This window comes from Eleutherodactylus coqui, chromosome 13, assembly GCF_035609145.1.
Source record: "Eleutherodactylus coqui strain aEleCoq1 chromosome 13, aEleCoq1.hap1, whole genome shotgun sequence".
Classification (NCBI taxonomy): Eukaryota; Metazoa; Chordata; class Amphibia; order Anura; family Eleutherodactylidae; genus Eleutherodactylus; species Eleutherodactylus coqui.
The window spans coordinates 29,598,353-29,742,531 of NC_089849.1; the positions used below are offsets into that span (position 1 = coordinate 29,598,353).

General features: G+C 46.9%; 3 protein-coding genes across 5 annotated transcripts; 2 read left to right on the forward strand and 1 right to left on the reverse strand.

The window, feature by feature from the left end:
• Positions 1-4,390: 4,390 nt before the first annotated feature.
• Positions 4,391-72,042, forward strand: PLCD3 (phospholipase C delta 3). Its single transcript, XM_066587264.1, has 15 exons — positions 4,391-4,629; positions 27,980-28,138; positions 28,835-29,063; positions 30,582-30,711; positions 35,915-36,140; positions 44,942-45,143; positions 56,833-56,977; positions 57,451-57,603; positions 58,569-58,652; positions 58,929-59,064; positions 60,612-60,728; positions 60,824-60,990; positions 63,208-63,340; positions 67,684-67,833; positions 69,763-72,042. The coding sequence occupies exons 1-15, from the start codon at positions 4,503-4,505 to the stop codon at positions 69,849-69,851; spliced, it is 2,247 nt and encodes a 748-aa protein (XP_066443361.1). The 5' UTR covers positions 4,391-4,502; the 3' UTR covers positions 69,852-72,042.
• A 1,215-nt stretch (positions 72,043-73,257) lies between these two features.
• Positions 73,258-99,652, reverse strand: NMT1 (N-myristoyltransferase 1). Its single transcript, XM_066586270.1, has 12 exons — positions 99,496-99,652; positions 89,878-89,968; positions 83,325-83,469; positions 83,103-83,221; positions 82,928-83,019; positions 82,730-82,846; positions 80,934-81,104; positions 76,533-76,641; positions 76,187-76,357; positions 75,276-75,443; positions 73,730-73,867; positions 73,258-73,630 (listed from the first exon to the last, which is right to left on the reverse strand). Exons 1-12 carry the CDS (start codon positions 99,603-99,605, stop codon positions 73,610-73,612), a joined length of 1,452 nt encoding a protein of 483 aa, XP_066442367.1. The 5' UTR covers positions 99,606-99,652; the 3' UTR covers positions 73,258-73,609.
• A 4,949-nt stretch (positions 99,653-104,601) lies between these two features.
• DCAKD (dephospho-CoA kinase domain containing) lies at positions 104,602-126,267 on the forward strand. Of its 3 annotated transcripts, none has more exons than XM_066586685.1 (5): positions 104,602-104,708; positions 108,882-108,995; positions 111,047-111,250; positions 115,132-115,219; positions 125,424-126,267. In XM_066586685.1, exons 2-5 carry the CDS (start codon positions 108,884-108,886, stop codon positions 125,707-125,709), a joined length of 690 nt encoding a protein of 229 aa, XP_066442782.1. In that variant the 5' UTR covers positions 104,602-104,708; positions 108,882-108,883; the 3' UTR covers positions 125,710-126,267. The 3 variants fall into 3 exon arrangements, with proteins under 3 accessions (XP_066442782.1, XP_066442783.1, XP_066442784.1); XM_066586686.1 differs by lacking the exon at positions 104,602-104,708 and adding an exon at positions 104,723-104,916; XM_066586687.1 differs by lacking the exon at positions 104,602-104,708 and adding an exon at positions 105,271-105,355.
• The last annotated feature ends 17,912 nt before the right edge of the window (positions 126,268-144,179 follow it).

A 144,179-nucleotide genomic window follows, 5' to 3' on the forward strand; every position in this document is an offset into this window, starting at 1 on the left:
CCAACCACAGACTGAATGGCAAGGTGCTCCACTCTTTCCATACAGTAACTCCCATGGACTTGAGTGGAGAGGTTCACACAAGCACCACCTCTCCATTCAGCTGCTGCCAGCCATCAAGATCTGTCAAATATTATCTAAAGAGCAATTAAAGGGATTTTCCAAGACTCAGAATAGATCATCATTATTAGATCCATGGTGATCTTCTGCTCAGAACCCCCATCAATCAGCTGTTTGCAGTGACTGCAGCGCTTGGGTGAGCACTGTGGGTGCTTTAGTGCACACCAGGCACAGCACTGTAGGTTGTGTATTGGCTGTGCCTGGTATAGCAGTACAGTCCCACCTATTTGAATGGAACTGAGCTACTCTCAGGTCATGTGACCAACGAACGTGACATCACATGCCTGATAGGAGGCCGTGGCGTTCACATGACCTCTGAGAGATAAGCGGCACCAGAGTTGTTTCACAGCCACTCTCTCTCCTACCTCTATAGGAATGAACATGAATGTATGGTGAATGGCTTTTGTTTTCTAATATCATTGCATGCATATGGTCCTTGTTTGCCTCAGCTGCAGGCAACTGCTGTGCTCAGAGTTAGCTCTGATCTCTGCGGTTAACTGCTTATATTAGCTGCCACGGTCAAAACTGACTGTGCGTCTGAACAGCCAGCTGTAGGGCTGGGCCCACCAGCGCCCCATAGGTCCCCTGGGATGCAATTGTGCAGTGCCGATGGGTTCAGAGCTTGGTGAAGGCTCTCAGGCCTGCCAAGCCTGGCTGTTTATTAATCTCTGCTTGTGGCAAGTTCAAGTGGAGGCCGAAAATAATATTGAAAAAGATTCAATAATAATTTTGAAAACTGTAAAAAAAAAATTACAAAAGTAAAAAATAAAATTTCCCATTTTTCCCATAAAAAACTAAATAGTGAAAAAACCCAATATATTTGCTATCGTCGTTCATAAAAGTCTGAACTTTTAAAATCTAACACGATTTCTCCCACATTATAAACACTGTAAAAAAAAAGTACAAAATGCCAGGATTGCGAAATTTTTTGTTATCCCAGTTCCCTAAAACGTTGAATAAACACTGATAAAAAGTTTCTTTACTTTTTAAAAGTAGTAAAACATTAAAAACCCATGAATCTATTTAGTATCACTCTAATTGTACTGACCCACAGAATAAAGTTCGCGTCATTTGTACTGCGAATGCCTTAAGAACTAAACTTCCTGAAAAATGGCTCAATTCCAAAATTGTATTTTTTTTATTTCATCCCACTTAAAACCTTTTTCCAAACTTTTCAGCTCATTATATGTTACGTTAAATGTCAGGCCCTCATGCAACTATGTCAATGGAAAACTAAAAAAAAAATTGGAGGGGTGGGGATGGGGGGGGGGGGCAAAAAGAACAAAAATTGAAAAATCTCTGGTTTGGAAGAGGTTGTCTGGAACTTTTTGGATTGTTCCAAGTCATCAACAGGTAACTGGTGGAGGTCTGCTGCTCGGGGTCCCTTCTGATCAGCTGATTCCCAGCAATGCTATCACTATGGACAGCGCAGGAAGCACCGTCTGCAGTGCATTGGACTGGCTTGTTATTGCAGTGGGAGCTGCGCCTGCACTACCAACCCGGGCTGCTGCAATGTTGTCAGAGTTATCTGCTTCCAGCACTGACCATATTAACAATGACGCTCTATATCAGCTGATCGTGTGGGGATCGTGAGCAGCAGACCTCCACCAATCATCTAGTGATTTCCTCTCCCGGGAACAGGTCATAAACAGAAAAAAAATCCAAAAAGTCTTGGACAACTCCTTTAAAAGGGTTGTCCGTGACTTTAAACATAAGATGAGGCCTGTGTCACACGAGTAATTTGCGTGCAATACGCAGTGAACATAACGCATTCATTTTAATGGATTTGTTCATATAAGCATATTTTGCGCACGCTTAATAATACGCAGCATGCTCTATTTTCTTGTGCATTTTCGCCCGAAAAGAGCACATATTGGACTAATCAATTTAATTGCCCGTTTCTATGAACTGAAGCATGGTTGCGTGTTTTTTGTGCACGCAAATGCACACAATTTGCGTGTGCAAAAGGTGCAGTAAAACACGCATGTGCATGCGTAAATCCACATCGCCCATTGTGTTAATGCACACGTAAATGCTCTTATGGCCGTGTGACACCGGCCTACAATGAATGAAGACTGAATGCTCAGCTATCCTGGCGGCTCCCTGTCCAGCCCCGGTACCTGCGGCACAGAACCCGGAAGAAGCGGCGGACAGTCACGTGCCGTACATTGTGACCGTGATGTACACAACAAACCGCATTTGACCGTCCGACGTTTTTTTCTGCCGCGGTGTTCACCAGGATACATGGATGTTCAATTTTATTAATTTCAAGCTGTTTTAACTTTTTAAAAGTCTCAGAAGACCCCTTTAAGAAATTCTAACTTTTTCCCTTTTATCCTAAAACACTCGTAAAGTATTTGGGACGTTGCAGACGCTGCAGTGACCCCACAGATCTTACAGACTGATCTTCTCAAGGACGTCCTATTACCATGTGGACCAGTGCCAGGGTTATGGGGTACAGGGGCAGCTGATTACTTCCTATTACCATGTGGACCAATGCCAGGATTATGGGGTACAGGGGCAGCTGATTACTTCCTACTACCATGTGGACCAGTGCCAGGGTTATGGGGCACAGGGGCAGCTGATTACTTCCTACTACCATGTGGACCAGTGCCAGGGTTATGGGGTACAGGGGCAGCTGATTACTTCCTATTACCATACGGACCAGTGTCAGGGTTATGGGGTACAGTGGCACCTGATTACTTCCTATTACCATGTGGACCAGTGCCAGGGTTATGGGGTACAGGGGCAGCTGATTACTTCCTATTACCATGTGGACCAATGCCAGGATTATGGGGTACAGGGGCAGCTGATTACTTCCTACTACCATGTGGACCAGTGCCAGGGTTATGGGGTACATGATGCCAGGATTACGGGGTACAGGGGCACCTGATTACTTCCTATTACCATGTGGACCAGTGCCAGGGTTATGGGGTACATGATGCCAGGATTACGGGGTACAGGGGCACCTGATTACTTCCTATTACCATGTGGACCAGTGCCAGGGTTATGGGGTACAAGGGCACCTGATTACTTCCTATTACCTTGTGGACCAGTGCCAGGGTTATGGGGTACATGATGCCAGGATTATGGGGTACAGCGGCACCTGATTACTTCCTATTACCATGTGGACCAGTGCCAGGATTACGGGGTACAGTGGCACCTGATTACTTCCTATTACCATGTGGCCCAGTGCCAGGATTACGGGGTACAGTGGTACCTGATTACTTCCTATTACCATGTGGACCACTGCCAGGGTTATGGGGTAAATGATGCCAGGGTTATGCGGTATATGATGCCAGGATTATGGGGTATATGATGCCAGGACTATGGGGTAGAGGGGCACCTGATTACTTCCTATTACCTTGTGGACCAGTGCCAGGGTTATGGGGTATAAGCTCACCTGATTACTTCCTATTACCACGTGGCCCAGTGCCAGGATTATGGGGTACAGTGGCACCTGATTGCTTCCTATTATCATGTGGACCAGTGCCAGGGTTATGGGGTACATGATGCAAGGGTTATGGGGTATATGATGCCAGGGATATGAGGTACATGATGCCAGGGTTTTGCGGTATATGATACCAGGGTTATGAGGTATATGATACCAGGGTTAGGAGGTATATGATGCCAGAGTTATGGGGTACATGATGCCAGTGTTATGGGGTATATGATGCCAGGGTTATGAGGTACATGATGCCAGTGTTATGGGGTATATGATGCCAGGGTTATGAGGTACATGATGCCAGGGTTATGAGGTACATGATGCCAGGGTTTTGCGGTATATGATGCCAGGGTTATGGAGTACATGATGCCAGGGTTATGGGGTACATGATGCCAGTGTTATGGGAAACATGATGCCAGTGTTATGGGGTACATGATGCCAGTGTTATGAGGTATATGATGCCAGGGTTATGAGGTACATGATGCCAGGGTTTTGCGGTATATGATGCCAGGGTTATGGGGTACATGATGCCAGTGTTATGGGGTATATGATGCCAGTGTTATGGGGTATATGATGCCAGGGTTATGGGGTACATGATGCCAGTGCTATGGGGTACATGGGCACCTGATTACTTCCCCGTTCCTACTATGTGTGACCCCCCAATCCTCCCTCACACCTTGTCTGTCTCCTGCTGCTGACCTCCCCTCAGACATGGCAGCCCCGCACCCCCACGAGATGCTGAGTGACTGTGGCAGTGAAATGCGACTCCAGGCGAGGACGGCAGCCAGCAAGTGGGAATGAGAGCTGAGGAGGAGCTGAGGAGGAGGCGGCCTGAGGAGAGCCACACAAAGCCTGTGGAGACAGACGGCAATGTAGTAGGGCACAGGGCTGCCAGGAAGGACGCTGCGGACGGCACGGGGTGCCCAACTAGCGGGGTACCATGCCAGGCTTCTGGAGGACGATATGTGGGGGCAAGCGGGAAAAGTACCAGCGGGAAGCCGAAGTGGCTGCAGAGCAGGAGGTGCAGTGTGCCCGGAGCCAGGGGCTGACAGCCTTCAGGAAGATGGGTGAGTGCGGGGGGATAGGGGTCAGCAGGGGGCGTCACTGCCTCATGTGTCACACAACATGCATGTAGTCGTATCACAGAACATGCATGTAGTCATGTGTCACACAGAACATGCATGTAGTCGTATCACACAGAACATGCATGTAGTCAAGTGTCACACAGAACATGCATGTAGTCATGTGTCACACAGAACATGCATGTACTCATGTGTCACACAGAACATGGCAGGCACTGCTTTATGGCCATTCTATAGAGTAGAATGTAACAGCAGAGAATGACAGCCAGTAATTATATATGTATTTATTGTATATATATACGGGGTAGAAAAGAAGCCCCAACCCGACAACACACTGTTTATGAAAGCTGTCTAGAACAAAAGTCTGACTTTGTCGCCCATAGCAACCAATGACATCGCAGCTCTTGTTTTACAGGACATGAAAGCTGCGCTGTGATTGGTTGCTATGGGCGACAAAATCAGATTTTCTGTTAGCTTTCATAAGAGTGTCTATCTATCTATCCATCTGCTATCTATCTATCTATCTATCTGTTATCGATCTATCTAATATCTATCTATCTATCTATCTAATATCTATCTATCTCCTATCCATCTATCTCCTATCTATCTATCTCCTATCTATCTATCTATCTATCTATCTCCTATCTATCTATCTATCTATCTAATATCTATCTATCTCCTATCCATCTATCTATCTATCTATCTGTTATCGATCTATCTAATATCTATCTATCTCCTATCCATCTATCTATCTATCTATCTCATATCTATCTATCTAATATCTATCTATCTCCTATCTATCTATCTATCTATCTATCTATCTATCTATCTCCTATCTATCTATCTGTCTATCTATCTGTTATCGATCTATCTAATATCTATCTATCTCCTATCTATCTGCCTATCTATCTATGTTCTATCTATCTATCTATCTCATATCTATCTATCTATCTATCTGTTATCGATCTATCTAATATCTATCTATCTATCTATCATCGATCTATCTATCTCCTATCTATCTATCTCAGATCTATCTATCTATCTATCTATCTATCTATCTATCTATCTATCTATCTATCTCCTATCTATCTCCTATCTATCTATCTATCTCCTATCTATCTCTGATCTCTCTCTCTATCACTTTGTTGATGTCCCCTTTGACTTTATGGCAGCATTCAGTCTTTTTGGGTCGGTGTCTATCAGCGGGGCACATCTTCACTTGACAATCTTGCCAAAATGGTCTGCTATTTAAAACTGTTCCCAATAACCACCTTGACTAAAGCCCCAGTTCCAGCAGCAGAACTACAGCCCCACACATAATGCTGCCCCCACTTCACTGCGGGTTGGGGGTCTTCTGGTGATGCGCAGTGTTGGCTTTGTAACAAACATACCTTTTGGAATTATGGCCAAAAGATTCCCCCTCGGTCTCATCAGACAACAGGTTCTCCTACAGACTTCTGGCAGACTTCATGTGAGTTTTAGCAAAACATAGCCGGGCTTGGATGTTCTTTTTTGTTAGAAGAGGCTCCATCTTGCCCCCCTCCACCACAGCCCAGACATATACAGAATACGGGAGATGGTTGTCACATGCTCTACACAACCAGAACTTGCCAGAAACTCCTGCAGCTCCTTTACTGTCGCTGTCGGCCTCTTGGCAGCCTCCCGGACCAAGTTTCTTCTGGTCTTTTCATCAATTTTTGAGGGTCCCATTCTTGGTAACGTTACTGTTGTGCCAAATGTAATCCACTCCTCGATGATTTCTTCACTGCGTCCCACGGTATATGTAACGCCTTGGAGATGTTTTGGTCCCCTTCTCTTTACTGATACCTTCCAACAATCGGATCCCTTTATATGTGATGTAAGCTCTTTACGGCTTTTGCTGAAAAATGCAACTAGGAAAATATCAGGAAGATCCTCCTAGAAGAGCCGACCTTTATACGGGGTCCATCCTTTATATTTTCAAAGCTCTTGATTGACATTTCCTGAAAACATATTAAAGCAGCATTAAAGGGATTGTCCGGTGTTGCAGGACTGTGGAGTCGGTAAGCCCAACCTCTGACTCCTTCATGTAATGGTTTTTTAAGTGCTACATTTACTATAATCAAATGGTAACATCATCTCCATTATGATACAACTAGTAGGTGTCATTGTCCTGGCATCATGGCCCCCAGCATCTAAGTGGTGATGCTAGGGGAACGGCAGCAGATCGCTGGGGCCTCTGATTGGCTGTAGCAGTTAAGTGGTAGCTGTTCCAAAAAAAAGATAGGGAGGACTGCATCACCGGGGCTGAGGATAGGTAAGTACCGCTACTTATCTTTGGGTTCATCCTTATAAAATTTGGTATTACACCCGGACAACTTCTTTAACTTATGCTCCTTTATTAGTTGTAAAGGCTTTTACTGACGTTCTATAAAGATACATTAAAGCAGCAACAAACTTGTAGGGGAGTATTGCTGGTTAAAATGACAAAGCCCTAGAAACAGAATATACTGCAGCGATGGTATTGCATAAATTATGAAGTCATTAGAAGAAAAGAACTCAATGCAAACTCAACAGAATGAGAAATACTCCCACCGGTGTCGGGTCGATTTATGTAGATGTGGGTAGAATGTGCATAACATTTGAGGAGGCAGAAGGCGCTGTCCAAGGAAGCCGTAGGGCAGCACATGCAGCTCCCGTGCCCGTACATGTGACGCTGGTCTTAGAAGCGACAGATCTGCAGTGTTTAACTCCATACATTGGATCGAGTGCTGGACCTGTACTTCACACACATCATGTGCGTGTAAACACTTGTGCGTATTATCGCAGGGCACTGATTTAATAATCTCATCACACGCCGTTCGTGTAATCGCAGCCTGTGTAAACTTGACTAGAATATTGTAGATGTGGCGGATATTCCTTAGAGTATAACATTATCTAAAGCCCTCACTTTATCGCATTGTAAGCATTATGAAGTTATAGAACATCCACATATTAGGCACATTTTGATTCCATTCCTCGCCTGAAGGCCGGGCTCACACGGACGGGTCGGATATCCGCAGCGGAAGACCTGCAAATGGTCACAAATGCACGCGGTTTTCCAAGAGGATGTATGGACAGCAAATCGTCCGTACGAAAGATCACAAGCAGCGAATGACATCAGAAAGTAGCCCAACCTCCAGGAAACGTCCCTCTATCACTCAGGCGACATTCTCTTGTGCTGTCATGGTTAGAGATGTTCCGGGAGTCTTCGGAACGGGATACGGCTCTCTAGGCTCGGCTGGTTTATACTACTTATTTTGGAGGTAGTATAAACCACTTCAAAAAAACAAAACAAAACACTACTTCTTGTGGATGAAGAGCCCAAAAGAGCAAGCGGAGGTTGCAGACAGCAGGCTGGTTGGGTATGTTGCTCTACAAACTCTGTTTTGCATTGTCTGCCCACAAATTCCTGCTTTCTTTATACCATTTGTATCTGGTCTCCTAGCAACTTGCGAGCGAATCTGCCCCCATACGGAATGTTAATTGGATATGCACTGCGGATCGAACTCATCCAGAGAGATCAATGGAGCCCATACGCATGAAATCTGCGGTAGAATACAGCATGCTGCGATTTTTCTTCTGCCCGCGGAATACACAGTACCTACCTGCAAGTGTGAGTGAACCGGTGAAAGTCCATGCTTTTCAATGCCCACTTATCGATCGCGCGGAGTCTGCAATGCAAATCCGTTTGTGTTAGACCGGCCTAAGAGGTCTTGGACAGCCTTGTTTTGTGAAACCAGTAAGCTCCCCATTTGCACCACTCATGAACCAGATTTGTCAAGGTTCCACAACCATTTCTCCTTTTGCACCTGTTCCATTGGACCACTTCCTCGGGAACCATCAGTAAACCTTCCTCAATGAGCAGGGGTCCCTTGTTCTGGATGGACCCCTGCCATTGACAATAGGTGCTCTCCAAGACCTCTTCTTCGCTGCTGTGACAAATGACCTCCGTTGAATTCCCTCCAGTGGTTTCTTCCCTTCCACTATCCCCTGTCATTGGGGTCCTGCTCTCCAAACCTGATCATGGCGGGGTCTCTGCTGCTCCTTGTCCTGCCTTGTCCCTTTCCAATATCATCTCTTAACACACAACTGTATAAATACTGTATGTATACATATAAACGGATAGCACACGATATAGTGCCACATAGTATGAAGCCAAGACTTTGCTCGGGTCCCGTCAGACCTTACATTCTTACCAGCTTTATATACTGAGAGTGTAAATAGGAACTGAAATAAAAACCAAGTTGCTGTGAAATTCCAGTAGAGACTTTGGCAGAAGAAGTGCAGCAAGTCACATTGGAAAGTATGTGAACGGCCTCTTACACCTCACAAGAACATAAAATTACAGACGACGGAGAGCTGAAATAGTCAGGCGTGAAATATCAGTCCTTGTTATCAACCGGTAAATATAAGGGGACACACCTAGTAGGTGAACGTGTTGCAAAAACTTCCTAAGGAATGACTAAAAACACCTTCAGGGATCTTCATTACTCTATGGAAAAGCAGAAAAAATTATTATAACCTACAAACTATCACATCAGATAGTCACCATTCCTTCTAATTTGCTGCCCATTACTTGTTGATATGTGAAGTCTGTTTCTAGTAACAGAGACACCAAGACGGATAAAAGGAAGTATTTTGGAGGATATTTGCTTGCTGCTGTCTCATGCTGCCCCTAAAAGTCTATAGAGAGGGGAGAGGATAGTAGAGAGACTCACACAGTCACACTGCTGCAGCTAATAGTACGTGATTTACTGTCTCACAGCAACTGAAATCCCATCTACACTGCTCAGTACTGCTTTATAATGTCCTTCATGCTGCTATTACTTATGAAGACGTGCTACAGAGTGATAGAGCTGTCTTATGTGTGAGGCATGGAGATATCATAACAAGCAGTCTTCACTCACCAGCTCAGAGAATACTGGGAATTAGAAAAACAGCCTGCAGAGGGGAAAACTGGGGATAAGTTCAGAATACAAGACATATAATGACCAGAAATGGTGTGATTCCGTTACCTCAATTTATGGAGATGCTTTAACCCTTTCCAATCCACTATCTGAAGTCTAAAGACATTATGATTTAAGGCTGTACGGCTCCGATGTTGGAAGACGTCCATCGGGGTTCTCTTACTGTATGTTGCCAGCCTCTCTGCTGTCGGAGCCTATCCAACGTGTCACCTCATGCAGTACTGGCTTTAGCCAGCAGATAGCGCCATTTTATTTCGGCAGAAAAAGAGTCAGCCCCCTAGGAAAACTAGGATACAAATTGGATTGGAAAGGGTTAAAATGAGTGTAAAATGAAGTGTGTTAAAGTGAAGTGCTGCTTTTAAATTTGGGATCTATAACCTGGTTATTAGAGATGAGCGAGCGTACTCGCTAAGGCAAACTACTCGAGCGAGTAGTGCCTTATGCGAGTACCTGCCCACTCGTCTCAAAAGATTCGGGTGCCGGTGGGGGAGAGCGGTGAGTTGCTTGAGTGAGCAGGGAGGAGCTGGGGGGGGGGGGGGGGGAGAGAGTGAGAGAGAGATCTCCCCCCACAGCTCCTCCCCGCTCTCCCCTGCCGCTCCCCGGCACCCGAATCTGTAGAGACGAGCGGGCAGGTACTCGCATAAGGCACTACTCGCTCGAGTAGTTTGCCTTAGCGAGTATGTTTGCTCATCTCTACTGGTTATCCAAAAAAAGTGAATGTTTGCAGATACACGACTTTGCTTCTCTTTTTGCTGACGCTTTCCTCTTCATTCAGGTCTAACACTAAATACACACATCTGCTGGCTTCTTGCTGTCAGTGCATTGTGGGAGCTGTAGTAGCGCTCAGTGCAGGAGCCAGGTACCTAGATCCAAATATAAGGCCAGATCCCGTAAAGTATGATAAATAGGTAAATCTTGTTCCCTGCACTTGGCGCAGGATGTTATGGCCTCGGCCTGCGAGTTGGACACTTTGTACCTATATTACTCTTTTTGTGACAATGTTAAATAAGAGAATTAAAAAAAAAATAAGAACATGTTCCCAAAAATAGTGCGATGCGATCCTATTCATGGATCTAAATTTACTGCTCCGACTCAGAACTAATTACTGCTGTGCTGATGCCTAAGGCCTCTTTCACATCAGCGGGATGACGCTTTCCTATCCAACTAAAAAGACTGATGGATGGAAGCAATGTGACACGGAGACCAACGAAGTCTAATGCATTGGACCCCACGATTCTGTCCCTGGTTTGTGATGTGATAATGACCTTACACTGTTAAAACTAAGCTGATTAGGTCACATGTCTGACAACACAGTCAGCTAAAATGTTGTCAGATTCCGAGAGCGACCAGCAAAATTTTGGCATATGGCACCTTGTGATCAGTAGGGAGGTACCAGGTGATAACCTCATCACAATCTGCTCTTAGATAATGTGCTGACCTCTCCTTGCACAGCAGAAGGCAACAGCATTCATGGGTAAACGTGGTGACTTGAGTGACAGTGCACAGAATGTTGGTGCCCGGAGGTGTGGTGCCCATGTGATTTCTGAAATGGTTTCATGTGTTGGCTGTTCCTAAACCACTGTATCAAGAGTATACCAAGACTGGTTAAACCATGGACAGACATCCAAAAGAAGAGTATTGAGTGGTACATCTGGTATTGTAGCAACAACATTGCAAAGTGGACCAACTGACCCAGCAATGCAACAGTGGGAAAGTTAGACAAATGTCCACCATGACCATGCAGTATACCTTGCGTCGACTGGGGGTTCAAAAGTCGAAGACTGACAAAAGTGCCTTTGATGACTTTGCATCATGGCCAACAACACCTTTTATGGACCCAGGAAAAATAACAATCGACCTTGGAGATGTGGCAGAAGGTCATCTGGAGTGATGAGTCCCATTTTTCGCTGAGCCATACAGAATGCCAGGTCTGCATCTGTAATAAACAGGATAAAGCTATATCCCATGGCTGAACCATTGGAGATCAATAGGCTGGCAGTGTCATGGTCTGGGGAGCTGACCATCTGCACCCATATCTTCAGGAAGTCTTCTTCGACCAAGGTGCTATCTTTCAACAGGACAACGCTCCATGTCAGCGACCTCGGATCACTAGGGAGTGGTTGGAGGAACACAATAATGAATTCTCCAAACTCACCGGAATGTAGCCCCTTTGAACATAGTTGGAATATGCTTGTCGCTTCTATGAAAGTTCTTTCTGTTGGGATTTTAACTTGATCCAATAAAGCCATGATTTTATGGATGCTGGACCTTTTTCCTGTTTTCTGCTACAACTGGCATGGGTCAAGTTGAGTCTGGAGGATGTTGGCCACCTTGTAGAATCTGTTTCTCAACATCTGAAAGCCATGATTGCCCAAACAGGTGGACCAACCGTTATTCAGTAGGTGTTCCTAATGCAGTGTATATACGAATGGAGAAATAAACCCCCAAAAACCTGGAAGAACTTTGCTTTACTGTAATCATAACAATATTCAAAGTTCCTCAACTTGTTATGTAGCTTTAGGCCTTGAAATGGTGCTGAAAGTGGAATTATGCCCTGAAGCACAGATTTATTTCTGCTAGGATTTGGCGAATGGTATTTAGAATAGTGAGTTGTTTCTTCCCAACATCCTACATAGGGTTTCCATCTTCTATACAGAAGACTCTTTGGCCGTCCTCAGCACTTTTATAGCCTGTTTTACATCTAAAAAGCCAGACGTGCTCAGAAACCATATGGGCTGAAGACCAAAGATGGCTCCGTCTCACGCATAAAACTCTATGGCTCTGTCCTGGTTTCCGTCCCATTTGCAGTTTCCTGCATACAAGATAGAAAGCTGATACGGGAACCAGCGCTTCAGAGCAAAACACACCGTGGAGGAGCATTACATTTCTTTGTAGTATGTTGCTAAGGAGCAACTAATAGAATGGCAAGGAGCAGACCTTAGCAAAACTGAATCTGTGCTTTGCATGATCAAAGTGTGGGTCTAGAAATGTGCCCATACCTGTTCCTGCCGACTTTGGCATCCACTTACACATTTGCTCAAGGACCACAGAAACAAAGAGTACATTACACTCACCTAAAGCTTGGCTGAGCATGCATGGGTTTTCCATGGGAACAGTGGAGAAAGCGGCTGCTAGGCAGTTCTATTCGCCACTTATCTCCAGGTGAACCAAAATGGTCAAGGGCTGAAATTCAACATGCCTGATTTTTTTTCTCTGTTACATCATGGGATGCCCCCATACACATCAGATAGTCAGTTGGTCCTGCCAAAAATGGTGGGTTCAGTCAACTTCTGTGTATGGGGGTCTCCCACTTTTTTTTAAAAAGCAGGGCAGGGCATAGAATATCAAAAAAGGCAAGGTGCTCCTAGGAAACGGCTGATCAGCTTCAGAGGTGATCCTGGAATCTACCTTCAGCAAAGGTCAGGTGACTGCTGACCCTCCCAGTAGGTACATTTGGTGTAATTCAGATGACAACTGCAGCCAATCAGAGGCCACAGCTTCACTGCCCATTCTTCTAGCATCAGCATTCACAACTTGGGTGCCATGAGGCCAGGAGTACAGAACCCTCTGATTGGCTGCAGTGGTCACCTGGCTTACCCTGGAAGCACATACCAGGAGGATCACCGGAACCACTCAGCTGTTTCCCAAGTGGTGAGTATTGTCTCTTTTTTTATTTTATGTCATGCCCAGCTGTCAGAAAACATCTTTAAGGGTGTGCTCACACGTAGCGGGGTTTGGTGCAGATCCATGCCAAAATCCACAGCATGTTTTGCGCTTCGGAGTTTAGTGTGGACACACACTAGAGTCCGCGTCAAAATCCACACCATTTGGTGCTGAATTTGCCCTGTTTTTTGCAGCTGATCCACAGCAGATTTCAACCTTTCAATTGAAGAGATAAAGTCTGCTGTGAATCTGCGACAATTTCATGGTCAAAATCTGAAGATTTTGACTCTGTTTTTGCTGCGGAATTTGCTGCAGTTTTTCTGCTATAGAAAATCCACAGCAGTTCCGCTATGTGTGAATGTACCCTAAAGTGGGAAATCCCCCCTACGTATTTGTGCTGAGGCAGAGCTTGAAAGGCAACATCGAAAATTACTATATACTGCAATAAGTATTGCAGTTTATAGCACAAGCATCAAATGATCGCCTGTCCAAGTCTCCTGTGGGGACTAATTAAAAGCGTAAAAAAAGATTTTCTAAGGTTTTTTTAAACAGTTAGAAAAAAAGTACAATTAAAAAAAACCTTTTCCCTATAAAAAAACAATTAAAAAACATATTTGATATCACTGAGTACGTAAAAGTCCCCACTATTAAAATATCACAATAGGACGGAATGCCAGAATTGCAATTTTTTTGGAATCCTGACTTTTGAATTGACGAAAAAAATGAAAAAGCTTTGCGTCTCAGAATACAAAACTATGTATTTACCTGCAAAAAAAAGTATTTAATTTTTAAAAATAGAAAAACATTAAAAAGCTCTACAAATTTAGTCTCACCATAATCGTAGTGACCCATAGAAGAAAGTTCATATGTCATTTTTACTGCAACCCTCCAAGAACGCCTCACTTGCGCAATTGCATTTTTTCATTTCTACCTTCCTAAAAAATTATTTAAAGTTTTTCCATACATTATACTCTACAATAAAGGGTACCATTAACAAAATACAACTCATCCCACAAAAAACAAGCCCTCATACGGATATGTCAGTGGAAAAATGATAAAGCTATGGCTCTTAGAAGGCGGGGATGAAACAATGAAGATGAAAAAAAAGTGAAAAATCTTTGGTCCTGAAGTGGTTAAAAGATATTTTCAGCACTAAACTATTGATGGGCTATGCTCGGGATAGGTCGTCAATAGTTGATCGTTGGGGGTCCGCCATTGGAGATCCCTGCTGTTCAGCTGATTGAAGAGGCCACGGCACTCGGGTGAGCGCTGTGGCCCCTTCTCAGGTCAGTGACGTGGCGATCATTGATCACATGGCCTGAGAGCAGCTCCGTCCCATTCCAGTGACTGGCCTTGGGTTGTCATGCTGCGCACAGCTGCTATACAATGTACGGTGCTGTGCCTGGTATGGACTGAACTGCTATCACTTCACTCAGAGGCATTGGGGGCCCCGAGGGGTGGACCACCTGAGAAGAGGACAGGTCATCACTAGTGTAGTGCTGCAAAGCCCTCTAAGACCAAATGTACTATAAACCCTGATACAAGTGGACTGCTTACATGTTCCTGACTTGGCCAAATTCTTAGTTAATAATCAAACAGCACATGTTAGTATTTAGCTGGGGGTAAAGAAAACACAAGGGTTGGAATAACATTACTGCTCAAGTACAACACTGGAGCATATTACTACAATACACACACAGGAGTTGTCAGCCGACCTCTGAATATTAAAAAGTAACTGCACTTTTTAAAAACTTTTGGCACATCAGAGCGAAATGTAAAAAGTTTTGATCAGTCGGTTGCTAAGATCCCTGCTGATCGCTGAAATGAAGGGGCTGCAGAGCTCACCCAATCAATGTCCCCCTTCTACTGTCTTCGCTGCCTGTTCCTATCGTCTCCTCACAGCAGCTGAAGACGGATGCATAGATGTCTGTAGAAGTCTATGAGTTCATCTTCAGCTGCCAAGATTTGCCAACAGGCAGCAAAGACAGCCAAAGGGGCACAGTGTTCATATGAGCGCTGCAACCGCTTCATTTTAGTGATTAGCGAGAGTCTCGACACCCCGGACCCCACTGATCAAAACTTTTGACACATTGCTTTGACATGCCAAACGTTTTTAAAAAGTTCAGTTATTTAATGAAACACAAGCTAAATGGGCAAATTTGCTGTAGTCAAGTCGTGTTGATCAGTCTGATATGTGAGCGTCATGTTATAGAGCGGGAGGAGCTGAGCAGACTAACGTATAGTTTTGTGGGAAAAGATTCCATAAAACCTTTAATCCCTACTTATTTGGGCCTTAGGAGTCAAGTGGGCGGGCTTACCAGTGATTGGCAGCCCGAGTGCGTGTATAGAAATAGCTGTCAGTCATTGAGTGAGACTATCCCTGAGCTGGTGGGTCTAGACTAGCAGCTGTGGTGTCTCCATACACAGCACATAGAGAGGAGGAGAATTCTGCCTCTTCATCTTCTTTATACTGAGATCCAGCAGCGACATGGAGGAGTTCTGTTATAGAGAAGTACCGAGTACTGTAGTGTATATGTGATTCCAGTACTTATGAGACAGTAAAACACTTACTATTATCGTCAGCAGCGTCTTATTGTGTGTCTGTCTAATTTAACCTCTCACATAACGCGTCCCTCCTCACCTCCCCATAGGCTTCTATGTGCAGCATGTAATCTGATCCCTAAGTGATCAGTTAGATTTGAGTGAACAGTTTAGGAGGGAGAGGGGAAGCGGAAAGGAGCCTGAAGATGTATTATATATTTTCTTATAGTCACATACTAATGATTTATGCAAAGTGTGTTGAAAGCTTAGTGACCACTTAAAGTAACAGTAACAGTTTTATAATGGAGGTCTAAACTAATACATGGAATGAAGGGACTGGAATACCCGGAGAGGCGACGGTAACAAGAGGGCATCTGCTACGTTTAGAAGAAAGCAGGTTTCATCACCAACACAGAAAAGGGTTCTTTACTGTAAGAGCAGTAAGACTATGGAACTCTCTGCCTGAGGATGTGGTGATGGCAAAATCCATAGAGGAATTTAAGAGGAGACTTGATGTCTTTCTGGAGCGGAAGGATATTACAGGATATAGATTTTAGGGGAGCAGCGGGTTGTTGACCCGGGCCTTACAGACAGGTAGGAACTATTAACAGGCTGAACTAGATGGACGTTGTCTTCAGTCGGCCTTACATACTATGTTACTATTAGGTCAGTGGAAGACGAATCCTAACTATTTATGGGTATATATGTGCATATTATTAACGCTATATGTTTAGATTTATCCAAGGGGGGGCAAAATACATCACTTCCGATGTAAAATATCAAAACTGATGCCTACCGAGTGCAGCGGTGTAACTTTTCTGACCGGTACATGATAAAAGCCTTCAGTGCAACACTTTTTTGCAGATTCATAGTATATTTGTTGACTTTGGAAACCCTTGCGGAGTCCAGTCACAAGCCCACACATTACAATGTTATCAAAGCCTTCTCATTGACTCCACCCAAAATGCGTGATTCATGGAAGTGATGTATGTTCAGTTATCTCATAACTGTAATTAAGGGTGGGACAGGACTGTCAGCTATCAATAAACTTGCTGGCAGTAGCCCCTCCTGATGCTGCAGAGTTCCAACTGGTTAAGCAGTGTCTGCAACCCAACACTACATCCGTCTTGGAGCCCCCCATTCTGTACACTGTTGGATAAGGTCCCTTGCACACAGGCGGCTCGGACCCCTGCTTACCTGTCCAGCGTCTTCTCCTCTGGTGCTGATGTGCCAGCCTATGCAGCGGCACACGTGCGCAGTACAGAGAACAGTCGTGCCAGCACTATGGCCATGACGTGATGGCCATGACCGTTCTGCAATAAGGATTGCAGAATGGCCGTGGGACGGACGGCTGCATTGACTTCAATGGAAGCCGGCCGTGCGTAGCCCGCACAAAATCACAGCATGCTGCAATGCAAATCCGCCCGTGTGCAGAAGGTGTAACTCTGTATATATCTATGGTTTCACACTATATGGAATGGAACGTGAGCAGATTTGCATATTGCTGCTAGTGTCGGTTCTGTACTAGTCATATCGCTGCTACATTTGTTGCGTTTTTCAGTGTTTCACAATAAGATACATTGTTGCAGAAAGTTATCACGGTCAAGTTAAACTTTGTTACATCTGTAGCTGAGTTTATGTGGACTATATAATTCCCGCTGACACCTATTCATCAGTAGTGAATGAGATGGGAGTGGGCAGAGGAATGTGATATCATGAGCCGCTAATGATGTAACTTAGTGGCAAGTATAGGCTAAAGAGCATTACTAACCTGACAGTGCGGTTCAATACTAATTCATGATGTAGGACATTGAATGCAGCCGGTGGATACTTGATGTTCTTGTGCTGGGACATCTACCTGGGATCTAAAAGTTAAAAAAAAAACTAATTTAGTAAAAGTTGCTAAATCATCTAAAGTCATTGGAAGGCAGAAATGATGTCTTTCCACACAAATACTACTGATGATCTATTGTCAGGAAAGGAGATCAATAGTTGATCGGCTGGGGTCCATCACTTGGGACTTCAGCCAACATTCATAGACCTGTCCTATTTCGCGGACGGGCAATAGAACGCGCCAATGCATGGCAGTGTGCTATCCGATGCAAGTTGCGTCCGAGTCTTTTGGGCACATCTCTCATTTAGGGCTAATGTGCTCGTTACCTAAGGCAGGTAAGCCATGTCTCAGAATTCATAGTTGCCTTCTAAACAGGTTCCAGCTTCAGACCTGTTCTTACTTCCAGCCACTTCCGTCAGCTTTAATTCTTAGCACACATCAGAAGAATGTTATTACATAAGAGATGGAAGCAGGTAGTACAGGAAAATCTTCCAGCCTCGTGTCATTCTTGAGGCACAAACACCGTGGCATAATGTGAACAAGTGAGTCACTGCATTGTACTTAACACACGGGATTGTGCAGCAGACTTTCCATGTGCACAATAGGCGATGCTTCACTACAGCCAACTACTTCCTGATGATCTGAGTATGGGAAGTAGTCACTTGCCTTGCTAGATTTAGAACTTCAGCTGCTATTTCCCTCCATTCATCCTGCAAATGTCTGCTGAGTTCTCTCAAAGTAGATGCATCGATCCATCTAAAATGGCGCAAGGAGTGTCGTCTTTGGACATTTGAGCAACGGAAGAATGTTCTATGGAGTGACGAATCACGGTATTCCATCTTCAAATCAGATGGACATACTTGGGTGCAGAGGATGCCTAGGTAACACCTTCTGCATGAGTGTTCTGCCAACAGTTAAGAACAGCGGAGGTCCGTTATGGTCTGGGGATGTTTTACGTGGCATGGTCTCAACCTGTTGGTTGTAGTGACGAGAACCGTGAACACGGAGGTGTACCCCGACATTCTAGATAATAATGTGCTGCTGACAATGTGGTAATACTCTGGGAATGGTCGGCCATACTTCCAACAAGACAACATGCCGTGTCACAAATCCATCGCTGTTTTACATCGCTTTGAGGATATGGATGTTCCACGATCGGACCGGCTGCACAGAGTCCGACCTGAACCTACTGATCATCTTTGGGATGAATTGGAACGTTGGGTCAGGAAATGTGAACAGCCTCCATCTTCTTTGAGAGAACTTCTGGATAGTTTGCAGGATGAATGGAGGGAAATACCAGCTAAAGTGTATCAGAAATTAAGAGAAAGTATGTCTCGAAGAGTATCGATGTCATTAGGGCCAAAGGAGCCCCACTGAGTATTAACATATGGAGATAAATACTACTTTTGATTCTTCCTCAGGTTTCTTTTAGAAACCATTCTCTCTATGGGATGCAATTTTGGGTGGTCTTTTAAAGAGGCTTGACTGTATATTGCAGTCTGTGCCTGCTGCATAGTTTGGAAACCCCCTCATTAGACTGAGCAGCCGCTACACCCAACTCTCCAGGTCTGTAAATGCCATCGCGGGGCTGTATGTGACTCATACAAGTCGTGATACTTGAAAAGCACAAAAGTACACAAATACGTGCAGATGTTTATAAAGCCGGACTCCTCAGTGACCTGCGCTGGGTCGGGTATGTCATTCCTAAAGGTGATTGATCATAAGCTATGTGATATTTGCTAAACAGATACTGTATGTGCCGTGGCGTTGGGCGGATGATGATGCAAACCTTATTCTGGTTTCAGACTGAACATGCAGGTTTATATTTAGTCACTGACTGATGGTGTTTATCTCATACTGACCGCACTCGCAGAATCTCATGTAAGCCGGCAGCACACGGGTGTATGCGCAATTCCGCAAGGCGAAGCTCAACAAAATATGTGCATGTGAACGAACCCATTAAAATCAATGGGTTCTATTCTACATCCGTGTGCAGACGGCTTACAGTCTGCATCTCACTGGATTTGTACATTGATTGCTCTGTGCATGGTGGACAGCTGTAGAGTAATTAATTCTACATAATCAGCTCAGACACACCCATATTTCTGCTAGTCCACCTCTTTTTTCCCCTTAGCCACACCCCTCTTTCTGGATCAACTAGGCAGTTGGCATGCACTGTACTTTGCATTATGGGTTATGCATAGCCCAGGGCCTAAGTGCATGTTGTGTATGATGTAGGGTATTCTTTAACCCCCTCAGGTCCTTATCGGTTTTCGCTATGAGTATTTCCAATTTTCCTTTCGTATTTCGCAATTTTGTGATTCAAGATTTAAACAAACCCAGATTTGTCATATTTTCTCCCCCAACCGGTGCCGATGACAGGTAACATTAAAGAGGTTCTACATAAAAGGGTATTTTTGGAAAAGTCACATTAATAATGCAGAGCTTGCCGCTTCTCTGCAGTCAGCCCAATGCAAATCATTAGCGACAATCTGCATATTACGGACTCCCTGCCTCATATCTGCATCCTTTGAAACCTTAATCTTAACCCTTTCCAATCCACTGTCTGATGTCTGAAGGCATTCCGATTGAAGGCTGTACAGCTCCGATGTCGAAAGATGGCCGTCAGGGTATTCTTACTGTATATTACTGGCCACTCTGTGGTCGGGAGGGGGGGGGCTCTCCAGCCTATTCCATACCGCACTACTGGCTCTAGCCAGCAGATAGCGCCATTGTATAATGGCAGAAAGAGAAAACCGCCTAGGAAACCCTGAAACCAAAATTGGATTGCAAAGGGTTAAGGTCTCCGGCACACTAGCACATTTTAGGGCCATGTACTATAATGGACAGCACACGGCCCCATTATAGCCCTTGCGGCTATACACATCGACTCTTTTTTACGCTGACCCAACCGTGATCCATGTGAAAAAAACTCCTGGCATGTCCTCTTCCTGTCAGTTTCATGGACAAGAACTAGGACATGCCAGTGCACGCTAACATGCAGTATCTGTGTGTATCGGGCAGTACATAGACGGGTGTCCTTGTTCTGCCCAATGTGAGTTGTGCTCGAATGACATGTCTATTTTAGTACTTGCATTCCCCCTTAAAAGAGGATTCTGTGTTTCTGTTATGTGTTGCTCCTCTGTTATTCCTCCTGGAAAGTTTTTCAATTAAATTCGGTCTGGAAATGTATAAATTGACAACTGGGTGTTACCATTCTCCTTGTCAATAGGGTGTGTCCCTGCTCAGGCTGACATTGCAAGCACTGATTGGACAGCGTTAGAGTGTACACAGACACACCCCATTGACAAGGGAATGGTAACATCAAGTTGTCAGTTTATTTATACATTTGCAGGAGGAATAACAGAGGAGCAGCATAACACAGAGGTTTTATGAAACCAGGCTCCAGAATTGTTATTTTGTGGTCAGTGCAAGAACAGACGTGTCAGTAGGGTATAAATTGGCAAGGAGGTACGGCAAAGCAAAAAGCTATATATTTAGTGATGGCAATATGTTGCAATTACACGAAAAGTTACAACTGGTTTAATAAGTTATCACGTTTTATTAACCATTTTATGAGCGCTCTACGTGCCGCCACCTGCTGTGCGGAGAACATCGAGACGACAGTTGAATTCATCCCAAACGCCTCTCAAAGTGTCTTCTTCCACTGCGGTCACCGCTGCCGTTATTCTGTTTTTGAGGTCGTCTTGCGTCTTCTATACTATTGCATCACTAAAGTCTATGCGCTTTTCCGGGTCACCGCTAATTCATGTGGCCTCATAATTAAACGTCGCCTTAACCCACTCTAGGCAGTCGTATGAGGGATCACACTTACGGATTCAGTCTTGCTGGATTGCAGAACTCATAACGACTTGTGTTGCAGGGTTGTAGGGTTGCCGTCTTGCGAATGGCAGGCTGGGGGCTGTGAGAGGCATCTAGCGGTAATCATTTGAAACTCTTATGATCCACCCTTTCAAGTGGGCGATACGTGGTGGCAGAGATGTAGCTATTTCAGATTGGGTCCATCTTTTTGAAACACCCTGTATATTATTAATTAGTTCCGAGAAGATCATTGTACATTGAAAATATTGTATGTTGAAACCAGAATTCTACGGAAAAGCGATAATTGGTTCCAAAGCGCCAAAATGTCAACTTAAAGACGTACAAAATAAAAATGAAAGAAAGTGAAGCAGATAACTGATACAGATAAAGCGAGTCTTTACATACTGAATAACAGAAAAAGCTGATGGAAGCTGTAAATCACTTCCTAGGGTGAGAACAGGAGCTTCTCCAGGGTCTTGTAGAGTAAATAGTGTACCAGATAAAAAACATTGGGCCAACCTCACCTGATGACCAAAGGAGTGGGGCCAACCTCACTTGATGACCAAAGGAGTGGGGCCAACCTCACTTGATGACCAAAGGAGTGGGGCCAACCTCACTTGATGTCCAAAGGAGTGGGGCCAACCTCACTTGATGTCCAAAGGAGTGGAGTCAACCTCACTTGATGTCCAAAGGAGTGGAGTCAACCTCACTTGATGACCAAAGGAGTGGGGCCAACCTCACTTGATGACCAAAGGAGTGGGGCCAACCTCACTTGATGTCCAAAGGAGTGGAGTCAACCTCACCTGATGTCCAAAGGAGTGGAGTCATCCTCACCTGATGTCCAGAGGAGGGGGGTCAACCTCACCTGATGTCCAAAGGAGTAGGGCCAACCTCACCTGATGTCCAAAGGAGTGGGGCCAACCTTACCTGATGTCCAAAGGAGTGGGGCCAACCTTACCTGATGTCCAAAGGAGTGGGGCCAACCTCACCTGATGTCCAAAGGAGTAGGGCCAACCTCACCTGATGTCCAAAGGAGTGGGGCCAACCTCACCTGATGTCCAAAGGAGTGGGGCCAACCTTACCTGATGTCCAAAGGAGTGGGGCCAACCTCACCTGATGTCCAAAGGAGCGCTCATCCTTGCACAAGTAAAGGGCACTACAGGACATGCAATATCGCACTGTACTTTAGAGAGGCGCTACTAGACAGCCAATCAGTGCACGTACTTAAGTAATATAGATGTGTTACAGGAAATGTCCATGTTGATTTTCCAACAAAATGCACAAACTGCACAACTAGACTGTGTATTTAGGTGGAGCTTAACTCTGGAAGCGCTGGTCCAGCTCCGGTCCTGTAAACCTTGGACCTCTGTAAAATAAGTCAGTTTGGTGCATCTAAACTCAGTGGCATAGAGTTGGACTAATAGGAAAGATCAAACTGGACCCGCTATTATGGAGCCAGGTTTTGCCACCCACATTAGAAGGACCTGGGGTTAATTTTCCTCTCCATGGCCAACGGTTCAGTTGACCACCAACTTGCATGCAGATAATGTAATTCTGCTAAGTATGTCCTACCCAAGATTTTACCACGTAAAAACAAGGCGATGGACCCAACCAAGACGGGGCGGAGCGCATGCCTTGCCTCTAAGGTACCTACGCCATTGATTGTACTTCTGTGGGCTTCATCTATCTTCGGTCCCTCTATAGAGTAGTATTGCAGCAGTAGGCGATCAGCTAATGAGTGGGGCGAGATTGTTCCTCACTAAATATGGAGTAAGCACATTTTTTTGGAGTTGTTCATCACTTAGTTTTACCGATGATCCAGACGAGGTGATAATTTAGGTTCCAACTCAAAAAAAGCTTCACTGGAGTCTTAGTGGCCAGAACTGTAATTTTTATCAGACTCAAGAATGTTGGCGAGAACGTTTCCTTCCACTGATTTGAATATAATGTAGTTGGATTTAGGCAGGAAAGACGCACTTCAGTATATTGTGGCTTTAGAGGTTTCACATTGAACACGTTACATTTCTCTCTTAATATAGACCAGACGCTTATCGCTATTGTTGTTGTATAGTCTTTAGGGCTCTTTTACACGGGACAGGATTACGCCGCAGGTCTAACTGCAGATTTCGATGCGGAATTGCAGGCAGGTTTTAAGCCATCTTCAATGCCGCATCAAAATCCACAGGTAGCCTACAGATTTTGGTGCAGAATTTTCTACGGCCTATTCCGTCCCGTGTGAAAGGACCCTTAGACCATTTTATTCTTGGCTGTTCCTGTAGATCAGGTCATGTTTTCAAGATCTCCTCAGTATTGCACAGGTGATGTCATTATTGTCAGTCCTCAAACATTGCCACAGGTGGTCTTACTATAGGATATACTATAGGATATCCTGAAAACATGACCTGTTGGGGGTCCCTGAGGACTGGAGTTGAGAAACACTGCTGTAGATAATATCTGGACTTCCTTGCCACCCATGCGATTTCTGCCCCAGGAAAGAACACCTAAACCTGAAGTGCAAGGATTATTCAAATTAAAGGGGCTGTTTTTCAGAAATAGCTCCACTCTTGTCGGTGGGCTGTGGCTGGTATTACAATGTAGACTGATTCACTAAGCTGCAACATTGGACATATCCCAAACACACAAGTGGTATTCTTGAAAGAATGGACCCATAAGGGACCTGACAGGACACATAAGGGACCTGTCAGGTCCCTTATGGGTCCATAGCTGCGGGCAGTACAATATATGTACATCGATCCTTCTCTCCTGCTGCTGATTGACAGGCCTCTTCCTATGCATAGTAACACAAACAGACCTGTCAATCAACCTCTGGAGGGCGGGGGGAGCAGTGAATATATGAATATTAATGAGTCGCATCGGTGGATAGCTATAAGTGACAGACCATTAAAATCAACATGTGTATCACTACATCATGCTGTCTGCCCAGGTACCCATAAGGAACCTGACTGGTTCACTTTAACCATGTTATAATACCTAAATAAATAGGCAACCATGTAATACATGAGCATGTTGAGTCCAGCACGTTGCGAGTTGCTCTCTCTAGAAGATCTCAGATCTGGCCCTTGGAAGGGATTCTAGGTGGGCACCCCTCTACGGTGTCCCTATGCTCTAGTAGTCCAGAAAATAAAGAAAATTAGGCAACCCAAGTGTCAAAGCTATTGCCAGGATTCAACACTTAACTAACCCACTTGCTACTCCAGAGTTGCAATCATCAAGCAAAGAGACTTTTGCCAGCATCCAAAAGTGTAACTTTGTTTTGGCACCAACACATAGAAACCACATATCAAGTTTAGAGAAGACAAGGACCCCTCCATATGTCTACATCTGGTGTCCTTGTATTGGTGCTAATACAAGTTACACCTTTGGGTGCCGGTGAAAGTCTACTGATTTGGACAAATGGGTTGCACTCATCGGAATCAGATGGCACAGTTAGATACAGGAAGGTGTACAGCAGGATCCTCAAGATAGGCCCTTACTGCTTAAAGGTGGATATAAGTAACCACCACTGCATATCTTACAAATGCTTATATCTTCCTGACCCATAAGATTCCCGTGGGTGAATAGGATAAAAGGGTTAAAGGGGTTGTTCGGGACGTTACTATTGATGACCTCTCCTTGAAATAAGTCATGCATTATTGATTGAGGAGGGTCTACCACTCGGGATCCCCGCTCTGATTAGCTTATATTGGGTCAGCTGTCAATGCGGACAGAGCCAGAAGCGGACAACACTGTTTCTAGTACAGCAGTCCGGTTTGCCAATGCAGGCACAGCTGCCATTGAACTCAATGCAGTACCAACTACGGACAGAACTGTCTACTTCCAGCTCTGTCCGCACTGATGGCAAGCCTGATTGGTGGGGATCCCAAGCAGCGGACCGCTGACGATCAACTATCCTGAATATAAGTCATCAATAGCAACGTCCCGGACAACCACTTTTGCGTTCCTCACCCCTCATTTTTCCGATTACAGAGAATATCATTTTTATGGAGAAATGCCTAACATGGAAGGCCTACCGTGACCACCCAATAAAAGAAAGGAAGTGCAAAAGACCATTTGTTGGGTTTAGCGTAAGGATTTGTTTCCCTCTTGGATGAACCTTCTTCCTGTCCCACTAAGACATGATGTAAACACAAACAAAATTCTTGAACTTGTTTAATGAAACGTTCCACTCCAAGATGTTATGTTCTTATTAGTCAACTGATGTTTAATGAACTCAACCTTAAGAAAGTGTCCTCAACTCTCATAAATTCCTTCCGAGAAACACTGTAAATGTGCCAACAGATGGGACGCACCTTTAACCGTTTCCACCGCATGAAGAATACAGCCCACCAAACCAGATTCTTCTGAGACAAGGGGGAAGAATGTCAGAAATGTACAGTGTGGATTGATAAGATGTCGGAAACCACCGTAGCAGGTTCTTCCTAACCCGGGACCGGTGGAGGGAACGTTTACTGATGAGGCGCAAGAATGGACAAAGGTTAAACCCTTGGATTGTTGATGTTTTCGGGCAGCACACACTGTATACAGCATTAGGCTGAATACTAAGCTTCTTAGCAAGATCTGGATTGAGACAGGAGCTTAGGGATTGACAAGCAGAATCCGGACATTCTTGAAATTGTATTTTGCGCAATCCAGTTATCAATTCCAGAAGATATTTTTTTTGTTTCTTTTTTTGCTCCAACTTTAGTAGGCATATGAAATATATTGGAAGCGCTACGGAATACGTTGGCGCTATATAAATAAAGATTGTTCCGATTATTATTATTTATTGGGGCAGATTTACTAATTCTAGTACACATACCACCTTTATTAAAGGGATATCCCACTAAAGACGTTGGGAGTGCGGAAGATTACCGAGCACATTGATCTTCCTCACTTCCATAGAAGTGAGTGGAGTGAGGGTCATGCATGCACACCTCCACTACAATATGCTACATGGCCACGGGCTGAGATATGCATACACTTGTATGAGCGTACCCTAAGAGAAAGATAGTCTGGCTTCCTGCAGATCTATTACACAATGTGCCACTGTGATAAAATTGGCACATCTTCTGACCGTTTTGTCTTAAGTTTACACTGCTGAAATAATAGACCGGATTAGTAATTCTGTCCCGTTGAGTTTTCCTAGAATGCTACTCCATAAGTCGTAGATGTTTGCCACTACACCATCCATCTAGCAGTGGCTGAACCAGGTCTGGACTAGGTCACCAATGCGCTTAGAAGTTTGCAAAACTGGCCGCTAACCTTTTGAGTTACTTTATATTGATGCCTATGAAACTTCACTAAAAACTGGCTTCCTGGGGTGGTCGAACTAACTTCCAAGGTGTACCATAAACTGCTCTTCGCTGCTAAATATCTCGAATGAGCTTTAGGCTCATCAAGGAATTTGGGACTTCTAAGATGACAAACACACAAGGGTTTCTTCTCAATGACTCACCACCCTTGGGTCTCTACCTTGAGGAATGCAGTAGGTCTACCTGAATTTTCTTTTACTTCCTCTTCTTTATATAGACCGGTGTTACCGGCTGATCTCTGACTTTCTAGGATATATTATTTCTTCCTCCCAAGGGCATGGAGTCAGTAGCCCGTGTCATGTGGTTTATTACACATTTGCTCCAACGTGTTCTGCCTCCTACATACAAGACTGCATTTACAAAACTCGAATAAAAGTAACTTTAAAATGTAATAAGACTAGGATGACCATTAGACATGAGTTGGGCCTTGGAGCTTAGTTTATCTTAGACCTTTCCATGCATCTATTGTATTGTGGTGCAGACATCCAAGATGACCAAGCCCATTGGCTTGGATGAAGTGAGATGTTGCTTCTCTAGAAGGGTCAAGATATGAGTGGGGACATAGTAGAAAAACCACTGGCTGTTTTCTGCTGACAAATGTCTAATATCTATGGGAACCTCAACTTTTGGAGAGATTAATCTGTAGGGACAGCTGTTGCTGTAGATTAGACAGGAGATCATCACCCACCACTCATCCACTCGACTCCCCCCATCCCTCCTTACTTTACCCTCCCAAGTTCCACATTAGCCTCCTTCTGTTTACTGACCGTTACTTTCCCCGGCACACACTGCGGTTTCCCAGGTGTCTCCCGCTTAGGTTTGTATTATCCCTCTGTAAACATTTTGCAATAAAGGAGACGCTTTGTGGTCGGCTTGAAAAGACCGGCCAAATATACAAATCTGAGTCACGTAGTTGTAAGGAATGGGGATGGGCTGCTGCAAGCACAAGAACTGCTATGCTGCCCGCTGACCGTTTTGGCTAATGTTGCGTTTAGACGGAACGATTATCGATTAAAATTTAAAAATCGAGCGAGAGGGAACGATAATTGTTCTGTCTAAACGCGAGCGAATGGCGAGCGAGAATCGTTGACTTGTCACTTGCCGTTCAGTTTCTGCCGGAATGAAATCCAATGTTGCCTCGTTCACTGGGATAAATTCTGCCTTGTTTTCTACAGCTCTTTCGGATGATGAAGATGTTAACACCATGCTGGTGGGCACTCTGCTCTGGAAAATTAAGCCAGGATGGCGTCAACAAAGACTATACCGGCTCGAATCTGATGGGATGACCATCTGGTATGAAAGCAAAGCGAAAAAGGCACGGTCCAAACAGATCTGTGAGTACCAGTAGGCATAAGCAAAGTGTCAGACCCACTGGGCTTTGGGAGCCTGCATGCAAGTAAAGGGAAATATCAGTGGCTCCTGACATCCTCTTGGCCTATAAAGGTTGGGAAAGGAGTGTAATGGAAAGTATGCCCTTGGCCCTTCTGTCCTGGGATGGATGGTGCGATGCCTTAAACATGCACAAGTTGGGGGGCCATTTACTTTTTGTATTCTAGCCAGCGCCCCTGTACTGTCTGTACAACCAGAGCTTTTGTGGGTAATTTTCTTGATAATTCAATGGAGGCTTTAATGATTTGGTTAGTTGGCCAGTGTGTGCCAAATTGGTTAGCATCCCAGTAAATGTGCCCTAGCAGCTCTCACATTTGCTGCATTGCTTTGCTTTGTACTTTTGATTTAAAGGGATTCTGTCACCAGGTTCATGACGTTTGACTGAAGCTGAGCTCCAAATCATGGAAGCAGGCTGTACCTGCCACTCCCTGGGTGCAGCATGCAGACTGACAGCTCTCTCCCTATACACAAAAGGGGAGAAAGCTGTCAGTCTGCATGATGTGGACGGGGAGAAGTCTGCACGGGCCACCTCCATGACTCGAAGCTCAGCACCTAGTCAAACTTGATGAACTTGGTGACGGAATCCCTTTAATGTCATTGTGTGTCTTCACCCCCATCCCTTGTTGTGTCTTATATCACAGTTTCTGTTCTACACATTGAGTCTGTACGTGAAGGACGGCAGTCAGAGGGCCTTCGTAGGAATGGTGGCCGCTTCCCAGAGAACTGCTGTTTCAGTATTTCCTTCATGGGAAGGAGAAAAAACTTGGACCTGGCTGCATCCACTGACCAAGAAGCCCGTAGCTGGGTGCATGGCCTGCAGAAACTCATGGAAAGAGCGGTGGCTATGAGCCAGAGGGAGAAGCTAGTTCAATATCCTTTTGCAAATACATGGTAGCCATGAAGTGGTTGCCAAGTACAACATCACTGTTGCCACAACAAATTTCTGAGTCCTATAAGGTCAAGGGTTCCAACTGTTGACTTATTGAGGCAACTGTATTCAGTCCTGGAAGTGGTTTGCCTTCTTATTCCTAATACTTCCATGTTTTCTCAACTGAGTCTTATTCATCCTGCCCCTATATTTCTTTTATGCCCCTCATCCTTTCCCTTTTGAGTTTTAGTTTACTGAGACTCCTCTTTGGAACCCCTTCTGTTAAACCTGTATGAAACGAGGTGAACATGAGTCTTGCCTAAGAGTTCTCTCCTCCCTATATTCTTATGTCATCTTGAGTGTATTAGGAACTGCATTAGGAACACCTACTCGATAGGTCCACCTTTTTGGGTGACCACACACCCTTTCAGGTGTCAGGGAACATATTGCAAAAGATGACGAACATCCTCCGTATTCCACAGATCTCACAGCCCTTTCCAGCATATCCAAAACATGTTCAATAGGGTTAGAGTCCAGTGATTTTGGGGGCCAAGGCAGCATGGAGAATTCATTGTCCTGTTCCCCCAACCACTTCCTGAGTCCGATGACACAGATCGTTGTCCTGCTGAAAGGTGACACTGTGGTTAGGAAAGATTTTCCTAAAGATATAGGTCCAGTTGGTCCCTGTAGCATGCACCATGCAAGGTTTGTGGTATGATGACCAATGGTCCTTGGCCATGCCAGGAAAATTTTCCCCTAGCCTGTTGAACCCAAATGGTGCACCCATGGGATATGGCACCACAGTGTTTACACCAGGTGCAACCCAAACCATCTATATGGTTCAACAGGAAATGGGACTTGTCACTCCAGACAACCTTTTGCTATGTGTCCAGGGTCCATTGACATCTTTCCTGGGCCCATGCAAGACGTTGTTGGTGATGGCCATCAACGGGGCACCCTTGGTGGTCTTCGGCTATTGAACCCCAGTCAATACAAGCTATGCTGCATAGTCATGGTGGAAATTTGTCAAACTTTCCCGTTGTTGGACTTGAGTCAGTTGGTCTACTTTAGCATGTTGTTGCTGAGATACCAGACGTGCCACTGGATGCTCAACCTCAGGATCAACCACACATGACCTGCCGCTGTGCGATCTTCTGTCGGATGTCTGTCCATGGGTCAACCAGTCTTGATACCATGGTTTAGGAACAGCCAACAAGTGCTACAATTTCAGAAATACACCGTTAGGCACCAATCTGCATGCCGTCAAAGTCACTCAAGTCATGACGTTTACTCATGACTGTCAAATGTTGCCTTCAGCTGCACAGAGGAGAGGTCACGTTATCTGAGAGCAGATCATTACGTGGCCATCACGTGGTACCACGTTACCGATCACAAGACGGCATGCGCCAGCTGTTCCTGATGCATTGGTTCTTCAGTGTATGTAGTATGTAGTACACAAGTATATTTTACTCTTTCCCCTCCATATTTTCACTGTACTGTCTTCCTTGACTGAGATGCATTTGGATCCGGGATTATCTGCATCAGGCGGACAGAGATGGGGATGAAAAGATGAGTTTCCAAGAAGTGAAGAACATGCTGAGGATGATTAACATCGATATGAACGACATGTACGCCTACTCGCTCTTCAAGGTGATACCCTATACATATTATATGTACACTACCGTTCAAAAGTTTGGGGTCACCCAAACAATTTTGTGTTTTCCATGAAAAGTCACACTTATTCACCACCATGCGTTGTGAAATGAATAGAAAATAGAGTCAAGACATTGTCAAGGTTAGAAATAATGATTTCTATTTGAAATAACATTGTTTTTACATCAAACTTTGCTTTCGTCAAAGAATCCTCCTTTTGCAGCAATTACAGCATTGCACACCTTTGACATTCTAGCTGTTAATTTGTTGAGGTAAGCTTGTGAAATTGCACCCCACGCTTCTAGAAGCATCTCCCACAAGTTGGATTGGTTGGATGGGCACTTCTGGCGTACCATACGGTCAAGCTGCTCCCACAACAGCTCAATGGGGTTCAGATCTGGTGACTGCGCTGGCCACTCCATTACCGATAGAATACCAGCTGCCTGCTTCTGCTGTAAATAGTTCTTGCACAATTTGGAGGTGTGTTTAGGGTCATTGTCCTGTTGTAGGATGAAATTGGTTCCAATCAAGCGCTGTCCACTGGGTATGGCATGGCGTTGCAAAATGGAGTGATAGCCTTCCTTATTCAGAATCCCTTTTACCCTGTACAAATCTCCCACCTTACCAGCACCAAAGCAACCCCAGACCATCACATTATCTCCACCATGCTTAACAGATGGCGTCAGGCATTCTTCCAGCATCTTTTCATTTGTTCTGCGTCTCACAAACGTTCTTCTTTGTGATCCAAACACCTCAAACTTGGATTCATCCGTCCACAACACTTTTTTCCAGTCTTCCTCTGTCCAATGTCTGTGTTCTTTTGCCCATCTTAATCTTTTTCTTTTATTGGCCAGTCTCAGATATGGCTTTTTCTTTGCCACTCTGCCCTGAAGCCCAAAATCCCGCAGCCGCCTCTTCACTGTAGATGTTGACACTGGTGTTTTGCGGGTACTATTTAATGAAGATGCCAGTTGGGTACCTGTGAGGCGTCTGTTTCTCAAACTAGAGACTCTAATGTGCTTATCTTCTTGCTTAGTTGTGCAACGCGGCCTCCCACTTCTTTTTCTACTCTGGTTAGAGCCTGTTTGTGCTGTCCTCTGAAGGGAGTAGTGCACACCGTTGTAGGAAATCTTCAATTTCTTAGCAATTTCTCGCATGGAATAGACTTCATTTCTAAGAACAAGAATAGACTGTCGAGTTTCAAATGAAAGTTCTCTTTTTCTGGCCATTTTGAGCGTGTAATTGACCCCACAAATGTGATGCTCCAGAAATTCAATCTGCTCACAGGAAGGTCAGTTTTGTAGCTTCTGTAACGAGCTAGACTGTTTTCAGATTTGTGAACATGATTGCACAAGGGTTTTCTAATCATTAATTAGCCTTCTGAGCCAATGAGCAAACACATTGTACCATTAGAACACTGGAGTGATAGTTGCTGGAAATGGGCCTCTATTCACCTTTGTAGATTTTGCACAAAAAACCGGGCATTTGCAGCTAGAATAGTCATTTACCACATTAGCAATGTATAGAGTGCATTTGTTTAAAGTTAGGACTAGTTTAAAGTTATCTTCATTGAAAAGTACAGTGCTTTTCCTTCAAAAATAAGGACATTTCAATGTGACCCCAAACTTTTGAACGGTAGTGTATATATACAGTATTTGGGTAGGGCAACCAGGATGGGTGTTGGGGGGAGGTATTATCATATAGGACAAGTATGATGGTCGCCATGGCATGCCGGGTGTTGTAGTTGATGATCACTGACAGGGAGTTCACCATTATAGTATTTACCAATTAGTTCTGATGATATCCTGAAATTTTAAAAGAAGTCTGTCCGCACATAATAAGCCCCTAAACCAGTAACCCCCTTAGGGCTCGTTCACATCAGCGTTATTCTTGTCCGTCAGAGGAGCAGCAAAACAGAAATAATGGTTCCATTTTACTTTCCATTGATTTCAATGGAATTTTTTGAGTCGCGGTTACGCTCAGTTCAGTTCCATCCTGATAGTCCCATCATCACCAAGAAATAACCATTTTTCTGCTGCGCGTGCCATATGAAAATTAGCATTTAACTGTCCAGTGGGCATTCCTCTTGCACCAACTGGTTCTGGGTTTCTGCGCCAAGTCCTGCCCAACCCTTGCTTGATGAATGACGGCTACATCTTTCTTCAGCTTATACTGTGCTTTCCAACTCCGGTACATGCTAGACTTCATGCATGTGCAGTGACCTGCCCTCTTGTCTGCATTGGCACCACTGGCGTCCTGAACGTGTGCCGCTCTGTTTGCCATGGAAGAAGGTGAAGAGAGCTGTAGCCATCGGGCAAGGAACGGGATGGAGTTGGGAGGACTTGGCGTAGAAACCCAAGATCAGTCGGGACAAAAAGAACACTCATAGGGTTGTTTACTGCTCATTTGCAAATGGTGCGCCGCGCAAAAACTGCGATTTCTTGATGGCTGTAGTTCTATTAGGTGAGGAAAGCACAAGAAACACCGACGGCGCTGCGGTGCAGAGGAATGGTAATTGGGGTATATGAAATCTTTATTAGTGCTACACGATGCTCATTCGGGCAGACCAGATTCCGTATGTAGGGGGCCCGCAGCGGATTCCGGCTGTGAGCCTGGCCTGTCACCCTGCGTACCTTATTTTCTTGTATTGCGGATGACCGCGGCGGCTCGCCATCAGTCATACTTAGTTGAGTTTTGTTTTTTTAACCGTTTGCATTTCCCACGCCATCGCTTAGCGAAGACATGGGTGAGGCGGCCTTCATTGACTTCAATGGGGATCGTCCAGGTGGAATTCGCTGACAAATAGAGAATGCTGCGATTTTTCCTCTGCTCGCAGAATACGCAATTTATAGTGTGAGTGTAAAAGCGAATTAACATGCTTTTCTATTCCCATGTTTTGCCGCGGACCCTCTGTGTGGATTTTGCAAATGGGATCTGCCTGTGTGGGCCAGGCCTCAGCTGACCCTGTAAGCCCCAGGGGCTCAGTCAGATGAGCGTTATTTTTTCACGGATGTATAGGTCTGTGAAAAGGAAACGCAAAGCGGATGTAAAAAAAAAACACGTGACCGAAGTGACGGACACGGTTTTTATCCCTACTTGTGCGGTCACACGATGGTAAAATTTGCACATAAAGTGCGGTCCCATCGCTATCCCCCGCTGCGGCCGTATCAGATCTGTTAACGTTTGTCTTCCAAGCGACTATGTAAAGATGTGGCTGGGTTAGGGGGCTTATAATGTGCTGCCAGACATCCGTAAATAATCAGGTACCAGGGTGTGGTGTGGTCGTCCCCCATAACTATACATACAATCTAAAGTATATTTATAGGTGAGGCCGCCCTGCTGGCACCACATCAGTTACGACCCACCAGGACCCGCACTCGTCATGCGTCCCCTGACTAGCGCTGCAAAGCTTTGCAGTGAAGCTGCTTGTGGTTGCTGGCTAAATTTACAGTGCCCAAGAGGCACACGCCCAGTCGTCCTGTGAGCCCCTGCCAACACTCCATGTCCCAGCATTGCAGACACTCTGCTTTTTTATGTTAACCCCATAAGAGCCTGTGAGCAGAATAGCTTTTTTTGACTGTCCGATACTAGTTTTTCGGACTCCTTTAGCTTTTTAAGGACAGATGAGGAAGGGGGAGGGGGTTAAAAGTTTATAAAACATCTAACATACAAGGATGATACATAAAGCAAAGTACTGTAATAGTATAAATGTAGCAAAGTACAATTCTGCCAAAGTAGAAATAAAGTTCCCGCCTCTGTTATGCAGCAATACAGAAGCAAGAATACACAACAGCTGAACAGGACAGAGCTACTTTCAGAAGTTTGGAAAACTTTTTGAGTAACTTCTGTGCTAGCCCCTCCCCCCACTAGAATCTGCAGGACGGCACTGTTTGGAAGCGTCCTTCCAGGCACTTGCACATCCATAAGGTGATCTGTACAAGCTGGAAGCATTGACAGCTGATGAGTAACCCCTCAGTGACCAGTGTAATTAGGGTCCTAAATGATTAAACACTTTTCAGCAATTGTGTACCCTTGTTGGTTTAATGGCCTTAATGTTTTTTTATTTGTTGGGCTTCAAAAATGATTTTTGGCATTCCTAATTTTTATTAGGTGGCAAAAAAATAGTTTTCAATTCAATAGTTCTTTATTTAAAAAGGGGGTCTCCAGTCCTATAATATTGAGAACCTATCTTTGGAACACCCAGCTGATGTGAAGGGGCCATGCACTGCGTCAGTCATGGCCAGGAATGGTACTGCAGCTCTCTTCAATAAATGTGAATGGGAGGGAGCTGTAGTACCATTCTGGGCCACTATTCAGTGGACAGCGTTCTGGTTCTTCTGCTCACTGAGTGCTGCTCAGGCTCAAAGGGAAAATACGGGCAGTTATAAACTGCTTCTATCTTCTTTTTTGGGTCTCCGAAGTGCTCCTTCTAGATTGTAGCTGTTTAAAGCAGCGACACCAAAGGACATTGCTGCAGACTCAGGACCTGCACTTCCCACCATCCAAAAAGAATTGGCAGTCATTAAAGGGGTTGTATCAGATTAGAAAAACATGTCCATTTTTATTCAAGAATAGCGCCACTCCTGACCAAGGATTTTGACTTGTACTGCAGCTCACTTTTGTTCAAAGAAATGAGCCTGAGCTAAAGCACTGCACACAACTCATGGACAAGACTAGCACTTAGGATAGGTCATCAATAGTAGATCGGCAGAGATCCTCCTCATGGGATCCCCATCGATCAGCTGTTCACCGGGCCAGTGCTCTTATGCACTGAGCTGATTTCTGCAGGAAGCAGACAGCTCTGTTCTCTCTGCAGTGGCCAAGCTTGGAATTACAGCTAAAGTTTCTATGGAGGCAAATGGGAACTTTGTTTGTAATACCAAAGCCTAGCCACTACAGAGAAAATGGAGCTGTCTGCTTCCTGCAAAAATCAGCTCAGTGCAAAAAGCGCTGGCTCAGTGAGCAGCTGATCAGTGGGGATCATGTGCGGTTTACCCCCACCGAGATAACATTGATAGCCTCTCCTGAGGATAGGCCATTAGTAGTTTATAAGTGGACAACCCCTTTAAATGGGATGAGCTGTAGTACTTTACATAATCACACCTCTATATACAAGAAGGGGCTACAGCTTATGGGTACACCATCAATTAATAGTCCCAGACAACCCCTTTAATACGACCCTGTTTCCTTCTGTGTGTAGAAGTGCGACCGCTCCAATACAGACACCCTTGAGGACTGTGAGATAGAAGAGTTCTGCACTCAGCTCATGCAGCGGACGGAGCTGGAGGAGATATTTCACCGCTACTCCGGTGAGGACAGGGTACTTTCGGCAGAGGAGCTACAGGAATTCCTGCAGCATCAAGGAGAAGAGGCGACTCTGGAGAGGGCGCAGGACATTATCCAGAGATTCGAGCTGAATGAGAAAGGTAATGGCGAACTTCATCCACATTAGCACCGCACTGCACAATGCAGACACGGGGAAAAGATTCAAAGGATCTCTTGTAACGGTTGTAGAAGGGAAAATTTGCATTCTGATAGTTTTTAGAATCAGATTGTTACTTATTACCTCTTTCAGGACATGGCCTAGTTTGGTACTTAAAGCCTACCCGAGTTTTCAACAAGTTGTCTAAAATACATCAAGTTATCCTCACACTCATTTACTGCTGTTTGCACCGTTTCACGTCTGTAGCTTCTCATTTTCAGCTAATCTTCACCCTTTTTATGCTGTTTACAATCTACTTTCAGTGAGGGGGTGTTTAGTAAACCTAGCATTCTGCCAGTAGTTCACTGTCCTGACTTCCTTGCCCTTCCCATGCAGTATTTGAATGTCTGCCCCTGTCCTTTCTCAGGATGATTGAGGCATTTAGAGACACTCTGGCCAAATAGTTAGTAAACCCACTATTATGTGTGCACACACAGACACATACACACTGTGACAGTAGGAGAGGTAGAGATTGTGGAGGTCATTATCACAGAGTCTGCAGATCTGTTACCCTGCAGCCTCTGAATACAGTGAAGCCACCTATGAAGCCACTAGTAGAGCAACACAATTTTTAATGCAAATGCATTACCGAAATGATGAGACTAGCACAAGCTAGTAGATGAGCAGAAGTTGTGTGAGAAGTTAGTGCCCCTTTAGGGATGCAATGAATTTTGAGGACTTTTCATCTCCACATCTCAGAAGCTATAATAAGCTGTAGTTTTTATTGGTACCATTTTTGCGTACATATAAAGGTATTTTACAGTATAAGGCCGGCTGCACACGGACGGATTTCCGCCCCGTAATTCGCGGCGGAAATCCGATGCGTTGCCCGCAGCTATTAGGCTCTATTGAACCTAATAGCTCAGGGCTCACGGTGCGGAATTCCACCGCGGAATTCCGCACCGTGAAATCTCCCGTCCTCACCCACGGCATTCTCTATTTGCCGTGGGTGTACGCGCGGACAGCTTCCATTGCAGTCAATGAAAGCCGTCCGTTCACGCTATCTTCCGCTGTAGCACAGCGGATGATAGCGTGAAATCGCCTGCCGCCGCCGCGTCATATGACGTGGCCGGTGCGTCATATGACACAGCCGGCCGCGTCATGTGACGCGGTGGGCATGTCATGTGACGTGACCGGCGTGTCACATGGCGCTGCGGCGTGTGGGAGCGAGGACGCCGGATCCGCAGGTAAGTTTGGGGGGCGCCGTGACGGGCTCCGCTGCGGAATTCCGCGGCGGATCCCATCACGGCCGTGTGTAGCCGGCCTAAGTATTTATCTTTAATATGATTTTATTGAGATTTCAAATTTAAACACACATTCAAAATAAAATAATAAGAAGGAAAAAAAGTAAGGAATGGGACGTGCGGTGCATAGCAGGTCACGCAGGGCCGCAATATAAACTTAAGAATTTAGAGAAGGCAAATGTTACAACAATCGAAACCACTAGAGCATCTGCTAAGAGTTCCTCTGGAGCCTTCTCAGCAGCCGTATAGAGAATATTGTAGCATGACACCGGGTCCTCAGGTCCAACACTTCCGCCTGCTTGCCATAAGAGTTCAGTTTTTTTTTTAAATTGCTTAATCCGTCAAGAATATCAGAGTAGTCAGAGAGAACGAAGGGTAGTTGGGAAAAGATGAGGAAAAGCAAAAAAGGGATAAAGGAAAACTACCAGGAGAGGGGGACTCACTCGGGGAAGGTGGAGAGAGAAACCTCCCTGGTACTTCCTGCCCTGCTATCTGCTCCGTCTCATCTGTGTCATGGCTCCGTCTCAACACCTCCTCTCGGCGCCCACCTTCCTACCATCGGACGACAGCCTGAAACAAATGCGAGTCGCAGTACACTTTCCACAGCACCCAGGCACGCCCACTCAAACATAATCCCTCGGAACCTTCATCACCCAGTTCCTCCATGTACATTAGCTGATTCAGTTCCTGAACCAAACAGGTCCTCCAGAACGAGGACAACTGGAGATATTCCATCCATAGCAGTCCCTGCTCTGGTCGAGACGCCTATATCTCATTAAATTATGGGAAACCCCCAGAGCCCACAAACTGGCAGCAACGTATATCCTCCTCCTCTCGCCAACCCAAAAAAGCTGCATCTTTCCTGTCCTGGGGGGAATGCGGCGTTGTGAAATATGGGGGCCAGGGCTCCCCTGCGGATCGCTACGTCTCCTCTAGTAGTCAATCTGTCCCACATGTCCAAACAATTGAGAGTTAATTGAGTGTAGGGTAAAGCTGTAGACCTATCCTCCCTCGGGATCCAAGGCAGTAATCGCAGGTGGGACCAGATCAGAGCTGCCTCCAGACCCACACACTGCTTTGAGGCTGCATGATGATGCCAGTCCACCAGCCTGGCGAGGACCGCGGCGGAGTAATATATTTTGAGATCTGGAAGACCCACTCCAACCCTGGACTTTAGGCGTGACATGGTCCGGTAACTAATGCGGCTATTCCTCCCTCCTCTCACAAATCTGCAAAACACTTGTTGAATCTGTTTAAAATAATGTAGCGGCAACCTAATTGGCAGGGCCCGGAAAAGATATAGAAACTTTGGAGTCACATCCATTTTCAGCACGCTTATTCGCCCGAACCAGCTCAGCTGTTTAGCGGCGTTCCCCTTCAGTTCCTTTGTCAGTCTTTCCAGTTAGGGCGCCCACCCACTGGCGTTTTTTTTCACTGCGAAATTCGCAGGTTTTTTTTTTCTGCAGGGGGTCTATGGGACTTGTAATGTAAAAATCGCGATCTTTGCGCGATCGCGATTTTAGCTTTGCATGTCCCATAGCCCAAAGACCCCTGCAGAAAAAAAAAACGCTGCGAATTTCGCAGTAAAAAAACGCTAGTGGGTGGGCACCCTAAAGGAACATAAGATGGTATAAGGATGAAAGATCTGCTGCTGTATGCACCCCAAGATATTGAATAGAGGTTGAACGCCATTTAAACTCTTATTGATGTGCCAGATAAGCTATCTCACTAGATGGGAGAGATATGTTCATGGCCTCCGATTTGTGCTAATTAACTTGGAAATTACTCAGATGGTACAGTATAAGGGTGCATTCACACGAACGTATATCGGCTCGGTTTTCACGCTGAGCCGATATACGTTGTCCTCTCTGCAGGGGGGGGTGGGGGGGGGGGAGGAGGATGGAAGAGCCAGGAGCAGGAACTGAGCTCCCGCCCCCTCTCTGCCCCCTCTCTGCCTCCTCTCCACCCCGTATATCGGCTCGGCGTGAAAACCGAGCCGATATACGGTCGTCTGAATCCAGCCTAAGGCTGAATTTACACACCTGATTTCATTGTGCAAGCTATGTGTGTTATGCAACGCTAAAAAAGTTGGGACGAGACGGAAAAGTTGCAGCATGCTCCATTTTCGTGCGAGGCTTGCACAAGAATAGAACATGCAGATATGCGGTCTCCCGCAAACCGCACAGTACATGGATGAAATGACGGCGTGTTGTGCAATGCGACTCGTTCATGTGATCGCACTGTTATTTGACAGTACACAGCTGTATTTTGGAGCTCCTCATCTCTATTCCCCCACACCTGGTACTTACCGCTTTCTTTCATGAGTCTGCGCACCTTGTCCTCACTGAATGAGCTCACTCTCTGCCTCCTCTCTGCCCCTCTGCACTATTTGCAATGGGGAGAGGTGGGCTGGGTCAATTCTCGGAACTTAGCCCCACCCCTGCCCCACCTCCTTTCATTGCAAATAGTGCAGAGGGGCGGAGGGAAGGCAGAGAGGGGGCGGGAGCTCAGTTCCTGCTCCTGGCTCTTCCATCCCCCCCCCTGCACACGAGGGCAACGTATATCGGCTCGGCGTGAAAACCCAGCCGATATACGTTCGTGGGAATGCAGTCTTAGGCTGGATTCAGACGAATGTATATCGGCTCAGTTTTCACGCCGAGCCGTTATACGTCGTCTCTCTCTGCAGGGGGGGAGCCTGGAAGAGCCAGGAGCAGGAACTGAGCTCCCGCCCCCTCTCTGCCTCCTCTCTGCCCCTCTGCACTATTTGCAATGGGGAGAGGCGGGGCACATTTTGGGTACATATGACTACTTCGCTCACTTTTATTGCATTTTTGGGAGGTGAAATTAATAAAAAAAGCTTTTTGTTTCCTTCTTTTAATTGGTCCTTATTAATGCAATGATACTAAACTTGCTTTAAACGTATTGTTTGCAAAAGAAAGAAAAAGTGTGCAAAAAAAAAAAACAACTAACTTTAGGGTAAATGCACACGGGCGGAAACTCCGTGGCGGGATTTCCCGCAGAATTTCTGCCTATGCCCGCTGCCATAGGATTGCATTAGATAATGCAATCCTATGCAGACAGCCACGATTTGACCATGTGAAATCTCACGTGGTAAACAAATCGCAGCATGTCCTATTTCTGTGCGAGCCGAGCAGAGGCCCGCACAGAAACGTCACGGCTGACGCACCGGCTCTGCTCTGCGCATGTGCCGGCTGGCTGGCAGCCGGAACATAGCAGAGCGGGGAGATGCCAGGAGGAGGTGAGCCGCTTTGTTCCGTGGAAGGGCACAGCTCGCATCCCGCAGTGAGAATTCACGCAGCGTTATCCGACCTGCCCGTCTGCAGGAGGCCTTACTTGGATATTTTTTTGATTATTTGTTTTATCCTTTTTCGACATCCCTGTAGGGGACTTGAACCTGTGATCTCCTGATCACTCAAATAATACACCGCAGTATTTTTGTACTGCAGTGTATTATCTTATTTTTTTTATTCAAAAACCTTCCTTTTATAAGATCCGTGACATAAAGGTCCTGCCCACATGATGGGAACGTCAGTGCCAACATATTTAGGAGGCTCCCACGGTACTTTGTTAGCTCTCATGGGATGCATAACTGTCAGTCATAACTGAACACCTGATTTCTGACAGTTGCGGCCCTGAAGCTGTTTGGTCTAATTCATATGTATGTGAGAGGGTAAACCAAGAACTAACAAAACCAGCTTACAGTCTGTCGTGTGATCCTTGTCATGTTCTGTGTAGTAAACCTGTTCCCCTTGATCTACCAGTCTTTAACGTTGAAACCCTCAAGTACACACCCAGAAACAGGACGTGTGCCAGTGACTACACACATGTCAATCACTGCATGATGCTTCATAAATACTATCTATCCGTCCGTCCGTCTGTCTATCTATCTATCTATCTATCTATCTATCTATCTATCTATCTATCTATCTATCTATCTATCTATCTATCTATCTATCTCATATCTATCTATCTATCTCATATCTATCTATCTCATATTTATCTATCTATCTATCTGCCTCTCTCATATCTATCTATCTATCTATCTATCTATCTATCTATCTATCTATCTATCTATCTATCTATCTATCTATCTATCTATCTATCTATCTCATATCTATCTATCTGCTTATCTATCATCTATAAGGCTATGGACACCTTTGGGGGGACAATTTATTTCCACTAAAATACATATATTTTCGGCTGACAATAATTTTTTGCAGTAAGGTTTGGTTAAAATTGTTGCACTGTTTGTCTTCTGCAGCTTCTACATATCACTGTATATAGACACTGCAGTCTAAAGGCCCATTTACACACAACTATTATCACTTAAAATTTGTTCAGGTGACTGCAGATGAGCGATAATCCTTGCGTGTAAACACGCACATCATGCACTGTTCATCTGAACGATGATTTTAAGGTGAGCTTAAAATCGATCCTTCAGCTGCTGTAAAGTATCTCTCAACAGACCACACGCTGTGCTCTCAGCAGGAGTCGGGAAATTACATTGTATTCTGCCGGCAGCCCATGCAACAACAATGCAGCTGTGTGTAGAGCGCAGCCCACATGCTGGGCTCTGCAAACAGCTCCCGTAGGCTCTTTTACACGCAAATGAAGATGATAAAGTGTTAATGAACACTACTATCCATTAGCACTTTATGCAAAATGATTGCTAATACTTTCAATTTTTCAGTCAATTGAAAGATTGTCTTTGTGTGTAAACGGGCTTTAAGGCTTCATTCACACGAGCATATATATATCGTCCGCGCTTTTATGCCTAGCCGATATACGCTGCCCATCTGATGCATTGGTTTACAATTCATCAGGTGAGATGGGCGTATTCCCCCAGCGTAAAAGCTGGCCGGGTGCTTTTACATTGGCCAGGGAAGATAGTTCAGGAACTATCTTCCTGTCTGGAATAAGGTGGCAGCTCCCATAGACTCCTATGGGAGCCAATGGGAGCTGTCGGAGAAGGGAGGTAAGAGGGAGTTTAGCAGCATGTCTGCTAAACTCCCACTTCCTTCCCTCCGCCCCTTGCCGGCTGTGTGCAATGGGAGGGGGCGGGATGGGTGGGAGCTAGTTGCTAAGCTCCCGTCCCATTGCTGGCAGCCAACAAGGGGCAGGAGCTTAGCACACTAGCTCCCGTCCCCTCCCCTTGCAGAGCTAAACTTTCTTCCCCCGCCCGACAGCAATCCAGGCTCGGCGTATATGTGCCAGACCTGGACCGTCTTAACCGGTGCACAAACGGCAGATTTGTGCGCACATTCACACAATTTTTGGTCGTGCTGTGGACGTGACACAGCCGACCAAAAATAGCTATGCTCGTGTGAAAGAGCCCTAAGCCTCAGTAGAAGACCCGTCAGTGGGGCTGGACTGACGGCTTAGTTTCTCCTTGCTCTCTCCTCTCCTGCACCTGTTTATGATCACAACAAAGAGCCCTTTTAGACGAGGCAATATATTGTTTGACCTAGTGAATGCCGTCATCGTTCGCTCGTCCACGCTGTTTATACAGGCAGATACATCGTTGGCTCGTTAAAACGAGAAATCATTCAGAATCGTTCAGTCTTTCACATTCACTGTATAAGTAACTGAGAACGACTAAACGAGCCAACGATGATTATTATGTCTGCATAAAATGAACGAAAAGCGAACAATTCTATCATTCATCCACGTATACCGGTGCGGACAGCGGGCTTGGAGGTCGACCCTGCCAACTACACCATGATGGTGGTACCTCTTGAGGCTCGGAAATGGGAAACCACAACTCGGTGATAGTTGCAGGGGAGTTGACTACGTAGCGGTCACTGCTCACCCCCTCCTCATCGTCAGGCACCAGTTGCATTGGACAACCTTTGCGGCTGGTGAAATGGACCTGGTCACAAGACCCTGCATAGGTTCCCCGACAATACATCTTCTGGACAATCACATTCTCTGCTTGGACAAGTCAATCTCGGCACTTAGGAGCGGTTCGCTGGTAGCAGGGGTGCAGGCAGTAGTACTCAATAGCTTGGCAGGTCCTGATACAGCTTTCGGAGGCACTGTTACTTCCTCTGTACTGCAATGACCGAGGCTTGTTTCAGACACAACAGTATGGGGCAGGACCTTCAGACTCGCAATGCTAGGGAGGCCTGCTTGTATTTTTGCAGTCCGCTCCACAGTAAGGTCTATTGGCTCCCAACGGCACAACTCAATTTTTAGGCTGTTTTTTATATGACTCTGCCTCTTGTGAGACTACTGCTGTGCAACCCGGTATCTGTTCCCTTCGCACGTAAGGATGAATCTTTAAAGTAGGAAAAACAACCTTACTGTAACAAACAAACACAATTAGACACGTTCTAACCTGTTACAGTAAGCAGGTGCAGTAGGCATATTTGGTACTTCAGCCGCACTTCAGTAGCGGTGAGCGATTCCAGCGACCTGATTGGTTGTTGGGTACACCCCCCCCCTTTGGAGATGTGCACGAGTGCTACTTCACGAGACCAACGGGGGGTTAGGGTTTAGGGTTAGGGTTTGGGTTTAGGGTTTGGGTTTAGGGTTAGGTTTAGGGTTTAGGGTTAGGTTTAGGGTTAGGGTTTAGGGTTAGGGTTAGGTTTAGGGTTAGGGTTAGGTTTAGGGCTAGGGTTTGGGTTTAGGGTTAGGGTTAGGGTTTGGGTTTAGTGTTTAGGGTTGGGCTTAGTTGCTGACCCTCCTATGGCCCTGCTGCTGCTGATTTAACGGGCCGGCCACTCGTGCACATCTCCAAAGGGGGGGGGGGGGTGTACCCAACAACCAATCAGGTCGCTGGAATCGCTCACCGCTACTGAAGTGTGGCTGAAATACCAAATATGCGTGCAGTAGAGGAGAGAGCAGAGGGAAACCACAACAAAAGCGCCTACAATGGGCACATGAACATCAGAACTGAATCATAGAGCCGTGGACGAAGGCTGCCTGGTCTGATGGATCACATTTTCTATTACGCCATGTGGTTGGCAAGGTGCATGTGACTGTAGCGGTGGTCAATCTTGCACACTGCTTTTCATTTCTATGGGACTGCTGGAGGTAGATGAGTACAAGCCCTCGGATATCTCTTGCAGTTCCATATAGCCATAGTGCGCACACATGACCACCGCTCCAGAACACTTGGGACCCCTCTTCTCATGATCAGTGCAGGTCCTAGTGGTGGTTCCCCTACCAATCAGATATGTATCACCTATTTTGTGGATAGGTAATAAGTTAATTTCATAGAGCAACCCTTGTAAGGCATCTGCTGCTAACATCTGTCAGTACTGGGATAGCTCTGTACATAGCGGATGTCCCAAAGTCTAATATGTGCCAGTCATGGGTTGCCCATAGCTAGCCTTGGGATGGTTATAAGGCCTTGTCCAATACCATTATAAATGGAATAGCTGAGTTGGGTAGCGTGACAATATGCAGTAGATGCTACTCAACCATCATTGATGGATCACTTCGCTTCTTCATTGACTCTCTTCTCTTCTTACTGTAGCCAAGCAGCACGGCCTGATGATGCAAGAAGGATTCATGATGTACCTGCTGTCCGTCGAGGGTGATATCTTTAGCCAGAAGCATAGAAAAGTGTATCAGGACATGACCCAGCCGCTGTGCCACTACTTCATCTCCAGCTCCCACAACACCTACCTGACCAACCACCAGCTTGTAGGAGCAAGTAGCACCGAGTCCTATATTAGGTAAGATAAATCATCACGGGGGTTGCTTTATATGACGTGTCCGATGTATCCACCATTCTCACGGATGGTTCAATCTTTAATGCACTCTTTATGAACACGCTGAAGAACTACAGATGATACTTCTACACAACACGGTATGATTTGCCATTTCAAGTGAACCATATTGTGTATCATAAATGGCCCCAGAGATAACAGTTCAAAGGTTTTAACGATGAGAAGTGCCTCCAGATGTGGCAGGAAGCCATATTCTCATCTGTGCTCAATGAGAACAGTGAGTCCCCAAGTTACTTTCAACCACATGGTGGACCTCCGTATTTTGCTGTATGCAGATGGTTGGATGTCCAATTCCCTGGCCACTGGCTTGGCTGTAGGTGTACACTGCAATGGCCGTCAAGGTTGCTGGACTTAACTCTTTGGACATTTATCTCTGTGGTCTTTTAATGTTCCTTGTGTTGTGCATGTCTGAAAATATGGTTCACCTGAAACGGTGAAACCTACCTATCACCTGCAGTTCTTCACAAAGACTGGATTAAACATTTAGCCATCCAGAAGAATGGTGGACACATTGAACACCTCATGTAAAGCACTGTGAAACGTTGCCCTCACTTAACTCCTAAACAATTGAAGATAAGACAAAATTGAAACTTTGTGTATTTCTGAGTCAATTCTAGCCAAGATTGATACATCACATGACTCCCTTCCCATTTGAAAAACCTGAACTGAATTCAATATGGTGGATTTCAAAATGGCTACCAAAAACGTCTTCTCCCCCAAAAATTGCATCAACCCTCCTAATTAAGACTTTCACACATTGGAAGTCAATTTTCTCCTAATAACACCAGTTAATTGGGTGTGTCCAGACTTTTGCCTCGCCCTATAGAATTACTATAGACGCAGTTTCCTAACATCAGAAATATAATTTAAAATGTTGTTATCTTTATAATCCAGTTAATCAATCCGACTGAATATAGATTTCCGCTGGAGTCCTTATATCGATTTAGTGCTTTACTAGAAACCTCTGAAGATCCTCCTGATTCTTAAAGATGCTTCTGCCTTCAGTGTTGAAGAGCCGAATGCTGTATGTCAGGATGTCTCTTTGCGAGTAGTCTGATGTCTCTAACTATTAGCAGGCATGTTACGTCATGCAGGGAATCACATGTCTGTCCCTTTAATTCTTATCCCATTGCTGGCAGGTTATCGCTCCTCCTAGTGGCGGCTTCTTGTATGCCGGCGGAGTTACTTCACAGAGAACAGAGATTAATACAATGTTGGTCAAATAAAAAGATTAAAGACTGTGCTGGATTACGGTTTTCTCCAGCAGGCTTTGGGGTATTTTGTCGCTTTCCTAATTGTGTGGAAGCAGTATGCGCACACTGACCAAGTCAAACACAAGGTATGAATCTCATGTTAAAAATGGCTCTCCGTCCAGAAACAGCCAGACAGGGCCTTTTATTGTACAGACACACAATGGGCGTGCAACAGGTTACATCAGTAACATATAGGATTCTCATTTGTCGGATCATACAGAATCCCCCACCTCTCTGCCCACCTCTCTGCCCACCCTCTCTCACGTCCGCCATAGTATGGACTTTGTATTCTTTAGCATGCAGACAACCTTATCAACATGTGCTCAGGCTGAAGCAATTCCTTTGTTGTAGAAGTTTCAGGATGGGAGTGGAAGGGGGGCTAGATAAACACTCAGTATAGGACACAGATCTACACATAAACTGGTTTAGCAACTTCTTATGTACTTAGAGCAAATACATCACCCATCCATTGGCTAGCAAATACCATGATTAGATTGTGTGTGTCCTTTAGACTCCACAGAGCTGAAAGTCATTACAACATCAATAGACATTTTATATTAAATAATTATCATGTCTATTACAATCCCCCCTTAAAATGTCTATCCTCTAATTTTCACAGTTCTCTGCGCATGAGCCTATAACTGGAGCGCGTTGAAGGTTCGTTTTAGGGTCTTCAAGGGGGTGTAGGACTTGTCCACTCCTTCTGGGGATGCATCCAGCAAACTCATGGTGGGAGCGGCTTTTCCAGCATCAGTTTCACAGGTCTCTCTGACACAGAGGATAACACAGCAGACTAGAACAGAAAAGGTAATCATCAGTTCACATACAACAGCGACGCCCGTCTGTGCCAGGATCCTTTACCACCCGCTCATCCATGGCGAGTGCTGGTCCCAAAAGTTAGCTCTTTTTAGTCAGTGTGGTCAGCTTCTTAATGACAACTGCGTCTTTACCCGCGGGTCACGTGTCGTCTAGGATGTAGGTACAACAAGTCTCCCCTATCATCTTGCAGACACTCCCCTTTTTAGCTAAAGTCGTCTCTAAGGCCATTCTATTTTTAAAAAAGTCATAGTCGAGGTAGGTCCTATTGGTCGACTAGTCTCTATAAGGCGTCTCCAGTATAATTTATAAACCACTACTAATTATAATAAACATAATTAATCCAGTCAACGTTTATTTACCATAATGATCAGGAAAGTGGACTCGAATCTAGTTTTAACTTGGTCTCTAATTTTTAAAACTTGTCAGGTACCCCCCTTGGCTATCCCATGACGTCAATGTACACGTGTAGATCAAAACTACCACCAGGGGTCTCTCTTCTCGCTCTAGCATAATGTTACAATACTAGTAGCGTGCACAGGTACGCACGGCGTGGGACTCCCTAATCTTCACCCACACCAATGTCCCTCCTGGAGATAGTCCTAATGGTGAACACGTCCAAGTCGCCTCACCCTTGCGTCAGGGCTTTCCCACTGCCCGTAAGTCCCTACTCCTAGGGGGGGGGGATCCCTACCTTACCTCAGAGGGAGGCCATGGATTCCCTGGGCTCATTTCCGGGCATCCATACCCTCTATCTGTACAAGTTAACACCCCACAGGGTGTGCCCTTGCCGGAACCTAAGGTCTTCTGCACTATCCCTAGGCAAATGGGAATTCCACTGACAGTCCATCTTAGGAGATCGGGGCAGGCACAGTACTAGTACATTTCTCCTTTTCTTTTCTTTGGTAGCGTATGTGGTTGGCATTATCAGAACTGGCTCTTCATCTTTTTCAAACAAGGGAAACGTTGGTGTCTGACAGGATGTGGAGGAGCATAAGGGCTTTACTAAGGCACACTCCCCTGTCCAATTACCCTCCAGGCGGGTCCTCTACCTCATGTCTCCACAAAGCCAGTAAACGTCTCCTAAGGACTGGACCTGATTCTGCATCTGTTCCCCTCCTATCATACTGTAGGAGGAGCAATACCCGTTGGTGAGTTCCCCAAAAATCTCCCTCCACCCTGCCTATTTGCCTGGCAGGTGTAGTTTCCAGGGTAGTCAGTAATACTCTCTCCGGTGCAAAACACTTAAGTAGTTATAGAGTATTCCTTCTTCCATTTCTCACGGACAGTGAAATTAGCGGAAATGTTCGTGAAGAGACTAATAAACCACTCTTCAGCATCTACAGGGAGATTTAGGGGGACCATCCCCGAGTGTAGTCGGGCACTACCGCACACGCAACAGTTAGACTTGTTGCTCCTGTTAGCATTGTACCTCATCAACTCCAACCAGAGATTCTGGTCAGAGTAGCCAGTCGCTACTGTCAAGGTGTCCTCAAAGGTAGGGTCGGCTATGATCATCATGTTCGTCAAGGTCTTTATCTTATGGCGGAGGGGGTTAATTATGGGCACGGGACTAAGTGAAGGCTTCCATTCGGCTGCATCTACCATACCCCTTATTTTAAACTTCCCTAAGGGATCTATCCTCCCGTACCGGTATGTCCCCAGACTATAAGTCTCCCCGTCCCCCGGGCTTGGATCTCCCATGGTTAATGTAAAAACCGCATTAAAACCAAGCAACATACTAAGTTCAGCCTTCCAATACCTGCTGTCCTTATTCTCAAGGAGGGTTATACGACTAATTAGGGATTTCCCGCTCCTATTTTTCTTATTTAAGGCACTTCGCGGTTTATAGGACTAGTCTGTTCCTGCGTTCCATCCCACTAATCCCCAATAACGGCAGTCTTCTCCCCAGACGTTATCAGTGGCGCAAACATATTGTATTCCCCGGGTATATAAGTCATATAACCAGCTGGACTGAGCTAAATCTGGCCTGCGGTGGGATCTTGCGCCTAGACACGGGACCACAGTACAATAGTCGAAGGAATATGCAGCTACTTGAGCATTGGACGAGTTATACTAGAAGGTAACCATACCCCCATATTCTTCCGACTAAGGATTCCAGTTGCCACCCTCCTCTCTCACTAGCCTTAACCAGAGTAATGTCTTTGGCACAACTAAGACTGGTCTCCCGGATCTGAAGCTTTCTTACAGTATGAAGCATGGATCCATGTAAGTCTTTCGGCTAGTTTCACAGCTGTGGCAGTAGTCAGAAGCACCTGGTAGGGGCCATCAAATCGGGGCTCAGGAGCGTGCTTCCTGGGGAACTTCTTGATGCACACCCAATCCCCAGGCTGCAAGATATGTGTCCCAGTGTCTGCCTCTGAGTCTGGAAGAGAACACCTGTGCATAGGCTTTGGTTAGTTCTTTAACAACGGAAATCACATACTCAGTCAACACATCAGATTGTAATTGTAACCACTGAGGATAGTAACAACCTAGCCTTGGGGCTAGCCCAAACAATCTCGTAGGGAGATAATATATAATCCCCCCTGGGTTCATATCTAACACTGTATAAGGCTATTGGATGACAGTCTTTCCAAAGTGGCGTCATTTTTAAGTATCTTACTTTTTAGCGTGCCACTACGTCTCTCCACCTTTCCACTACACTAAAGGTGGTACAGTATGTAAAAGGCCTGGGATACACCCAGAGCAGACATGACATGTTACATTTACCTGCGAAGTTTATACCTCTGTCTGACTCTGAATCACCTCTGGTACCCCATATTCACAGTTTACCTCGTTCATGAGCTTCTTTGCGGTTACCTACTTGTTTACCTTGGTAACAGGGTCAGCCTCCAACCTGCAAAGACATCAACAACAAGCACGTATTCATACTTCCCAACAAGTGGGAGCTGAACGTAGTCAATTTGCAATCCCTGAAATGGGTAGAGTGGTCCCGGCAAGTGTGGTGTGGCAAATTTACTTCTGCCCTGACTTACCCATGGCATAGATCATGCTAAACCGGACAAATGATGCAGCAGCTACAGAGAACCTAGAAGTCGCCCAACCTCTTTCAAGCGTCGTCGTCATTACTGCTTTACTAGGTGGGTCTTTGCGTCCATCAGCTGGGCCATCATGGGATACAGGAACTGTGGTGGGCAAGTGCTGTTGACTGTTCACCACACGCTGTCCTGTTTCTGCTGCTCCCATATTAGTCCATTTATTCTTTCCTTCCTTGCTGGCTGGTAACTGTAAAAGTCTTTAGCATATCAAAGTCCAAATTTTTGTCAATGTCCAAAGTTTTTTTACCACTGACTCATGCTGTCAGTACCTTTCTTCTTTCTTCCACGGCTTGAGGGCCGCTGCCTTTGCTGCGCTGTCAGCGAGGGTGTCGTCTCTCGCCTCTCCAGTGTAGGAATCGGTGCGAACTCTCAACTTTGTCAGGTAGAAGTAGGGCCTCCATGCGACTCTGTACCGTTGCACCATTCTCAATTGGTTGTCCTGCTAAGGTAAAAAACTGTCTGGCCTTCCATATTGGGCCGTAATCATGAGCTATGCCAAATGCATACCAGGAGTCAGTGTAAAGGATTGCCGGTCTTACCTCTCGCCACTCTACACGCCTCAGTGAGGGCCTTCCATTCCGCTTATTGTACTGTGACATGCGGAGGCAGAGCTTCTGCTTCTAGGACATCTTGTTGTGTGACCACTGCATATCCGATGTGGAGTCATCAATCCTCACCCTGGTACCATCTGCAAAAAGCTCAACATATGCATTATCAACAGGGGTTCTGGTAACTGTTTGCATATCTGCAGTTTCTTACTGTATTAGTACTAAATAATCGTGCTGATGTTCTATTTCACATGGCTCGGAATCTTGTAGCACAAAATCATTTATTTATTTTTTTTCAAACCCAATAGCTGATCTACAACACCTAGATCATCTATGACCCAGATCACCTATGCCTCCCCCCTTTTGAACCGCAATACTCAATGGAAAAAGAGTCATTGCGTTCAAACTAGTAAACCAAGAGGCACAAAAACAAGCACTTTGTAGGTCAAGGTGACATTGTATGCAGCGAAGTCTGAGCGAAAATCTCCTTACAAAAATTTTTTTTTTTTTTTTTTTCCTTCAGGTCGCAGTTAGCATTTTTTAACACAAGGGGGCGCCACACGATTCAAATTTTACGTCACCCAGTGTAATAGTATTTCAGGGTATGGCCAGCGTTTAGCTTTTACTCTCCTGTCGGAATATAATTATAGCTTCAGTGTAGACTGACACTAGAATATACAAAAGACTTAAAGAAAAAACTAAAGAATACGGATGAATTAACATCCTACTCTGGGCAATTCAGTCCCTCTTTCTTCACATAAAAAGTAAAATTACTTCACCAAATTGCATGAAAAAGTTTGCTGGGTGACTATAGTGAAATTATTCCATCTGTAGGAGCCTTCCATAACATCATCTGTCTGAGCATCCATTGGAGAAGCGGGCAGTGGAAAACAGAGCCCCTGGGAACATGAGAGAGCGTCCCCTGTCATGTATTCCTGGCCTCTGTCCCCCATGCATCAACTCCAATCTTCCATGCACTATAAACCAGCTTAGTCATCTACTATGTCCCAAGCTGCATCTCCACAAAGGTTTGTTTCCCTGAACTTATCACACATCCAAAGTGGCCACATCTTGGAGCGTAACAAAGTCTGGTCAAACAAAACCTTTGTTCAGACAATCATGATGTTAGCACTGGATACAGTGGCATTGGGGAATATAGGCCTCCCAAATGCAGCAAAATGGCCGCCAGAGGCAGAAAGGGGCGGGGCTACAAATCTCCCACGTGAGGCAAAATGGCTGCCGGAGGAACGGGCGGGGCCAGGGGCAGCAGCACTCCCAGGTGAGGCAAAATGGCTGCTGAGTAGCAGCACTTCCAGGTGAGGCAAGATGGCTGCTGGAGGAGGAAGGGGCGGGGCCAGGTCCTGTCCCGGATGGGGAGGGACCGGAAGTAACATCACAGACCCTGAAAGTGAGCACATGGGGGGAAGTAACTTCAGGGTGGGGGCAGGCCTCACTACATTTACTGCAGAGTCACACTATGTTGGATTGTAAACATTGCAAGCACGGCCGCCATTACAGGGAGGGGCCGCAGTCAACACAAAGACATTACATTGTTCATAAGCAATACACATACCCCCCTACATGCTTTCTCCTCTTCAATCTCTTAACTACATTATACCTCCTCCTAGCAATCTAAAAACACCTTTCTTTCTGCTAGGCTTCCTGCTCATCTTCTGAAAACTTTCTACAACCTATCTTATCTGTCCATGACCTAACATTTCTTTCTGCAACTTTTCCTGGTCCTTCTCTTTGTATAACATTTCTACATGTTCAGTAAACTCTGCTGCCTTCAGCAACCAGATGACAAGCTCTATGACCTTTGTCCTTGCTCACTTTGCTCAACTCTATGCTACCTGCTTATTCTATTCTATTCAAAGTTTCTGCACACAGTACTGTTTCTCTTGTAAAATCTGCTTTCTTCAAATCCTTCCCATATAACCTCTTTCCCACTCAGATTACAATGCACATTAATTCTACAAAACACAGGGAACGACAAAGTAAACAGAAAGGGTTAATTGGAAAAAGCTTTCAGTTCACTCTTATCAGCAGCCCTCCCCCCAACAATAAACACTGCACATTCTTTCTATAATACCAGACAGACGGGATTACTGGAGAATACCCACAACGGCTCAAGGTATATATATATCTCATCTACCTTTTTTAACAACCCACCGTCTAGTAATCCCCAAGAGCACTTCTTGTACACGATCTAGACAGGACATTTAGCTATACACAGAGACTGACGATTATTTTCAATGACCAAAACCTCAATAATATTCTGGAGAAATCAGCCGTCACAAAGCACGACTATACTTCATACGTATATACCTTTCCACATATGAGAACATAACACGCTCAATCATAAAGTTAAGTATACGTATCATAAATCTTCCTAACCTCACACTAGTTTTACCTAGGAGCACGTGTCACTGGCGTGTTCCCTCAGACTTAAACAGCCGAGTCCGCCCTCCCGACACATTAACCCTCACAGAATTTATCTCTTGGTCTTGTATACACAATTTTTAACCGTCTCAGACATAACAGCATACACAGCGTACAAAATACCCCTAGACAGGTAACGTGGTGATTTTCCCGAGTGGACAGAACTAGAGTTATTACCTGTCTTTCAGTGAAGGTCCAGTCTGGCTCAGGAACAGGCAGAAAAGCAGTCAGAACCCAGCTTTGACACAGGTAGATAAAGCAATCTTACCGTGTTCTGTAGATTTTCGGGCCCCTGAGTTCTGCGTGCCATCTGCCGATCTCTGTACGTTCCAGGCTGTGACCTCACAGATCCACTCGCCCACCCAGGGACGCCAATTGTGCTGGATTACGGTTTTCTCCAGCAGGCTTTGGGGTATTTTGTCGCTTTCCTAATTGTGTGGAAGCAGTATGCGCACACTGACCAAGTCAAACACAAGGTATGAATCTCATGTTAAAAATGGCTCTCCGTCCAGAAACAGCCAGACAGGGCCTTTTATTGTACAGACACACAATGGGCGTGCAACAGGTTACATCAGTAACATATAGGATTCTCATTTGTCGGATCATACAGAATCCCCCACCTCTCTGCCCACCTCTCTGCCCACCCTCTCTCACGTCCGCCATAGTATGGACTTTGTATTCTTTAGCATGCAGACAACCTTATCAACATGTGCTCAGGCTGAAGCAATTCCTTTGTTGTAGAAGTTTCAGGATGGGAGTGGAAGGGGGGCTAGATAAACACTCAGTATAGGACACAGATCTACACATAAACTGGTTTAGCAACTTCTTATGTACTTAGAGCAAATACATCACCCATCCATTGGCTAGCAAATACCATGATTAGATTGTGTGTGTCCTTTAGACTCCACAGAGCTGAAAGTCATTACAACATCAATAGACATTTTATATTAAATAATTATCATGTCTATTACAAAGACCTCAACAAGGTCAAAGGCGAAGTTTATAGAATGTGCCTCATTACCCAAAAAATTAAGCCCCCCCCCACTTTCTCCATTTATTGGCTAATTTTAAAGGGAGATCTCCTATACAGGACATCTGCAAAGCAGCAACGGGCGCACCCAACGTTTCTAGTCGCCTCAACTATAAACTGCCCACCTGTGCAGTAATCCATCCACCTGTCCTGTTTTGTTGCATGACTAGGCAGATGTACCATCCAAGACTCTAGGAAAGGTGGGTGCCATCCCGTATGGATACTGTGTAGAGGTTGACTACAGGATTGTTACCCCGGGGGCATTACTGCTTGCCTGTTCTGCACAGGTCTCTGTTGGGTTCCAGGGAAGACAGGGATGGGCAGAAGTGGTATAATCCGAGGCAGTGATTCCCAGACATGTGCGCACGTGTACTTTAGCTTTATGCATGTGGAACTTTGCAGCACATTATAACTTCTCCTTGGAAGACATCTCAGTATTCCTTCAGTAAGGTTATGATTTTAGGATTAACCCCTTAATGACGCTTTTTAAAAGCTATCACTTTCCCCCCCCCCCCCTTTGATATAGCTGTATGAGAGCCTGTTCTTTGCATTGCGAGCGGTAGCTTTTATTGGTACCTTTTTGGGTAACATCAATTATTGTTTAACGTTCATTCATTTTTAGGGGAGAGGGGGAAAAAAAAAAAGAATTCTGCCTTTTTTTTCTTTACTGTGTTCACTATGAGGCTTCTTTCCTACGAGCGTATATCGGCCACCGTTTTCACGGCCGGCCGATATACGCTACCATCTTTACTAGAGATGAGCGAGCATCCAAATGCTCAGGTCTGCGTTATTCGAGTCGAGCTTTTCGTAAAATTCGAGAGCTCTACTCGAGTAACGAACCACGTTGACTACAATGGGAGACTCGAGCATTTTTGTATGTGGGACGCCGGGTGCCGAGCTTTTTTTTTTTTCTTTTCTTGGTTCGTGTGTGTTTTCTCTCTCTCTGTCTCTGTCTGTCTCTGTCTCTGTCTCTCTCTCTGTCTCTTTCTCTCTCTCTCTCTCTCTCTCCCCCTGCCTGCCAGCCAAAAAATTTGCCATTGACGCACGCTGCGGCGGGGAGGGGCCAAAACAGGCACATCACAGCAGGGAGGAGCCAAAAACTGGGGCGGGGTTGAACATGGCGTGATGCCCGTTCGAGTAACGAGCACAATCGAGTACGCTAATGCTCGAACGAGCATCAAGCTCAACAGAGTATGTTCGCTCAACTCTAATCTTTACTTTTAGATTTTTTTTTTTCATTGCTACGTTCAAAGACCCAGAACTTCCTTACTTCTCCATGGACGATCTGTGTGAGGGCTTGTTTCTTGCATGCGGAGTTGTAGTTTTTAGGCCGGATTGACACAATTTGCATGCACATTTGCGCTGTGCTTTTGCAGAATGGGCATTGCGTACTTGCAAGCGCAACTGTGTATTTTATTGTACTTTTGCACATGCAAATCGTGCGCATTTTTCTCTCTTAAAAACATATCCCGATGCTCTGAGCCATTGAAATGGCCAATTACTTTCATGACTTCAAAATGTTCTTTCCCTGCACAAACACGCAGGAAAATAGAACATGCTGTGAATTTTTTTGTGCAGATCCCAATATGCACATGTGAACCAGCTCAATTAAATTACATGGTAACATAGTATGTGGGGCCGAAAAAAGATTAGCTTAATAACCCCCCAGAGGAAGGCAAAAAACCCTAATGAGGTAGAAACCAATTTTCCCTATTTAAGGGGGAAAGCATTCCTTTCTGAATCCAATCTAAGGCTGCATTCGCACGAATGTACATCGGCTGGATTTTCACGCCGAGCTGATATACGGTGTCCTCATCTGCAGGGGGGGGGGGGAGGATGGAAGAGCCAGGAGCAGGAACTGAGCTCCCGCCCCCTCTCTGCCTCCTCTCCGCCGCTCTGCACTATTTGCCCCACCCCGTCCCGCCTCTCCTCATTGCAAATAGTGCAGAGGGGAGGAGAGGAGGCAGAGAGGGGGCGGGAGCTCAGAGCACTGCTCCTGGCTCTTCCAGGCTTCCCCCCTGCAGAGAGAGACGACATATATCGGCTCGGCGTGAAAGCCCAGCCGATATACATTTGTGTGAATCCAGCCTAACACTGACGCATCGTGAGAAAATCGTCCGATTTTGTCGCCTTTGTGAAACTGGCCTAAAGCAGATGTCAATTTAGATTGCACCTCGCCCCCACCTCATCATGGTCAAAGACACTGAGATCTGCAGTTCTGTTCTATACGTCCCACATAACAGAGACCAGCGTTAGAGATCATCCAGTAGCTGTGTAGTATCTCTGGAGTAGTAGTCCCTGTATATTTTGTAATGCAATTATTGGACCAGGGTGACAGGGAATTTAGTAAAAGCTGAATGAGACACGTAGGAACTGATACAAAGCTTGATAGGAAAATAACGGAATGTTTTAGTACTCCTTGCTGCAGCATATAGACCTCCACATTGTGCTTTGGTTAAACTCTCCGGTTCTTTCCACCTGTAGGGCGTTTATGGAGGGCTGCCGCTGTGTGGAGCTGGACTGCTGGGAAGGAACATCTGGAGAACCTGTGATTTACCACGGCCACACTTTCACCTCTAAGATACTCTTTAAGGATGTCATCTCCACCATAAAGCACTATGCCTTTAAGGTAGGTCAGGATATTGTGTAAGATTTGAGCTATCATTCCTCAGGGGCGGGGTCTCTATTTCCAAGTCCGTCCCCTCAGGAAACTTTAACCAAGTATGACAGGTGTATTTTTTATTTTCATTGGCCTAATGAAGTCAATGAGAAAATAGGTGCCACGGATAACGCATGGTATAATCAGGAAAAATGACCTATACTGTATATTGTGCTGTTTTTAACAAAAGACAATGATTAATATCCTGTTCACTCCTATAAAAAATATTTTTCTAGCATGTTGTATAGATATGTCACGTAAGACCACATTTTAGCGTCCATAGCCGCAGTGATCGGGGAGGCAAGTCACTCTATTACGTATAGAGAGCGCCTTAGCGTGATGCTGTGAATAGAACTGCTGGGGATCCCACCGATCCCAAGACTGCCGATCCTTTAGTTTTACTTCAGTGTGTGTATTCTTGTTTTACATGTTCTGTATGACAGTATTCACCGTATCCGGTCATCTTATCTATTGAGAATCACTGTGGCCTGGAACAACAAGAGACAATGGCGTATCACCTACGGAACATCCTCGGGGACATGCTACTAACTAAGCCAATCAGGACTGCCGATCCATCTAAAATGCCGTCCCCAGAGGTAAGATGATGCTCATCGCATCACTACAAATTATGCTGCGGCGTTGATGAGGACTTACCAATTTTGACTTCCCCACTCTACTCAATAGGGTAATTGATCCAAATTGATGCAGACTTTGCTGTGAGCTACCAGCCGCACAGCCTACAGGTATTTGTAAAATACTCACCTTCTGCATCTTTGACCTGCTCCCCTGAAGAGTCTCCGCTGCTTTCCACATCTTGGCCACCAGTGATGATGTGCCATATAAACATGTGACTGCAGCAGCCAATCACAGGCTGCAGTAGTCACATGATGAGACGTCCTCGCTGGAGGCCGGGAGAGACCAGCAGAGGAGCAGGTAAGCCTCTTCAGGGGAGTCGGGAAAAGATGCAGAAAGTGAATATCAAATTTTTTTTTCTCCTTTTTTTAATTCCAAATCCAGAAGCAAATCTGCACCAAAAAATGTGCAGACTTTCCGCTGCAGAATTCTCTATTGATTCGCTGTGGAAAATCTGGATGGATTTTTTGCATTAATTTTGTCCGCTTGAATATATCCAAGTAGTCCAATGGCCCTTTTACATGGGACGACAGTCGGCTAAGCGACTGCATGAGTGCTGACGTCACCGCTAAGGTCGTTAGTGCTCTTGCAGAGTGTTTAGACTGACAGACTTCCTTCGCCGATGGATTGATGGCTTCTCACTCAACGCTTCAGCGCTGAACGGGGAGCATTTACACGTAAAGAGAAGCCAGCGATAGATCTTACGCTTACTGAAAGTCAGCGATCACAATTTGTGAACGAACAGTGAGCATTTTTTGCATTTATACTGTATGGTTATCACTCAAATTGGTTTGATTGAACAAAGTTTCAGTGATAATCGTTACGTGTAAAAGGGCCATAACAGTATAAAAAGCTATGCAGGCTTGTATCCAATATGGCATCCACAATATCATATGACTCTAATACAAGCTGTACTTTTATTACCTAGGCTCTGAAGGGGAAAATCCTCATTAAAGGAAAGAAACTCAGCCCGCGCAGTCCGTCCGATGAAGAGGAAGGAAGAAGCAAGATGGTGAGCGTGGGGCGTTGGATGTGGGATACATGGCATACATTATCTTGTAACCTGCAGATGGCGGGAAGGAAGGGGGGCACTGGCGTCACGTGTTCAGTACAAATGTGGCTACGGCCTGTAAGGTATAATTAGATGCCACTTCTACATCATTGATCACACCACATACCTGCGGCATCACAGATCTAATACTGCAGCAGGATCTGCTCTAGTTTGTTGCAAGTGAAAAGCAGAAATGATGATAGGGCTGATAGTCATTGGCTGCCTCTTCCCATCCAGGACATTTCACAGGAGCTTTCCGACCTGGTGATCTATTGTCAGTCAGTGGAATACCGTGACCAGCCGGGCGACCAGAGCGTGTGCGAGATGAGCTCATTCAGCGAGGACAAGGTGCGCAGACTCATGAAAGAAAGCGGTAAGTACCGGGTGTGGGGGATAGAGATGAGGAGCTCCAAAATACAGCTGTGTACTGTCAAATAATGGTGCGATCACATGAGCGAGTCGCATCGCACAACACGTGGTCATTTCATCCGTGTACTGTGCGGTTTGCGGGAGACCGCATATCGGCATGTTCTATTCTTGTGCAAGCCTCGCACGAAAATGGAGCATGCTGCAACTTTTCCGTCTCGCCCCAACTTTTTGTGCTTTGCATAACACACATAGCTTGCACAATGAAATCAGGTGTGTAAATTCAGCCTTAAAGGGGTTGTCCCGCGACAGCAAGTGGGGTTAAACACTTCTGTATGGCCATATTAATGTACTTTGTAATATACATCGTGCATTAAATATTGGCCATACAGAAGTTATATACTTACCCCCTCCCGGTGCTGGCGTCCCCGTCTCCATGGTGATGACCAAACTTCTCCTCTGGTCGCACGAACAGTCGCGCTTGCGCACTGAAGATTCCTCTTCTGGATGGTCCGGGCTCACGAGCTGCGTCCTGGCTCCTCCCTCTTCTCCGCGTCATCGCGTAGCTCCGCCTCCCTCACGTGGTGCCGATCAGCCAATGAGGTGGCTGTAATCGGCAGTGGAGCGCAGACTGGAGAAGAACATCCACGGTGCACCATGGGAGAAGACCCGCGGTGCACCGTGGGAGAAGACCAGCGGCGCCATCTTTGAAAGAAGAATCTTCAAAGCTGCAGAACGGGGATCCAGGTAAGCGATTTAAAAAAAATAAATAAATAAAAAAATAACAAATGGATGCGGTTTTACTGTCTACTAAGGTGGGGTCTGTGTAAAAAAAAAATTTTATGTTTCGGCGCGGGACAACCCCTTTAAGGCCGGCTTCACACGGGCGTCTTTGCACAATACGCAGAGAATAGAACCTATTAATTCCAATGGGTTTGTTCATATTTCCGTATTTTGCTCACACTTCGGTCGTGAAAAAAAAAAATAGAGCATGTTCTATCTTATGCATATTTATGCACCAGAAGTCCCCACAGAAGTCAATGGGGATGCGCAAATGTAAGCAAGGAGATGCGGGAAACACTGCGTAATTGCGCAGGAAAAAGAGCACATCTGGAACGCGTCAGCCATTTCAATTGGTGCGTAAAACTAAAATATGCAAATACGTGCGCAGAAAAGCCTTGTTTAGTGTGCAGATACGTTGCGCTAAGGCACACGCCGTTGCGCTTGCACTCGTTGAAGCTGGCCTAAGCGACCTTTAACATGCAGAATATTTCCACAAGCTGCACCTAAAAACTAACCTGCTGCTGCGGATTTCTGCCCCATAACCCTCGGGTAAACATGCCAAATGTGGTGCAGAATTTCCTGTGTCTTTAGGTGCATCTTGCAGAAATAATCCACACGTTTGAGAGGTCACTAATGTGATGGCGCTCTCCACTGACGGTACATTGGTATTGCAGAGGATCCCTGCAGTCTGCTGCTCTCTGTTATCTGCCCGTTCTCACACAGAGCCCTTGTCATTCATCACCTCTGACTACCCAACGTATCTTCTTGCAGGAAATGCTCTTGTTCGCTACAATACCCGGCAGCTCAGCCGCATTTACCCCGACGGTCTGCGGGCCAACTCTTCCAACTTCAGTCCTCAGGAGATGTGGATCGCCGGCTGCCAGCTCGGTAAGGTCCCACTTGTGCCGGTAGTGATCTGCATCCCCGCGGCCGGGAAGCTTTTCACCCTCCTTTTCTTACCGTACACTTTTTGTATTTCTCAGTTGCTCTGAACTTCCAGACTCCGGGCTACAAGATGGACCTGAACAGGGGGCGTTTCCTGGAGAACGGTGGCTGTGGCTACGTCATGAAACCCGAATTCTTGTGTAAAAGAGATACCATTTTTAACCCCGAGGATGGCAGCGCCTGTCTGAGGATTCTGCATGTCAGGGTGAGCTCCTGCTTGTGTATATGGGACATTTAGGGCACCACCACAATCACAGGGTCACAGTACATGTGTCTGTGTTACGGCACGCAACATGATGCAACCGTGAAACGACTGTTGTGGAAAATCCAAACCTGTTGTATTATTGGGCGCAGATCACAAATGCTTTTTCCAGCAGTGAAGGGGTTGTCTAGTTACCCGACAACATGCCCCCTTTTAGTGCCCACTGTACTAAAATAAAGAAAATTAGATGTACTTATCCGTCCTCTGGCGCCGCAATCCACAGCTGCAGCCCCGCTATGGTCCCGGCTTTTGTTGTGACGGATGATGTCACCAGAAGTCATAGGACCGCTGCAGCGACACAGTTCTGCACTCTTGGCATCATGGTGTCTAGGATGTGAGCACTGATGCCAGGAGAACGAGCGGTGACGCTGCAGTGGGCACCTGACTTCCAGTGACATCATCTGTCACAGCGAACACAGCAGCTCTGCATCGCGGTGGCAGAGGATGGGTAAGTACACTTCTCTTTCCTGTTATAGTATAGTAGACGCTAAAAGGGGCATGCTGTCTGATAAACGGACAACCTATTTCAGTTCATTGTAAATCATGTGACTGCGACTCTTTTGCGATATGTCTGTTTCTTCCTTCATATGTGTGTCTGATGGGTGTTGCAGATCCTAAATCTCTCCCTAACGCTGCATTCACACAAACGTATATCGGCTCGGTTTTCTCGCCGATATACGTCGTACTCATCTGCAGGGGGGTGGGGAGGTGGGATGGAAGAGCCGGTAGCAGGAACTGAGCTCCCACCCCCTCTCTGCCTCCTCTCGGCCCTCTGCACTATTTGCAATGGTGAGAGGCGGGACGGGGGGGGGGCTAATTTGCAGAACTTAGCCCTGCCCCGCCCCGCCTACTTTCATTGCAAATAGTGCAGAGGGGCGAGAGGAGGCAGAGAGGGGGCGGGAGCTCAGTTCCTGCTCCTGGCTCTTCCATTGTCCCCACCCTGCAGATGAGGACAACGTATATCAGCTCGGCATGAAAACCGAGCCGATATACGTTCGTGTGAATCCAGCCTTAGGCTAGTTACACACGAGAAAATCGTGGCAAAATTGCATCTTTGTTCCCGCGATTTTTGAGCCTCAGCGATGCTTTTTCTTAAGAATAATCTCACGACGCATCGCTGCCGCCCACAATACGATCGCACAATTTTTTTTAGCGTGAAACTCAGTAGGAGTACATTGGCTAAAATCGCTCTGCGCAAAAATTTACAAGTTTGTACGTTGCGATAAAAAGGAGGCTCCATTGGGAAATATGGGAGCTAAAAAGAAAAATGGCATACTGCAGAAAGTTAGGGCATGCCGCGATTTCTTTTTTCTCGCAGCATCGCATGAGTGAAAACATTGGCAATGTGAAGGAAACCATTGGGTTCATAATTCTGCTTCTTTATTTGTGCAAGAATCACGCGATATTTATCACCTCTGTGAAGGCAGCCCCAGATTAGTTGTGCTGCTTCCGTGCTGCAGTAAGCCGCAGACAGATCCCGCAAGGATTTTAGTTCTGTAAACAACGTCCTCGCCTTAGGAAGGCAGGTCATGATTACAAACACACATGGGTGCTTCCTGCCAAAAACAGCACCACGCCTGTCCACAGGTTTTGGGATGCTTGAGAAAGGAGGCGGAGCTCCCCACACCTCGCTCAGCCTGTTCCCAGACTTAATCCGCCTCCTAATAACTTTCATTAGGGCTTATTCATACCGGCAATTTTAATGTCAGATTTCAATCCAAGCGTGAAGCAAACAGAACTCAGCCTCATTAAAGTAATCGGGGCTTATTTACTATTGAAAATTCTACAGTTTTCTTGCGCAAATTGCACAAGAAACTGTTAACTCGCTTTACACCACATTTACTATGTGTTTTAGACACTTTTGAACTCAAAAACACTTTTTTCTGTAAAAATAAAAGGAAGAATGGCCTACATTGTGCCAAAATGTCAGCCGCGTCGGAGGATCACTACTTCACCGAAGTGATGCAAGGCGGTTTTGAGATAAAACCGCCTAGCCTCTGCGGGGACATGGCATGTTGGCACACAGAACCCTCCCTGCAATGATGTGTGCTCCTCTGCAGGCTGCGGTCTATGTAGAGGCTATGTGGAGTTCATAATAGTAAATGATTTGCTAATATTAACTCTTATTTTATGACCAACCAATAATGTTTGTTGTTACAGATCATCTCCGCTCAGCAGCTTCCCAAACTAAACCAGGAAAACCCAAACTCCATCGTGGACCCGTTTGTACGGGTGGAGATTCACAGTATGGGGAAGAAAAGGGAAAAGGAGACGAACTACATCCTCAACAATGGTGAGAATCCCCATACTGCACATGTTCATGCTGATGTGAGGTTTGCTTGGGTCATATATATGTATATGAAGAACTTTAAAGGGACGGTCTACAGCTCCTGTGTGACTGTATCGGCCTCATCTACAACCAGCGTAGTCTGATCCTGCAGTCATCTTGCCATACGTCTCTTCGTGCTTACTATCCAACGTATGTTAGTAAGAAGTAGGGGGCAGACAGGGGAGTATGACTGCAGGATCAGACTACACAGGACTTGTTTGTTGTCTGTTACCATGGAGACATATAGCTCTGCACACTAAAGACAAGACTGCTTTCCCCACACAAATCCAAAGTCACCCATTGGCAGCAAGCTGTGGGGACCCTCTTCTTGACAGATTCACAGCACTGGATCTAAGAAGAGCCCATACATGTGAAACAAAGGCGAATATTAGGAAAAGTGGCAATAGAGACATGATAGCTCCTATTCTATATTCATTTCATTGGTTTAAATCCCAGTTTTGACATTTTTGGAAGAATTTCCAGACTTTTTTAAAAAATTCTTTATTTATAAAAGTTTTCCATTTTTCCAAAACAACAAGTTAAATCGCCGTGGAACTTCCAGACTTTCCCCGATTGGTTAACCCCGTGTTTCCCAACTCCAGTCCTTAAGGCACGTTTTCAAAATAGATGTATAAAAGAGAACAGTGCCCCCAAATGAGAAGAGACGAGTGGATGCGCAGGAACAGACTTACCTGGTGTAGTGGGGGTGACCACAACACCTGACAGCCTGGATGGCCCTCTGTATATAACCTCAATGGGTGTCAGTGGATCCCCATCCAATGTGGACATCCAACATGAAGAGCGCCAGTGGCAGCCATCCGATCCAATTCAGTGGTCCAGGATAGCAGGTAGGATAAAGAAACAAAAAGAAGGCACAAAACGCTCAAGGACCATCCTCCAAGGAAAACTGATTAAAGACTGGTAAAATTACTTCTTACATCACCAGGGAGGAGCGAGCATAGCAGTAAAATATTTTGTGTTTTTATTGGTGTTCCCTCCAATAAACACACTGCCAAGACTTCACCACTTGAATTGCGGTTCCCGCTACTTCAAGTATTATTTGGTTACTGCCTTCCTGGACACAGCGAGTTGTTGGAGGTCCTTACGGGCCTACGCTCCTCCATGGTGAAGCCAGTCATTCCCCATTCAGTCTTCTCACTCACTAATCAGTTGTCCTTCAGCGCTTTGTGCCACTTTTTGTTTCTTCATCCTGAGAACATGACCTGTTGGAGTGCCTTGAGGACTGGAGTTGGGAAACACGGGGTTAACCACATAAACAAACATTTACTATAGTTTTTTTTACCTAAAACAAGACAATCCCTTTAACCCACTCTTTCCCAACTCTGGTCCTCACGACCCCCCAACAGGTCATGTTTTCAGGATATCCTATAGTAGGAACACCTGTGGCAATGTCTGAGGACTGACAATAATTACATCACCTGTGCAACACTGAGGAAATCCTGAAGACATGACCTGTTGGGGGTCCCTGAGGACTGGAGTTAGGGAATACTGCTTCAACCCATCTTCAAAAGCCCTTTTAGGACGTTGCGTCAACTATCCAGAGGCCGAGAATGGCTAGATTAGAAAAATATGACTGCTCTCTTCGAGAAACAGCGCCACACGTGGATTTTGTCTGGTATTGCAACGTAAGCTCCATTGAAGTGAATGAGGCTGAGCTACAATACCACATACAACCCGTAGACAGGAGGGGAAGAGAGTAGACATGTTGCTCTAATCCTGACAAACCCTTTAAGGTGGCACTAGACCCCATTCTTAGCACTTAGGGCGCCTTCATACTTGCGAGAACAGGACACTATTTTTGAGTGATGGGAGAGTGAGTGAAAACGCAGAATTATGAAAGCATTGATTTTTAAAGGTTTCATTCCCGTTTGCAATGTTTTCACTCATGCGATATTGCATGAAAAACAAAATCGCGGCATGGCCCGTCTTTTTAGTGTTTTGCGATTTTTTTTTTTTTTTTCACCCATTTTTCGCTATGGAGCCTCCGATTTATCCCAATGCACGAACTTGCAATCTACATGCGATGTGTTTTTAACATTAGAACGGCGATGCGAGATTATTCTCAGGACGATGCATCGCTGACGCTCCAAAATCACAAGTACAAAAATATCGCGATATCGCGATCGCCAGTGTGAAGGAGCCCTTACACGTGTTGTACAGAGCATGCATGTGTTCTCAATGGGTAGAGGGGAGTAAGTCGCTATCAGACATGTCTGCCGCTGGTCTATGTCCTTTAGAACACAATCGGGTATGTTGAAATCCGACATGCCTGATCCTCCTTTGCCCTAAGAGCAGATGTCTGCACCCCCCTACACATTTGATTACTGCTGCGTCCAACTGCTTTTAGGTAAGTTCACGCACAGCGGAAATTTCGGCTGCGAAACGTGATCTGAAATTCTGCAACACTTTACGGTACGATGCAACCAACTCACAGCGGTAAATCCTACAGCGAAAGAAAGTCAGATCCCCAACATGCTCGATTGGTTATGAAAAGGCTGCAAATTTCCACTATGGAATTGGTTAGTTTCCACCTGCCTTGGTGCAGATTTAGGCCTCTTTCAAACGGGTGACAGCGATATCGCCGCGAGAAAATCACAGCGCTATTGCATTTGTGTTCTGTGCGATATCGCTGCGTTTTCTCGTGGCAATATCACGTCTTTGTAGCGCTCTTTTGCCAGAATTTTCGAGGGGGCCTGAAAAATAAGCCCTACCTTGAAAATAAGCCCTGGCTGCATCAATTAAAAAAAAACAAAAAACGCAATACATCACCTAACTGGGGCTGTCAGCTCCGCCGAACGTCTCCTTAGCAGCCCAAGCAGACTTGCTTGTAGCTTTCAGTCAAAATCCCCGCCTCCAGGAAGCACTGGCTGTGATTGGTTCTTACGTGCCACGGCTCAGTCAATCACAGCCAGCGCTTCCTGGAGGCGGGGATTTTGAACCTGCAAACCAGGAAACGCTAACTGAAAACTACAAGCAAGTCTGCCGGAGCTGCAGAGGAGACGCACAGGAGAGCCGACCGCGGCTGTTAGGTGATGTATGTGTTTTTTCTTTTTGATGCAGATAGGGCTTATTTTGGGGCTTTTAAAGTAGGATTTAAAAGTTGCATTGCACTGCAAGAAAACCGCGTTTTTGTGTGATGCAACACAAAGGAAGGCTCCATAGGGAAACTTGGGCTACAAAACAGCGCAAATCGCGGCTGTATAGAGCATGCAACGATTTTGTATTCTTGCAATGTAGCAGCCTACAAAACATCGTTAGTGTGAAAGAAGCCATAAGAATGCAGGAGCTTCACATACATGCGATCTGCAACACTGTCACATTGCAAGAACATTGCATGGTTGTGTCACCCGTGTGAAGCGGCCTTACTCCATAATGTGTGACCATACCGTAAGGGCCCATTCACACGAGCATATGCAATGTCAGTCTGTGAAAAACGGATCACTTTCACTCTGTGTGTGTGCGAGTTGCATGCGTATTATTGCGTACGTGTTTTTTTTTTTTTTTACGCACGCTGCACAAGAAAAAAAAATGTAAGGCGGCCTAATTGATGACAATTTTTTTTCTCACTGTCTCCTGGCAAAATGCACTAAAAACGCAGCAGATATACGAAACATCTGTATTTGCTGCGTTTTTTTTTATACTGCTTTAGATTTTCCTGGATGATTTTAGTCCGTGGATACAAACCAAAAGAGGACATGGGATTTTTAATTTTTTTTTCTTATGTGCACCATCAATCCGTCTAAATGCACCAATTTACTTTACTGGGCCCACGTGCGGTCTGTAAAAATACGGACACAAAATACGCCTGTGCGAATGGGCCATTATGCTGGACGCACACATGCAGCTTTGGCGCAGGCTCTCTGATCGTTAGGATCCACTCCTGTCTTTGGCTCCTGTAAGTATCACCGTTAGTAAGGATTATATAGCGCCAACATATGCTGCAGCACTGTACAGCGGAGGAAGTAAAAGGACAAATAATGAAGACGAGCGGTGCCTACTTTGAAGGGCTTACACTCTAAAGCAGGGGTCCCCAACTCCAGTCCTCAGGGACCACCAACAGGTCATGTTTTCAGGATATCCTATGGTAAGAACACCTGTGGCAATGTCCGAGGCACCGACCATAATTACATCACCTGTGCAACACTGAGGAAATCCTGAAAACATGACCTGTTGGCGGTCCCTGAGGACTGGAATCTATGGAACACTGGTCTAAAGGGCCTGTGTGATGTCCGCCGGTCACAGATCAGCAGTTAACACTATCCCTCCTTCCATATCCCTCCTTCCAGGCTTTAACCCCATGTGGAACGAGACGCTGCAGCTGGAGGTGCTGTGCCCGGAGTTGGCGCTCGTCAGGTTTGTGGTGGAAGATTATGACAAAACCTCCAGTAATGACTTCGTGGGACAATTCACTCTGCCATTTCCCAGCTTGAAACAAGGTAAGAAGAAAAGTAGCGGATAGATGGGATATGGGGAAGGTATGGGGACAGAACACCGGCCCGGAGTGGTCGACACCTTTCCCCTTTGTACTGAATAGTGGACTCTAAGGGGTTTTCCAGTTCTAAAAAACAATATATTGATGACCTTTCCTCAGGATTGGTCATTAATGTCTCATCAGCAGGGGCCATCGCTTGGGACCCCCACTAATCAGCTGCTCACTATAACGGGGGCTCTGCCTGCAATACCCTGCTGGTCCACTGCATACTGAACAGCTGCTTCCGGCTCCGTACCCCAAGCGATGGCCCCCTGAGGATAGGTCATCGAGCACCTCCAGTCCTATACCTTTAAAGGGAACCTGTCATCAGTTCTCGAGCTACTAAATCCCTTACACCAGCGTTCCCTGACAACAGTACTCAAGGCACCCCAACAGGACTGGAGTCAGGAAACCCTGCCTGGGACCATCTTCACACAAGTGTAAGGCAAATTGCACTCACCTCAGCACAAAGTATTTGCGCACTGGAGAGGCTTTTCTGCACGCGGATTGGCATATTTTGCTGTCCTTTTTCTGGCATGTACATTTGTGCACGGCGAACAAACGCACCCATTGAACTGGCCGATTAGTTCCAGATGTGTTCTTTTTCCAGCAGTATTGCGCAGCGTTTCACTCATCTCCTTGCGTGCGCATTCGCAAACCCCCCGTTGACTTCTGTGGGGACCTTTGTTGCGTAAATACAGATAGAACAGGTTCAATTTTTTCCTTAGCATAACCAAAATACAGGCGCCAAAAATGTGGAAATGGGAACAAACCCATCAAAATCAATGCGCTCCCTTGTCAGCGAATTGCGTGCAAAAATACGCGTGAAGCCGGCCGTACACCGATAAAACGATGATGGAACGCACGTTTTTAAAGTTGTTTTGTTAGACTTTATGGGCAAAGCATACTTTAAAAATGAAGGCCTTCACATGTCCTACGTTGCATGTAAGTGACCGCTGAGCTGTCCGAAAGGCCGGGCCGGGCCGTCCCCTATCTGGTGGGCTGCGCGTATCGTCTCTGCAGGGCTGTGTACTACTCCTAACACTGCTCCTCTCTGATTGCTGTGATGTCAGACATAATCAACACAGCGATCAAACTCTGGCGCATGCGTTGGGAATGATACATGCGCAGCTTCTATATCCCTCTTGTGGCCAGATTCAGTAGACGCATGCGCCGGTCCCGGAGCTCCCCGCACATGCATGAGCGTTTGCTGCACGGATGACAGTAGCAGAGAGGGGCGAGGTACGCAGGCCTGCAGAGGTGGGGCGGCCCGCCCATTGGACCTCTGAGCAGTAATTTACAGGCAGTGCGGGAAATGTAAACACCTTCATTACTAAGGTATGCTTTACCCATGAAGTCCAACAGCAACTTTAGAAATGTGAATTACATTGTTGTATGGAGGTTCATAGTTCTAGAACTGATGACAAGTTCCCATAAAGCAACGTCCACTTTTTAACCCCAATATTCTGTACCTATTTTTTTAATATATATATATATATATATATCTTCATAATTGTCTGAGACTTAAAAAAAACAAACATCAGAGCTCCATCTCCCCTGCATATACTTTAAAAACAACCCCCTGACTACCTGCTACGAGGGAGCTTTTTGCATAAGTTATTGAGTGCAATCTTTAACAGTAAGCTCCTGAGCTCCCTCTAGTGGTGGCTACAGGTAGCAAGGAAATTAAAGGGCACGAGCCCTTAGACTACTAATGCATACTAATACAGAGTATGTATCAGGTAGTTAGAGAAGCTGTGCGGTCATCTTTGTTTGTCCAGATCCAGAGGGTCACTAAGTTTTTAATCTATGCCCCTGCAGTGTATTTGGATAGGTTTTGCAGTAGATATTCCGCCTGCCGATAATTAATTAATCTTTTTTCTTATTTGCTCAGGTTACCGTCATGTCCATCTATTTTCTAACGATGGTGCCTCCCTGTCCCCTGCCACCCTGTTTGTACACGTGCACATCGAAGACCCATGAGCCACCGGGCAATGGCTGCCATCGCCTATCAGGACTGGGGATTCCAGTGGTTGGACCCTCCTAGTATCTGTCTAATTCCGGTTGTTTTTTCTATTTCAGCTCTCTTATACAGAGGCAGGTGCCATATTTACTATAAGCAATCAGTGTCTGGTGCAAACTAAGTACCTCTGCCTTTACCTAGTGGTGTTCCAAGACATTCCTACAGCAGGGACACTTCTATTACCCAATACAGGGTGTATGCCAATGCTGTAACCATAAGAGGCTGCCAACGTGCCCACAGGGTACACATACATCACGCATACATGTGACGGCAATTTTCAAGAAGTAGAGCGACTTTGGGGAAACCTCCAGATGCCATATACAGACTGTGACACACACATTTCAATAACTGAAGCATGCTGGGGACCTGGCATGTGAAGGGTCAATTATATTTGCACATATTGTGCGTGTTCTGACATTAATATATATCTCATTTAGCCACAATATATATTTCTCATCAATATGAAGTCACCAGCATAACCAAGTGCACCAGGGGAGCGGTAATGGCTATTTTCTTAGCAACAATTGGAATTTTCCTGTATAGATATAAGCGCTGTGACCTCGGAGTGCGGCATGGAAGCACGGGACAAGTTTTTCATGAATCAGTGTGAATCTACATTAGATGGTAATGTCCAGCGATCTGAGGGACATCCAACGAGGCCCAGTCATCGGTGATAGACTAGCCAGGGCCGGGATGACACTGCTAACCTTGTGGGGTTTTCTCGTGTAGAAATTTGGAGAGTATATGGAGAATGGGGATCTTGTGGATAGAATGTGTCACTGAAAGGGGTCAGAGGAGGATGTTAAGAATCGTTCTAAAGCACAGTCAAGTGTAGCTGAATGCAATGTTAGTGCTCCAACTAACAGATCTGAAAGTACACATCATGTTCCTCATCGGACAGGCTATAACAGCAGAGAACCAGTTCCAGCGCCATTGCTGTTTAAGAGAGAGAAAGAAGGCGATACTGCAGTGGGCAAAAGAGCGCAAACACTAGATTACTGAGCAGTGAAAAACCATCACCTGGTGAGATGAATCCAGATTTCTCTTGCACCGTGCTGATGGGAGGACTCACAGAAAACACAACCTTGTTGGCAAATATTAACTTTTAATTATATACTTATTATGTTTTACCAAGAATGTGCCCCATTAAATGCCTAGTTTAATACCTCAGTGGAGCACCCGCCCTGATTAAGGCAACACCAACCTCCCACCTCTATCCTCTACTCTTGGAACACAATTTGTTTTCTCTATCCTGACCTATTATATTGACCCGGTATAGCATATAGGCAAGGACTTTTAGTAATGTCTCCATGATAAATAGAGCAGACATTTTAGCTTGATGCCAATTTGTATAGTTTTTGAACCCCATCCTCCCCAGTTTGTCTTTACTTCTGCCTATTATTTATTGTATATTTCTTTGCATAGAGAATTGGGGTTAGTAGGAAGAGGTTGGAAGGTCAGGATCACCCTTATCAGGGCGGGGGCTTCATTAAAGGAGTAAATTATTAGGGATTTAATACGGCACACACATATTCAATTTTTTAACTATATACAAGGTTTTACTATCTGCCAAGAAGAGTGTATTCTCTCAGAGCAATTGGTGAGATTTGATCCTTGAGAGATACAAACTCTGTTAAGTTTTATAAAGTTTATCATGCTGGCATGAATTAATGAACGCTTCTTGTCAGCTCTTCAGTGCAGCTTGCATCTAATCTGTAGCTACAAGAAGCTTCCTGTCCGCAGGGGCCAATATTCCTGCAAAACGATTTTATCACGTAGTGGAATCTACGCCATGACGCACTCCTGAAGGGGAAAGGAGATCCAATACGCTATTAGATGACGGTCTCCAACAACTGGGCCATTCAGTATTTTTTTTTTGCCCTCTGAACAACCTTACAATGTCAGCCTTATGTGCCTTTCACAGGGGGCTACTTAGCACTTACAACCAAAATCATGGTGAACAGACTGCACTTCTAAAATGTCCTTGGAGTAGCCCGACAGCTGACTGACGTCACACACGTGTGCAGAGCACTTCTCATAAAGGAACTAAAGATACTTTGGTGATACTTTATAAGTGTACTTCCTAATTCGCAGTATATATGATAGTAACTATTATCAGTGCAATAATATAATAAAATGTGTAGCTGATTACGTCTCTCTGGTTACTGAGTATATGATGGGTGTTATAGCCTATATGCTGGTCTGCGCTGGAACCTGCAGTTAGCCCGTTGTCGGTGTAGTTCAGCAACAGGTTTCCAGAAGATGGAACTACACACGCCGTATTCAGGCGCACACATTGTGTGATAAGCCCCAGACTACCGGGCTCAGAAAACAAACCCTCTTGGACAACTTTTATTCTAAACACTTTGCATTAGGAAAAACAAAAAAATTAAAATGGAGAGCCATTCACATCTTCACCTTTATCTACAGGGGGTGGACAAAAATATGGAAACACTGAACGAAATTCATGGCTGAAGTTAAATGGGATTATAAATCATATTTCAATAAGACATGTAGAGACCGATTTTCAGTGGCGGTACTATGATACAGATGCTGCCAGGCAGAAGTGAACATCTGCCCGAACAACAAGGTTCTATTGGTTAGGAGTTTGAGCCACTCAGCTGCTGTTACCATCTAGCTCCCAAAACCACCCAGAGCAGGGCAAGAGGTGAAGTAAACACAAATTTGGCTGGAAAGCTCTAAGCCAAGCAGGAGTCAAAAGGCAGCTCAGTGCTAAGGGTTAAAATCCCATGCATTTCGTACAGTGTTTCCATATTTTTGTCCATTGTCTTAAGATTCACACAACAAAGCTATTAGGCTTTGTATAGATGAACCCAAATGCGGTCATAAAAAGTCAAAAGGCTACGTTAACAAACTATTAGTTTTAGGGTGGGTATATTTAAGCAAACTTTTTTCCACCCTAAATGATTTGTTTTTCAACAGAATTTTACAAAAACGGGTCACATTGAAGGAGGAAATAAATCTGGACGGATTCAACTGTGTCATTTTTATTAACATGACAAACCTACAGGGGTCTTTTTATATCCACTGTAGGTTTTAAACGGAGCTTGATGGGGATTTGAACCTGGGACCCCGCCACTGCTAGACAGCAATGCTAACCACTGTTGCCAGGCCACCACCACCACCACTACCGTCGTTCAAAAGAGGCCAAATTAGAGAACCTGATTTTTACTCCTACCGATATTAATGGAAGTTGGAATTGGGAGTTCGGATTCACAATTATGGTTGGTCACTCACAACCTGATTATTTCAATAAATCGCTCAACACTACTTATTACCTATATGCCCATACTGTGTTAACACCTTATAAAATACCATAAAAGTAGAAGAAAATGAAGCACCCAGTTACAGATATATATAATATATACTTTAATATTCAGACACAACTCCGTTTCAATTCGGATGGCAGCAGGAAGGGAAGAGTGGTCGCAATTTTATATTCACAGCAGTGGGAAGGGAGAAGAGAAAACCCTGAAATATCCTTAAGTCAAGCCAGGCTAGAGGAAGCTCCCTGCTTTGCACTTCCGTGAACCTGAAGCCTCCCTCCCACATTACATCAGCATGATGTGTTCAAGAGCGGCGCCCACAGATCCTGCGCTCCTTCTTGGGGCTGCTCTCTTGTGTGTCCCACATGATGGCCAGCTGGCGGCCCATTACGCACCCAGTCCCCCTCAGTAGTTATAGGAGATGAGGGCAATTACTGTAAAACCAGACCAACCTGGAAGAAGGGGAAAAAAAGAGAAAGGGGTTTAATCATAACGCACAAGGCTGATCCTAGCAGAAGAGTCCTCACAAGCTCCTGCGATTAATACCGTACCTTCTCAGGGCCCATGCTGGGACACTTCCAATTATACAGGTAATACTGAAGATTCCCATCTCCTATCCCAAATTTCAGTTTTTCAAGGAAGGTTTTGTTCTCCATCAGATCCAGAGCATTGAAGACATCAAAGCCTTTCTGCAAATCAATAGGGATGAGATTTCCATAAGGTTCAGTACAGGGTGGATACTACTGACCCCCTGCCTGGTCCTTAAGGGGTTTTCGAGTGAAATATTTTTGATGACCCATCATTATAGGTCATTAACAGTTGATCGGACGGAGTCCCCCGCTCGGGACACCGACCAATCAGCTGAGCGGGCACATGTCGTCAGCGCTGCAACAACACACAGGTCAGAGCGGAAGCCTCTGTGCAGTTACAAGCGCTGGCCACTATAAAAAAAAAAAATTTAAAAAAAAAAAAGTTGGTGCACCGACCTCTGTATTTGGAGCAGAAGCCTCTGCGCCAACCTGCCATGTAGTGGCCGGCTCTTGTAACTGCAGGCATGGCTCCCACTGATTTTAATGAAAGCCGTGCCTGCAGTTACAGGTGCCGGCCACTATACGGAGGTCGGCGCGGAAGTCTGACAGCATGCGCCCGCTTTAGCTGTTTAGTTGGGGTCCTCTAGGTCATCAATAGTATTTCACTGGAAACCCCTTTAGAGGGAACCTGTCACCATGTTTTTACTACCTAAAAATCATGTTGGCAAAGTGTTTTTATAGTGCACCATCTTTTTGTGATCCTGAAATCATGGTTTGAACATTTCCAGCTTGGTATGCTAATTAGACAGATTTTCATCCACTGCGCCTGTCCGGGCCGAGATGTCTCCAGCCCATTCGTGAGCTTCTCATACAGCTTCTTCTCCATCTGCTTCACTATGTGCCGTTCCTGCTGCAAATCCTGTGCCTTGAGTGCCCGCTATGGTGCAGGTGTAGCTATGGATCCCGGCAGACTTTGTTCTATTGCGCATGCACACCGGTGGAGGATGCCGCCTCTCTTCCATCACGCTACACAGCCGAGGGGTCGTCCTCCGACCGCAAATGTGCAACAAACAGAGGAAGTCCGCAGTGATCCACAGCAACTCCTGCGCCACCACTCGCACACCAGGCAAAAGTGTGGGATTTGTAGCTATACCTGTAGAGAATGTAGCAAACACATGGTGACAGGTTCCTTAAAGGGGTTGTACTGCGAACATTCCTTATTCCCTAGCCAGAAGATAACGTGCCGGTGTGACTGCCGAGACCCCCAGAGAGCATACAGGAATGAATGGAGCAGTAATACGTGCATGCTGCCTCTCCGTTCACTTCAATCCAACTGCCAGACATTGCCAAGTTAAAGCGCTCTGCTATCTCCAGCAAACCCACTGAAATGAATGAAGTAACAGCATGCATTCACGACTACAGCTGCATTCCTTTCTGGACACTCTGTACCCCTGTTCTAGGGATCCGCGGGGGTCGCAGCGGTGAAACCCCCAGCAATCAGCATCCTATAGATAGGAAAGGACTCCTGCTGGTAGGACAAAACCCATAAACATTCTGCCAGACTCACAGACTTGGCCAATATGAGAGCATCATTCATGAGGTCGACCAGAGGCGTCTTGGTGTGAACGTTGTAGAAGGAGTATGCAGCTTTCAGGCTTTTGTGCGTGGGATGGTTCATGATGGTAGAGGGCAACGTGTAAAAGCTCAGGAAGTCAGTGATCTCTCCTTCTGGGGTCTGCAGGTAGAAAAATCAGTCATTAATTCTCGATAGGAACAGCAAATCAATTAGATCAGAGCTCGTTTAAAATGGCCTTCACGCAGGTCGATATAGACTATACGCAAGAGGAAGGATAGTCCTCCCATGCGCCTTAGGCTTTATTCCCACGGGTGCTGCAGTTTTCGTCTGCCAGCATCACGGCCGAAAACCACATGAACGAGAGGCAGCAGCGACCAAGTCTCCCGCTTTCTTGCCCATTCAGACAGCCGGGCTGCCTGCCAAGGGAAGTGACGGGAGCTTAGCAGAGCTAGTCATGCTAAACCTCCTCTGCCTGCTGGCGGCTCCCATTGGCTAACAAGTCCTATCTTTTCCGGCTGTGGGTAAAAGTGGCTGCCGGAATCTGGACGGCTGATTTTACGCGCCACAAAAGTCGCCCATCTGAACGGTCGCGATTTTCGCACTGCGTTTTTTTGCATCAAAAATGGCCACATTACAACGCTCGTGTGGATAAGGCCCTAACCCTCGTCGGCAGTACATCCTGCGTTTCCACAGAATAGATGCTGCTGACAATAATGACCTCTCCAGCAACACAAATGAGTTGATCAACCAACACATGAGCGCTCTGCAGCCGATCGCTACTATGTTTACACGCAGCAATGATCAGGTGGATGGGCTTTTGATCAGCGGTCCGTGTAAGAGGTCCTTCACACACAAACTCCCCTCCCTGCTAGCATTACACGGGTGCAGTTTCTCCTTTGTACCTCCACAACGTAGGTGTCTATGATGTTCTCCTGTGGGAACAGCCAGTGCTGAACCTCCTCTTCATTCATTACTGGAGCAAGATTAAACTGGGAGAGGTAAATGGACAGAAGCTTGTGCACCGCTGGGATATGACGGGTTTCCATGGTCTTCAGACTGGCCGTTTTAGGGGCCTGTCGACAAAAAAAAAAAGAGAATAACACTTTAATCACTAAATCCCCCCCAATATGAGCAAACTGAAGTCCCACACCCCTCAGGCTTCACAGGTCTGGCCCATTTCCTCATGACATAATAGAGGTGGGATGTCGTGTAAAGGACTGCACACCGTTGTGGACAAGCATCGCTTACCTCCGGCAGCCGGTACAGCTTCATAGTCCTCTGCATGGTCATGTTACGGCTCAGGTGGGAGAATTTCACCTCTATCAGTTTGCGGGGATTTAGCGATCTGTGCCAGTACCTGCATATCAGACAAATATTCTAAGGTTGTTCCATGCGGTCGAGTACGATTTTGGTCAGCGAATAATCGCCATTTTCATGGTGATTTTCACGAACATTTTCTCTGCAACTCCTATTTTTTCCCCATATGATGCCCATAGCAAAATACGTTAAAAACGGAATGTAGTCACATGCAAATGACACGGCATGTGACTCCGATCAGTTTTTTATGCTCCCAGAGAAAGTAACAGGCAATTTTTGTTGAAGAATCACACAATAACACATGCAGAAGAGGGGAATAAGGTCCCTCTAAGAACAAGAGGATCGGCCATGTTGAAATCCAATAGAGGGGCATGCCATCCCATACACAGATAATTGGCTGGTACTACAAATCAATGGGTCAGCTGTCATTCATCTAATGTGTATGACGACTTTAACCCCTTCCCGCTGCAGGGCGTAAGTTTACGTCCTGGCAGCCTGGTACTTCCCGCAACAGGACGTAAACTTACGTCCTGGAGATAGCGCGGGATCATATGTGATCCCGCGCTATCCCGCAGGGGGAGCCGGCGGCTGTCAGTCGGAGATGCGCCCCCCGCTGTTAACCCCTTCCCTGCCGCAATCTAAGTAGATCGCGGCAGGGAAAGAGTTCACAGAGGGAGCGCGGCTCCCTCTGTGTCTCCGGCCGGAACCCGCGATGTCATCGCGAGAGCCCGGCCTGTCACCATGGCAACAGGACGCCAGACACTGGCGTCCTGTATTGCCTATAATCGCTGTACAAGCGATAAGGCATGGCAGAGCAGTAGCTCTGCCATGCCTTATACCAGCGATCATCAGGGCAGTGGTTCAAGTCCCTCAGAGGGACACAGTGTAAAAAAAACAAAGATTAAAAAAGAATTTAAAAAAAAAATGTAAAAAAAAAAAAAGAGTAAAAAAACCCATTTTTTTATGCTTTTTCTCAGATTAGCATAAAAAAGGTAAAAAAAAAATAAGATCCCACATATTTGGTATTGTCGCGTCCGTAACGACGCGTACAATAAGTTGCACATGCTTTTGACTGTGCATGGAAAAAAACGCTAAAAAACTTAGGCAAAATGCTAATTTTTAGCATTTTGCCTCACTAAAAACGCAATAAAAGTGATCAAAAAAGCTGTATGTACCCCAAAATGGTACCAATAAAATCTACAGCTTGCCTTGCAAAAAATAAGCCCTCAGAGCGCCGTACATCAAAAAATAAAAAAGTTACAGGACTTTGAATGCAGCAATTTAGAAAAAAAAAAAAAAAAAAAAAAAAGATTACCCAGAAAAAGGGTTTTTATTGCAGAAAAGTGGGTAAACCTAAAAAAATGTACCGTATATACCGGCGTATAAGACGACTTTTGAACCCCGAACACTCTGCTCTGAAGTCGGGGGTCGTCTTATGCGCCGGTAATACAAAAAAAAAAAAGTGTAAAAAAAAAACCAAACCATTACTCACCTCCCCCGGCGTTCTGTCCCGCTCCGGCAGGATGTCGCTCGCTCCTCGTCCCCGGCGCAGCATTGCTTTCTGAATGCGGGGCTTGAAATCCCCGCTTCCAGAAAGCTAATACACACGCTGTCAGCCGGTACAGCTATTCAATGACAGCATTGAATGGCTGTGATTGGCTAAAACACACGTGGCTTCAGCCAATCACACTATTCAATGACATCATTGAATAGTGTGATTGGCTAAAACACACGTGGCTTCAGCCAATCACAGCCATTCAATGATGTCATTGAATGGATGTAACTGGCTGACGGCGTGTGTATTAGCTTTCTGGAGGCGGGGATTTCAAGCCCCGCATTCAGAAAGCAATGCTGTGCCGGGGACGAGGAGGGAGCGACATCCTGCCGGAGTGCGACAGAACACCGGGGGAGGTGAGTACTGATTTTTTTTTTCTCCATTGTAATACCGGCGTATAAGGTGACAGTTGGGGGGGGTCGCCTTATACGCCCCGTCGCCTTATACGCCGGTATATACGGTAAGAATTTTGGTATCGTTGTAACCGTACCGGTCCGCAGAAAAAATGGAATGTCTCATTTATGCTGCATGAGTACCACTGTAAAAAAGAAAATAAAAAAATCTATGGCAGAATTGATGCGTTTTCTCTCCCTGCTATCATTAAAAAAAAAAAAAAAAAAAGTTTTACAATATAGTCTATGTACCCAAAAGTGGCACCGATAAAAACTACAGTTCGCCACGCAAAAAACAAGCCCTCATACGGCCGCGTCGACGGAAAAATAAGAAAGTTATGACTTTTGATAAACGGAGAAGAAAATCCGCCAAAAATTGTTGCGTCCTTAAGCCCAAAATAGGCCATGTCATGAAGGGGTTAAAGGGGTATTCAATGCAAATAATGAAATAAGTTTGGTTATGCCTGAGGAAGAATCCAGACAGGTTTGAAAGCTTGCAACAACATCATGTATTTTTGTTAGCCATTAAAAGGTATCCTATCTACAAGGTTACTTGGTTTCTCTCACGGAGAACAAGCAATGCAAATCCTATTGATGGTCTAGCCTCACGATGGGTCATCAATAACTGATTGTCTGGGGTCCACCACGCGATCAGTTGAACGAGCGCATGCTATTTGTACCCCAATACACAGGGGTCGGAGCAGAAGCAGTTTGTCTGACTCCTGTGTAGTAGCTGATGCTCATAATTGATTTCAACGGATTGGCCAGGGTCCGAGCAGTGGACCACAGACGATCAACTATTGATGACCTATCATGAGGATAGATCATCAATAGTATTTGTATGAAGAACAGTTTTAAGTTATGCCAAGTGCAAATCCTGATCAGCACGTCCGTTTTATTCTCTGGAACATCTTTTCTTGGAACTATGCATTATACGGATTCACTGTTAAGACATTGACAACTGACGCCAAGGCCTCATGTCCACGGGGAAATTTGGGCCCGTGCAGAATCCCACAGCGGGTCCCTCCGGGCCTGCAGACATGAGGCCAAGAAATAGATAATACTACCCTGTCCAGGCGCTGCAGGTCTCCCCTCCGTCACAGCCAGATCTTTTTTCTGCCTGGCGGATGTGCGCAGCACGCCAGCAGCGTACATATGCCGTGCACTTTTTTTTTTTTAAACTCCTGCTTTCCCACGGTACAGACCCAGTGGCAGCTGCATCTGTGCCACGGGAGCGGTCGGCTTCAATAGAAGCTGCAGGAGCAGTCCATGTAGGAAAACCGCACAAGATGGAGCATGCTGCGGCTGCTTTCCCGCGCGCCAGGAAAAAAAAAAAATAGAACATCCGCATGGGCGCAGATCACGCGTGCGGGAGACCCGTGCAGTTTTACTAATTCTATTTTGCCCGTGGATATTACATAGTAACAGTTTGTAAGGCTGAATGAAGACATTGTCCATCTAGTCCAGCCTGTTTATCCTCCTGTGTTGATCCAGAGGAAGGCAAAAAACCCCAAGAGGCAGAAGCCAATTAGCCTTTTTGGGGGAAAAATTCCTTCCCGACTCCCTAATGGCAATCAGACTGTTGCCTGGATCAACCCCTAATAGTTCCTACCTGTCTGTATACCCGGATTAACAATTAACCTAAGATTTATATCCTATAATATCCTTCCTCTCCAGAAAGACATCAAGTCCCCTTTTAAACTCCTCTATGGATTTTGCCATCACCACGTCCTCAGGCAGAGTTCCACAGTCTCACTGCTCTTACAGTAAAGAACCCCTTTCTGTGTTGGTGGTGAAACCTGCTTTCCTCTTCTCGTTCCCCTTGTCAGTACAGTCTGATACTGTTCAGTCAGTGGTGACAGTGAGAGACAGTTAGTACAACCCCCGACTGATAATACCCAGATGCAACATTCAAAATTGGTTGTTAATGGAAAATACAAGTATTTCCTACAACAGACACGTCCGACAGGTCCAATGAAAAATCCCAGTCGTGTGCGCTCCAAAATAGGCTTGTAGCATTTTTTTGGTCCAGTTTCTATACTAGTTATATTTTATAGGGGAAAAATGATGTGATTTATAAACCACACAGGAAATCAAAGGATGCCAAAACACAAGTCCCACTTTGCCCCCTCAGGCTCAGCACTAGGTAGAACGTGGTGTCGGGTTTGCAGCCATCCACAATGTGGAGCGGAAAGTCCTCCTAGGATAGTGCAGGCTTTTTTAAAGTCACAACAATGGGATTAGTTCTATATAAATACCTACAGTTTTGCTCAACGGGCACCTAATGTGAGGTTTGTTCATTTGAGGACATAGCATATAAGTGCGTAATATACATATATAGGTGCTGCTACATAACAAAGCCATTAGTGCAAGACTATCACATACCTGCATGTGCTTACTGGTTTGGGTAGAACTACGCCCGCTGTGTAGACTGCCTGGAAGATCCCCTCCATGTTGACTCTGCGTGTGATCTCACGGATCAGGACTGGAGCCACTCTCTTAGAACGCAACTTTTTATGAACACAAAGGAAGTTGATTTCAACCATTTTCTTGGATCTGGTGCGAAATAGAAGAAATGTTACAGTGCAACAGAGAATGTGCATATAACGCCAAAGTAACTCATACATGCAACAGATAAATTATGAACTTCGCCAATTCCAAATACAGACCCCCATTGTAAGCCCCCAAGATCACTACTGTTCATCATATATACATTCACTTCTGACAACTTCCTGGTTTGGCCACATCTTGACTTTTAATTGTGGTGGTGAGGGGAATGAACTCAATCGATTAGTTAGGGGTACCAGTCACGCCAGGGAAGAGACTGGCGGCAAGCTCAGCTGGATTCATCGTCATGGAAGTTTAAAGCAGTATCCCATATCCTGCTATAAAACCACTGTAATAAGTTGCCCTTTAACCCCTCAGTCCCTCCATACTTATGACTCCCGTGTCGGGGACTGCACACAGCACTGTAGAAGTTACTATGTTAACCCTTTCCAATCCAATTTGTATCCTGGTTTTTCTAGGGGGCTTACTCTTTTTCTGCTGTTATACAACAGCGCTATCTGCTAGCTAAAGCCAGTACTGCATGAGGTGACACGTTGGATAGGCTCTGACAGCAGAGAGGCTGGCAATATACAGCAAGAGAACTCCAACGAACGTCTTCCAACATTGGAGCTGTACAGCCTTAAATCATAGTGTCTTCAGAGGTCAGACAGTGGATTGGAAAGGGTTAATACAGTGCCGATTCCCATTCTGGACAAAGCGGTATGGGAGATACAGAGTGACGATTTCTCCCATAAGTAAAGACTGTACATGGCTGGACACAGGGAGACCGAGAGAGGCACACAGTCTCATACGCCCAGATGATGACAACTCTCCAAGGTTGGCACACTGATGAACAGCACAGGCTTAGTCTGCCCTTGAATTTGCCATCCAAAAAGCATGCATGCCCAACAGATGAGTCACCCGTTGGCTTCCAAAAAATACGTTTAATGTATAATTTCCCTCCCAATGGCCCAAGACTGCACTGAACTAGTTTAACAAGTTGCATAACTTAAAGAGGTTGTCCAGGATTTTTACTATTGAGGACCCAACCTCATAATTTCTTGATCAGTGGAGGTTTGTCGCCTGGGATAGTCGCCGATCAGCTCATAGTCAGGCCACTGTCAGTCCAGACAGCACTGTAAGTATTGACATCAATGCTGTGCCTGTAGTACTAAACAGGTCCAATGCAATGTTGACTATCAGAGCTATCCACACTGACAGCGGCCCACCAATCAGTTGATCGGCAGGAATCCCAAACAGCAGATTCCCCGCCAATCAACTATTGATGACCCATTGTGAGGGCAGGTCATCAATAGTAAAAGTCCGGAAAACCCCTTTAATGAACTTCAAGCCATCTTTTTGATGCAAAATTGCATGGCAGTGTGAAGTGCTGGGTGGCATTTTCCTCAACGTGTCAAGTATCTACTCTCTCAATTCCCTGCTGTGTAAGGAACTGCACCACAGCCCGGTTCACATAAATAGAGCAGACGTGGTGCTAAAGAAGCCTATTCCTTCATTTTAGGGATTGGTGGAGATCACATGCCCACAGATCACAATGTTATATTGTGGCATATGATATTCCACACCATGGGCATACTTCATTCTAGAATGGGAGCTGGGATGAAGGTACTTACAGTTCATAGATTTTCATAGTAGCTGGGATGGCACTGATGAATCCCACTAATTTTTTGCTGGAGATGACCCTCACTCCACAATGCCACTGTGGCAGCCATCCAGGAGGTCTCAGCGCCCTGACGGACAGAAAGAATCATCAATGTAGATAGAGGAGACGGAGAACATAAAAGGAGAAGCCAAAGAAAACCAAGACTCACCACAATAGGAACTCCGGTGAGTAGTCAAACCGGAACATGTTATCATCATCCTCCACGTAGTTCTCATTCAGCAGGGTGTACAGTTCTTTTAACTGTTGGTGACAAGAAGTAACCCGTCACAATGGGCACGTCATGTGCTTCTTATAGGAGAGGTGTAAGAGAGGAGATTACCTACCACTGCCCGATCACCTAAATCTAAAGCGTCCCAGGTGAAACCCTGTGGAAGACTATACGGCTCCTGACGGATGTTGTCCTTGTCCGGCTCAATGGGGCCGTGTGTGTTCACCACCTCTCCTGTTGGGAGACACGGCTATTACAGAAGGGTAGAAGGAAGCCCACCTTATGGGTGTATAAAAGGACAAAGGTCCTTCATGGATTGTTCACATTGTATTCTCACCTAGCTTAGGTACAGGCTGCGTGTCCCAAAACTGGTAGCTTCTTTTGCTGGCCTCTTCCATGGTCTTGGCCGGCCCCTGTCCCACGGAAAACAACTCAATGGCCTTCTGGATCTCTTGGATCTTCTCAGCAGGAAGGGTGTTCACCTTGAATCAAGAGAAGAGGCCCACATTAATACAAAGATGACCAATATTACCCCGGCACAGGCAGCTGCCAACACAAATGACACGTATTCTGTCATGGAGACCCCCTACATAGGAAAGTTCCTCCTCCAAAGCTATGCAAGAGACTAGATCCTTATGTTAGTCCTATCTGATGTTGGCACTTTACAGCACTGCTGTAAAGGCTTGGTTGTTGGCATGCTGGACACCAGTGGGTCAAAAAATAAATAAGATTATATTTGCAGACCAATATTAGCAATGGAAGTGCCAGCATCAAAGGGCCTAGACTTTCCTATACAGTAGTAATAAGGTTACCCTCCATCTACAGGATAGGTGGTAGCTATATGATTGGCAGAGGTCCAACCACAAATGGGGTTCCGAAAATTTCCAAAGGAATGGCGCGTTAGTCTCACATGAACGGCTTCAATCGTTTCAACTTGACTGCCAGAGAAGAAAAGAATAAGAGTGACGGAACACAAGTGTGACCATTCGCTCCATTCAGTGAGGTTTGGAACCCCCTGCACTTGTTGGGGATCCCAGTGGTTTAAACCCCAGCGATCAGAGAAAGAGAACAACCCCTTTAAAAGGAAGTCTTTCAGTTTCTATGAGCGCATAATTTTAGTTCCTAAAGCAAAAAAGGAACAGATACACTGAATGCGGTAATGTGAGCATCAGGGGGCATTCACACGGGCATATGCACATTTCGATCTGCGAATGCGCAACGTATTCACGAGCCGACATACACTGTATCCCTGTTTTTCTGCCCATCACAATATTTTCGCTTGCGTAAGTACGCAGTGTAAGAAGAATGCCCGAGATCTCATTGTGTGTAAATACGCAGGTTTCCTGTTTATTATGTGAGAATGTACACATGCGCATTAGTTTTAATGGGCTTCTATGGTGCTTAATAGAGATGAGCGAGCATACTCGGAAAAGCACTACTCGCTCGAGTAATTTGCTTTATCCGAGTATCGCTGTGCTCGTCCCTGAAGATTCGGGTGCCGGCACGGAGCGGGGAGCTGCAGGGGAGAGCGGGGAGGAACGGAGGGGAGATCTTTCTCTCCCTCTCTCCCGCCCACTCTCCCCTGCTCCCCGCTGCGACTCACCTATCAGCCGCAGCGGCACCCGAATCTTCAGACCCGAGCACAGCGATACTCGGATAAAGCCAATTACTCGAGCGAGTAGTGCTTTTCCGAGTACGCTCGCTCATCTCTAGTGCTTAATACTCACCAAGATAGAGCATGCTGTGTATTTTTTCACACGACTGCAAATCAGGTAGTAAAATACGCTCAATTGAACGAACCAACTGAAATCAATGAATTCTGTTCACGGCGTAATACACAGCATATTTACCCGTGAGTGCACCCTCATACTTCCCACACCTACCCTGCCAGTCACCCACTGTGCCCTGCCAAATCTGAGTGCATCCAAGGGATGACTGTGGCACACAGAGCTAGAGGACTGGTCTTCTATGTGCGCCTATACATGCAGCAGGGGCTATGAGAGCGTATAAGGCCAGTTTCAGATTAGCGCATTGTCACATCACCCTCAAGAATGGATTGAACCTCAGCCCGGGATTCTTGCATAAGTGGAAAATATGAAAGGTCTGAAGGAGGTAAAGATGGATGTCCTACTCCAAATAATTAAAAATTGTTTTTGTTTATTTTTTTGTTTTCAAACTTCATAAAAATTATGAACTTGACTTGTAATAATGTTGCCATCCACTAGGTGGTGCTGCATTTCCTTCCATGTGCAGGTTGAAGGAGAGAGAAGACACATAAAACGGTCCTGTGCTCAGTGGACTGATTTATGATGTATGTCTGCTCGGTTTGTTGTTTTAAGTGCAAAATGTGATTGTTCCCAGCAAGAGAAACCAAGTAATCTTGTAGATATTATAGCTTTTAATGGCTAACAAAAATACATGATGTAATAGCGAGCTTGAGAACCTCTCGGGCTCTTTGTCAGGCTAAAAATGGAATAGATCTGAAGAGGCATGGATATTTATACACACTTATAACATACATACTTATGACACGGCACAGACATGGATGTGATTGGTTCGCACTTAAAAGGAATTCTGCGAAACAGAAAACAAACTTTTTTTGACTAGGCACTGATAGCGGAGTGAAAGTTTTATGGTCCTTGAATTACTGTTGGGGGGGGGGGGGGGGTCATTAGGCCAGGAATGCAACAGGAGGTACACAAACATTTTTACCTAGACACTGATAAGGGATTATAAATTCATGGTCCCTGAATTACTGTGGATGGGGGTTTTCACCAGGCCAGCAGACTCGCTGGGAACAATCACATTTTGCTCTACTGGCTAACACCGTACCAAACCTTTGTTTTAAGGGCAAAACAGTCCCAAATTTCTGTGTGAACATTTATTTAGATCAAGAGGAGTGTCCCCCCCCCCCCCTCCCCTTCCCTCTGCATCTGTATGTTATACTTATGTGCCATTCAAAACTAGTTTAATTCAATAGCCTGACGAAGGGGGGGGGGGGGGGGGGGCGAGATATCCCTGAAAGCTCGCTATAACATCATGTATTTTTGTTAGCCATTAAACAGTATCATATCTATAAGATTATGTGGTTTCTCGCTCTGAGAACAGTCGCACGTCACATGACCATAATACAGGCTTTTTAGAGGGCGTGGCGGCCGCAGGTCGTCAGGATTTCATCATGGTTTGATCTGTATTTGCAGTCATTGGTTGTATGGTCTACTGGTTAAATACGGATCTGTATTTCCCAACAGAAAATCATACCAACAACAGGAAATACGGAGGCAAAAACAGCCCAAAATTGTCTAACTCATTGTGGGTTTTTTTTGCCTTCCTCTGGATCAACATTGGGGATGGGGGTGTAAGAGGCTCCACTAGATGGACAGGGGCCTTTTTTCAGCCTCACCTACTATGCTACACACTGTTCCCTTTGTCATACATGGCTTCTGACCGTGTCACCGAACAGCAAGTCATGGATTGCGGCACGGAAGCTGGCTGGAAGTTCTCCCCAGCCGTTCCGACTGATAGCATCTGTGCTACTCTGCATGCACCTCAGTGCTTACATCTGTCTGATGGAATGGCCGCTGCAAACTTTTGGCCAGTGTCATTACGAGACTAGACAGGACAAACAGCCGGTCGCTCACACACTCCCAGAAGACGACCCTGTGCTGTGCGGTGGTTGTCCGAGACTCGGGCTGCCCTGATTGTCAGCACAGGGGGGTGAAATGGCAGATGGGCTCTGACGGATTGGTTGGATGAAGGGAGGGTATGGTTTTCCTGGAGGGTATGGATGGGTGGTCTATAGGCACTACTCCTACAGTCACTAGTGCACTATTATGGGCATAGAAATGTCCACTGTGCCTGAACTCCATGCCCCTAGCCAATCACTGAACAGTATTGTAATCCCTTTAATGACGGCCGATCGCTGTCAAGAGTGCGTTCTCAACTGAAAAAAAAAAAAACGGCTTGTGCTGTGACTCCACCCAACCATAGTGGCTAATAGCCGCACAATCTTGCTGACCTTATCTGCAAGGTCGTGCTTCCACTGGCTGCCGCAGCTGGGCGGGGTCTCAACTACAAGTAGTTTTTGTTACGCCCCTAGTGGGTTTACTCACACGGGCGTATATTGGCATTAAAAATACGACTTATCCCACAACAAAAACAAACCCTCATATGGCCAAGTCAATGGGAAAAATAAAGCCGCCGTGGCTCTAGAAATTATTTAAAAAAAAAAAAAATTAGTTGGTTGTTGGGGCCTTAATTGGGCCTGTCACTGGGGGAAGAGGTTCCTTATTCGAAGTGGTCCTGTAACATATGTTACAGTGTGTGGTCTTCGTTTAGTCATTGCACTCCAGGATCAATTCCATCAGAAGTTTCCTTGCAATTCATCCAGAATTACCTGCGATATATTTAGGCTGTAGTCACATGGGCATATTTTGTGTCCATGTACTTCATGGGCAGCAGATGGCCCCGAAACGGCCCATGAGGTTCTTCACATACCAATGGGTCATGTGAAAACTACATATAAAAGTACGTGGGATCTGCACAGATCGAGCCCGCTCGCAAGCTGTCCGGTGTTGTAGCAGAGTTTCTCGGGCACAAGGTCCGTACGCCCGTGTGACCAAGCCCTGATAGGGGCATTTATGCTTACGTGGAGTGTCCTGGCACAGCTAAGTGTACCCTGTTCCAAACTGAAACCATCAGGTTTATATGCTGGTCTTCGTTCAGCTTAGGACACCTGCAGTCGTGGCGGGACACTCCACCTTATTACATATGCATAAATGCCCCCGCAAGGGCTTTGTTATATGGACATACGTTGGGCAGGGGATTCTCTGCATATCCTACCGCTCAGCACAGTGACATGGCTGACAAGAGAATAGATCACGTTTCGTAGCTTAAGACCAGTTACATGCAAGGATCTATATGCATAAAGTGTTAATGGCCATTAACACTTTCCTCTTCATAAAAGGGCCTCCAGGAGCTGTTTGCAGAGCCCTGCATGCGATTAATCACACACTCAGTTGTGCAAACAGCACAATTTTGAGCGATAATCGTTACCTGTAAGTCGGCCTTTCGTAGTGGTGGCCTAAGGTTGCTTTCTCACAGGACGACCTGTAGGCTGCAGACGCCCTGTTTATTGCTGGGATAACCTTTCTTGTGCTTTTACACAGAAATGATCGCTCAGTGAACGGAGGCCGGGGATCATTCCGCCCACCCGCCTCCATTCACAGTAAGTAGATGACACAGGCCGACCCATCATTCAGTTTTATGCATGCAGAAGCTGTCGAAGGCATACATATACACTGAATGATCATCATTCAGGTTCCTGCTGGATGTGGGCATCTGAACGATTTATCGGCCCGTGTAAAAGGGCCCTAAGGGTGGATATACACAGGACTATCTTCAAATAGTTGCTGGAAATTATATACTAATGACTCGCTGAATAATGATCGCCTGTTGTCCGTGTGCTTTTACACGCTGTTCATGTCCACCATAAGCACACCTAGCCAGTCATTGAAAGAGACAATTACCCGTTTACACCAGATGATAATCAAGCAGTGACTATTTTTAGTTGAGCTGAAACAAAACGACTGGCGACTAGTCAATGAATTGTCGCTCGTTTCCATGTTTACAGGAAACAAGTATTACTAACATTTAGGCCAATGTCCACGGGCGGGTCGGATTTCGCATGTGGGATGCCCTACATTCCTGTACGTGCAGGCAGTGGGGTCCACACGGACCCCTCTTCTTCCGGGTTATCTGCACTGCAAAAGGTCTGCAAGGCTCGCTGTCGGACATGCGCAGCACAGAATTTTTTTTTGACTCCTGCTTTTCCCATGGAACCCGCGGCCTGTCCGCGATGTTATGTGCAGACGGGCCGCAGGTTGAATGGCTTCCAATGACCTCAACGGAGGCCGTCCGTGCGAGAACCACACTGAAACGGAGCCTACTGAGGTTTGTTTTCTGGACCTAATCAAATCTGCAGGCTTTAATTCCGTTGCGGTAACATGTTTCCCTACGGGCATCTTGAACTGCGGATTATCCATGCAGAAGCCCTACACGGATCCTGCAATTCAAATCCGGCCGTGGACGTGGGGTCTAACTCTTTCAAGCAATTACTCGGTCGATAAGAGTTCCATGTAAGACTGCTTTTTCACCGTTGGCTCGTTCAGTCACTCTCATTCATTCACTTTTACAGCGAATGTGAAAGACTTGAATGATCAGCATTTCAAACGAACAATTAGTGAATAAAGCAATGATCAGCTGAACCGTTTCTGTTATGTCTGATGTTTTTTACGCCTGCATAGGTTGAATGATGAATGAAAAGCGAATGATTCTCGTTAGTCCTTGGCTTGCGTTTAGGCCAAGTGATGCACTTTTGCTGTTTTGAACGATAGTCGCTCCACCTAAAAGCGCCTTACAACCACTCTGATGCACAGAGGAGCAGCAGGCGGTTGGTACAACAGCTGGAGGGGAGCTACTGGATTGGTAAGGAGTGGAGGGAGAGAACCCGACAGGTCGGCCCGTGTAAAAGGGCCCTTAGCGAATCAGTAAAAGGAGCAGCCGATTCTGTGTAGGGGGCGGGATTTAGTATGTATAAGCTGTGAGAGGAGGCTACCGAGATGCAGCCCAGGGGATTATGGGAGATGCAGTGAAGCAGCACAGGAAGTGCAGGGTGTAAACAATAAAGCAAAGTTGGTGATGTAGAAAAAGAGACGAGGAAAGGTAATGGATGGACTGACTGTAGCGCTGTGTGGGATGATTCATGACTATTTGAAAAATTGACTTTGGTCTTGGACAACCCCTTTAAGAGCACATCCCCTCCCCCACCAATCTGCATGGCCGAACACATCATACACAAGAGAATGAAGGAATAATCCCAAGGCACTCACCGGAGTGTCAGTAGTATCCAACTTGTCTCCTCCTTTATCTTTCTTGCGTTTCTGTTTCTTCTTTTTCTTGACCCCAGTATCATCGCCCAAACTACAAACAGATCAGAGAAAACGCATCAATATGTGATTTATTGCCGAATGAGACTAGAGCTGCGCCCGCACCGCCCACAGCCGCCCCCGCGCCTCCCACAGCCGCCCCCGCGCCTCCCACAGCCGCCCCCGCGCCTCCCACAGCCGTTGGTCGGAGGCTCGCTTGCCCGACAGGTCTTACTTCCAGCCCCACCATACATCGGCACGCTTGGTTCGGCTGATTGTACATGTATTTTCACTAGGGAGAGATGATCGGGCTGCTGAAACCCACCTATTGATGCCTCTCTAACTGGACATCCGCCATCGATGACCTATCCATCAAGTCAATGGCAGATCGGCATATGCCGTTTCCAAAGACCCCGATAGCAGCCATATCAGGCTATACACAAGGGAGGACACAAAATCAGTGCTCCATATTAAACACAGTACTGACCACTAATACCCCGTGGATAGGGAATAACTTGCAATTTTGTGATAACGCCTTTAAATGCCCCAACCAGAGTTTGGGGTTCCGAACAGACCACCCCGTGATTAGGTTGTGAGATGCCAACCAGACGTGATGGCAGCCAGGGGCCTTCTGAAGACTCCTGTGTATTTCTGTCTATTCGGATGGGCCTGGTGCTTGTCTTTTTTTTTTTTTTTTTTTTTAAATGCCAGCAAAATCCCATACGGAAGTATTGCAGTATATATAGTATAAGTATTGCAGTATAATATATATATGGTATAAGCAAGCAAACAGTCGCAAGTTGTCTATCCGGCCTATACATTTTTTTTCTTAAATTAAAGGAAAATAAAGGCTAGAATTTCTTTAGCCATTTCGTCTCCAATAACATATTTTAATCCAAAAAGTAGCATTTTCCCCAAAACGGTACCAATAGAAACCCACAGGTTGCCCCACAGAAAATGAGCCCTCACACAACCCCACCAATGGGAAGATAAAAACAAGTAGGCAGAAGACGGCTACAGAAAAAGCACAAACATTATGGCATATTGCGAAGATATTCCATAACGATATGAACGTTGGGGACCCCCCCCCCCCCCCAACATCAAAAATGGATTTTCCCACAGAGCAGCGCCCCCTTCACTTCCTGTACAGAGGGTGGCACTTGGGGCAGCCGCCCCCTCATCCCGCGGCTTCCCTCGCACTACGTTGTAACTGCGACACCGAGGGTGGTGCCATTCCATCCAGGTTTAAGATGGCCAATACACATTAGACAGACGTAGATTGCCGCAACCACTGGACAAGCATCTGGCAAGCGCTCACAAGGCAGATACAGCCGCACACATTTTAGCCCATATTAGTCACAGTTTTTCGAACTGGCCGTGATCGTTCAATGACAGCAGGCGGCGGACAGAAAGAAAAAAAGGAAAACTGGAGGAATTCTAGAAGACCGCACAGGGCATCATAAAATTAGCTTCGTACTCGTTGGGTTGTTGCCAACGAGAGCAGTATAGACGCAGCCTTGGGCCGCGGCCGGCGCAGAAATTCCACACACAGAGGGTGAACCTACCTGCTAATCCTATATGAGCCCCTGAGCCGGCGATGTGGAATGGAGCCCTATTTAAAGTCCCATTTCATGTGACAGATGCACAGTGAGACGGTGCCAGAGCTGCAGGCAGTATCAGCTGTTTGGGTCATAGTTTGAAAAGTAAAGGGGAGGGACGATCAGACTGAGAAGCGGTGGTCCAAGTATGGTTGGTAAGGCATCCTATTGTACCATGGGGTAAGAAAACCATCAGAGAGAGCCGGACAGATGATCACCCAGCTTTCTGTAGGACAGAGATCGCCTGTCAGAAAGCTTTCTTACATTTGACACCTGAAGAAGGCTGTAAATCCAGATGGTGCCGGTCATGTATGAGTGAAGAAAACCACGTGCGAGAGGAAGCGGAGCGCTGGAAACTGCTGGCTCTGCACAGACTACAAAGTGTCAGGAAGTGGGATTATCTCCTGAACACGCTGCGCGGCACGAGGAAACAGAACACACTACAACCGCCAGAGGCTTCCACACGGGCGGGGAATACATCACTACACCAGAGAGGAGGGTGCAGTGAGGGGGTACGGTGTGCCAGCAGCGGGCAGCCATCACCACCAGATACGGGGCAAAAAGGATTATATACAAACAGCAAACGCGACCGGACTGCAGCTGTGGCTTCAGTCTCACCCGAGTCGGACCGGTTATTGGGGTGAGCAGCCAGTCCCCTTGGACTATTCTTTGGTTCCTAAAAAGGTTATAATATACTCGGATTATTTTTTACAATAGATGCTATCCCATTATAAAGTATGTATTATAAAGCCCATTAACACTACGAGTACTGCGTCACTCAGAAGTGAATCAGGAACGCTATCTTTTCTCCTTAGGGAGAGCACCTAGAAGGTGAACGGGGAGACTTATGAGGCCATTCATGCTCCTCTGGGTAATATGCAAATAAGGGAGGTGGAACAATACCTCTGCAGCACCGCCTATTGGAAGGCAGCATCCCTGCAAGTCAACGTTAGACTCTTTATACAAGCCTTGTAACAATAACTGGGAATTGAAGGCCGAAAGAGTGACAAGATTGGATAGGAGTCCTGGAGACTGGCAAGAGCTTGTACTCCGCAATTTCCAATCCTTCCATTGATAGGAATGGAGCAGCACCTCCGCTCTATTCACGAGTGACCTTTTAAACCCACCCTTCACAAAATCAGTGGGGGTCCGAGTGGTCAGACCCGCACTAATCACATAACTTGGCACAACCCCTTGGGGACTGCCAATACACCTTTCTTGCTGACCTTACTAATGGGCTTTAAACCTGCACATACGTCTTTTGAAGGCGGTGGCTTGGCCGACTGACAGCCAGGCTCCTGTTCTAACTGCCAGGAGAGAAGAAACCTCAGATCCTGGCAGTTTAACCCCTTACATGCCACAAACAGCATCAACTGCAGCATGTAAGCGGATGACAGGGGAAAAGGGCTCCTTTTGTCACCCATAGGCACCCTGCAATGTGATCACTAGGTGCCAATGGGTTCCCACGGCAGGTGGAAGCCTGACATGTAACTCAGCCCATTAGGCCCGCCTCCTGTAGAGTCCAATAGGCCGTTGTCATAGACTTAGTAAAATGCACTACCCTAATGATTGAATGATCGCATCGTCACTTTGAGGGACTTAAAGGGGTAAAAAAAAAAAAAAACCCCGTTTCGGCACGGGACAACCCCTTTAAGAATAAAAATAAAATCCAATCAATTAAAAAAAAAAAAAAAAAAATGTATACACACTATATATTACGCACGCACGCACGCACGCACGCACGCACGCACTAAAAAAAGTAATGAATACTATACAAAAGGCAGCACATAATCAGTATTACCATTTTCATAACCACCCGGAGAATGAGAATATTTTGTTACTTTTCACGCATGGCGAACGCCTGTCAAACACGTAATGCCAGAATTGCAGTTTTTCTTTGTTAGTCTCCCAAAAAAACGTAACAAAAAGTAATCCAAAAGTCACACCTACCCAAAACTGCTACCAATAAAAACAAGCCCTCCTACAACTGGGGCGATGAGTTATGGCTCTTGCAATGATGACAATCTCTTGGTCTTAAGTCGTCATCAAGGAGTTCAAACATTATTCCCATCTCCACTTATGTGGGGTATCCACAGGCCATAAGCATCTGATGGGTGCGGGACCCCACCTAGCCCAAGTTATGGCCCACCTGACCTCAGCTCAGCCACACCTAGCCCAAGTTATGGCCCACCTGACCTCAGCTCACCTGCATGCGGTGGCCACGTTGAGCTGAGCGCACTGTGCTACACGGCTTCCCTAACTGCCATTCTCCCCTATGGGTGATATGAAGACAGCACAGCCTGAGCGGCCCTCCCAGCCACCTTGTAGGCACGGTGATCCCATGACGGCCATGTTATGCCTAAATGGAAACATCCCTTCATATTATTGGGAGAATAGGATCCATCTATCCATTTAGTATAGACCGGTCCATATACGGGACCCTCCTGTGGATATGCCCCCAATGGTCAGATATACGGGATTACAGAGAGGACATAATTACAGCAATGACACCGGCCTAATGGACGTAACCCCTCACCCGATACGAAGCAACACCGCAGCCCGTTACAAAGACGCGACTGTCTCAATCGCCAGCGTGAAGGATCCCTTAGCGCTAGACAGTTTTTTTGATGGAGGTAGCCCAGTGTAGCAGACAAGAGCGGTACATTCACATGAAGAGGAAAGGCCGCAGGATTTCCACGCCAAAATCCACCCAACTGGTGCGGATCTGCAGCGGACTTCACCCCTTCTATCAAACCGCGCCAAAATCCCCAACAACGGGGCGGAGTTTGATGCAACTTTTGATCTGGAAATTTCACGGATTTTCCACAATGTGTGAACATACCCTTAGGCCTCGCGTCCACGGGCGAATCGGATTGGCGGAGGATCCACAAATCCAACTGGCCATGGGGAAACATGGTCGTCCGCAAGTGCACTTAGTCTCACAATTTGCGCTGCGAGTGTGATGTTGGCTTCACCGTGTGAACAGACCCCAAAGCTGGCAAATGGGCGATTAGGTGCGTTAAACAAAAAAAACAAACAAACAGCTGAAACGCACTAAAATTAGCCAGTGTTCGAAAAGCGTGGCGGTAGAAACATCGCACTAAAACGCTCATCTGAGAAGCGCCATTGAAATCAACGGAGGCTCAGTACAGCGCTTTCAAACATTCCGCTGTAACAAACGCCGTCTGAGCGGTCAGAATACATTCTTTTTCCTGCGCAATTACTCCGTGTTTCACGCATGTCCTCGTGTACGGTACGCACATTTGCGCGCACTCCGATGACTTCTTTGGTGCGGAAATACGGAAAAAAACAGAACAGGTTCTATTTTGTGTGGCCCTATTAAAGTCATTTGGTTCTATGCTACACATATTACACACGCAGATATGCCCGCGGGACGCCGGCCTTAGGCTACACGCACACGAGAGGATCTCACGCCAGTTTTATGCGTTGCGAGAAGCAAGATTAATTCCGCTCGTGTGAATAAGTCCATTCAAAGAATCATTTTTTTCCCCTCAAAGCGACGCTCAAGTTGAAAAAAGTAAAACCCCCAAATCGCCGCATGCGCTATTTTTTTGTGTTCCCGCGGAACGCCGTGCCTATTTTTTCAATGCGACCATTAAAGACATGGCAGGCCGATGGGAAACCCTTGCGATCCTCTGATGCGTTCTATAAACTCGTACCTGCGGATCGCAACGTCACAGAAGCCAAGCGAGGAGTTTTTTAAAATGAAAACCACGTCACATCAGCGTGAAAAAAAAAAAAAAACGCCCGTCGGCAGGCGCCATTTTCTCGGCCTGACATCACACTCACCTGTGTGAACGCGGCCCGGGGCCTCATGTCCACGACCACAAAAATGCCGCATGGGGAATCCCACATGGAATCTGCCGATGATTACGGCCGGCGACCCTGCGCACCTGTCCGCACTGTGGATGTGTGCGGAAGTGCCGGCCGGCGCAGTAGACATTTATTTATCTCCTGCTCTTCCCGCGGAATCCCCGGTCCATCAAGCTTCCGTTGACTTCAGTGGAAGCCGTCCATGCAAGAACCGGAGTAAACATAGAGCACGCCGCGACTTTTCATCCGCGAGCGGAAACCGAAATTGGTTCTTGTTCATGAAAAATCATTTTGCCATAGACTGTAAGGAGCGTTACCGGAATCCGGAGCAGAAATCCGTGCGGAATGACAGGCGGCTGGAAGAGAGCAGCGACCGTCTCTTTACACGGAGCACAGATTCGCTCTCTAGTCGCTTTGTTTCAGTGATCTTGCGCTCAGTGGCTCGTCGGGTCTTGCGTTTACACGGCACGCTTCCGATTGTTTCCAATGAGAAAACGCGCATCGCACCTCGCACTCCGTGTGACGCTTCGCCGGCCCCATTAAAAACAATAGGCGATGTGAGGGAACGGCAAATAAATAAATAGGACGCGCCGCGATTTTTTCCTGCGCTGCTTATGACCCCCTTCAAAAGAATGGGCTTCATATTCGGGCGTCTCGCAATGCACAAATCTTGCGTGATTTTCTCAGCCGTGTGAAGGCGGACTTTGGCTCACAAGGCTGTAATTGTTCGTGTGTGAGAAGGACAGAATAAACCCAGCGATCTGATTGGGTTATTAAGTTGCGCATATTTTACGCACATTAAAAACAAAAAACAAGTCGCAGCGCGTCACGGACTGATGATGACCGGCAAACACCATGAGACGGCGTGAAAACATAGAATACACGCAGTCGCATGCTTATTCTCTGCGCTTTACCCATGTTGGCAGGAGACAGCGGGTGTAAAAAACAGCGACATGAAGCGACGCTCACACTAGCGGGTTTTTTTTTCTCGGCTAATCCAGTTTTGCTAACAGAAACCAAGAACTGAAAGTGAAATGCAGAGTATCTGGAGGCTTTCCGCTTACATCCACTTTCCAACATTTAAAAGATGATGGTTGGTTCCTCTTTAATAGGTGCGGCTCAGCGGTTAGCACCGCCGCCTTGCACCGCCGGGTGGGGCTCAGCGGTTAGCACCGCCGCCTTGCACCGCCGGGTGCGGCTCAGCGGTTAGCACCGCCGCCTTGCACCGCCGGGTGCGGCTCAGCGGTTAGCACCGTCGCCTTGCACCGTTTGTCAGATATGAACCTACAACTCCAGCACTGCAGAGCAGCTGTGCTAACCACTGAGCCACCATGCTTATTCTTCTTCACTGGAGGAGGAGAACAAGAAACACAAAGAACATTTAGAGGTTGTTTGCGGTCAAATTTAAACCTAGGCAACACTGGTAATGACTGAGCCACCATGCTTTTTCCTTCCTCCTAATCCAGAGGAGGAGGCGATCATCTTTTCCTTCAGAAAAGGAAGCAACAAGAGGAGAAGGAAGCTTGGTGGCTAGCACCTTGTGGGTTCCAGGTTCATGGCCACCTATGGACAACATCTGCATGGAGGTGGTATGTTCTCATTGGGTTTGTTCTTCTCAAGCACGGTGGCTCAGTGGTTAGCACGGCTGCCTTGCAGTGCTGGAAGTGTGGGTTCAAATCTGAGCAATGGTGATGGAGGTTTAGAGTTTTGTCAAAGTTGATGTCCTTGATGACCACTAAGCCACATTCACAGAAGAGCAGCCACCACCAAAAAACAGATGGTCTGGAGGTTCCATCCGCCTCCTATTGAGTACAACAGTAAAGGGTCCATCTGTATTCTGGAGAGCGGAGCGGTGGAAGAAACGGACAACACTGAAGCCCCTCCGCTTCTACAGGCTTGAAGACGGAAACGAAGGAACTAAACGAGGTGGATGAGAACATTGGTGTGAACAACCCCTATAGAATCATGGAGATCCCGGCGGTAGTTCTCAGTGTAAAGGCACGCCCCGAATGGACGATGAGTGAGAACTTGTGAATGACGGCCGGCTTACTGTGAGAGGAGGCGGGTGGCCGGAGCGAGCCCCATTCACTAGCCGTGATCTTACTGGGTGAACGCGCTGGAAGGATTCTTGCTGCGACGACCTGATGGGACGATCCATCAGGCAGCAGACGCCGTGCAGAAGGGGCCCTCAGGCCATACACTAAGCAGTGGAATGCAGTTTATTGTGCTCTGTTATCTGCCATTTCACAGTTTTTTTTTTACAAAAAGCGAGTCAGACTAAATTGGACGGCGTGCCCGAGATACAAAAATAGGCTGCCATATGCGGAGATAATCGGCTCATACAGCGGTAAACCACTGCGTTGTGCAGCACGCTCATGTGGCCGGCCTTAGTAGCATTCATTTAATGGGACTTACAGAAATCTCTGAGTTGGAAACAGACACCCAATTATAGTCGGTACTTGTGTCATGACACAGAGAGACCACATGGGGCACTGGAAGCGGGAAACGGGCACCCCATAATAGTCCGTACTTGTGTCATGGCACAGAACGACCACATGGGGCACTGGAAGCGGGAAACGGACACCCAATTATAGTCGGTACTTGTGTCATGGCACACAGCGACCACATGGGGCACTGGAAGCGGGAAACGGGCACCCCATAATAGTCCATACTTGTGTCATGGCACAGAGCGACCACATGGGGCACTGGAAGCGGGAAACGGGTACCCCATAATAGTCGGTACTTGTGTCATGGCACAGAGCGACCACATGGGGCACTGGAAGCGGGAAACGGGCACCCCATAATAGTCCGTACTTGTGTCATGGTGCAGAGCGACCACACGGGCCGATGGAAACAGGCACCCCATTATAGTCCATACTTGTGTCATGGCACAGAGTGACCACACAGGGCGCTGGAAGCGGGCACCCCATTATAGTCCATACTTGTGTCATGGCACAGAGTGACCAAATGGGGCGCTGGAAGCGGGCACCCCATTATAGTCTATACTTGTGTCATGGCACAGAGTGACCACACAGGGCGCTGGAAGCGGGCACCCCATTATAGTCCATACTTGTGTCATGGCACAGAGTGACCAAATGGGGCGCTGGAAGCGGGCACCCCATTATAGTCTATACTTGTGTCATGGCACAGAGTGACCACACAGGGCGCTGGAAGCGGGCACCCCATTATAGTCTATACTTGTGTCATGGCACAGAGTGACCACACAGGGCGCTGGAAGCGGGCACCCCATTATAGTCCATACTTGTGTCATGGCACAGAGTGACCAAACGGGGCGCTGGAAGCGGGCACCCCATTATAGTCTATACTTGTGTCATGGCACAGAGTGACCACACAGGGCGCTGGAAGCGGGCACCCCATTATAGTCCATACTTGTGTCATGGCGCAGAGTGACCAAACGGGGCGCTGGAAGCGGGCACCCCATTATAGTCTATACTTGTGTCATGGCACAGAGCGACCATACGGAGCGCTGGAAGCAGGAAGCAGGCACCCCAATATAGTCTATACTTGTGTCATGGCACAGAGCGGGCACCCTGTGGGAACCATTGGGCACACCCCACAGGTCTTGCCTATATGTCACCAACACAACCCCGGTGTCATCGCGCTCGTCTCTGCACGGTGCAGACAGACAAATCTAAGCCATGCCCAAGGGCAAGATAGGGGCAGAAGCAGCAATCCCATCTACAGCAGCCACATCCCCTTTAAGAGCATAGCATGGGTATTTACAAACACTAGATCCGGTATAATAATGGCCCCATCATGCTGCCACACCTAATCACAGGGATCCCAGCAGAACCTGGATGGGATCCACAGGCTGGCCATAATCAGCCAGCAGACAGGTGTCCCGCAGTAATCCCTGCAGCCCCTCCCCCTCTGCACTGGGATTTACCTGGAAGCTGCAGTGACAAGAATGACATTTACTAACAAATATCCTGCAAAAACCCGTTTTCAGTTTTAATTTAAAGCTTTATCCGTGACTGACAGCAGTAGCGGCCAATCAGGTTACGGGATCCTCATTCGCTAAGCCAATCAGGATGCTGCAGGGGCGGGGCACAGAACGACCCAGGGCGCAGGGTATTAGCGCTGCACTAGAGCATGGCACCGGGGAAGGCGAGCTGGATGGTGAAGTTACCCCCGGTTGAGGCTATGCGTCTCCTCATTCTCGCAGTCGCTGCAATGTCCGTGTCCGTTCTCATCATCCCCCAACCGCTCGCCCGCTGCTGTCTCACTCTGATCCGCCATCTTTAATCCGAAGCCGGGCAAGGGGGAGTATGGAAAGCAGCTATTGGCCGCACGTCGCAATGCATGCCGGGAGTTGTAGTGACAGACTCCTTTCCCAGCCTGAATGAACTTGAGAGGAAAAACAACAATTCCCATGATGCCTTGCGAGCATGTCTGCCATTCATTTGGGTCATACAACAGGGGCGATGGCCTTCTGGGGGTTGTAGTTTCTCAGTTACACACCCAATGTCCTTTAACCCCCTGAGGTCTGTTCTGCCATGCAGAATCAGTGTGGTGTGGACAGGACAAAACCTGCTCGGTGTTAGAATGCCAAGTTTCATTCTCAAAGTGTTCAGCTACAAAATGTTGCTGTCTGAGGTGATTTCTAGAGACATCTGGCAACATGGTGCATGTAAGCAGGTCTAGGCCTCCTACATGCACATGTATATGGTGTCTGTCACACACGCCCCATACACGGCACTGACACAGGTGTGACCGTAACACACGGTCTGTGGTGAACGCAAATAGAACCCGCGGACAGAATGTTAAACAGAAAAAAACCAAAACATTTGTAAGATACCCTGTCAGACCGGGCACCCCATATTCCCCTCGCCAGAAGCTCTCCAAATAATGACCCCTATTCAGATGCCTCATTAGGACATCAAATGGCCAACTAAGCCGAGGAATCCCCCGGAACAGAGGACTGTTCTGGTGGTCCCAGTGCGTCCCTATATATAGCTTATCCCGCCATTCAACGCTACGTTTTCCCCGCGGTGGTCAAACCGTTCGCCCAGATAAGGCGACTCTCACACGCGTTCAGTTAAAAGCCATTCCGAACTGCGGCGTTTTACCATTTTTTGAACGCATTTCACAGCTCTTTTTTAACACACCCCATCATTGTGATGGGGTGCGTTATAAAATGCGAAATCGCAGAAAAACGGAACATACAGCGCTCGTAAACTGCAGCCTTACAGACGCCACGTTCAAGCGCAGGTCTGAGAAGCCCAGGTAAAATCAATGGTTTTACGGTTAGTGGGACGCCGCGGCAAAAAGCAGTGTGTGTGAGAGCGGCCTGAGGGTCCTTCACACTGGCGATGGAGATTTCACCACAAGAAAAATCACGGCAAAAAACCCCCAAAAAACACAATTGTTGCGATGCATTTTCTTGTGAAAAATCCAGTATGGCTGCCGCTTGTGATTGTATCGTGCGATAATGACATGCTGCCTTATAAAATGCAAAGGCAATGGAAGCCGTCCGGATCCGCGATACAGACGCAGCTGTCACTGCGTCCGTACCGTGGGACTGCAGGAGAAAAAGAAGAAAAAAGATGGCTGAGTCTCAAGCGCATCCGGATAGGCGAGTATAAATTATCTGGCCTCGTGTCCGCGGGCCGGGTGGAATCCGCTGCAGGATTCTACATGAGAATACCATGCGGGCCCCCGTGGACGTGAAGCCTTAGGGCTCGTTCACACGAATACACTTGCACAGGATATTTTATGTGTTGCTATTTTTAACTACATCACATGCAGTGAATAGAACCCACCGATTCCAAGGCGTTAGTTTGCGTGAGCGTATTTTTTTCAACACGCTGTTCGATCATATGAAAAAAAAAAACGCAACATGTCCCATTTTGGTGTGTATTATGCATCGCTTAAGACCATTATAGAGCATGGGCCAGAGCCAAAATACAGTCACTGCGTATTCACACAGCGAGTACGTGGGCCCTTCTACACGAAAATCAGTAGGAGCAAGTGAAATACGCAGGGGTAAGCGATTCTTGGTCACGTAGATACGCAGCCGACATGTGCCAACGCCTGTGTTAATGAGCCCTAAAGCAACCATCAGGGTTCCGGACAAGATTGTGTCCCAAAACCGGAGGGAGGGTTTATAGCACCTGACGCTATTTCTCTCTGCCGGTGTCCCTGCAATATATTGAACCCATTTTTCAGTCGTGCAAGATGGCCACTATAGGTTTCTAACTAACTAACGCACGGCCCTCTGCCTAGGCAGTGCTCATCACACAAGTAGTGCTGTTTGTTCAGGGAACAGGAATAGTTTATAGGTAATCTAACACAAAAAGCATATGTGGATCCAGCAGATTGGCGGGACATCAAGACCAACAGCAGGTGATCTAACCCCCACCTTCAGGACTGGAGGGTCACCTTAAGCTGGCGGGACATCAAGGACAACAGCAGGTGATCTAACCCCCACCTACAGGACTAGAGGGTCACCTTAAGCTGGCGGGACATCAAGGCCAACAGCAGGTGATCTAACCCCCACCTACAGGACTAGAGGGTCGCCTTAAGCTGGCGGGACATCAAGGCCAACAGCAGGTGATCTAACCCCCACCTACAGGACTAGAGGGTCGCCTTAGGCTGGCGGGACATCAAGGCCAACAGCAGGTGATCTAACCCCCACCTTCAGGACTGGAGGGTCACCTTAAGCTGGCTGGACTGAATCCTCATACAATAGAATCTCTGCTGGATAGAGAAGGTCAAAGGACCTCCATTCTCCCGCTACGTGGGGGCCTTGTCTGACATCCGTGGCAGTTCCTGCGAATGTCGAGAATAGGACCCTGGGAGGTACTTTTTCCTGCGCTCCCTGATTCTATGGGGCAATGAGGTGTAGTATGTTTGCACTTACACGGTCACCTGCAGTCTTCCTGCATAGGACAGGGGTTGCTCTTGCAGCTCCTGGTCAGACATTGCTCCAGAGTACTCATGAAGTCCCGCTGTGATAAGGGTTGCCACCTTTTTCACCAAAGACCACTAGCTAAATGTAAAAGAAAAAAAGGTGTGGCTTATCACATGTGATTTTACCTTTGCTGCTCCACCCAGAAATGCATCAATAAACCGATGACTGGCTTTTAATGCAATGGCGCTATGCTCTGAGCCTTCTATTATATGAGCGGCAGCCACTGGTGCTCGTGCTTTCCTGACAATTGCTGGGATGAACCTACATGTTTAGCCCAGCAATTGGCACCATTACACAAGCGATTTCTCCCCTGCAACACCCCGGAGGGGCTATGCTGATAGCAGGCAGCACCTGGACTTGTCGGTTCAATCACTATGCCAAGTCCAGGTGGCGGCTGCAATCAGCATTTCTCTCCCTGCAATATGCAGGCAGTGCTACACTGATTGCAGCCGCCACCTTGACTTCTCATTTCAATGACCATGGTGAGTCTGCAATCAGCGGTTTTTCTGTTGTCATGTGGATTTTGATGTGGAATTGAAAAAAATAGACGAATTCTGCTTTTAGCCGGGCAGATTTTCGTGAGGAATATAGCATTCCTCAGCGCTGTTGCGGAATATTTTGTCCCATGTGAAAGGTCCCTAAGGGCTCATGCACATGGGCATTACATTCTTGGTCGTAAGTGGCATCGCATGGCACTCTTCCATCTGCTGTGATGCAGACCAGAATAACGAGAACAAAATTGGCAGCATGTGTATAGCCTAATCGGCTATAATGGGTCCATGTGCTGTGCATGATATTCACAGGCTGTATATGGACTGAATATATGTTTGTGTGCATGAGCTCTTAGGGACCTTTAACAAAGCGGAATATTTCCAATATCAGTTCTAGATAGTGATTACAGTGCAGTTACCTCCAGTGACACAGGTGATGTCATCTCCGATTGCTGATGTCAGTTTTCACTCTTCTCTATCTAGACCAAGACCACCATGATGACTTCTTCCAGGTATGACTCATCACTGCACCCCATCCTGCCACTACCCCCAATGAACTTCTCAGTGATCTGATTGGCTGACGTCACCCACTGACAGTGAGCGGGGGAGACCACCCATTAGACAAATTCAGAGCACTGGGAGCAGAAATTAACAAAGGCTGGTGAAGAATAGGGTGACGGGACTGAACCTCTGGCAGCCATAACACAAAACTCAGTTCTGTCTCAGCTGTTACGTCTGGGGGAAGCGACAAGAGAAAGGAAGGTTTAGGGTATTTCCAAACAGCGGAGAATTACTGCCACAGATTTCCAAATCTTATCCATTTGCATGGGACTGTAAACTGCTACGGAGTTGCAGTGGAGTAAGCAAAATCGCACTAAAACCGCTATGCCGGGACCTACCCTGAACAGGACGTATCTACATGTTCTGGGTGAGAAGGGCTTGGTGTAAAATGACATATTTACGTCAAATGGATGGAATGGGCGGGCCCAGGAGCTGACCCCATGCCATCCACAGCGGGAGACAGCTATGACTGACAGCTGGTCACCAGGTGCAACAGCGGGGATCAGTATTGATTGTGGCGTTGCCTCTGCAACATCATTAGGCCGATGGGTTGCCAATGCAACCAGACGCTAGTCAATAGCATCCTGCCATTGGTGGGAATAGTGATAATACACTGCAGAAGTACTGCAGTGTATTATATGAGCGATCTTGACATCACAAGCCCAAGTCTCCTATAGGGTCATAAAAATGTAAAAAAAATAAATAAAATTGTTAAAATAACCCTTTATGCACACTTTTCCTTGTTTTATTTTGTTTAAAAAATGTAAAGAAAAAAACATGTTTGGTGTCGCACCTGAAACGACCCGTAGAGTAAATTAAACACACGTTTTACCTGCGTGGCAAACTTTATATTAAAAAAAGGACAAAATGCTTTTATTGTTCATTTAAGAAAAATTTGTGGCTCTTTAAATGCAGCTATGCAAAAAAAAATATATTTTTCTAAAAAAAAAAAAAGGTTTTTATTGTGCGAAGGGGAAAACTGCATTATTAAGGGGTTAAATGCATGTACAAGTCCAGTTCTAAGTGGTCTTTGCAGCAGTTGTACTTTCTGGTTGACAGATGGGGCCCTAGATAATAGCCATGTAGCACGTTGTGTTAGACCAGCCCCCGGCTGGTACGGGTGGATTTCACCCTGCAGCTCCTCCCTTTCCCGCAGTGGATACTACAGCACTATGGCGCCCGCGCAGACGCCAGCTGTCGCCTAGCAACTGTAGGTAAAGTTCAGCCTCTATGGGCGGAAGTAGGGGATTAGACCCGGAAGTCGCGCTCGTTTTGCCAGTAGTAATATGTAGTAAAACAGGCTCCTATTGGCTGACTGTAAAATTAGAGCCAATAGGAGAGCGCGATGGGAAGAGGTGACTGAAGTGAGGGCTGGCGGTAAGTGGTCCGTGATTCGGGGTAGGGTTAATTAGGAGACCACAGGGGGCTGCCTGCTTGTCCTTATGTAAACATGCTGGAGGGTTCTGGCTGTGGGTCCAGGCAGTGGTGTCATGGCAGCAGTAGTGCTATGCTACTGTAGTTGCTGTGCTTTCCCCCTTACATAACCTGGAGAGGGGATGGCAGTGACCGGAGTTCTCCTCTCCAGGTATATAGAGTGAGGTCTAATAGGTCTACCATGAGTGGGGTAACTCCCTTTTCCTGGATGACAGAATGACACTTTTGCTTCATTCTGTGGCCCTGTTACAGCTAAAACATGGCTGATTCGGCATTTAGGAGTGCGGAAGAGTTGGGTTGAGGTTGGACAGCGGCCATACTGTTAAATAGAAGAGGTCGTCTCACAGACGTGTTGGGGCCTGTTCACACGGGGGCCGCATTTTATATGGACTGCAGACGGCTCCATTGAATTAAATTTGGCTCGTATTCAGACCTGTGTTTATTACATGGAATAACTTTGCGCATAACCCCCCCCCCCCCCCATATCCTATTATTGTGTATATTCACGGACCGAATCGCATACATGCCTGTGATTGAGCCCTTATCCCCTTTGTGACAAAGCCTGTTTTTTCCATCGCCAATAATACAAGGTATTGTGTAACTTTTACTAACTTTTTTTTAAATGGGGATTGGAGGAAAAAAATTGTGCTATTTTGTTTTTTGGATTTCGTTTTTACGGCGTTTAATTTGCAAAATAAGTAACGTGATCACATAGTTCTCGGGGTCAGCATGATTCCGGCGACACCACGTTTAGGCCGGCTGCACACGGGGGGGGGGGGGATTTGCATTGTGGAATCCGGAGCCGGCGTCCGCCTCCAGATTCCGCAGCGAACACCGCCCATAGCATGCTATGGCAGAACACTTTTTCCTCTACACGAGCGGAAATCAATTGCGATTATTATTATTATTATTTTTTTTCCGCTCGTGAAGGCAAAAATTGCAGCGTGCTCTGCTTCTGTGCAGATTCGGCACGGACGGCTTCCACTGAAGTCAATAGAAACCATCCTACCTGTGGCCCTTCCACAATGGCATTGTGGAACGGCCATGGTTACCCGCGTCACTGCTTAGCAATGACACGGGAAAAGCCGGGATTTAAAAAAATCAAACAAAAAACCTGCTGCGCTCGTACAACAGCTCGCTGTGCGGATCATCCGCAGTGCAGCTGGCCCAGAAGAAAAGTGGATGCCGTCCAGGAACAGGGTCAGATTCCACTGCGGGCTTCACATGCAGAATCCGACCCATTCGTGTGCAGCTGGCCTTAAGGCTAATGTCCGCGGGTGGATTTTTGCCGCATTTTAGGCTGCATCCCCACGGGCGTTATATCGCTGGCGATATATCACGCAATCTGAAGCTTTCCATAGCACAGCCGTGGAGTGCACAAGTGGAGAAGCATAGCGATTCTCCGCTCACGGGATTCAAATTGCAGCATGCTGCGATTCTCTGCGGTGAGCCTATCTGTCAGATAGGCTCACCGCAGACATCCGTCAGCTGGCTCCTGCTCCACGGTGGCAGCTCCTGCGGTGGAGCTCTGCTGCAGGATATTGCTATGCCCGTGGACAGGCAGCCTTACGCGACGGAAATCCGTGGCGTCATGCCGCAGCTATTAGGTTCTGTTGAGCTTAACAATGTTCACGCTGCGGATGTCCACCGCGGAATTCTGCAGTGTGAAAGAAACCGCGGCATGTTCCAATACATTCGGCCGGTTTCCATTGTAGTAAATGCAAGCCGGCCGTCACGCTATACTTACGCTGTAGCACAGCGGAAGTATCGCGTGAATATGCTGCCCCGCTGGCCGTGTCATCCTGCGCTGCCGGCGTGTCATGTGCTGTACTGCGCATGCGTGCCACCTCAAGGGACGAGAATAACGCGGCATATCCGGGAGGTGAGTATGAGTGTTCTGGGCGGGAGCCGTGACGGACTCTGCTGCAATATTCCGCTAGCAGAGTCCGCCACGGCCGTGGGGATGAGGCCTTATACAGGTTTTTTTCATGTTTTGCTATTTTTGTATACAAAAAACACGTTTTTTTTTTTAAGGCGTATTCCCACAGCCATAACATTCTTATTTTTCCTTCGACTGAGCTGTATGAGAGCTTGTGTTTTGCGGGAAGAACTCTAGTCCTTATTTGTCCACTTTTTGGGAACATATAACATTTTGATAGCTTTTTATTCAATTTTTTTTATCTCTTTAAGTTTGTTTTTTTTGCAACTTTTTCACGCTTTAAAAAAAAAAAAAAATTGTATTTTTTGTTTATCGCTGCATTCAAAGCCTTTTAATATTTTTCTTTTTTTGTCAACGGTTCTGTAAAAGGGTCTTTTGTGCGGGAGTTGGGAGTTGTATTTTGTAATTTGTTGATCCATGTGACGTTTTGATCACTTTCTCCTCTTTGTTTTTTGTAAGGCGAGATACGTGAATTTAGCTATTTCCGCCATGTTTTTAAATGTATTGTTTTTCATGCTGCGCACTGTACGGGTTAAACAATGTACTATCGTTTTTCTCTGGTTCATTATGAATGCAGTGATCCCGCGGGTTTTGTTCTTGTTTTTTTACTTAGGGGAAAAGAGGAGGTTTTATGTTTGTTTATTTAGTTTTATTTTTTAGATTTTTTTTATATGTTTCTCCCACTTGATTATCACTATATTTTATCATTCCTCTAATGCACTACCATACTTATGAAAGTCTCCGAGTGCCTTAACACCAATCGGGACTCCGTGATCAAATTCCGGGGGTCTGATGGGCGACAGAGGTAACCCAATCACCCTGTCAGCCTTTTGCATGCAGCGGCCGCGTGTAAAGGGTTAAGCATCAGGGATCTGAAGTTTCTCCAGTCCCCTGTATTGGAGCAAGTGCCAGGCTGTCATCCAACACCCAAGCACTCGCTCACCCTGGCACGGGAGACTCATACCAGGCTTCTAATGCAGCGCTATCAAAAGATGGCACTGCAGACTAAAGTCCCTTAACAGCCGCTGTCAAAAGATATATGAGCGGTTGTTAAGGTGTTAAAAGGGTTAACTGAGACTTTTCTATTGATGATCTATGGCCCACTGTTCGTGTGAAGAGCACTGCAAGCAGGTAACGTTGCTGCGGCCCGGGTTGGTATTGCATTGAATCCAGTAGGAGCTGCGCCTGCTGTACTAAAGCGGGCCGCTGCAATACGGAAGCATTATGTGCTTCCAGCTCTGTCCATACTAAGTGGAACCAGTGATCAGTTGATCGACGGGCATACCGATGGCTACCAAGCAGCAAATCCCTACGATTATCTATTAATTACTTATCTTGAGAGCAAGTCCTCAATAGAAAAAGTCCTGGAGAACCCCTTTTAATAGAAAATTGATGGACTTGCCTAGGCCATCAATATCAGATCAGTTGGGGGTACAACTTTTGGCTGCCTCTTGATCAAGTAATTGAAGGGACGATTACAGCCTGGAGGTCTTCATTGCATTCGAGTTGCAGTACCTGGCATGTCCACTGTCTATTGTAGGGCGCTGTGCCTAGTAAACAATGCAGAGGACGTGGGGCCTACTAGAGTGTATCAACCCTATCAATCAGCTGGGGTGCTGAGAGTTGGACCCCACTGTGCTTAGAGAGAGCTTTTCTTAGGGTCTTTTTACATGGGACAGCAGTACAGATCAATGAGATCGGTGTTGATCTAAATGGCCTTAACATAGACCGATGCCGACTCTATGGGGGGATTGTATTACCCCCAATACATTATTCCCATTGTTGGTAGTGCATGCCAACAATGTCCTGCTGACAGCGATAATGTGGCGTTCTGCGACACAGATGACCCAACCAGCCGATGAACAAGTGTCTGCCCGTTCGTTGGCTGATTGGGGGCATATTTACTTGGCCGAATGATCGGGTGAATGTTTGCGCCCGTGGGCCCTTAGGGGTAGGCCATCAATTTTCGTAGTCCCAAGGACTGTGCGTCTGGAATAAGGACAAGCATCCCCACCTGATCGAGGGTCTCCTGACTTGGAGTCCGAGCATCATAGCATTATCCAATCCAGCATGTCCGATCCTTCTGAATCACCGGGCCGACTATAATGTATACGATCGGCGTCAGCTGCTTCTGATACCTTCTAAATCACTTTTGTGCTTTTGTCTTCTCATTGCAGCCATGTTCCTGGTGGGCTTGTCTGGGGGGATTGCATCTGGTAAAAGCACGGTTGTGTCAATCCTCCGAGGGCTGGGCTGCGCTGTGATCGATGCGGATGTCATTGCCAGACAAGGTACTGTATGTATCACTATGTTCGATGACCTTTGTAGGGTGCCGGATTCATTTAAGTTAGGATGAGAGCAAATATGGACAATTGCAAAACTGTATGGCATTTTGCAATATCTTCGAGGTGTTTAAATGCCGCTGTTAGAATTGACAGCAGCATTTAAAGGGCTAACGGCTGCAATCAGCGCAAGTACTTACTGCGCCTGTTGCGGATGGGTGTCAGCTGTCAAAGACTTGTATGGAGCAGGATTGGCTTCTGATCCTACTCCGTAAAAACCCAGCGCATCCAGAGGATGTTGGGGTGAAGGGGTTAAACTTCTCACCTATACACGGTATAGGGGGTAAGAATCTTATCTGTGGGGGTCTGAACGCTGAGATCCCCACCAGTTATGAGAATGGGTGTTCATAGGCCCCCAGTATGAATGGAGTGGTAGTTGAGCATGCTGGCCGCTGCTCCATTCATCTGTATGGGATGGTGAAAAGAAGAACAAAATCTCAGCGCCTCACGTATCAATTAGAAAAATAAATAAGTATAGTAAATGGTGAGTGTCCACTCACCTGGTGCACAGTGGACCCCTCTGTATAAAGGAGCCACCGGCACCTGAAGTCCACGATCACTCTCAGAAAGAAACCTGGTCCACGATCCTAAATCCTAGGAGAGACGTCCCGGGGTGGAAAGCCCTCACATGGGATTCAGACATCCAAAATAGCAAATAAGAAAAAATACCCCTGCGCTCCGGAACCAGGACAATAATCTATATTAATATTCCACTTTATTAATGCGACGCGTTTCGACGGAACATAGGCGTCTTTTTCAAGCATTACATGAGCATACAAACATACATCTTTATAAGGACAAATAAATTAGTCTTTACTCACAACACACGATCACGGAAGACGCCGCGTCTCGGCGCCATCTTGGAATCACGCGGTAATCATGTGGCATGACACGTCATACCTATCACGTGATGATGGTTACGTCACCAATCTCATTCATAAAAGAGATCCTGTACTACGATCCCTTATCCGAACACTTATCACATGATCGGATCAATCTCACAAATACTAAAACACATATTCTCCCATAGGCTTTCAAGATTATAAACAATCTATCCTGTTCTCAGTTCTAAACCGTATTCATATTATTATTAAATGACCCTTGAATAAAAAACATATAAACTTACATAGAGATGAGCGAACGTACTCGGTAAGGGCGATCTCTTTTATGAATGAAATTGGTGATGTAACCATCATCACGTGATAGGTATGACTAGAGATGAGCGAGCGTACTCGGAAAAGCGCTACTCGCTCGAGTAATTTGCTTTATCCGAGTATCGCTGTGCTCGTCCCTGAAGATTTGGGTGCCGCTGCGGCTGACAGGTGAGTCGCAGCGGGGAGCAGGGGAGAGCGGGCGGGAGAGAGGGAGAGAAAGATCACCCCTCCATTCCTCCCCGCTCTCCCCTGCAGCTCCCCGCTCCGTGCCGGCACCCGAATCTTCAGGGACGAGCACAGCGATACTCGGATAAAGCAAATTACTCGAGCGAGTAGTGCTTTTCCGAGTACACTCGCTCATCTCTAGGTATGACGTGTCATGCCACATGATTACCGCGTGATTCCAAGATGGCGCCGAGACGCGGCGTCTTCCGTGATCGTGTGTTGTGAGTAAAGACGAATTTATTTGTCCTTATAAAGATGTATGTTTGTATGCTCATGTAATGCTTGAAAAAGACGGCTATGTTCCGTCGAAACGCGTAGCATTAATAAAGTGGAATATTAATATAGATTATTGTCCTGGTTCCGGAGCGCAGGGGTATTTTTTCTTATTTACTATCCTGTATGGGATGGTCAAAGAGAAGCAGTCCCATAGAAATGAGTGGAGTGCGGCTCCATTCATAGAGGGGAACAGGGGGGGGTCTCAGCGGTCAGACACCCACCAATCAGACAGTTAATATGTTTAAATCTTTGGTTAGCCCCTGTAAGAAGCGCCCAGTGTGTATCTGGATTGATGAGGTATTGGGATGCTTGCTGACTGACTGATGTGCCGTGTTTGTCTTGCAGTGGTGCAGGTGGGGACTCCAGCTCACAGCCAGATTATTTTCCATTTTGGAGAGGAAGTACTATTAAAGAATGGAGAACTTGACCGAGAGAAGATTGGCGCCATTGTCTTTTCGAATCCTGAGAAGAGGGCTCTACTCAATTCCATCACTCACCCTCCAATACGCAGAGCGATGCTGAGACAGACGCTCTGCTACTTCTTCCTGGGTGAGTGAAATGTCATCCTCATCTCTTATAGACAGATTATAACCTTTATTAACCACGCGCTGTAAAATCCCGTTAATGAGGAATAGCTGCAATTGAGTCCCAAGCTTAATTGGCGTTTTCTCATCCATTCACACGGGTGTATTGTGTGAAAAATACGCTGTATCGCAGAATCCTGTCAATCGACAGAAATCCTCGGAATGACTTCTAATATCCTAAGTAGAGGCAGCTGTTTTCTTTTCCAAGCGCCGGGCGCAGGTAAACTCCCTCCTTTTTTTTTTTTTTTCAGCTCCCATAGGAGTCTGTGGGAGCTTCCAGCATTTTTCGTCAAAAGATAGCTTGAGACCTAGCTATTGACGCAGCATGCAAAATCCGAGAACGGTCGCCAATGTTCTTATTTTGACGGCGTAATTTTTTCACGCAACTGAAAGTCGTTCATGTGAATGAATGCATTGGAATTCAATGCTTCACGTGTCGCGATTTTTGGCTTTTTATCGCGGTTAAATAGCTGCGTAAAAACGCCTGTGTGAATAAGACCTAAAGATGATTGTAGGCAACAGAATCTGAGGAACTTGATGAGTGCTACTCAACGAGATCAGCGGCGCTCCTTTAAATGCCCATTACGCAGTTGATTCAGACTACCTGGGGGGCAAATAACCATTTATACAATCATTCTTCCACCATATGTTTTCATCATTGTGGCGGCACATCCCCCTTTTTCAAGGGGGGATGTGCTGTTAACAACAATGATTTTTTGGCAGCACTAAAGATCTGATCAGCGATGAATGAGCGTTTGCTTGTTCGTTGGCTGATTGGGTGCATCATCACATGGCCAGACTATCCGGCAAGCGAAGCTAGGGAAGTCCGCTGCAGTTAGATGGTTCTGGTGGCCACTTACCTCTCAGGGAATAAAAGAATAGGGTGTTGAAATTCGGTGTCCCGATCCTTCTTTCCCAACATCAACTGTTGAGGAAAAGTTAAGCGGCCCCCATACACATCAGAGAGCTGTCGGAACGAGTTATCAGCGGGTTTGGACAACTAAAGTCTGTGTATGGGGGGGGCTTCTAGGCAGCCACACGGGGGACGTGCCAGTCATCCGGATTGTCTGGTTTTCTCCAGTGTTGTACTGACCTCTGATCTGATGCATTAGAAATATTACACTGATCGGACCTACAGAAATAACTCCATTATAGATGGGGGTGACAAATGTCATCGAGCCAGTAGGGACAAGATAGAGAATGTATCTCCTATTCTATTCAGGCTTGATAACAATCACAGTCTGACGACGCCGGACCCAAATCTTCTCCTTCTCCCCCGAGATTGTGAGGCGTATTATATAAACAATATGTCAGTTCATGCAGATAAGAACCGCTGTTATAACGAGGAAAAGGTATTTGTAGGGTGAGAATAATAGGGCCGTCATCCAGCCGGTGCGGGATGCTGTAGCACTGGGACAGGGTAGACCTTTTCAAATGCAGATCTCGCTAGAAGGCTGCGGCCCTTTGTACCCTGTATAAAAGGAAGACGTGGTCTTCTGGGGACGACACGATCTGTACAGCTACAATGTCTTTAATGTCTTTCTATAGCTCATGAAATATTTATGCTCCAGGAACAGCACTTGACTTGTTAAATAGGTGCAACCTGGTAGAATGATCAATGTGCACACATACACTGGCCTACAAAAAGGAATTGGACACCTGAGCAAGAATCAAAAGTAGTATTTATTTCCATATGTCAATACTTATTGGGGCTCCGTTGGCCCTAATGACATCAGATACTCTCCATGGTATACGTTCTACTAATGTCTGATACACTTCAGCTGGTATTTCCCTCCAGTCATCCTGCAAACATCTCCCAAAAAGATGCATTGGCCCACCTATAGTGGTGCAAGGAGCATCCTCATTGAAACGCAATGGAAGTGTGTTCTATGGAGTAATGAACTACGCCACTCCATGTACAAAGCAGATGGATGTACCTGGGTGTGGAGGATGCCTGGGAATGCCTTTTGTGTGTTGTGCCAACAGTTAAGTATGGCGGAAGTTCTGTTATGGTCTGGGGATCTGTTACATGGCATGGTCTCAGTCATTGGTTGGTTGGCAAGAACCATGAACACTGAGGCAAACCCTGACATTCTAGACAATAATGTGCTGCCGACAATGGGACAATACTCTGGGAATGGTTGGCCATACTTCCAACAAGACAATGCGCCTTTGCGCAAATCCAATGGTGTTTTACGTTGGTTTAAGACTATGGATGTTCCACAATTGGCCTGCACAGAGTCCGACCTGAACCTACTGAACATCTTTGGGATCTTTGGAATGAACTGGAACGTCGGGTCCGGAAATATGACCGCATGCATCTCCTTTGAGAGAACTCGCCAGATGTTTGCAGGATGAATGGAGGGAAATATTAGCTGAAGTGTATCAGATGTTAGTATAAAGTATGCCATGGAGAGCATCCAATGTCATTAGGGCCAACGGAACCCCACTAAGTATTAACGTATGGAAATAAATATAACTTTTGATTTTTGCTCAGGTGTCCATTTATTTTTGGTAAGCTAGTGTAGATAAATGGTTAATTGCATAACTAGTAATTCCTTAATATTATAACGTTTTTGGCTCTCCTTTGGATCCATAAGACACTTATGTTTCAGACTAAAGCCCCATTTACATGCAACGATCATCACTGAAAATTCGCTCAAACGATCATTACGTGTAAATGCTACCATTGTTTGCTTTTTTGCCGAACGATGATTTTTAGTTCAGCCCTAATGATTCGAACTGCAGGAGAGCGTCGCAGACAATTAGTGTTTATAATGGTCACATGCCATACTCCTGGCATCATGGCTCACATCACAGTGATGCCAGTAGTGCGACTTGTCACTGAGTGGTCACATTCTGCCCGCTTGTAAACCAAGCCCAGGAGGCTCATGGGTGCGTCAGCGCTGAATCGCTGGCGGAAAGAAGAGGTAAATACTGGTTTGTTTTTTTGTTTACACAAATGGCAACCCTTTTAAAGAGTAGGATGTCAAAAGTTTTGATTAGTGGGGTCTGGGTGCTGAGACACCCGCTGATTGCTGAAATGAAAGGGCTGTAGCGCTCACCCAACTGCTCGGCCCTTTTGGCTGTCGTTGTTTGTCGGCTCCTCTTGGCTGCTGAAGACCGATGCATAGATGTCTATAGAAGTCTATGTGTGAGAAGAGCTGACAGACAGTGATGACAGCTGAAGGGGCAAAGAACTGGAGGGAGCGCTGCAGCCTCTTCAATTCAGCAATTGACAGGAGTCTCAGCAGCAGGACCCCCATTGATCCAAACTTTTGACATGTTACTCTGAAGTTTCCCTTTTTTTTTTTTTTAAGTACAGTTACTCTTTAAGTAAGCGCTATTGTCCGTGCAACGACCTGTCAGACGTAGATACCCGACAGACCATCCTAACGATAACTGTTCCTGTGCTTTTACACTGGAATGATCGTCACCAGTGAAGGAAGGCGGAGCCTATCAGAGATCATTCGGCCCCACCTATTTCCGTTCACAATATACAGGCGATCGATCGTTGAGTTTTTTGCGTGCGTTCTCTGAACGAGAAGCGAATTAATTCTTCGTCGTCCTGTCGGGGCATCCATTTACACTGAACGATGTATCGTTCCATGTAAATGGGCTCTTAGGACAGCAGTTGCCATCTTTTTTAGGGTACTGGTCCCAACCTGTGGCACTCAATCTGTTGCAGAACTAGCACTGCATCCTGGGAGTTGTAGTCTTCTCAGCCGCTGGAGTTTGTGTCTAGGGATTACTGTGAGTAATTTTAAAGTTGTAGACCTCTATTAAGAACGGACGTGGCTGAGGATAACGCTGAAAGTGATTTTATTTGTTTTTCCATTTCTCCAGGGTATAAATACGTCATCCTGGACATCCCACTGCTGTTTGAATCCGGGACCATGACACGCTACATGAAGCACACCGTTCTTGTTTACTGGTAAGTGCTACCTGTCCGGGATCAAAGTGCAGATCGTTTTTGCCTAAGGATTTAAGAGGTTAAAATCCATCCTGTCTGATCCTTGTTTGCCCTGAGGCCAATTTTCCGGTGACTCCCTGCCAGACTCTGTAGGCTGGGTTCACACAGGATGGATTTGCTGCAGAATTTCCGTGCAGATTGTCTGCTTGGAAATTCCCCACGCGGCTCCTAATCCTGTCATTAGCCAGCAAAGTGGACGAGATTTTTCAAATCCGTCCCGTGTGAACCCGGCCTAAGGCTTTATTCCCACTCGCCAAAACTCTTCCTAGCTGCGGCTGCCAATGGCTGCACGACTTTGCTGACCTTATTAGCAAGGTTATGCGACCATTGGCTGCCATGGCTGGGTGGTATCACCGCAAGCGTATTTTACTGCGTGGGAATACAGGGGCTTATTTACTAATCAAAATATGACAGTTTTCTGGCACAAATTATGCCAGAAAATTGTCTTGCGTGCTTACCCCATATTTATTATGCGTTGTTGGATACCAAATAGCCACGAATTACACCAAAATTTTTATAAAATGGCCATTCAGTGTATTAATATATTCAGTTTGCTCCCCCTAGTGGCGATGTTGGTAGTTCTCACATTGAAGAGCACATACACCCAGAGCTGTGCTGACTGTGATCCTACCACAGTCTAAAAAACATTCAGCCAGCAGAGTATAGTATAGCATAGCGAATCACATAGTAGCAGAGCTGCAGGTTTCCCAAAAATATCAAGAGACTGAAGGGTTAATCTTGTTGTTTATTCTAATTTAATCGCCTTTTAGCTTTCACCAAATCCATGCAAATCAGCAATAATTTACTGGTTATCACAGATACCAAACAGATGACCGCAAAAGATGAAGCATCGGCTGTGTGTAATATATATATATATAATATATATTACATAGGCGATATATATATATGCAGACAGACAGGGCCTGGGCCTTATACTGTACATGACACCTTTTATATAAGCTACTTGCCATTCTTTGCCAACTTTAAATATATTCAGAAAGTAAGTTCCTGTGCAGTTCACTAGATAAAATTAGATACCTTAATTACCTTAATTGATTCCTTCCCCCTTGGGAAATGCAAACTTTTCATTACTGAGACATTTATCTATCGGCTTCGCATCCAGGATCCGATATCCTAGCTGAAGGCATTGAATGGAGCGATCATTACATAGTTTTGTTTGAAATAACTTTACAACAGTTGATGAGCCGGATATAGTCCTGGTGATTACAGTCGGCTTATGACAACAAGAGAATGGAAGATGTGCCCCTGATCTGACCAGTAATGATCATTATTGGGGGTTTCTGTCATGAAGGGGGTTTATAGGCAAAGACATTTGAAGTCAACATCATACTATAGACACGTGTCATATGGGCGCCCCTCCAGCATCCCTCATTCTCTGATTCTCCCCACCCGTCCTTCAATTTCTGCAATCATAAAACTCAAAACAATGACTGCCGCGAGTAGGCGGAAAGATCACTGGCCCACCCCACCTCCATTCATCATCGCTCCTGTGTGAAAGCATAGGAGTAATTATCACTAGGATGACTGTCAGGGGCTGAAGCCCCCGACAGTCGTCCAGTGTAAAAGGGCCCTTTTAAAGGGGTTGTCCCACGTCAAGCTGTCTTGCACCAGCTCCATACATTATGCAGTGGCCCCAAGTTGGTACTGCAGGCTGAGTCTCATTCACGTCAATAGGACTCAACCTGCGTTACCAAACCTGGCTACAGCATAGTGCAAGAAGCTGCATAAACCACAGACAGTGATTCTGGAATTATCTTGTTACCTAAATGCTATTTACAATCAGGGGATGAAGGATCTTTAGATGGTAGTTCTCTAGCAAGCAGGAAATCCCAGCAACTTTTACACATTTTTGGATCTGTCCACATGTAGCAGATTCTCCATCCCGCTCCACCTCCATTCATTGAACGATCATGTTGAAGCGCCAACAGTCATCCCGTGTAAAAGGACCCTTAAATGGGTTCCCTAGCAAGCGGGAAATCCCAGCAAGATCTTTCGAACTTTTGCACACTTTTGGTTCTGTCCACATGTAGCAGATTCTCAACAGCAGAAAATCCGCTGCAGATTTTGGTGCTAACCTTAATCAAAATCTGCATACAACACGTGGATTTCGCTCTCTCAGTTGAAAGGGTGAAGTTCATATTGACAATCCATAGCAAAAATTGACATGTTGCAGACTGAAAATCCGCACCACAGGTCGGTTTATGCTGCAGTGCAAGAGATTTCTTGAAAACTCATCCACAATACTGGTACTGTAAAAGATCATTTCCGCTCCGTGGGAACGTTCCCTCTGGATATTCTCCTACACTGTGGATTTGCTCCAGCAAATCCGCATCCAGTGCCCACAAAATCTTCACCAAACACTATGGATTTTCTGCAGATTGGCTGCAAATTTCACCCCTCAACCCGTGTGAGCATAGCCTTACAGCCCATTCAGGGTAAGGCTAGTTTCACACAGGTGATCGCGATATTGCTAAAATGAAGGAGGAATAGACCCTCTTCTCAGCATTCGACCTCTTTTACGTGAGCGTTTTATTGCGGCTATTATGCCACGAGAAAGCGCCGGCTGAGAATCGCGACCATCTAAAGCATTGGATTCCAATGCAATTGTTCAGGGAGCCGTCAGAAAAGGGAACGGGGAGGGAGTTTAAGAGCAGCTTGCATTGCTAAAGTCTCTCCCCTTGCTGGCAGCTCCCATAGGCTGCAGCCCATCCGTACAAACGGGTGAGAAAGCGGGAGATTTAGCTGCGACTTTCTCCTATTCATGCTATTTTTCTTTTTTTCTTCTTGTCAGCCGCAGGCGGCCGAAAATTGCTACGCCCGTGTGAAAGAGGCGATCCTCTGAGCGATATACAGGCTCTATAGAAAGTTTGTACACAGTTCACCAATCACAGCCAAAGGGGCACAACTACTGAACACTTTTGCCTCTTAGCTTTAGTCGTTGTGGGGGTCTTGCCAGTCTGGGCCCCACCAATCAAAACTTCTAACATGCCAAAAGTTGTTGTTCTCCCCCACTGTAAGCGGCCCCTGTGTCTCCCGGTCACTCATCAAGCACTTCAAGCTTCTCATTAAGAAAAATAGTTAAAAAGAAAGCCATATGAAAGCAAAATGAGAGAATTGATTTGTGAGGATCCGCAGCTCATTAGGAGTCTGTGCCTGGAAATGTCTGAGGCGTCCAGCAGCCAATGATTACTTCTAACAAATTCCTCTTTAGTGGAGGAGAATGTCAAGCAGTTCAGGGAGTTTCTTGTCTGGTCCTCGTATCGATGCCACCATAATGGGAGACGTCTTCAGAGAGCTTCTCTCTAAAATCACCAGTAAATGTCAGCCATTCAGAGGTTAAAAGTTGTATCCAGATAACTTTTTATGCAATTTTCATTCTTTTGATTATCTCCTTTTCCGATAGATGGGCTGACAGTCAATTTGGCCACCATTACTGCTCCTTGAGGTGTTTCCAATATTACTGAGGGGAGTTACCTGCCTATAAGAAGGCATTTAGGAGTCTGGGAATGCCGTATGACGGCACCCAGGGGAGCAGTAATGTACATTCTTAAATTTTTGTGATGTAATGGGTTAAAAGGAGGTTAAAGGGGTTTTCCAGGGAAATAATGACTTGAGGATACGTTATCCGTAGTAATAGTTGGCTGTGGCCTGCTGATTAGGCGCCCACTGTTAACGCCGCTGCATACAGGGTTTAGAGCGGAAGCAGTTAGCTCCGACCTCTGTGTAGTGGCCGACGCTTGTAACTGCAGGTGAAATCGGCATTGGTTTCGATGAGAACTGCACCTGCAGTTACAAGTGCCGGCCACTACACGGGTCAGAGCAGTAACTTCTGCTCCGTAGCCCTGTATGTAGGTGCAATGAACATTCAGGGTCCCAAGGATAGGTCATCAATAGTATTTTCCTGGAAAAACGTTTAATTGGGAGTCGCTTATGGAAGGAATCGGGTCATGTGCCCCGCCATCGTCAACCATTTTCAGGATAGTGGCAGCAAGTCTGTCTGGGGAGAATGGGGGTGTAGCTAGAAGAGTATTTAAATAGCGCAGAATTTCTCAAGTCTATATATAAGTAAGTCACCCATAGACCCATTACTCACTGACCTGCACTAAATATATATATGTGGCCAACTCCTTTAAAGAGGACCTGTCTTTCCGTCATGTCAGCAAGACCATCTGCATACTTTGGAGTCTATTGCAGCCTTCTTTCGTTCATATTCGCCTTCGTTTACCTGTATGGATTCTCCTTAGATTCAGCATCTTGTGCTGTAAATATTTCATGTGGGCTTTCCCTGCTGCTACCTGTTAATCAACCACTTGACACATTCACAATGTCGAGAGCCGAACTTGGGAAAAGCCCATATGGGGGAACAGCAGTGAGTATGAACAAAAGAAAGGCTATTCTAAAGTCAATGGGGCTGCGGCTGCAAAGCTATGCAGCCGTCCCCGCTGAGTCGAGAGCTCCTGTACGCTATGCAGCCGTCCCCGCTGAGTCGAGAGCTCCTGTACGCTATGCAGCCGTCCCCGCTGAGTCGAGAGCTCCTGTACGCTATGCAGCCGTCCCCGCTGAGTCGAGAGCTCCTGTACGCTATGCAGCCGTCCCCGCTGAGTCGAGAGCTCCTGTACGCTATGCAGCCGTCCCCGCTGAGTCGAGAGCTCCTGTACGCTATGCAGCCGTCCCCGCTGAGTCGAGAGCTCCTGTACGCTATGCAGCCGTCCCCGCTGAGTCGAGAGCTCCTGTACGCTATGCAGCCGTCCCCGCTGAGTCGAGAGCTCCTGTACGCTATGCAGCCGTCCCCGCTGAGTCGAGAGCTCCTGTACGCTATGCAGCCGTCCCCGCTGAGTCGAGAGCTCCTGTACGCTATGCAGCCGTCCCCGCTGAGTCGAGAGCTCCTGTACGCTATGCAGCCGTCCCCGCTGAGTCGAGAGCTCCTGTACGCTATGCAGCCGTCCCCGCTGAGTCGAGAGCTCCTGTACGCTATGCAGCCGTCCCCGCTGAGTCGAGAGCTCCTGTACGCTATGCAGCCGTCCCCGCTGAGTCGAGAGCTCCTGTACGCTATGCAGCCGTCCCCGCTGAGTCGAGAGCTCCTGTACGCTATGCAGCCGTCCCCGCTGAGTCGAGAGCTCCTGTACGCTATGCAGCCGTCCCCGCTGAGTCGAGAGCTCCTGTACGCTATGCAGCCGTCCCCGCTGAGTCGAGAGCTCCTGTACGCTATGCAGCCGTCCCCGCTGAGTCGAGAGCTCCTGTACGCTATGCAGCCGTCCCCGCTGAGTCGAGAGCTCCTGTACCGCTATGCAGCCGTCCCCGCTGAGTCGAGAGCTCCTGTACCGCTATGCAGCCGTCCCCGCTGAGTCGAGAGCTCCTGTACCGCTATGCAGCCGTCCCCGCTGAGTCGAGAGCTCCTGTACCGCTATGCAGCCGTCCCCGCTGAGTCGAGAGCTCCTGTACCGCTATGCAGCCGTCCCCGCTGAGTCGAGAGCTCCTGTACCGCTATGCAGCCGTCCCCGCTGAGTCGAGAGCTCCTGTACCGCTATGCAGCCGTCCCCGCTGAGTCGAGAGCTCCTGTACCGCTATGCAGCCGTCCCCGCTGAGTCGAGAGCTCCTGTACCGCTATGCAGCCGTCCCCGCTGAGTCGAGAGCTCCTGTACCGCTATGCAGCCGTCCCCGCTGAGTCGAGAGCTCCTGTACCGCTATGCAGCCGTCCCCGCTGAGTCGAGAGCTCCTGTACCGCTATGCAGCCGTCCCCGCTGAGTCGAGAGCTCCTGTACCGCTATGCAGCCGTCCCCGCTGAGTCGAGAGCTCCTGTACCGCTATGCAGCCGTCCCCGCTGAGTCGAGAGCTCCTGTACCGCTATGCAGCCGTCCCCGCTGAGTCGAGAGCTCCTGTACCGCTATGCAGCCGTCCCCGCTGAGTCGAGAGCTCCTGTACCGCTATGCAGCCGTCCCCGCTGAGTCGAGAGCTCCTGTACCGCTATGCAGCCGTCCCCGCTGAGTCGAGAGCTCCTGTACCGCTATGCAGCCGTCCCCGCTGAGTCGAGAGCTCCTGTACCGCTATGCAGCCGTCCCCGCTGAGTCGAGAGCTCCTGTACCGCTATGCAGCCGTCCCCGCTGAGTCGAGAGCTCCTGTACCGCTATGCAGCCGTCCCCGCTGAGTCGAGAGCTCCTGTACCGCTATGCAGCCGTCCCCGCTGAGTCGAGAGCTCCTGTACCGCTATGCAGCCGTCCCCGCTGAGTCGAGAGCTCCTGTACCGCTATGCAGCCGTCCCCGCTGAGTCGAGAGCTCCTGTACCGCTATGCAGCCGTCCCCGCTGAGTCGAGAGCTCCTGTACCGCTATGCAGCCGTCCCCGCTGAGTCGAGAGCTCCTGTACCGCTATGCAGCCGTCCCCGCTGAGTCGAGAGCTCCTGTACCGCTATGCAGCCGTCCCCGCTGAGTCGAGAGCTCCTGTACCGCTATGCAGCCGTCCCCGCTGAGTCGAGAGCTCCTGTACCGCTATGCAGCCGTCCCCGCTGAGTCGAGAGCTCCTGTACCGCTATGCAGCCGTCCCCGCTGAGTCGAGAGCTCCTGTACCGCTATGCAGCCGTCCCCGCTGAGTCGAGAGCTCCTGTACCGCTATGCAGCCGTCCCCGCTGAGTCGAGAGCTCCTGTACCGCTATGCAGCCGTCCCCGCTGAGTCGAGAGCTCCTGTACCGCTATGCAGCCGTCCCCGCTGAGTCGAGAGCTCCTGTACCGCTATGCAGCCGTCCCCGCTGAGTCGAGAGCTCCTGTACCGCTATGCAGCCGTCCCCGCTGAGTCGAGAGCTCCTGTACCGCTATGCAGCCGTCCCCGCTGAGTCGAGAGCTCCTGTACCGCTATGCAGCCGTCCCCGCTGAGTCGAGAGCTCCTGTACCGCTATGCAGCCGTCCCCGCTGAGTCGAGAGCTCCTGTACCGCTATGCAGCCGTCCCCGCTGAGTCGAGAGCTCCTGTACCGCTATGCAGCCGTCCCCGCTGAGTCGAGAGCTCCTGTACCGCTATGCAGCCGTCCCCGCTGAGTCGAGAGCTCCTGTACCGCTATGCAGCCGTCCCCGCTGAGTCGAGAGCTCCTGTACCGCTATGCAGCCGTCCCCGCTGAGTCGAGAGCTCCTGTACCGCTATGCAGCCGTCCCCGCTGAGTCGAGAGCTCCTGTACCGCTATGCAGCCGTCCCCGCTGAGTCGAGAGCTCCTGTACCGCTATGCAGCCGTCCCCGCTGAGTCGAGAGCTCCTGTACCGCTATGCAGCCGTCCCCGCTGAGTCGAGAGCTCCTGTACCGCTATGCAGCCGTCCCCGCTGAGTCGAGAGCTCCTGTACCGCTATGCAGCCGTCCCCGCTGAGTCGAGAGCTCCTGTACCGCTATGCAGCCGTCCCCGCTGAGTCGAGAGCTCCTGTACCGCTATGCAGCCGTCCCCGCTGAGTCGAGAGCTCCTGTACCGCTATGCAGCCGTCCCCGCTGAGTCGAGAGCTCCTGTACCGCTATGCAGCCGTCCCCGCTGAGTCGAGAGCTCCTGTACCGCTATGCAGCCGTCCCCGCTGAGTCGAGAGCTCCTGTACCGCTATGCAGCCGTCCCCGCTGAGTCGAGAGCTCCTGTACCGCTATGCAGCCGTCCCCGCTGAGTCGAGAGCTCCTGTACCGCTATGCAGCCGTCCCCGCTGAGTCGAGAGCTCCTGTACCGCTATGCAGCCGTCCCCGCTGAGTCGAGAGCTCCTGTACCGCTATGCAGCCGTCCCCGCTGAGTCGAGAGCTCCTGTACCGCTATGCAGCCGTCCCCGCTGAGTCGAGAGCTCCTGTACCGCTATGCAGCCGTCCCCGCTGAGTCGAGAGCTCCTGTACCGCTATGCAGCCGTCCCCGCTGAGTCGAGAGCTCCTGTACCGCTATGCAGCCGTCCCCGCTGAGTCGAGAGCTCCTGTACCGCTATGCAGCCGTCCCCGCTGAGTCGAGAGCTCCTGTACCGCTATGCAGCCGTCCCCGCTGAGTCGAGAGCTCCTGTACCGCTATGCAGCCGTCCCCGCTGAGTCGAGAGCTCCTGTACCGCTATGCAGCCGTCCCCGCTGAGTCGAGAGCTCCTGTACCGCTATGCAGCCGTCCCCGCTGAGTCGAGAGCTCCTGTACCGCTATGCAGCCGTCCCCGCTGAGTCGAGAGCTCCTGTACCGCTATGCAGCCGTCCCCGCTGAGTCGAGAGCTCCTGTACCGCTATGCAGCCGTCCCCGCTGAGTCGAGAGCTCCTGTACCGCTATGCAGCCGTCCCCGCTGAGTCGAGAGCTCCTGTACCGCTATGCAGCCGTCCCCGCTGAGTCGAGAGCTCCTGTACCGCTATGCAGCCGTCCCCGCTGAGTCGAGAGCTCCTGTACCGCTATGCAGCCGTCCCCGCTGAGTCGAGAGCTCCTGTACCGCTATGCAGCCGTCCCCGCTGAGTCGAGAGCTCCTGTACCGCTATGCAGCCGTCCCCGCTGAGTCGAGAGCTCCTGTACCGCTATGCAGCCGTCCCCGCTGAGTCGAGAGCTCCTGTACCGCTATGCAGCCGTCCCCGCTGAGTCGAGAGCTCCTGTACCGCTATGCAGCCGTCCCCGCTGAGTCGAGAGCTCCTGTACCGCTATGCAGCCGTCCCCGCTGAGTCGAGAGCTCCTGTACCGCTATGCAGCCGTCCCCGCTGAGTCGAGAGCTCCTGTACCGCTATGCAGCCGTCCCCGCTGAGTCGAGAGCTCCTGTACCGCTATGCAGCCGTCCCCGCTGAGTCGAGAGCTCCTGTACCGCTATGCAGCCGTCCCCGCTGAGTCGAGAGCTCCTGTACCGCTATGCAGCCGTCCCCGCTGAGTCGAGAGCTCCTGTACCGCTATGCAGCCGTCCCCGCTGAGTCGAGAGCTCCTGTACCGCTATGCAGCCGTCCCCGCTGAGTCGAGAGCTCCTGTACCGCTATGCAGCCGTCCCCGCTGAGTCGAGAGCTCCTGTACCGCTATGCAGCCGTCCCCGCTGAGTCGAGAGCTCCTGTACCGCTATGCAGCCGTCCCCGCTGAGTCGAGAGCTCCTGTACCGCTATGCAGCCGTCCCCGCTGAGTCGAGAGCTCCTGTACCGCTATGCAGCCGTCCCCGCTGAGTCGAGAGCTCCTGTACCGCTATGCAGCCGTCCCCGCTGAGTCGAGAGCTCCTGTACCGCTATGCAGCCGTCCCCGCTGAGTCGAGAGCTCCTGTACCGCTATGCAGCCGTCCCCGCTGAGTCGAGAGCTCCTGTACCGCTATGCAGCCGTCCCCGCTGAGTCGAGAGCTCCTGTACCGCTATGCAGCCGTCCCCGCTGAGTCGAGAGCTCCTGTACCGCTATGCAGCCGTCCCCGCTGAGTCGAGAGCTCCTGTACCGCTATGCAGCCGTCCCCGCTGAGTCGAGAGCTCCTGTACCGCTATGCAGCCGTCCCCGCTGAGTCGAGAGCTCCTGTACCGCTATGCAGCCGTCCCCGCTGAGTCGAGAGCTCCTGTACCGCTATGCAGCCGTCCCCGCTGAGTCGAGAGCTCCTGTACCGCTATGCAGCCGTCCCCGCTGAGTCGAGAGCTCCTGTACCGCTATGCAGCCGTCCCCGCTGAGTCGAGAGCTCCTGTACCGCTATGCAGCCGTCCCCGCTGAGTCGAGAGCTCCTGTACCGCTATGCAGCCGTCCCCGCTGAGTCGAGAGCTCCTGTACCGCTATGCAGCCGTCCCCGCTGAGTCGAGAGCTCCTGTACCGCTATGCAGCCGTCCCCGCTGAGTCGAGAGCTCCTGTACCGCTATGCAGCCGTCCCCGCTGAGTCGAGAGCTCCTGTACCGCTATGCAGCCGTCCCCGCTGAGTCGAGAGCTCCTGTACGCTATGCAGCCGTCCCCGCTGAGTCGAGAGCTCCTGTAAGCTCACAGGCTGCACTACTGACAGAGTTTAATGGCGCTTTTAATACTACTTGTTGCATTTGATGAATTTAAGCCATATAAGCTTTCCACAACAACATCAAACCTGATGGAACCTAGGAGGCGCCATCAGTAGTGCAGCTTGGGTTTAGGCAGATAACTTCAAGCAATGTTCTCCCAACTCCAAAGGAAGATATTAAAACTGCAATTTCACATTTTTATCATGGTTTTTTCTTTCATTTTCTTATGTTATTGACTCTCTTGCAGTGACCCCCAGACGCAGGTCGAGCGATTGATCCGAAGAAGCGGTCTGTCCCGGGAGGACGTTCAGAAACGCCTGGCCGCTCAGCTCCCAATTGATAGCAAATTGCCACTCGCTGATCACGTGATCGATAACTCTGGTGACAGGGAGAGTACGCGGCGCCAAGTCCTCCAGCTCCACCACCGACTGCAGTCGTCACTAGGATACCTCCCGACCCGCATCGCTGCCCTGACAGTGGGCGCCGGGCTGGTGGTGCTGATGTGGAGCTTGATAAGACGATTATGGCAGTGAACACCAGCCATGTGCAGAACAATATACTGATGGGATACATAGATTTTAGGGTTTTTTTTTCTCTTGTCAATGCCATCACATGGATTTTTAGCTGATTTTTAATAATGTATCTCCAGATTAACTATAATTTTACATCCATGGGCATCACAACCCATGCAGTTTAAATTCTGTATCAGAAACTATTGCCCCCTCTGCTGGCTGTAAATGGAAATGTAGCACAAGAGGATTTGCTATGTAAGTCGCTATACAGAGAGCGACATTACAACATATATATTTTTTACATAGCTCAGAAGCTTCCACAAGATCTCCAGAATGAATGAGATCGGTGGATCCCATCTGCTCATCAGCTGTGGCTTTTTGTCTTCCTCTTATGGCTAAAGTAGCTTATTTTTTCACTAACGCATCAAGTATTTAATTTTTATGAAATTTTTTAAAATAGAGTGGAATTTATTAAAGCTTTTTTTATTTTGTTGGGAATTTGCATTTAAAGGCGGATCTGGGAGAATGATGGACGGCCATATTTGATCTGTGGTTCATAGATTAAAATGAGAAATGATAGACGACGTGTCTGTTTGAACATATTTATGCCATGTAACACATAGATACGCTTGCAATGAAATATATTCAGTCCACATTGCAAATTAGTTTTATTTGCCAAATTTACAAATTTTTAATAACTACTGTAGTCTCAGAATTTTTCAACCCCCTGAACATGAGCGTATATCGGACGCCGTTTTCATGGCCCGCCGATAGACACTGCCATCTGATGCATTGGATTCTAATGCATCAGATCAGAAGGCCGATTTTCCGCTGTGTAAAAGCGCCTGGCTGGCCAAGATGGCGCATTTCGTCCGGGTGCTTTTACGATGGCAGGAAAGATAGTCCTGGAACTATCTTCCTGGCTGGAATGTGTCGGCGGCTGCATAGATTTCATTGGGAGCCTATGACAGCTGCAGGACAAGGGAGGTGGGAGGAAGTTTAGCAGCGTGACTTCAAAACTCCCTCCCCTTCTCTCCTCCTCTCTGCCCCTTGGCTATTTGCAGCGGGAGGGGGCGGGACGGGGCAGGAGCTAGTTGCTAAGCTCCCGCCCTGTCCTGCCTCTTCCCCTTGTTGAGGGGGCCAGAAAGGGGGAAGCCAGTTTAGCAGAGGTAAACGGTCTCCCCCTACCCGATGGCAGTTTAGGCTCGGTGTTAATGCGCCAGACCCAGGCTGTGTGAACAGGCGCACAAACGCTAGATTTGTGCGCCCGTTCACGCGTTTTTTAGCCGCGCCGTGGCTGAAAAACGCTACGCTTGTTTGAAAGAGCCCTAAGAGTATACATTTGCAAATCAGGTTCTATCTCAAGCACACCTGATGTAAGTAATCAGGGGCTTAATAAGTTGCAGCAAGTGTGCTTTAGACAAAACATCAATACCTGCACTGGCCAGGACATTGCTGACTGTAACACTTGATTGCATGTTAAGAGAGTGGTCCAAAACCTTAAGAGAAGAGATCATTGCCTTGCAAAAAGTTGGCAAAGGCGGTGAATGTTCCCAGAGATACGGCTAGAAGTAGTTAAAGTTAAAGGCAGCTGGCTACACTACCTGGAGGAGGCAGAAAGAGGAAACTATCACTGGCTGCCACCAGATTCCTGAGGAGGCAGGGGGTCAGAAATCCTTGAGTGATTGCAAAAGACCTGAACAAGATTTGGTGGCAGCAGACACCGAGGTTCCTGGTTACACAGAAAGGCGTATACTAAACACTGAAGGGCTTCATGCCCGAACGCCAAGGTGTACTGTACAGCTCTACTGCCCCAACAGCATAAGAAAACATGCTCCAAAATCATTTAAATAAGCCACAAAAGTTTTGCGGTTCTGTTCTTTGGAGCAATGGAACAAAACTGCAACTTTTTGGGCTTATGGATCAGCGGTCTGTCTGGAGGAGGAAGACTGAAGCATATAGAAAGAACCCTCTGCCTTCAGTGAAGCATGGCGGTGGCTCGGTAATGCTCTGCGGCTGGTTGTCCCGCGTGGAGGGCAAGCTGAATTCAATCAAGTATCAGTATCCAGATCATGCCTTCTGTGAGAAAGCTGAAGCTTGGGCGTCATTGGACCTTCCAACAGGACGATGATCCCAAACATGCCTCCAAGTCCATCAAGGCTTGGGTACAGAAGTAGTCCTGGAGGATTCTGGAGTGGCGTCACTATCGCCACACTTCAACCCCATAGAAAATCTTGGGTGGGATGTGAAGAAGGTTGCAGCGAGCAAACCCAAGAATATTGCGGACTGGGGGCCATTGACCATGATGAATGAGGTAAGACTGCTCAGGAATGCTGTCAGGAGTTGCTGTCCGGCTATGAATCATGTTTGCAGCAGGTCAACGGCAAGAGAGGCTCTACTAAATACTAAAGAGGCTCGTCAGGAAGGGGGTGAATAATTCTGAGACTGCAGAGTCCTTAGAAGAGGCGGTTTAGGTTGTATTTGCAGAAACCACTTGTTACATTAGTTGTGTTGAGATATTTAACTTGTTCTTGATTAATTGTTTAATGGCAAACAGGTGAAAGTTTTTAAATTTGTCAAATAAAGCTAATTTGTAACGGGAAGGGGGGGGGGGTGAAGAATTCTGATTGCAACTGTAGCTGTTTCATTGTCCTTAGGCTGCATTCACACGAACGTATATCGGCTCGGTTTTCACGCCGAGCCGATATACGTCGTTCTCCTGTGCAGTGGGGGGGGGGGGAAGGTTGGAAGAGCCAGGAGCAGGAAATAAGCTCCCGCCCCCCCCTTTGCCTCCTCTCCGCCCCTCTGCACTATTTGCAATGGGGAGAGGCAGGGCGGGGCTACATCGCGGCACTTAGCCCTGTCCTGTCCCGCCTCTCCCCATTGCAAATAGTGCAGAGGGGCGGAGAGGGGGCGGGAGCTCAGTCCCTGCTCCTGGCTCTTCCATCCTCCCCCCTCTGCACATGAGGACAACGTATATCGGCTCAGTGTGAAAACCAAGCCGATATACGTTCGTGTGAATGCGCCCTTACTGGCGCCCTTGTGATTTAAAGGAAACTGTCATCAGGACAGACCTCGCCAAATTGAGGGCTCCTTCACACGAGCGTATGCGTTTTTGCGGTCACCTGCATGCGCCATTTAATCACGTGAATGAAGAAAGGACTCAATCAAGTCCCGAGCCTAATTAGCGTTTTCCCGTCCATTCCCACGGCTGGGCACAATATTTAAGTGAAAAAAATTTGCGCAGCCCAGAAATCCCTCGCTCAGCAGAACTCTTCGGAATAACTTCTAATGCCTAAATCGAGGTGTACGCTTTTCCCTGTGTTGGCCGCTGCTAAACTCCCTCCCCCTCCTTTTTTTTCAGCTCCCATAGGAGTCTATGGGAGCCGCCAGCGTATATCGGTCAAAAGATAGAACATCTTTTCCGGCCCCACCTAAAAGCGCCCACTAGAATCGGCATGTGATATTTTTTTTTTTACTGCCGGGTGATTGTTCGCGGCGCAAAATCGCTCCTGTGAAGGCATTGGAATCCAATGCCTCAGATGGTCGTAATTTTCGGACGGCGTGAAAACGCGGCTAGATAGCTGTATAAAAACGCTTGTGTGAATAAAGCCTAAAAGGGTTGTCCTAAGTGTAATCTAATATGGAAACAAGCGTTCAACTTCCCTCCAGTGTCACAAAGCATATCGGCCTTTTTACACTGAACCGTTACTAGTCCAAAAAATCGTTCAAAGAGCGAAAGTGAGCGAATCGTTCAGCCCAAACGCAGCCAACGATGAAGGGTAAAGTGTTCACTTTACGTTAGTCTTTCATTTAATGCAGGAGTAAAAATAAATGTTGGCTCATTCACTTATCATTCGGTCTAAATATTGATCATTCAGGCGTTCTCATTCATGAATTAGGCCTTATGTGCAGACATGTCAGGCCCGCGGCAGCGACAGACCCTTTAGTAACATCTCTTTGCTAAATACGTCGGCTGAAAATCACAACATGAACGATTTTCGGGCACGTGAAAGAATCGCACTGGTTCTTTGAAAAAGAACCCTGGAAGCTTCTATGGGAGCTGAAAAAAAAATAGGGAAGGAGTTTACCTGCGTCCGGCGCTTGGAACAGAAGACAGCTGCCGCTATTTAAGCTATTGGAGGGCATTCCACGGATTTCTGCCGACCAACTGAATTTCGTGCTGCAGCGTATTTTTCCCACGATACACCCTTGTGAATGAACAAGCAACAGCTAATTAAGCTCGGCCTTCGATCGAGGCTAATCTTCGTTAATACGATTTTACGGCGCATGCGGGTGGCCATGCAAACACATACGCTCGTGTGAATGAGGCCTAAAGCTGACCCTACACCCTAAGGCCCATGATGATTGTCCCATCTAAAAGCACCCATAGACGCGACCGCTAGCCATCCCTCCTGACCTCCATCTATATGCGTGTATGGCTTGGCAGAGCATGCGTGCGTCCAGACTGGCGAAACGGGAGAAAACTGCTCCGTATTTGGCGGTGGCTCATCTTCCCGAGACTTGAATGGTCTGCCGGGAAAGTCCAAGGGCCGCCGTACATATTAGAAGATCGACCGACGGCGACTAAATCTAAAGTGTGTGACCAGCTTTAGAACCATATACTACATATGTGATATGTCGGCTGGGTGTAGTTTCTCGCAGTGGTCAGCGGGTGGCAGTCTGACATAGTTTGGATTTCAATGCTTGTTAGTGAAGACTAGAGGTGCTTATCGACCCGGGAGAAGGGGCAGGGGGCGGATTTTATCAGATTGTTCTTTTCCTGATCAAACACGGATCAGCGGAAAGGAGGGAGACCACCCAATCTGACAACCGTCGCCGCACATCTCGCTGTCCTTACGTGACCAGAGTGCTGAACGTATAACCCAAGAACTGCCGGACGCTCAAGGAAACCCTGTCACCTCTTATAGACACCGAGGAGCAATTAAAAGTGCGGCATCAAGTCCGCGGTCACATACACCAAGACTCGCGCAGTCTACGCTGTATCGCACATCGTATCTCTGGGGTCTCTAGAGCTCCGCTATGGATGGCTTTCTTGCAGATGGGAGATAAGAAGTCCCGGGGTTTCTAGCCACTGATTTCCTAAGCGTCTTAAGTTGTGCAATAAAACTGCTACTTGCTAGTTTAGCATCCCGCGTCTTACGTTTTTCTTGCACTTCTGTCCCAGGATGCTGGATGTGTTGATTGATCTTGAAACCCAAGTTCAAGGAAAGGAAAAGGTTGGTTACTATTTCACTATTGAGCTACACTTCCCAGCATTCCCTGCTTTCCAAGTATGGGGCTACTCGTCAACGTTGGTCGCGCAAAATGAAGATCGCAATGTAGCACCGCGACATCGCATCTAAAGATAGGGTCACACCGCAGCCTGACGAGAAAATATAAGCCAGTCGCTCATAAATACGGATCGGGCTGCACTGCAATCTTGTTGTGCAACGTCGGGTCACAAAAAAGTTGTGAGACTTGTTGTGCGACTATTTTAGGGAGCGTTCACACGCTACAGAACAATCCGGTGGAAACGCAGCAAAACCGCAGGTTAGAGTAAGGCTGGTTTCCTATGCGACGGAAATACTGTTGAAATCTCGTGGTTCGGCCGCACCGAAAGGCCTTGAGATTTCCGCGGGAGAGCCGCAGCTTCAAAACCCGCGGCATTTCGCCTTGGATTTTGGAGCGGTTTGGCCCCCGGCATACCGCTGCGGTTTTCTCTCCCCATAGAGAGGAGTGATGCCGCAGCAGAAAAAAAAAAGTTTGACATGCTGTGGCTGTCAATTCTGCACCGCATGGCCGGTTCCACCCGGTTTTGCCGCAACGGATTGGCCGCCGTGTGTGAACGAGATTTTTGCAGATTCTCGTCCACATGGCTCGCTAATCCCAGGATTAGGATCCGCGGGCGGATTTGCCGCAGGGAATCTCCACGGCAAATCCGTCCCCCGTGAACCCAGCCTTACAGCCAAAAATCCACAGTGATTTTTTTTTTTCCGGCTTCTACATGTGAACAGAATTCGCTTCCATCCCATTTGCTTCCTTCCACTGCGGTCTATTACAGCACTTCTGCAACGTGTGAAGGCGCCCTTAGGGCCCCTCCACACGAGCGTATTTGTGCTTGCGATACGCAGAGAATAGAACACATTGACTTCAATAGGCTTTTGGGTGCACGCATTTCGTTAATGGGAAGTGCGCAGATGCATTCAATAAGCGTGCATATGCACAGTCTGGAACTCATTAGCATAAATGGCCCTTAAAATCATGACAGGGGTGTGTTCCGAGCCTATGTGAACTGACCCTCCGGGCGCAAAAATATAGTAATATGTGCAAAAACGTGTTGAAAAGCACATCGTTCACAGCGCACATTCGCTGCACTTAGGCGGAAGTTTTTGTGCATAGGATCGCATGAAGGGCCCCAAAAGCTGCAATTAGCTGCCAGGGCTACTCAGTGGCTCTTCTTGCGACATCTGAAGATTGCAGCGTCACACTGCGAAATCGCATCTAATGATTTTGAATGGCGTGGCGTTGCAATCTCCGACAGCACAACCGTCGCAAAAAATCCAACACTTGGACAGGACTTTGGCATCATGCACTGCAATGCAAATCTCATGCAACCTATCAGTTGGATCTTGTGGTTTTAACTGCGGCGTGCATTTTGCGGAATTTCTTGCATTTTTTTAACTGCAGATTTTAATTGCAGAATTGGATCTCCTGTGCGCTAGAAACCCGCAGCGAGTCTGGAGATGTCGTCCGTTTCACAGCAGTAACCTTTTCTGCTGCGGAAAAAAGACATGCGTTTGAATTAAAGATGCGTGGATTTCAAGCCCGATAGCATTACATGGGGGCTGCAGAACTGTCCGTGCGGAGTAATTCCGGCTGCATGAAGACGCGCTCAGAGCTGTAACGCCATCATGATGCACAGATTGTTTAGTCGCATGACTTTTCTGAGATTTTAGTTGTATAATTTAAAATTGCTCTGTGGTCCCAGCCTAATAAAACAGTCACATTGCAGACCGGTGTCACTTAAATAACTGTCACACGGAACTCTTAGGCTGGGTTCAGACAGGGCGGATTCCCGACGGAAATGTCGCGGTTTGGCCGCAGCAAAAACCGCAACATTTCCACCGGGAGAACCGCCGCGGAAAAAGCCGTGGCGGCTTTAAAGCGGCCCGGCTGCTCGCACTTCCGCTGCGGCCGGCGCTCCCATAGAGGAGAGCGCTGCCGCAGCGGAAAAAGAGAAATAGACATACTGCGTTCGGCAGATCCGCGCCGCAGCAGCGGCTTCTGCCAGCTTAGCCGCAGCGGATTTGCCGTCCCGTGTGGACGAGATTTCTGAGAAATCTCGTCCACATGGCTGGCTAATCCCGGGATTAGCGGCCGCATGCAGATTTGCCGCGGCGAAATTCCGCTGCGATGCTGCAGCACAAAATTTGGATCGTCATGTCACATGACCAACCACCATGTAGCCCTAACTAAAAACTCTTGGATGTTTGGTTGCAGGTTGGAAGTTGCACGCGTGAAACTCGGCCCCATATCGCACTCGCCAACGTGTGATACACCCGCGGATGCAAGGCGTTTTTTTTGTTAAAAACTCCTCGCATCGTTTCAGGGAAGTAGCGATCCTCTCCCTTTAGCAGCGGCGGAGGATCGCAGAGTGTTTCTCATTGTCTTCAATGGGAAACATCGCATTGCACCCATAAACACCTCGCACGATGCTTTGTCGACCCCATTGAAAACAATGGCCGATGCGAGATAACACCAAAAGATAGGACATGCCGTGATTTTTTCCCCGCACCACAATGTAGGAAAAAAGAAATAATTTTTGTGTATTGCTCCATTCAAAAGAATGGGTTCATATTCGTGCAACGCTTGGGCGTCCCGAAACGCACAAATCTCGGCTGTGTAAAAGCAGCCTATGGCTTCATTCACATGAGCGTATATTGGCCGCGCTTTCAGGGCCGGCTGATATACGCTGCCCATCTGATGCATGGTTTACAATGCATCAGTTTAGATGGGTGTATTCCCATGACGTAAAAGCGCCCAGCCGGCTAAGATAGCACATATGGTGCTTTTAAGCCGGCGGCTCCCATAGACTCCTATGAGAACCTATGGTAGCTGCTGGAAAAGGGAGGTGGGAGGGAGTTTAGCAGCATAACAGCTAAACTCCCACCCCCTACCCTCCTCCTCTTCGCCCCTTGCTGGCTGTTTGCAATGGGAGGGGGCAGGAGCTAGTTGCTAGGCTCCCCCCCCCCCCACCCCTTCCCATTGCTGGCTAATGACCAGGGGCAGAGAGGGGTCAGAAAGGCAGTTTAGCAGAGCTAAACTGTCTCTCTCCACCCAACGGCATTCCGGGCTCGGCGTATATGTGCCAGACCCGGGCCATCTGAACGGGCACACAAACGGCAGATTTGTGCGCCCATTCACGCGATTTTATGGCACTGGCGAGCGAACATAAAAACGCTGATGCTTGTGTAAACTAATCCCTAGTTAATTTACAACAAATGTGAATCCACCCTAAAACAATTGCGTGACCGCAAGTCACATACATTTTGTGGTTGTGTGACTTTCCTGAGACTTGATGTCACGTGACCAAGGTCATCATTCGGCTCTAGCCTGAGGGTACTTTTGCACGGAATGACTGTCCCAACGATTATCTCTTCTGTGCTTTCACCCTGGCGTGATCAATTGAAGACGGACCCGGCCAGAGATCTCTTCCGTCCGCCTCCATTAAGAGTAAAGAGCTAGTCATTCATTGATGAGCTTAAAACCAAGTGATTCTGACTAGTGAGTGATTCTCGCTCACTTGACCTATCGGGTCGTGTCTTTAAACGGGGCGACAGTAGCCATAATCGCTCTTTTTTACTTGGGCAACTATTGGCCTGTGTAAAAGTTCCCTATGTTGTAAATGAGGATGAAGCTTCTGGTCTGTTGAACAAATCCCTGATGGACCCGTAAACTTTTGGCCACTAATAGCAAATCATATTTCATGTATATAGACTCAATCATCTGACATTGGAGGGTTCCTTTACTGTGACTGGCTGCTAGGAAATGCTGTGAGAGGGGAGAGGCGGTAGCCTTCTGGGTGACCAGGAGACAGAAAAAGCAGCCCCATTGTAGCATGTAAGACTATGTTATGTAGGGTGCAGCAATGAAAACTGCAGATATTAATGAATCTCACCTTGTTCTAGTGATGACTGAGGGTCACACTGGTACCCAATATGCTACCAAAGGCAACTTCTTAAAAAGTATTGGAACCCAGACTTGTACTTTAAAAGTCCTGCCCGAACTGATGGGTAGCTGAATGCATTGGTGTACATTCCTCGGTTCTGCATGTATTCCTAGCTGCTAATGGAGAACTTATATCCTTATATACAGGTTATTGTTTTTGCACCCACTGGGGCACATATACAGCAGTGTAGCCGCTGTATTGCCGCCTTCTTCTGCACTTTGTATGAAGCCAATCCATACTTGAAAAAGCCTCCATTAGTCCTCAAAACGCTGCCATCAGGCCTGTCAGCCACAATGCCAGACTTGTCATTTACAATGCCAGGCTCCCCACGAATGCAGGACAAGAATCCCACATACACATCCATGCCAGCCTTATGCACAAAAAAACTGGCAATCGCCTTCTCGTAGCCGGCGTTGTGTATGATTTTATTAACTCTGTGCCAGGCTGCTTTATATCTCACGAGACTGTCAGGCTTCGTATATTTTCTACTTTCCTGGATTTTCACTATAGCATTGCTTCTATACCCATCTGTGCCCATAATAGAAATACCTTAATTCACCACCTTCCACCTCCGGATGATACGTTCTACACGTAGCATGTGACACATTTTTATAAATGGTGGTTTATGGTTACTGATGGAATTCCTGTAGTATCCTTGGGGGTCCAGGAGTGGCTTAACCCTCTTCAATCCAGTGTTGGACCTCATCCGACATTCAGATTTCCCTGCATAGCTCCAGTGTCAGGAGAGGTCCGACGCAAGTTTCTAACACTATGCAGAACAGTGCTCCAATATGGTAGGCTGTTCTACATATATATAATACAGCATGCAGGACAGTGGTCCATCAGATCCCAAAATAAATAAGTGTGGGAAATTGGATTGGAAAGGGTTAATGGTTTGTCTAGAAGAATTCCTAACTCAACACTGAGCTCCCCCTAGTGGTAACACATTTTTAACTCAATCTGCAGGTTTAGAACTAAATGTTTTGCACAGATGCTAGAATTATAGTTGCAACTTGCTTAACTCTTTCTTTGGACAGCGGGATTAATTGCATCTCATTGCATCCCCTAGCTTTCCTCCTGCTGGGGCAGCTTTGATATTGTAGGCAGTAAGTGTCAGTATGAAGCCCCCCGTCTGTTAACTTGTCTCTTATGTTTCCGGTAACTGTGTTTTGGTTGATATATAGGTTAAGTGAGTCTTCCTTGTGATTTTTGTAGTAGTGGGGGCTTAACCTGGTTACTACTCTTCTGGATAGTCACCAGGAATCCCTGTCTGTGGTGGGCAAGTGACTCCTGAAGTTGGGCAATTCAGCAGCTCGTTGAGCCAAAGGTTCTTGTCAGCAGCAGTCCTTTTGCTCAGCAGCCAGCACAGCAGGACTGTCTCCCTCGAACTCTTCATCAGCTACAACCGTCACTGCTCTAAGTCTCCATATATAGTTCTTTAGAGCCCCTTATCTAGAAATTTCCAGTACATTCCTATTGAGCATGCTCAGTAAAGTCCATGGAATATAATACCCCTATACTCAAACCTCAAGGTTGGATTTCAGAAAGGCAGATTTTAATGAACCCAGAAAGACGGTAGGAAGAATCCAATGGCTGGATGTTCTTAAGGACAGAAATGTCCAAGAAGGTTGGGAAATATTGCAAAATGAGATTCTCAAAGCACAATCGTTAACAATCCCTAAAAGAAGGAAGAATGGGAAGCATTTAAAGAGACCAGGATGGATGAACACAGAACTTGTACACACGTTAAAAAGGAAGAAAAATATGTTTATCAAATGGAAAGAGGGGGAAATATCTAAAGAAGAATATAATGCGGTCTGCAGAAACTGTAGGGCAAGTGTCAGAAAAGCTAAAGCTAATAATGAATTGAGGCTTGCAACAGAGGCCAATAGCAATAAAAATGGATTTTGGGGGTATGTCAAAAGCAAAAGAAAAGTCAAAGATGCTATTGGATGTTTACAGGATGAAAATGGTGAATTGGTTAAAAATGATTTTGGACTAGGCCGAACTTTTAAATTCCTATTTTGTATCTGTTTTCTCTCAGAAAGTAGATGGAACATCAAGTGATCTTCCCTGTGCTATTGGGGTAATAAAAGAATGCAGGCTATCTGTAAGCAGAGGAATGGTGAGGGAACACTTAGCTAACTTAAATGAATTGAAGTCTCAAGGTCCAGATGAATTACATCCTAGGATACTAAACGAAGCAGCGGAGGTAATTGCTGAACAACTCGCCATAATGTTTGAAAATTCCTGAAGAACAGGAGAAGTCCCAGAAAATTGGAAAAGGGCAAATGTTGTCCCTATCTTCAAAAAAGGCAAGAAGGCGGATCCAGGAAACTACAGGCCTGTGAGCCTGACTTCTATACCGGGAAAGATCTTTGAACAAATTATTAAACAGCACGTATGCAAGTACTTGGATAAAAATGGAGTAATTAACCAGAGCCAGCATGGGTTTGTAATAAACAAGTCATGCCAGACGAATCTGATTTCCTTGTATGACAGAATCACTGACTGGGTTGATCAGGGAAATGCGGTGGATATAGTATATCTTGACTTTAGTAAAGCATTTGACAAAGTATCTCATACCATATTTATTGAAAAAATTGACCAAATGTGGGATTGACAAGGCAACTGTTAGGTGGATTCACAACTGGCTGAGTGATCATACTCAAAGAGTGGTCATAAATGGCTGGACATCCAAGTGGAAGAAAAGCTTGAACAGTGGGCGGCAACTAACAGAATGGTATTTAACAAGGAGAAATTGAAAGTCCTACATCTGGGCCAGAAAAATGAAAAAAGCACATACAGAATAGGAGGAATTGGGCTAAGCAGCACATGTGAAAAAGACTTGGGTATACTAATAGATCATAGACTGAACATGAGTCAACAATGTGATGCAGCAGCCAAAAAGGCAAACACAATTCTGGATTGTATTAAGAGAAGCATAGAGTGTAGATCATGTGAGGTCATTATCCCCCTCTACTCTTCCTTGTTCAGACCTCATCTAGAATACTGTGTCCAGTTCTGAGCACCCCACTTTAAAAAAGACATCGACAAACTGGAGCAAGTTCAGAGAAGAGCAACCAAGATGGTGAGCGGTCTCCAAATCATGTCCCATGAGGAACCGTTAAAGGATCTGGCAATGTTTAGCTTGCAAAAAAGAAGGCTCAGAGGAGACTTAATAGCTGTCTACAAATATCTGAAGGGCTTTCACAGTGCAGAGGGATCAGTCCTATTCTCATCTGCACCAGGAAAGACTAGAAGCAAGGGATGAAACTGAAAGGGAGGAGACACAGATTAGATATTAGAAAAAACGTTCTTACAGTGAGGGTGATCAATGAGTGGAACAGGTTACCATGGGAGGTGGTGAGTTCTTCAATGGAAGTGTTCAAACAAAGGCTGGACAAATATCTGTCTGGGATGATTTAGTGAATCCTCCACTGAGGGGATTGGACCAGATGACCCTGGAGGTCCCTTCAAACTCTACCATTCAATGATTTTATTCACTTCTATTGGCAATAGTCTCTACCCATATTGGAGCTCCATCTAATGGAAAACTTTAACATTACAGTCTGCATTTTTATCCATTGACTTTAAAGGGGCTGGCTTTATACTAACTGTAGCAGGAGTAGCCTGCAACCAGGGGCGTAACTATAGGGAATGCAGAGGATATGGTTGCACCCGGACCCAGGAGCCTTAAGGGGCCCATAAGGCCACTTTTCTCCAGATAGGGAGCCCAGTACTATGAATAAAGCATTATATTTGGGAGCCCTGCTACAGATTTTGCATAGGGGCCCAGAAGTTTAAAGTTACGCCTCTGCGTGCAACCCTGCTGCAAACTCACATCAGATCAATGGCCGCCATGTACCGCTACACTTTCACTGCAAGCCAAATGTCTGGCATGGCTTTCTCCAGCAACAGTAGTTAATCACGGGGGTTAAAAAAAAGCTGGATCATGAAGATCTCATTTACTCCTGCAGTTAGGGAACTTGAAAATGTCCTCCTTCGCTGTTTTGTTTAAGTGACAATCAATATGACTTTAGATACATCTCCAAAGGGAATTATCAATCAGCTTTACCGGACTTTTGAACAGCAAACCTCTTCATTCATGTAGCACTCTGTATCCCCACCACCATATCACAGTCAATGCAGAAATCCATGTCATTCCAAAGGGTTCACTTACTTTTTCTTGCAACTGTAATTATTGGGGAGATTTCTTTCCAGGAGACTGGCTGATAAGACCGGTGGCAGCTGTGACGACTCCCTACTGATTCTCAACCCACTTTTAAGAAAGCAGGTTCACCTCTGAAATCCTCCGAATGGCCATTTTACTGTATTCAAACAGGTCAATGCCATGTAGGTCAGTGAAGATCTGACTTACGTCGCACTCATTCAACAGCGATGTTTCTGCGCTTTTGATGCATTGTGGCGTTAAAAACGTGCGATTCGCATCGACGTGAAAATAAAATCGCTCGTTTATTAACCCCTTGAAATCAATGGGTTTTTTTCTCATGCAAGTTCCATCCATCTCGAAATCAGATGGAACTCGTGGGCATATGGCCTGTGTAGATATGGTCTCAGAGACAATGGCGCTTTCATAATTGGAGCTTCCCTGTATGGAAATTATCCCTGTGACCCCGGAGTGCAGCATAAAATCATGTGGCAAGTGTGAATCAGAGTGAATCCACATTAAATGGGAAAATGTAGCGATCTGAGCAACTTCCAATGAGGCGGGGTCATCGGTGCTAGAATAGCAAGGTCAGGATTTCACTACTAACTGCGTGGGGTTTTCTTGTATAAGAGTATTGAGAGTATACCAAGAATAGTGTGATTGAGGAAAACATCCAGCGAAAGAAGATCCTGTTACCAGAAGGGGTCAGAGGAGGATGTCAGGAATCATTCTGATGAATAGGCTCTGCACAGTCAAGCAAATTGCAGCTAGATACAATGTTGGCGCTCCAACTAATGTGTCCGAATGCACAACTCATCTCTTTTTAGCACGGATGGGCTATAACAGCAGACGACCCTTCTAGCACCATTGTTGCCTAAGAGAAACAGAATGATGAGACTCCAGGGGGTAAAAAAAAAGTACAAAAAGTGGATAGCTGAGCAGTGGAAAAACATCTCCTAATCAAATGAATCCAGATTACTTTTGCACTGTGCTGATGAAGGGTAAGACTTTGAGCAAGCAGCATGAATTGATGACCCCTTCCTGTCAAGCTGGTGGAGTGGGATAGGGTGGGGAATGAATTCTCGGCACACCCTGGGTCCTCTTATATCTGGGGATGGATGCTATGAGGAATTGTTGCGGTTCTAAAGGCCAAAGGAGGTCCAACGAGCTTTTAGATGGTAGATTAGCCTTTGCTTCTCCAAGGAACCCTGTCTGTGGTCTGATTGCTTCCTCTGCCCCCTCATAGCTACACCCTGGGGTGTTATTCTCCCGCTATGCTGTCTACATGTCAGGGGATACTTCTGTATGATCACCTCGCACGTGTATGTACTGATTGATGAGTGCCAGCATGATGTCATGTTACATGTGTAAAGCGGTGTCATTGTCACCTGTGGCCGGGTAAGTCGTTCCGACTCACTGTGTATACCCGTCCACGCATATACGCTATATGTGAGTGCTGTGCTTCTGCAGGAAACACAGGATACATGTTGGTCTGTTTGCCGCTTCTCTGTCCGTCACAGCCATTAGTGTGTTTGTCACTTGCTTCGTGTCAATGTGATATTTTTTCGGCAGCGCTGCCTTTTCTCTAATATTGAGGATTCATGCTCAGCCGCCCTCGCTGGGTAATTACTGTTGGACCTCTGAAAGGGGAGGAGGGGGAGGGGCCCTGAGAGCCCCCGTTCTTATAATCTCAAACTTTCCAACCATCGATCGGGAAACTTGAGCTGTTTTTCTCCAAGACAACGCAGAATAAGATGTGCGAGATGGCGAGTTGTGTTATTAGACATGAGAGATAAACGTGTGGACCGTGTGTTCACAGACAAAGTAAGGCGGATGTCTTCTGCTCTTTGTATTAGGAGCAGATGAGAGGTAGAATCCGGATACCTGGGTATTAGTGAGAGGTTGTCCGTCCTGATAACTGCGTATTAGTAGATGAAAGGTAGGGACCAAATATCTATGTATTAGGAAGAGGTAGGGGCTGATACCTGTATATTAGGGAGAGGTCGGGGCCTGATACCTGTATATTAGGGAGAGGTCGGGGCCTGATACCTGTATATTAGGGAGAGGTAGGGGACTAATAGCTGTATATTAGGGAGAGGTCGGGGCCTGATACCTGTATATTAGGGAGAGGTAGGGGACTAATACCTGTATATTAGGGAGAGGTAGGGGCCTGATACCTGTATATTATGGAGAGGTAGGGGACTAATACCTGTATATTAGGAGAGGTAGGGGCCTGATACCTGTATATAATGGAGAGATGGAAGGGGCCTGATACTTGTATATTAGAGATTGGTATGTGCCTGATACCTGTATATTGGAGAGAGGTTACTGATACAGTATCTATGTATTACTGAGAGATACAGTTCTGATACCTGCATATTAATAGATGAGAGGTACCATACTGCATATTAGTAAGTTAGTAGATGAGAGTTAGTGACATAATACCTGTATATTAGTGCAAGGTGGGGTTCCAATACCTGTGTAGTACTGATAGGTAGGGTCCTGATACCTGTGTAGTAAAGAGAGGTAGGATCCTGATACCTGTGTAGTAATGAGAGGTAGGGTCCTGATACCTGTGTAGTAATGAGAGGTAGACTCCCGACACCTGTGTAGTAATGATAGGTAGGGTCCTGATATCTGTGTAGTAATGATAGATAGGATCCTGATACCTGTGTAGTAATGAGAGGTAGGGTCCTGATATCTGTGTAGTAATGAGAGGTAGGATCCTGATACCTATGTAGTAATGATAGGTAGGGTCCCGATATCTGTGTAGTAATGAAAGGTAGGGTCCTGATACCTGTGTAGTAATGAGAGGTAGGAGTCCACACACCTATGTAGTAATGATAGGTAGGGTCCCGATATCTGTGTAGTAATGAGAGGTAGGGTCCTGATATTTGTGTAGTAATGAGAGGTAGGGTCCTGATACCTGTGTAGTAATGAGAGGTAGGAGTCCACACACCTATGTAGTAATGATAGGTAGGGTCCTGATACCTGTGTAGTAATGAGAGGTAGGAGTCCACACACCTATGTAGTAATGATAGGTAGGGTCCTGATACCTGTGTAGTAATGAGAGGTAGGATCCTGATACCTATGTAGTAATGATAGGTAGGGTCCCGATATCTGTGTAGTAATGAAAGGTAGGGTCCTGATACCTGTGTAGTAATGAGAGGTAGGAGTCCACACACCTATGTAGTAATGATAGGTAGGGTCCTGATACCTGTGTAGTAATGATAGGTAGGGTCCCGATATCTGTGTAGTAATGAGAGGTAGGGTCCTGATATTTGTGTAGTAATGAGAGGTAGGGTCCTGATACCTGTGTAGTAATGAGAGGTAGGAGTCCACACACCTATGTAGTAATGATAGGTAGGGTCCTGATACCTGTGTAGTAATGAGAGGTAGGAGTCCACACACCTATGTAGTAATGATAGGTAGGGTCCTGATACCTGTGTAGTAATGATAGGTAGGGTCCCGATATCTGTGTAGTAATGAAAGGTAGGGTCCTGATACCTGTGACGTAATGAAAGGTAGAAGTCCAGACACTTGTGTAGTAATGAGAGGTAGGATCCTGACACCTGTGTAGTAATGAGAGGTAGGAGTCCACACACCTATGTAGTAATGATAGGTAGGGTCCTGATACCTGTGTAGTAATGATAGGTAGGGTCCCGATATCTGTGTAGTAATGATAGGTAGGGTCCCGATATCTGTGTAGTAATGAGAGGTAGGGTCCTGATACCTGTGTAGTAATGATAGGTAGGGTCCTGATACCTGTGTAGTAATGAGAGGTAGGAGTCCAGACACCTATGTAGTAATGATAGGTAGGGTCCTGATACCTGTGTAGTAATGATAGGTAGGGTCCTGATATCTGTGTAGTAATGAGAGGTAGGGTCCCAATATCTGTGTTGTAATGAGAGGTAGGGTCCTGATATCTGTGTAGTAATGAGAGGTAGGATCCCGATATCTGTGTAGTAATGATAGGTAGGGTCCTGATATCTGTGTAGTAATGAGAGGAAGAGTCCTGACACCTGTGTAGTAATGTGAGGTAGGGTCCTGATATCTGTGTTGTAATGATAGGCAGAGTCCCGATATCTGTGTTGTAATAAGAGGTAGGAGTCCAGACACCTATGTAGTAATGATAGGTAGGGTCCTGATACCTGTGTAGTAATGATAGGTAGGGTCCTGATACCTGTGTAGTAATGAGAGGTAGGGTCCCGATATCTGTGTAGTAATGAGAGATAGGAGTCCAGACACCTATGTAGTAATGATAGGTAGGGTCCTGATACCTGTGTAGTAATGATAGGTAGGGTCCTGATACCTGTGTAGTATTGATAGGTAGGGTCCTGATATCTGTGTAGTAATGAGAGGTAGGAGTCCAGACACCTGTGTAGTAATGAGAGGTAGAAGTCCAGACACCTGTGTAGTAATGATAGGTAGGATCCTGATACCTGTGTAGTAATGAGAGGTAGAGTCCAGACACCTGTGTAGTAATGATAGGTAGGGTCCAGACACCTGTGTAGTAATGATAGGTAGGATCCTGATACCTGTGTAGTAATGAGAGGTAGAGTCCAGACACCTGTGTAGTAATGATAGGTAGGGTCCTGACACCTGTGTAGTAATGATAGGTAGGGTCCTGATATCTGTGTAGTAATGATAGGTAGGGTCCTGATATCTGTGTAGTAATGATAGATAGGGTCCTGATACCTGTATAGTAATGAGAGGTAGGAGTCCAGACACTTGTGTAGTAATGACAGGTAGGATCTTGATACCTGTGTAGTAATGAGAGGTAGGGTCCTGATATCTGTGTGGTAATAAGAGATACGGTCCCGATACCTGTGTAGTAATGAGAGGTAGAAGTCCAGATACCTTTGTAGTAATGATAGGCAGAGTCCCGATATCTGTGTAGTAATGAGAGGTAGGGTCCTGATATCTGTGTAGTAATGAGAGGTAGGGTCCTGATATCTGTGTAGTAATGAGAGGTAGGATCCCGATATCTGTGTAGTAATGATAGGTAGGGTCCTGATACCTGTGTAGTAATGTGAGGTAGGGTCCCGATATCTGTGTAGTAATGATAGGTAGGGTCCCGATATCTGT

Coding starts and splice junctions, on each gene's coding strand:
- NMT1 (XM_066586270.1), bottom strand. CDS start 99,605: ATGGCGGATCAGAGTGAGACAGCAGCGGGCGAGCGGTTGGGGGATGAT. Junction 82,847..82,927: donor TCACCGGAGTTCCTATTGTG/GTGAGTCTTGGT, acceptor TCTGTCCGTCAG/GGCGCTGAGACCTCCTGGAT. Junction 75,444..76,186: donor TAGACACCTACGTTGTGGAG/GTACAAAGGAGA, acceptor TTCTACCTGCAG/ACCCCAGAAGGAGAGATCAC.
- DCAKD (XM_066586685.1), top strand. CDS start 108,884: ATGTTCCTGGTGGGCTTGTCTGGGGGGATTGCATCTGGTAAAAGCACG. Junction 108,996..111,046: donor GGATGTCATTGCCAGACAAG/GTACTGTATGTA, acceptor TTTGTCTTGCAG/TGGTGCAGGTGGGGACTCCA. Junction 111,251..115,131: donor GCTCTGCTACTTCTTCCTGG/GTGAGTGAAATG, acceptor CCATTTCTCCAG/GGTATAAATACGTCATCCTG.
- PLCD3 (XM_066587264.1), top strand. CDS start 4,503: ATGCCAGGCTTCTGGAGGACGATATGTGGGGGCAAGCGGGAAAAGTAC. Junction 36,141..44,941: donor ATTCGAGCTGAATGAGAAAG/GTAATGGCGAAC, acceptor TTCTTACTGTAG/CCAAGCAGCACGGCCTGATG. Junction 63,341..67,683: donor GAACTACATCCTCAACAATG/GTGAGAATCCCC, acceptor CCCTCCTTCCAG/GCTTTAACCCCATGTGGAAC.